Source organism: Anopheles marshallii, chromosome 2, assembly GCF_943734725.1.
Source record: "Anopheles marshallii chromosome 2, idAnoMarsDA_429_01, whole genome shotgun sequence".
Lineage (NCBI taxonomy): Eukaryota > Metazoa > Arthropoda > Insecta > Diptera > Culicidae > Anopheles > Anopheles marshallii.
In genome coordinates this window covers 23,448,815-23,580,857 of record NC_071326.1, presented here as the reverse complement: position 1 = coordinate 23,580,857, position 132,043 = coordinate 23,448,815, and the positions used below count along the sequence as shown (strand labels likewise).

Here is a 132,043-nt window from a genome sequence, read left to right as displayed (position 1 = left end):
GTGGAGGCAACCTTTTTTTTTCTTTTCGCTTAGCTTCTACCTTCCTTCCTTTTCATTCACCACTGGTGCACGGTTTTGCTTTTGCTGTTTTGTTCGGCCTGCTTTACTATTTTTTATTATTACACTTTAGCTGGCTTTAACGTTAACGCGATGTTATTTGGGATGGAGGACACGCACCACATTTAAACGATGTTTAACTGCTTTTTTTTTTTGGAAGAAAGGATATTTTTTGCTACATATTATTACGCTGCCATGAAAACTACATACACATACACCAAGCACACAACCGTCACGAAAATCGATCAGGGTTTTTTTTAATTATTTAAGATTAAGTTAGAATTTGTTACTTTTCCCTTTTTACAACCACAGTACAATGCATACAGACGCTTAAAAGTCGCACGCATTTGATGCGTAAGCGGTGCGCGTCGTTGTCAAAGCTATAAAACATTACAATATTTTCTCTCTCTCTCTCGCACCGGTTTCTTATGCCGGGTGCGCTCGTTTCTTGCTCTCTCACTCTGACACAGTATCGGAGGCTTCAACACGCGTTTTGTTTTCTCACGTCAATGAGATTTCACTTGCGTAGCGTGTTTCCTCCAGCAGTGGAGATTTAATCTGTAGCTCCACTCTCTGATCTCTCTTTCTCTCTCTCTTTCTTTCTCTTGCAAACGCATACTGGTACAGCTTTCTTTTTTTTCCCCACCTAGTGCTGGGGCTAGCACTCGTCTTCACTCGCAACCTACTTGGTTGTACTCGTTTGTATTTTTTGTTGGTCCTCTCCGCCTCCAATGGTTTGCTTCTCACTTTCACATAACTTTTTTTTTCATTGGTGCACGTAACATTTTCCATATGTTTTCTCTGGCTTCATTATTGAAGTTCGATGCGATGTTTTTTTTTTGTATATTTATTCTCATCAACTCGACGATCGCTTTCTCCGCTGTTTGGGTAGGCGAGTGTTTTCCTCGTTTTCTCCCCCAAAATAACAAAAATCAACAACGCCGCCGTAAAACAAAATGTGCATTCTTGATCGCGAAAAGAATAGACCATTTATATGTCTTAAATATTGTCGAAAAACTGTCTAACAAAGGAAAACTTAATGTTCTACCTCGAAAAAAAACACGATCGTAAAAACAACGCACATCAAATAGATACTACAGGTGACAACAGCGTAATGCTGCAACTGCAACACTTTGTCGCTGTGACTCGCTGTCCCTGCAGTAATTTTATCTATCCTTGTTGCTCATACGAGACGCTCACGAACGATTACTTTCCCTTTGCGGTGCGTGTTGCCGCTGTTTGGCAGCAACGAAATTTGGCATCCGCTGTGCCAATTTCCACACATACCAGCGCAATCTCACTATTGCTTTTCACCTTCACCAGATTGCACGCACTCACACCTGCTGCGGATGGCTTTCCAATGGCGCTTAGCTGAGCGTGTCGCACGATCAAGAGCAGTGCAGGAAGGCTGATGATGTTTTATTTACTTTGAAGAGTAGGGAAGGCTCTTACAGGCATGCACTTTCGAATCACAAGGGCACACTAATACACGACACAGTGACTTGCTGATACTTCTTTTTTGTTGTTGAATTTGTTTCATTAAAAGAGAACCATAAGGCAGCATTTTTTTCAGCAAAGCTGATTAAAAAAATAGTTCCCAAACGCCACGGAGTAAATAATTTGGATAATACAGCATTTAAAAGCATCTTTCAAAATTGCACTTTTTGAGCCTTTTAAAAGGCACTGTGACATTGGCGCTAGGGTATGGCGTGACATTTCAACACACGTACGTGAGAAAACAAGCTGATCTCATCTCACTAGATTGTCGCAATCTCGCTCACGCATCTGCCGTTTCACTTGTCAAACTTGCACAGAGATGGCGGTTGATTGGGATCGCATCGATCGCAGCTGTTCTTATCGGCGAGTTCACATTCCTCACCACTGTCACATCGTTTGCAGATTCGTTTGCACTGTCTTCCCTCACAGCAACGATGCATTTGTGTGTGTGTGTATGTTTGTATTGTACTGATTACTTAATTAGTTTCTTATCGTGTGTAACGCCTGCCAGACGGCAAAGCCTTGCCTTGCCATTGCACAACCCTGCCGACAACTTGCATAACTAACTGACCGCCGACCGAAACCGAATAGTCAACAAAAAAACAAAAAGGGATAGGAATTTGGAGACACATGGGTGTATTGGATCGATCGTACACGCTCGCGCACTTGACACAATTGCACGCGCATGAGATTGTGAGCGGTGACGAACATACAACTCGCAACACGAAGAAGAAGAAGAAGAAGAAGAAACATAAACTGAAGCAACGGGTCAATCTACAACACGCGTCAGCAAACACTCCACCACACTGCACACTAACCCAGAATAGTAAAGGGCACACATTTAGTAAAACCACACACACACACGCACGCACTGTGCACAGTAATCGGCGGATCGAGCCAAGGTTAGTATATAAAAGCTTACAGCACACGTTTCGTGTGGTTCTCGATACCGGTATGTCGACAATAGTACACTGAAAACGCACGTGTTCAAGAGAGCAAGATAGAGAGCGAGACTTTAGAGCACGACCTCGTTTATTTGCCACTCGGCTAAAGCTGGCTCTGGGTGCCCCCGGGGTACGCCACCTGCACGTGTACATGTATAAACCTTGGGGCGTCGGAACGGCGTCCCCAAAAGCGGAGAGCCAAGAAACCTTGAGCGGCGCGCAACGAGAGGTAGTGTGTATCACGGTGTATTGTCGCACGTTATCTTCGTTGCATCCCCCATTCCCCATTTCCCCATTGCTAGTTGATAACGCAATAATATGTAAGGAATGTAACGCTACCAAACAATGCTACACTGTTGCACTGATCGATTATGCACTGCTGGCAAATCGCTCTATAATGCACGGTACGGGTACGGAGGCATATGCACATTGCACTGTATCCCGGCGCGCACACAAACACGACGCAAGGAAGGACACAGCGTTACAAATCGGTGCTCACGTAACACGCCTTGACCATGAAGGATATACGAGTGCATCCGGCCGCGCGCCACAGGACGACACAATCGCACAACAGTGGACGGTGCACACACGCGAGGCAACAACAACAACGCGTACGAAACGATTACTAGCAAACGTAAAATATTTGTAGCGCACGGGGCACAAAAGCGGCAACAGCACACACCTCTTTACCGTACATGCAGCGAACGTCGACTAAAGGGGAAGGCATACGTCGACTAAAGAGCGCCATCGCGCTGCCAAGCGGCCGGAGAACGGGCATCTACGACAGCCACCCTAGAAACGCACGCGGTTTGTATGCTCGCTCTCTGTCTGTCTCTCTCTCTCTCCCTCTCTCTGTCTGAGCAATCCCCCCCATTCGGATGAAACCAAAGCTTGCCGGCTCGCTCTCACCTTCACTTTCCCATCCACTTAAAGCTTGACCGACATTGCTCATAGCGAAAGAGATAGCGAGCGAGCGAGAGGGAGAAGATGAAAACGAGAGAATTAAGTGACAGCATGCGTCATTTAAAAAAAAAAAAGAAAAGCCGTTGCGAGTCGGTGGAGAAATGTGCTCCAAATAATCCTTTCCTTTTTGCATTTCACGGCTCCTTGCTCTCCCTCTACCACGCGTCTTATCGTTTCGCTCCCTCTTACGGTGCAGCTGCTCCAACGATCGATCGATACGATCGTCTAATTATTGGTGTTTCTTCACCGCAACGCTAGTGGGCGAAATGAGCGACACACAGCATCATCAACAATCCCACACGTTGTAATAACCCAAGCCAAACCCCCAAAGGAAAGCGCTGGTGGAAAGTTGAACTATTTCCTTCCCTTTTCCCCCCCCATTGTTCCCATCCGCTGCACAGCCGGGTGCAATGCAACATCGTGCTGCAGCGTCGCATCCATGCAGGGCAGCATCCTTTCGCGGATTGGCGCTCAAGGTTAAAATGATGAACTGGATCAGGCACATTTTTTGCTTTCAGTTCCAATCGAACTACTGCTTTTTGCCTCAATCTTCTTTTCACTTGATCTATTTATCGTATTTTATTTTGGAGGAGTGAAGGTAGGGGGTGGCTTCTTTATTGATAGTGAGATTTGCGTAAAATGCTACACTGTCATTGAAGCTGGTAATTAAAAAAAAAATGCGTTATTGATTACATTTCCATTTGTGGAAAATGAGAGGGGGTTTAAGAGGAAAACTAGAAAAGTGAGATAATCAAGGAATTCTACAGTTTCTCAGTTATAAAAGATACATTGTTGGTCTCTATTAGACAACTGCTTCGGCTCTTACACTTGGTGCTGCGTGGCAACTCTTCGACGGCAATTCTGGTGGCTGACAGTAAACAGTTGATCGATGGACATCATAAAGAGTTAGAACTGATCTAGATCATAATCAATATTTTTAAGTTGATTGCCTCTAAATTTCCTATCATCGTACGTAAGATTTTTGATAGAGTTGAAACATAAAAAAAAAATCATTGTTTTTACTACAAATATTCCACAACTTCGTCGAAATACATGAACTACCAGTAGCCCCAACTACTTCAAGGATATTCGACACTATACCGCCATTCTTCCAGCAGTACAAAATCAGTCCCAGATCTTGCTGGATGTGCCAATGGTTCCTACGTTTTCCGAAAAGAAACCACACTGGGGAAACGCACACAACCGGGCTCGCATGGAGAATAATAGGTCGCGCTGATACACGGGTGACTTCACTTTCGAAAGAGCACCACAGCCACCCGAAGCAATCGCCACAGTTCACAGACCCAGTTCAGGTCCGTGCGGGTTTCACTAGTCCGGTCAGAGAAAAAAAAGGGGTGTTGTAGAAAACGGCCACAAATGGTGGTGAACAGCGAACAGAAATGCACGAAACATGCACGGCAGGCAGGCAAAACATAGGTACGCCGATTTTCATACCTTCCCCCGCCCCAAGCATGTGCACTGCAGCCAAGAGACAACGAGATCAGAGACGCAGAAATGGGCCGAGAAATGGAAGACGAAAGTGGGAGTCTGTGTGCGGCCGTGGCACGGGGGAATCTCGTTGGAGGTGCGGTAAACAAATCTCATACGCGAAAACGGGGCGCGCGCGCGCTCGATAAATGAGGCCTTTGCCTTGTCTCTCGCAATGAGGGTGGCAACGCCAAAGGGTCACCAAAACCTCCCTCCTGCGGGAACGTGTCAGCAAATGGATGGATGGGAACAGCAGCTGGGGAGGAGGGGATGGGGCAGAAAAACTCAACCCATTTTCCTTTTCCTTCCATTGCATGCTGACCTCTGGGTGGTTTCGAACCGCCAGCATACAGCCGCTGGACGCGTTTGGTTGCCCTTCGTGCACTTCCGGCGGCACGATGCGGAAATGGGAACACAGCGTTTTTCGAGCACTTGAGTAACGCGATGAAGGTTTGGTGTTGACGGATTTCTTGCTGGTACTTCCTCCTTTATCTCAGTAGCAGCTTCATAACATCGTCGGATATGGTTTGCCGTGCATATTTTCCGCACACTTACACTAGCAGCATCTAGTTTATCGTGTGTAGAGAGGATGCAATGGACATTTTGTATGCGCTATACAAATGAATATTAATTACTGCAATTAATTATTTTACTACAAAAAGTTTTACTATCCACGAAGTTCATGAGGCACACCGGGTAAAAGTTAATCGCCAGGTTTGTACAGTGAATTTGTTTCTACTCGACCTATCCTTTCGTACGATTTAAGGAAAATTTTTAAAAATAAAGGGATAAACATTGAATTAATTACTGCTTCAACATTACGGCCTCTGTGATGTCCGCCAATCAGTAGATTGTCGGCATCTGAGGAAGTGGTTTAAGGAGTTACCCAATGATGGTTAAAATTAACTACTTTAACATAGCTGGAAAACAGCATAAAAAATATTCGATCTCTGTTTTTGTCCCACATTTATTTAATTGTTTAAATATATCCCGGATATGATCGTTTTCAGACTGACAGGGTGTGCCAACACCTGAATTGTTTTATAAATAAATTCGCTGTTCTACAGACTGAAAAGGGTAGAACCCTTCTCATAGTGCATAAATGCCACTTTCAATGATACAGTCAATACTGAATTACATCGGAAAGCGGAACGAAGACGAACATCAATTTATGGTTGTGGACTATGCCTTTAACCCATGATGTTTTATGTCCACATTGGATTCAGATTACACCTTCTCCACTCAATTGTGCCAGTAGGATTACACTCGAGGAGGATGGGAATTTATGGTGAGACGATAGGAATGTGACGCTACAGCCGCTAACCGTATTCCATTTCCTACTTGTACAATTACAGACACGTACAGTGTCGGTTTGGTATGTATCGAAACATGAATGCCCTTGGGGGTTGTTTTATGTACAAGATTATGTGTTGCTTTTTCCTGTGTCTCGGCAAACATGTTGCAAATAATGCTATAGAATAAATGTTAATAACTCTTAACATCTTGGCTGCTGACAATTGACTGCGATATGTTACTGTCTTTACTAAATTGATTGAAAGGACTTCTTTGGATTAAACTATATCCACCTCAAATATCCCATTTCACCAACTTGACATGTTCTAATTTTTTTTTGAACGATATAGTAATTCCAGTTCTTCGTTATCGGACACTCTAAGTGCTCTCCGCAAAGCGTGAGATAGAAAAAAAACGAGACGACTTCAACGGAAACGAGGCAAATGGTAGCACATAAACGAAAAGTTTGTGCAGCTTAAAATAGTGTGACCTGCCACAAAACCGGAAGAACAGGACAGGCAGCACAGCACAGTACGTTGTCTCATCCCTTTAGACCATTTTTCCCTCGCAGTCCGTCCTTGGTAAGGCACGTAGTTTTTAGCTTGTCCACATTCCCAGGAGTTTATTTTAATAGTTCGTATCGGATTTCGAATGATGGTACTGTGGCAATGGTACACTTTTATTCCACCGTTCATGGCCAAAGTTGGTCTTCAACTTGATTGGAGTTCGTGACATCCTGCACGTGATCCGGTCTCGCAAAAATAATCCAAGTCTAGACGCTTTGTGGGCAACAGAGTGTGAGACATTTTCCACTCGAGGTAGTCTCGTAATGGTGGTGTAAATAAGATGAAATCAAATATTACTTTAGAGTAATGCTTCTTCCGAGCGATCCAGTTCGAATTGTGCATCCATTTTCCATGCCCTTTGTACGGAAGGATGGAATCGAAAATTTACTAAAAGCTTAATTTTTAGAAGATGAACAATCGCTTCCCTTGTATACAGCGGACAATGTCCACGAGCAATGGCACTGCAGACACCGCAGAATGTGCACACATGATGAATTGAATGTCTTAATGGTGAGAATTCATTGGACAAAGGAACCGCAATGAACAGACATGTGCACAATCATTTTCAGACAAGCGTGGCATCAGACATTCGTCTTTGCATTATTTGAACTTCAGACCTACTTTTGTGCTACAAATAACTATGGTGTCGATTATTTACATATATTTTATCTTCAAAACAGAAAACTTGTGTAATGTTCCAGCTTAACTTTCTTGTTCTGATGAGACAAATGATACAATCGCCAGGACCTTACATCAAACGATGTTTATAATGGTTTTAGCCTTTCCACTACGGTTCTACTTCCCGGTTCCCGGCTGAAACCGAAGCAAATACAAATCAATCTTCCACTCATATTTCTTCCGCCCACAACACGATTAAGCAGCACCAACCATTATGAACACACATACACCAATCCGTGCAGTGAGCCTCGCGCTCGTTAGTGACGAAACAATTAATAACGCACGCCACCACCGCTTAATTGGGCCATCTGTGGCGGCACTGGGGGGCAGCACGGTGGCAACACACCGAGCATGACCTACTAGTACGCCCGAAAGGCCACCGCACCGAACGACGGGGGCGGCGCGCTTCTTGCACTCATTGCCACAAGTAGTTCAACATTGGCGCAACATCGGCACAGCGGCCAGCGCACAACAAGCCGCGGAGACGTTAACAACAGCACTGCACACACTACGACGCGCACATTGTTGTCATGATGAAGCGGACGAAACAAAAATAACGAGAACTAGGTTCACTACCTAGTTTCCGTCTGGATCAAAGGCCTACGTTAGGGAGCTCCCGGAACACCAAATATGGTACGGGAAGAGTTCGCTCTGCAGGAGCACCAACCAATGGACGACAATGCGCGCCAAAAGCTCGGCATCTCCGGTGGAAAGCGCCTAGAATCGTAATGGGCTCCACATCATTGAGGTTATTTCCCATAGGTCGAGCAAATGGATTACTTTAATGACGCTTTCCTGCGTGGGGGAAAGCGCGCGTTACGCATAACGCTTTGTCACACGTGCGCTACGCACGTCACGTCCGAGAACGGGGTGCATGCGGTTCTGGGCGATAAAAACGGGTCACGGTACAAGCGAAAGTAGCATGTGTCAGCATAATTATTTCCCATCGAGGTCGCAGCCGCACGACAAACCGTTTTTTTTTATTTTACAAAGGAAAGTGAAAGTATGTTTTCACGCTGCACAGGGTTACTTAAAAGGCGGAAAACGTTTGAAAAGGAAGGGAAACACATTGAAGTTTGGATGAACGAAACAAAAACGGTTGTCAGTGACAGACACACATTGTGTGAATTTAAATCGTGTAAGCAATAGAACGAATAGACATTTTTATTACTAAATTACTTAGTTTCGTCCTTCTTGACCCTATGCAGGGGTGGAGGTTGGACCACCATAATCAATTACAGTTGAGTGTTGATCATCCGTGCTCATCGGGACAAGACGATTGCCGGATAATCGAATAACACGGATAACAGGCACATCTTCTTTTTTGATAACAAATATTGTATAATGTATCATGGGTAGGCCTGTTTTGGTGTATAATTTATTTTCCCTGTGCTCCTGATAATCGGCGCTCCACTGTACATACATACAACACTAACATCGTTGTAATCTCAACTCGTTGATGTACATAATATTCACTAAACTTTGCCTACTAAACAGCATTTACTTTTTCACAATACGCAAAGTTTTTTTGTGTTTCAGTATTAACTGCCACGTTTATGATGATGATGAGGTCTCGGACCACTAACCCCAACATTTAATTGAGATGGTCGAGTTGTCTTTTGATATTGAAATATTTTAACTAAAAATGAAGAGATGTTTGACCAAATATTTGACATAAAGAAAGGTTTCCACCTGCAGACAGGTTTTTTCCTCACTCACTATACCTGATACCTAGTACAACAAAAACTCATCTTCCTCATACAGTTGACAGTTACCAAAAGCTAAAAACTACAGCTTTATAACAAACGCTGAGCACAATTTACTAAACTCAGATGCAGAACTCACATCGACAACTTCTTGCGGCAAACTGTTATACCACTGGATTCCTTTATGAAACAAAGAGTTCCTGGTTCCTGCCGTCATATAGTTAGGCGTTCATTTTAGCCATTTTAGTGTGACGGTTATCAAATTCGTTGGCACGATTCGATACAGTGTGTTTTCGTTCCTAACTGGTCATCTTCTTGTGTTCCTATCCTATCCCTGAAGATCCTGTAGAACCCTGGAACTAATCTATTGTAATGAACAAGATTTTTTTGAGTTTTATATACCAATAGTGAATACTAAATGATGCTTGAGAAATGAATTCTACCATTTTACATTGCATTCGGAACAACGATCATTTCCTTTACGCCGACATGAATAAAACTGTCGCCCGGGTTGTGCTCATTGCTAACCGGCATCATTGTTCCGAAGTGCAATGTAAGCCTTCTATTTACCGTTGAGTGCATTATTTCCTCATTGTTGCAACCGGTTCTGACACATGCACTTTCCTTGGAAAAGACTTCTCTGCCTTGCGGATAACGTAAAGCACCTCCCAAAGCACCCCCGGCATGAGTCAGGTATACACGTCACAGTACACATCAGATCGTTTGATACAATTTTTCAACAATCGTTCCAATTTTTGCCCACAGTTTGTACGTCGGTTGCGCGTTCGGTTGCAAACTGTAGCATGGTGGGCACTGTCTTTCTTTTTTCCAATTCGTCGTCGCCCTACATTTCACGCTCGGCAGCCACAAAGACAATGGGCCACGGCGCGCAAAGTTTTTGGCCCTCGACGCGAAACCACGGCGAAACACGGTCAAGCGTCGAGGTTTGTGTGTGTGTGTGTGAGTGTTTTTTTTTTTTCATGTGGATATGCCCATTACACAATGGTCCAACCGGTGATGGTTGCTGGGAAACTCTGATCGGAAAAGGGAGAGAGGGGAAAGTGATCGTCGATGACCTCCCCTCCCTCCCGATGTACCGTTTGGCGAAGTTAGTCTCAGTCAGTCGATGGAGCAGTTGACCCCGAGTGACGCATGCTGCTGCTCCGGGTATTTGGATCTGACATCTCCAAACGCAAAGCGCACGTTTTTCACATTCAAACAAACAAAAAGAAACGAATTCAACGCAAGGTGTCCTTACAGTAAAACCGGACACCAACCCAGCGCTACATTTATCAGTCACAATCAAATACAAAAGAATGACACATCTTGCACTGCTTTTCCGTAACACGTAAGAGAAAAGAACTTCCAGTGTGTCCAGTCTACTGCCATCCGGCGAGTCCTGGGAAATGGCCTTATAAGGACATGGCTCACCAGCACTGTTCCACGTTCGGTGCCGTCTGCTAACGACGTACCTTGAACGATTCGTTACGATTATGTGCCTCGTAAATTCGATCGTACTCACAGGCTCTATTGGACGTCCTTTTGCTACCGTGACAAAGGGTTGGCTGCCACACATTGCCACCGTACGTATTAGCCGAGGTAGAAGTCTCGGTTCCACCGGACCGGTAGCTCCAATACCCCACCCCAGTTGCTCCGGTTGCATCCACCGGTACGCTCTGACCGGGAAAGACGATAGAGCAACGGTTAGGCAGCGCAAAAAAGGAGGCAAAACTTTAGCCAACGTCATTCTGCACGGGAGAACCGTGCAAGGGTGGAGAAACGCAGCAGCAACAACAAAAAAAAGAGGAAAAAGCAGACTATTTCATTTCCGCTCTATTTACCTTGGCATATTAGTACTTCTTCGTTTGGTGTGTGCTGGCCAACCGGGGTGATTGTGTAGTGTGATTGCCGAGAGCTTTGTGCATCACGGCAGCATCGCCGTTAGAAGAGCGCTCGTTTCAGCATCGTTCGGACAGTTCTTAACAGCTCCGGCAAATGGTAGTGGTTTTTGGGAAAGTGGGACCGAGTTTCAAGTATAATTTTTCCCCACACTGGATTGCCATTTTTCCCATGTACAGTCCCGTATACTATGTGCTAGGTTTTTGATGCAACCGTTTGGCAGCGTATAAGAGCGTGTTTGAAAGGAAGGATAAATAGCAAGATTCCAAACCGAACGGAAGGAGTACCATGCAAGTATGCACTCCTGTGGTAGGAGTTTTATGCACCTATCGGCTATGATGTGGAGGGTTGCAGTTAGATAGTGTTCATGGTATGGATATAAATTTTTAATCATAAATGTACTTGTATAAAACTTTGGTAATGATAATTCTTTCCAGAGAATTGCGGACTACTTCGTTGTGCAATACCGGTTGACATAAAAGCCTTGTATTTCAGGCTATAATACTGTTTTGTGAAAACATAACATTTTATTAACTTAATCCACACCAGAAGAGTGGAAGAAACTAAAAACCAAAAGGTTCAACATTACATTTTAAGCACACCGTAAGCGGATCACAACCACAAATGAACGCTGGATCGGGGTCCTCCTACGTCCAGGCAAACATTATCCACGCTACAACGATAGAGTTTGCCGAAGCGTGGTGAAATCGTCTGCCGTGAGCCAAACCTTAGTCACACATAGCGTTTCCACTCCTGCCACAACGGACCGAGATGAGCGGCCGGCACGGTTCACATCACCATCGGAAGTAGTATCACCGTTTATCTCACCGTACCAGGGCAAGGATTTCTCTACGCGCATCCGGCCCGAGTGTGCAACGTGATGATACCGGTACCGTGTGCCGGCCTGCGGTGGAACACGTGCCCTACCCGCACGCAAGTTGTCCTGCATGATGGGAGCAGGAAAAAAAAAGGTTTACCATGTGCAAAATGCTAATGTTTCGTACGTTTAGGAGCTGGGTGACGTGGTGACGAACTGATGCAAATTTTGTTGCAGAACTTCCTCATCTGCTGTCTGGGGCAGAGGTTCATGCGGTTGTCATCCGTTGACAGAGTGTTACGTAAAACAAGAATGTGCCTTTCGTGAAGCGACAGCAATGTCAATGCTTTTTTCTTCATGACAGGCCAGGAAATGATTATATTGTGGCTGGTCATGGTGAGAATATGCAAGGGTATGCAAACAAAACAGATTAAAAAGATGTACAAAGAACTGAGTACCATCAACTGAGCCAGTGTCGGCAAAATCTTGCTCATTATCTTAATGATATTGAGAACATAGAGAGACTACAAAGGGAAGAATAGGTGAATAATGCGAAATACAGTTAATAAAATTGTGATTTTTAAAAAGAATATGTTTGATTAATTATGTTATCGCGAGCAGGTTCTCGTTGGATGTAAGAATCTCAGTGATATTTGCTCTAAGACAGTCGGCACATTAGACCGAACTCCGAGTCACAAACGTATGGGACTTCCTTCATGGATACGAGCCCAATAAAGAAAAACTTTCTCGCTGTGGGGATGAATTCTCGGTGCTAGATGAGCTGTTTTTATACCCGTCTATACCTCCTATAGGCCTGACCGTCCTGACAGATAAGGAGTGGTTCTATCTCAGGTAAGTCTTGATGTGAGATGCCGGTTTGGAACAGGCTTTCTGTTAGATTATTTCGATAATATGTTGTATCATTCCTTACGTATAAGAGGATACTTCGTATATATCATACATAACTTTGAGCCCATAGCTTAGAGTATGATTCTGACCATTACTGGATATCATCAACTTTGTGTTTACCCGTAACTGGATAGTCAAATCCCGCGTAGACGGGGAGGATTGATCCGGATGGGATTTTGGATCGGTTCTGTCGTGTAAAGAACGTCGTCGCTATCACTACACCACCGAGCCGACCCTATGATCGAGCTTCCATATGATTATCGCTATCAAAATGAGCCAAGCAGTTGAAATGAACATATTCCAATAGTGTCCTGCAACAAACTGTAGCTTACCAACAGAGGAAGGAGACATTCGTGATCGCTGAAACCATACCTAACTTATACTCCGTGGTGGTGTGTTACGTACCTGCAAGTAGAAAATGCAATAGAAAATACACATTAGTCACACGGCTGCAGCCACGGCAGTGCGATCGCGATCAGTGCCGCTTACGTAGCCCCAAAACGGACGACTGCCTCCTTTACAGTGCGCGCGACCGACCGTTTGTGGATCGACCGGTAAGCCTCGATCAGCCCACGTTTGATCGTGCATCAAAAAGCAAATTGAGCCACTCTCTACACAGCCTAATAATCTAATAACGTCGAAATAATCGTTGCCTAGGCAATGACCGCAAAATGCAATGCAATCGACGTAGCGAATCGACCACCGCACCACCTAAAACCCGATTACACGCAACGTCCTAGTCGCGATGCAGGGCGCGCGCACAACAAATCGGTGGATGTTCGATGCCGTGTATGTTCGATGTTGTTTCTTCGGGGTTTTTTTTGTCCGTATTAGCACATAAGACATCCCCACAGATTTTCAGACTTGAAGCAAAAAAAATCCAACCTGTGCGCAGGTTGCAATACAGGGTTTTTTAGCTGACAGAACATATTATGTGCTTACATTGAAGTAGCGGTTGTGGTGTCCAGTAAGGCCGTTGAAATGTCATTTGCTGTGCTTGTGGTGATGGGCGCTTGCGTTGTCCTGTCATCTCAAAAACCCTGTAACCGACTGTACTATTTTTGGCCATCAAACATTAGGAGTTTGACGATGTGTGGAGGACAGTAGAAAGGAGCTCTTGGGCCGATGTCACAGGCACTATTAAGCAAAGGTGAATATGGTACGCACTATTTGCTTTCTTCCATTCGTAAATAAAAAAAAAACACACACACAAAAACAAGAACAGTGCTCAAGCGTCTTCGTGCGCATTGCTAGAGTAGCGCATTTTGTAATCGAACCACGCACCGAACTTACAATTATTATTCCAACCTTAACACTCCTTCACAAGAATTGCAGCCACCAGGGAAGGGGGAGTTGATGCAGATGTGCAACTGCAGCTGCTGCTTCCAAACGCCCAAACGCACGGCAATTTCATTCATCAATTACGCCAAACCGTGTGCCAAAAGAAATCAACCGTCGCGAGAGCTCGTTTGCTCGGATGGAGAGAGAGGAAAGAAAAATATAAAACAAACGTTCAACTACTAGCTTCGAGTAGTGCGACTACGCCATTTCACTTTTCCCTCTGCATCGCGCTGCTACTGGGACGTTGGAGGCGCGGCGGGAAAAACGCGATCAGAGCGTGATCGTAAAAGTGATGCACAGCAACAAAATAACGCACCGCACCGGTTAATTGGTGAAGCGTGTTGAAAGCGTTTTGTTACCCCCCTACTCCCCTCCCCACAATCCGGTTTTATGACTTCACGCGCTTCAGACGCGAACGAGACAAACAGGCTGCAGCACGCAGCACCCACAGCAGCCGGCGTCGATGTTTTCGAGAGAGGTGCTAGAATCAATTAATAAAGCCCGGTAATAAATACGCCTATTTATTGCACCGCAAAAAAACTGATTGGCACACGGTGGCTCTTAAGCCTGGTAGCGCTTTTCCATTCGAGCACGTTCACTAGTGTTCAAAATTTATGATCCCATTTGGATTTTTGGAGCCACAAAAGATGTGGCAAATTGTTGGGGGAAAATGCTTCGCTCTGCCTGTTGCGCGATCTAGGCTAAGCATGCATATACGCAAGCATTGTCCTACTCAAAGGCGAGGCGACTTACGAGCCATCCGACCGAGCCTATCGGTAGCATTGCCGCAGACAGGTTCTTGACGTGATCCATACGTACACACACGGCCGCAGAAACAAAGACTGGTGGTGATCCCTTATTCGGATCAGGGCCATCGAACCGACAGCCCACTGGATTCCGGTCACCACCAACCGCAGGCACCTACAATGGCTGATGGCTCGCTACCCCTGACCTACTGCCGAAATACCTTCGGGGAGTTTATGCTATCCCGCCTGCCTGCCGCTTACTGTGCGGTGTTACGACCGTGAGGATGTGGTATCCAAAAACCGCAATCCCCAGCATGAGAACATAACAACCACCGGGAATCGATCGGACTGACGGCTGGGAGGGGATTTCGTAAGGACGGACGGACCACTCTTTCCACTTTGGCTCTTCCTGCTCGAAGGTCTTTACTTTAATACACGACCTTTTTTTGTGCTCTCAAGCAATCAGTACCTGTTCTAGACTGGATGCGCCTGGGAAATCGTAAATGATGGCGGTTGTCCTTAAAGCACCGATTCGTCATCGACACCACACACCACACCGACGATGGAACCAATCACGCCCGTACAGTCGGTGGGAAACGAACGTATTGGCAATGAGCAAAAGCAAAGGACTCAATGCATCTGGATGAGCTTTGACCACCGTTGAGCGCGAAAGATTCGAAATCGTTCCGTTTGGAAAGTAATATTTTTCCCGCACCCATTCCATATACAACGGGTAAGTACGCTTTTGGGTTTGCTCCATTGCCGCATCACGATTAAACATCCATTCAACAACACCCTCAACGGGACCGGGCACCCATTTCCGAAAGCAAAGGACGACAAGAACCGCCCGTAGGTGAGTCCGTCGATCAAACGGTGGGACTTGCTTGCAACGAGACGCGAAAGCTTGCGAAAGATTATCGGACGCGACCTCAATTTTCATTTCCCGCAGGTTAGGGTTGCCGATGGTATGGTTGGTGGAGGTATCAAGGATTTCGCTACGAGCACGATTCGAACGAGACCTTTTTACGTTGATGGTTTCTGATTTCCTTGACTAGCCCGGTAGTGCTATAATATTCAACACCTTCGTAATGCCATATTGAAATGGCGAAACGGCGTGAATTGTACTGTACGCTCTACCGTAACTGTAACCATTTCGTCTATGCTTATCATGGGTCAAAATTAAGAGTTTGCCACAGTTTAGTGATTAAAACCCGGCGTTGGTTACTGCCATTGTGGAAAAGAGTCCTCTAGCATTATTTAGCTCCAGTCGGGACCAAAAGTTAAGGTACGATATAATTAGGCCAGAAGGTGGTGGAAGTGGATTGATGTTAATTAAGTATTTAACCTAGAAATGACTGACTGAAAGGTGACAAAATGGTTATGATTTTAGGAGAACCCACCCGTGGGTGACTGTAACCGTGGTTTTGACTGTAATGAATTGACGTTCTTGTTTCAATTACGGAGCAGTTATTAAACTCTACAACTTTATTTCAGTAATTTTTTGTTGCCTTATTTGAAATATTTTATCTGTAAAAAATCTCAAACTTTACATCTTCCATATTTGTTCACTCTTTTGCGACATTATTTGCACTTCATGCACGAAGAATTAAAAGCGACAAAAAACGTTCAATCATGATTGTCCATTGCGATACACCAGATTGCAGATAAATCGTATCAAACAGCGTCAAACAGACTAAACAGCTCTCACCAAGCACCGATAGAGCAACCGGATACCACATGAGCGATTGCCTTCTGTCGCTACGATCGGCCCCGGGCGCCATTATTTATCGCTTTCCTGCCTTTTAACTCTTGGGAAATTTACAAACGGTTTGATAGATTACTTCGTTAAGGTGGACCGTGACGTGACCCGCTTACGGGAGAAGCTTTCTACGTCTTTTCACCCGCGCCATCCTCGTGCACTATCGGCAAGGGCTTGCGCTATTAGTGATCATTTTCATAAATTAGCATACATGCAGCGAAGCGCACGCCACTTCAAAGAAAGTGAACACCAGTGAGCATTGATTGTTTCACCCACGCACTGTACACAGTCGGCATCTTGCCTAGGAAGAATGACAGATGGTTTGTTGCGGTTGTTGTGTATGGCATAAAGAAGTAGCAAAAACCAGAGGTTCCGCTTGCTTTTAAAGATAATAAAATTAATTGCATCCAAATTATTGTACGTCTCTAACAACTTTTATCACCAGGAACACGGATTAGCCAAATGGTAAAGGTGATAAGTCACTGCGCAACAATAACTTTCGCCGGTTTGAGTTCAAATCCCGATTGGGTCGTGTGATCCCAATATCGTAGGTGGACTATATTTGGATAAATATATACTCAAGACACCACGGTCAGTTGATGTGTTAAGTTAGAATAAAGTAGTATCACTAGGAAAAACAAAGAAAATCAACTATCTTTTGTTACCTTCAAGATGTTGTAAAGCTCCAGAAGAAGCTTTAGTACTTTTGAGTTTATTGACTATTGTTAAGAAAAGTTTGAATAGTGCAAGTAGTTTTCTAAACCAAATATTATGAAGAAGTTAATCATGTCCCTACTGATGGGGACACTACAAGGGTTTTCCCACGAACACTTCATTGATTACCCCAATGAGAACATCTTCAACATCTACTGGATACATACAGCCCTACACATATCATACCACGCGCCCGCGATACCATCTCGGATTGCGTGTTTAATGCGTTCGAAATATCGGTCAACTCTCATGCGCGCACCAATATGCTCTCGACAAACAAGAGCCATTCGCGAGAGCTAATGCGGGGAGCAATGAACGAATTCTAATTTTACATCTGACCTCTTTCGTTCGATCGGGAAGACGCTAGACCGAGAGACTTAACATTCCACCGTCGGGAATATCGGGCGAACGAAAGGCGGTGACTCCACGCCACGGCACTACAAGACCGACACGGTTCTAGGATCCAACGAACGGACGCTATCTCAATCGGATCCCTTCGTTCCGCTGGTTCGCTGCTGGTGGCCCCAGCTTGTGTCGGTCTGTGTTCCAGATTTGTAACAAGTCTCCAACGGACGGCACGAAAGTCAGTGGAGCGAACGCTGAAAGAAAACCGCCATCTTTAAAAGGCCATCCCGACCGGTCGGCGCCCTTGTAAGTGCAAGGAGCATTACTGCTTTGCTACCCAGGAGACACAATTCCACCTCACTACGTGCACGCTACAACATCGGTAGGAAGCGATCGTGGTTAAATCTTCGAATCTTCGAACTTCCCTTCTCTTTCGCGTGCAGAATCGCGGCGGATCGTTTGGCGGACAGCGGATTCACGGGAGGGAATGTTGGGTGCGGACACAAATCATGATTCAAGAGCCCAAGCGGTTGATCTAGGCCACCGCAGACTATCCGGAGACGGTCGGGTACAGCAAAAGAGCGTGCAACGCGAGAGTGCATGTTTGTTCGTGTGGTAGATCGAGTGCATCTCCAATACCGAAAGCGATTCCTACGTGATCAGTGCACTGCAGTTGATGAGAGAGCAGACGGGCGTACAAAACTGTGTGGCTAGTAGAGACGTATCGATAGTTTTGACATTTTTCAACTTTCACTACAAAATACAAGCAGACAACTGACTACGGACCAACGGTGAAACCATTCCTGATCAGAATGGGTAGGAGCTTAAGGATTATGGTTGGGTAAAAGTTCTCTTTTACCTCAACAAATTTCTGCTTACAATAAGTAGGATGATGTACAACTTTTAGCTTATAGTTAACGTAATGTTAAAAAGATATCTCGAGGGTTAAGGGGGACGTTCATCAGAACATAAGGGTTAACCCAACTAGCAACTCACCGCAAACTGCAACCACTTTACACAAGCAAATGTTTAAACCATTGCCCAATCAAACAGTGAAACTCAACTTTGAACGAATTTGGGGTCACATCCCAATTTCGATTGTGCTTCATTACGCGATTGTCGTGCAAAAGGTGAAACCTGCGTAACGTCCCAAACAAATGGGAACCGATCTATCAAAACGGTGAGTTAGATGATCCAATGGTATTGAAAATCCGTGTCGAAATGCAACACGGCCCGGGCCGCGCTGTAACGAAACGGTTGCTGTAACAAACGTCATATAACCGGCGCGGACGCCATCTGACAAATCTAGATCCTAGACAACCGGCACACACAGCGGGTCTCTCTCTCTCCGGGGTGAAACCGATTTACACCTGACGGCTAATTTCTTCCATACATTTTGGGTGCATTTTTTTTTATTGTCCATTTCGGTAAGGACGGCACGAAATTCGAACACAGTTTCCCCAGTATCGGATTCTCCGTGATGTTCGGGACGGGAACACTAAGGTTTGCGGATGAGGGGCAACTGTCAGGGCAGCACCAAAGACAAACAATGTCGCGCATGGGATCTAAGGTTTATCTACACAGCCTCCCGTGTTCAAGCTGTCCTACATTTTATGCAGCGTTCCAACCAACCACACCGTCGGAACCGTGTCGAAAGCAAATCAAGAGACGGAGCGCGAGAGAAGGAGAGAGTGCTAAGGATGGCCTTAAAACCTAAGATTGTTTGAGAAGCAGTTGCCAAAAAAAAAAAAAACAACAAAGACTGGAGACCAACTTTCCACATCTGCCGAATCTGCTCGAAAGACACCATCTATCATAGCCACCCCATGACATAACTGTTGGCGTTCGAAAGCCGTGTGACCTGTGTCCGCGTTTCGTTGACCATCATGTGGTGGGATGTGGTGCCAGCGGTAGGCTTGGTTAAGGTTTAGTTACTGACGCATAAAACGACTGCCATCGAGAGTGCGTGCGATAAAGGGCAGATATGGATTCGCCGGACACGACACGGTGAACTCTGGAAGCAGGACACATCGATACATAAAACAGAACGACTCTCGTTAGAATATGGGCATCGATAAGGGAGTCATGGTTTTTCTTTATTGCTGTTTATGCTTGGTGCGAGAGATAAAGTAAAAGAAAGGCAGAGAAAAAGTTTGTTCCTGTTTAAACTAAGTGACCTCTTACTGTATGCATAAGCAAATATTTGAAGCGGGTTGGGTTAGGTAACCTCCCGCGCGCTGTCTCACCTCCCCTACCGATGCTGCATGAGAATGACAACACCAAAACAAAAAAACGACGTTGAACGATTCTAATGCATCTCGGGTTAGTAGGCTCAAGAGTCTCGCGTCGAAGATTTGACCCAGATATTGTGTGTCTGGGACCCCATTCCATTCGCCGTGCTTCACCGAACACTACACCATCGGACGGCATCGAGTGGGGCGCTAAATAATCCGAAAAGCTAACAGCTGGCTAACGCAGTAGCTAACGCCGCCCCGAAACGATGACGATGAACCTGCGCCATTTGCCACCCGAGTAGCATACCGGCGGCAAGGCGAGTTAGTGGCGGATGCCGGGATCGAATTAAACAACATTAAATCGGTACCGTGGCAGAAAACCCACACTGCGTTAGGACCCCGGGACGGGGTCTGAGTCCGGGTCGATTTCGGGGAAGTATTAAACGGTACATGTTTTAAGCCGGGGACATGGTCGCATGATTTCCTGTCCGGCACGATCCGCTTTGCTGTCGATGGATTACAAATCGGAAGAGTGATCGGGCAGGAAACGTCTGACATTTCACGTTTGATGGCAGTGGATTATATTTCAACCTTTACAGTAAATGGAGTCTATTCTCAAATTCAATTTTCTTATTAAATATAGTAAATATTCAGTTTTATGCGTGTTTTATGAATTGCCAATGTATTTGATTAGAATCTTCAGTAGCTTTTAAAAAAAGTTTTTTTTTTAAGTAATGCATCAACCAAGGTAGAGTTGTTTAACTCCACGAATCGAAGTGATTAAAAGTAAGCGTTGTGTTCCTGTCAAAATGACCCTTTTCATTGTTAAATTACTGATGCTATAATAATGTATCGATTTGTAATTGATTGTTGTTAATTTACTGCACCATTTCTAACCGACGAATTGATGCGTTAACCATGCGTCATAAGCGTACGCATGGTGGAATGTGTGCGCGCCTAAGAAACAGATTGTGTTTTATCGCCGTCCTCTTTAAGCGTTTCCGTAGTGTAGCGGTTATCACGTCTGCTTCACACGCAGAAGGTCCCCGGTTCGAACCCGGGCGGAAACAGATTCTTTTTTTTATTCGTTTTTTATGGCGGCGTATCTTCTTTTTTCTTTGCAAAAATTCTATGCTGTGCAACTAGTTGTCATACATTAGTTAAACTGCATCAGTAGTGATAATCAGAGTCTGAAAATCATATTTTCAATATTATCTCCTGCATTTAACACATAAATTAAATTATATTTTCAGACGAATTTGCAAATGAATATGTGTTTCAAAAACAACGAATTTTCTTAAGTCATCTTAAAGTTTTGTTAGTTAATTGGAACTCTTGCGAGAAAGTTTGTTATAATGAGCGTAAAAAATATAAAAAATACGACTATTTTTGTTCTATTTTACTTTGTACAACATCATTATTATATTTTTTTTTGTCATAATTTCTTATACTTCAATAAATGAAACTATAAATTAATTAGACGGATTGCATTATAAATTATTTGTAGCTTCTCTATTTCAATGCTTAAGTCTTCGTGTTGTATTGCACGGTTCTTCATACAGCGCGTCACAACGTTCACTCACTTCAGTAAACAACTAGCCATGACTTTTTCGGTCATCTAAATATCTAAATATCGGTGTACATTAAAGGTGCCCTGTACACGTTCTCCAAACGGCAACACACTTTTTACAAGGTACGGCTATGGCATGCTATGCTATGGCAAAAGGGCACCGTGTGAAAGAAATACAAAAAAAAAAAACTCAAGGAGGTAACTCATTTCCTTGATCTCAATATGCGTACCTTAAAGCGTGTGTTCAGCAGCTGCATTATGTTGATGCATTTTGCTTGGTGCACTACGGCACGACAATCACCGGCGCCCGTCCATGAATTCGCACACCCACACAACTCATCTCCTTCATCCGTTCGCTCATTTACTCCAAAGATTCATCGGTCGGAATTGTTTCATCCGGTTGCAGTGCGCGTCGTTTCTGGCGTGGAGGCAGGCTTGATTGCCACTGCTACTGCTACATCGTAACGTTTTATGTAAACCCTCTGCTGACTGTCACCGCGTGTAGGTAACATTACTATGCACCCGTCCATTTATTGCCGTCGGGTTCGATTAACCTCAATGGCAGGCGGAGTAGTAGTAAATGCACTTGCAGTGCCGCAAACGAGCACCCTTTTAAACTGCTGCTAGATTTTACGGATCCATGTCGTTGAGATGTTTTAGTTTGAAATGTTTCACATTCAACAACACAGCACAAACGTTTGACGGGACGCACCTTGCACTGGGTGGTGTATTTACCATATTTTTCATTTACATAGGGGAAACACCTTTGACCACACTTGGCACTCTAATATTGACACATGCAACACAACAATAAAAATACGTTCTCAAGATCAGCGTACGCACGATTGAACCACACAACGCTCTCAGTGTAAAGCCATCATGTTACAAGTTGGCATAGGTAACTGCCCCACCACTGCTACTCCTTGCGCCACCATACCTGGGGGTTCTCGTCGGTTTGGGGGTACCCTTCAATTCGCCGGGCCCTTGACACGACGGGCGAGCTTGAACGAGCATAATCAGAGGTATTTAGAACAAATACACATTTTATGACAAAACCGCTGACATGACACCTGAGGACCAGGTCCCGTAAAATTAGCACCCAATCGTACTCCGTACACATCTGGTTCGTTCGTCAACTGTCATGGACGCATTATGGTTCTTGGCATGTGCTTCACACGGTTACGCTGATGGGAGATGGAGCCGTTTTTTTAACGTTATAATATTTTTGACAGTGGCTAGCAATGTTAATATAGTTAGATATTTAATGTTAAAAACTATTAACCAACTAGCTACAACTGTAACAACTACTCTAATAATTTAAAAAGTTGAAAAGAAAACCTACAGTCACCCGCGAGGGCTATGTAATCGGTAATACTCGACAAAATATAACTTCATTATGCGATTAATTAAGTAGACTGCTCTTCACACATCGCTGCCACCGTTCTGAGCCGTTTGCTCTCTCACGCACAGAGTCACTCCGAGCGGTTATGCTCGATGAGCAGCTCTAGCTAATGAGGTAATTATTGCCGTATTATAGTAGTTAATTGCTTTACCAGAAGCGACACTATTGGCGTGTTTTTTGCTACGGGAAATAAGCGAGCAAAAGGCTTAGCGACATGTAAAACCGCTTGAGAGAGATGACAAAATGAAGTCTAACACCTTGTTATCTTTTCCAGTTTACATCCAATAGGGGGAGAGAAGATTAAGTCACTGTCCTGCGGCCATCAACATCAAGTAACGTTGATTTAACTACTCATCTTCTACATGGACGTCGTTAAAATAGGTCGGAATACATTATTATATATTGGTCTTTACTGGGGCGCGCGCTGCTTTTACATTACTATACGAAGAAGGGAATGGTTTGTGCAGATTGAAGTCTAAAGGAAAAGGAGGGTCTAGATAGGATATTGGTACCAATCCTCTCGTGTGACAAACCAGCGCCAAACTCACTTCACCACCAGACCCATCGACCAGTTTTGTCGTTTGTTGTAGATGAAAAAGCAGGAAACGGAAACAGTGGCATTAGTATCTCAGTTTGAATGAACAGGATAAAGTCTTATTAGAATGTAGATAAAGGAGTTTACATTTAGTTCATTGCTCAAACTTTCAAGCATAAAGATAACTAATCATTAAATATTTTAAATATGATATTGTACTTTGAAGTCGATATTATTGAAGAATTGGAAATAAATTTGTTGCTTGTAGCCCATGACAGCTGGGCTATAATTAGTAACCCCTGTTGAAGCCATTCCGACACATCGATCCACCAGCCAGCGCAAAGTAAGCTTCGCACAAACCTCGCAGCCATTCGGTTGGAGATCCTTTTTTGGTCGGACCGTGCAGCAAAAGTGTGCCAAGCCCGAAGGAGTGAGCACCCTCACCAGCCAAACAGCAACGCTATTATTTGCATGATATATCGTATCGTAAAATGGATCACGATGTGCTTGACGCGCAAAACCCACCGGGGAAACAATAGGTGCTAAAATACGGACCTGAATTGGGCGCAATCATTGTGGTTTCAAGCCGTTGCCTTTGTGTGCCGTTACTAAAAAACATCGCGCAGTAAAAGGAAGTAAAATCACATGTCAGAACGCTGCACCGGTGGACCGTTGGCGCCAACAACAGCCGCAGGTGGGGATGATCCGTAAACTACAACTACAAGAAAACCCCCACACCCATGTCTACATGACTTCGGGCCGGTTAATTGGTACGAAAGCGTACCCACCCCGGGGACAAGCGTGTGATTGTCACACATTGGGCCTTTTTTTTGGTTGTTGTTTCCTCTTGGTTGGTGTAGTGTTTTTTATTTTTGTTTGGTTTTGTTTTGGTACATAATTTATTCACCAAACATGACACACTTTTGCATCCAGCGCAGACCACAAACAGCCCAATCAAACCTTGCGCACGACCCTGAGACGGGTGCCGGGCGAAGGGATGCGGTGATGTACACCGCACCGACTGCCCGATTTAACCGTCTTGCGATGGATTGGTCGTCGGAGACCCATGTGCTGAGGTTCCATTTCCTCCTTTTGCACTGTGTTTCGATATGGTTGAAGGCATGCAAAAACAAACTGCCGGTGACAATGCGTGTGGCGGGTGATGTTCGAACCCCGTTCCAAAACCGAACCAGGTTGAAAAGAAGGAAGCGATGGTCGATAAAGAGTTGAAACAATTACTAATGTGCTAATGGGAAGAATAGTGAAACAATATTTTTTACACTAATTGCTAATTAAACAGTTAATAACGCCTGTTGAAGGCATATTTTTTAGGACCTTAAAGAAACCGAGTGAGTATAAACGAATACGGCAGCTGCATCAACTGGATCAACTGAAAGGCCGCCATTTGTCAACAGCCGTGATCGCGTTGGGCGGCATGACATCATCGACAGCATCAATTTTCGGTGCTTCGCCGGCAGCTGCGACAGCTTACGAAGCTGTTTCAATCATTATCGTTCCAGCTTATTGGGAGCGCTGAGTGCCAGAGTGTTCGACAACCACGGCGATCCATTTGAGGTCAACTTGGCTATCGTTGGTGTACATCGCGTATGCTAATAATAGTTTTAGTTTTAAGACCTATCAAATTGAGATGCACAATAGTCTGCGTAATCTAAAATGACTGAACTGAGTCGCTCATCGTTCGGTCTACACATATCTTATCCTTTGATGTCAGATTAGAAAACATTAGTTATGCATTGCCTTAAAGTGAGGGGCACCAGCAAGGAAACAAAAAAGCCAACTCCAGTAGCGCAAACTTTCTGCCTCCCGAATTGCGCTCCTTCTCTCGTTCGTCGATTCGCTCATTAGCAAACCCAGACCGAGACAGCTTTGTTACGGGCGCACGCACAATTCCCTGCTCTTCCATGACCTGCAAACCCCCCACCACCCCCTCCCTCCCTCTTTAGCGTCGGGGAGTTCCAGATCGACCCACAGTGGGGCATCAGCTTAAAACAAAAAAAAAAAGGAAAACCTCCCCGAACGCAGCTGCTGTGCGTCTTGTGCGTAACCCATCGTCGTCTGCTGGGTAGTGACACGAAACGCAACCAAAAAAGAAAAAGTCGATCTTCGCACGAAACCGTTGCGCGTAAGACAGAGACGAGGGACGAAGCCACGAATGCCAAATGTCTGCCATTTTCGTACCACGCGCCACGACCCCAAAAGACAGCACCACAGGGTGTGTGCAATGGGGGGAAACAAACTGTAACAACCGAAGGAAACAAATAAAACGGCGAAAGAGAAACGCAGCACGCATCTTTTGCGTACGGATGACCCCGTGAATCGACCCAAAAGAATCGGGCGGGTTCGGGTGTGCGGGAAGGATAGAAGCAGAAACTTTGCGGGACGACCTCAAGACACACAGAAGAAGGAAAAAAAAACCGTGCGGGTCCGTTTGCTGTTTGGCGACAGTTTTACGGTGGCCCTGGGACGGGATGACCTGGTCACGCTTTTTCGGAAGTGAAATTTAATGTCGAGCAGTTCCAACAGTTGCCAAAAATCGGTGAATATTCGCATTTATTATTAGTTGCACTTGTATACTACAACTTGAAACAAATTTCACGTTGAGCCAATTAAATTTATAGAATGTTAGAGTGAATATGTCTTTTTCAACTAATTATAAATAGAACACATCATAAACATATCCATAGGCTAATTCGTTACCTTGTCTAATATCACTTATCGCGATCCCAACCCATGCAAAGGGTCTACTAGACCTCAGCAGTAGCTGTCATTCGAAATCTTGAAACGCGAAGAGGTCACATGCATACGACGATCAAAAAGACCTCCCCATCATGGGCGGTTTGTTTCACAATTCTTTTTCTTACGCATATCCATATCTTAAGCAGGGCGATCTTTCGACCAGCGTCACCCCTCATTAAGGGTCAGGCCAGACGCAACCGATCGGACAGCGGTTAACAAAGGCAGCTGGAATAAATTAAATAATACAATTGGACGCCCTTTTCGGCTGTTTAGGTTGGGTAAAAAAAATAACAAACCGGCAGCAGTGGACATGTAAAAACCACCTTAAAGAAACCACCACCATACCATGCGGCGGAGTGTTGCGCTCGTGATGGACAACGATCGTTTGTCTGCAAGAGCATCAAGCGGCTCATCTCGAACGCGTCTTGATGCCACCATTTGGTACGTCGAAAGTACCTTGAATAGATAATTGGAGGAAAACCTTGGGTTTGCAATGTTCGATTGTTGGTCCCCACCAGCCACCCCCACCCTCCCGAACAGATCCGCTTTTAAGCTGGAGAGCACGAATTGCAATTGAAAGTTTTCCATTACGCAGAGCACCTCTGTGCCGAACGGTAAGGTGGAGGGGCGAGTACCTGATCGGATTGGAGCTATCGAACCCTTGCCGCTCAATGATCCTCGGGCACTCGAGTTGAAGGAGGGTTTGTGAAATTAGCATTCGATGATTGAGAAATGAAGCCGTTTTTAATCGAACTGCTGTACACGAAAAGGAGATACAGCGTAAGCTCAAAGCAGGTAAAAATAGTTGAAGAATATTGAATTTTAGAATAAGGTTATAGAATAAGATTATTTAAAAAACGTTTATTCAGTGTAGGAATAATAATGTCAAAAGGAGGAAAAGAAATTCCATTCCGATACTCGCATTTCACGTGGGAGTTTCTACCGATCGTTAGTGCCTCCTTTTGGTGACAGATGTACACTGTACGCCTTAAGCTACGTCTCCAAAGCTGTGCACAACATACACCACTGCAGCCGTTCTTCTTCTCCAGACCTGCGTTTACGATTTTGCCATCCTCCAGAAAACCCTTCACGAAGCTCGGCTTCACCCATTTCCAAACCTCTTTCCCTCCTCTTGCTTGACTCATTACGGAATCAAGAATCGTCGCGTAGTTAAAAGTAGGTCGCCTTATGTAGCATACACCTTGAAACCAGCAAGATGAGGTCTGCTTTTTTTTTATTCACTCCTGCTGTAGCTTTCTCTTTCGCTCTTGCTTCGCTTGGCTTCGCGGTGCCCTTGTTGATGAGTGACTCCACCGGACGGATGGTTTTGGGGTTTGGCTGAGGATTTTACTTTCCCTGCCCTTCCCCGCCTGCGCTTTTCCACCCACCCAAGCACTGTACCCTCCCCGATTATCTTGTCCCTTTTGCTCACTTCCTTTTGAGCGTTCGGCCTGTGTTTGGACGTTGTGAGCGCCTGATATGCGCTCCGCCGTATGTTTCCATCCAACATTTCCAGGGCCATTCTCAGCCCTTCTAGGGAAGTACTACTCACATTGTGCCATGTAATTGTGACACCCACGGCACGCAACTATACGCCTTCGACCTCCACTTGTTTTTAAACATCCCCTAACCCTAACTCACTATCAGTCGGAATATTTGCAACGGCTTACGCTTTCTATTTTGTGTTTGTAAAAAAAAAACATATTCCCGAAGAAATTTTATGATTCTACCGAAAGGGAAGGAACGCACGAAGTCAAACTGGTCGATGATCGGAAAACCACCAAAATCCTCACCTTACAATCAATCATTTCGAAAGTGTACTGAAATATGTATGAGGGCTAAGGCGGGAAAGCAATCCATCAATTTACTCTTCCCATGGCGGTAGTCATTGATTCAGCCCATTGATCCAGAACATTATTGGAAGAAAATAGGTCAACTTGCTATGAGGATAAAGGATATTGCTTTCCCGAACGGTAAAGATACGTTAATGTTCTTAACACCCTTGCCTTGAATAACTAGGTAAGATACATGTTGAAAAGCACGGCATTAAAATCATGCCGAAGTGCTCGAAATACCATTTTGTTCTTTCTCTAGGTCACATAGCAAAGGTCCGGTGCTGTGCAGGATGAACCTATTTGTTTACAATGTACCAATATTCTTAGCGTCCTTTTACAGCTGTCTGTGTTGGAAGCCATCGAAGCACATAACCAGGTACGGGAAGGTTTTATCTTGCGCTCGATGATTGACCCACTTTAAACCTTCTCTTAGCCTATTTATGAGATCCACCATCAAAATATCGATTTTATCTTACAATTTCGGTGTGATGGCTTGGGAATGTTGCATACTATTGAATGATTTCCATACGGGCAACTGAAAAATTACTACCGTATTAGTAAAATTTCGAAAATCAACACAAAATATATCAAATAATCTAAAAAGATATAAAACAACCGCAACACGGCAGAACACTGAGAGACACGATCTTGTTATGGTTGCGCCCAACCATTGTTCATTGATGGTGTCAATTTAACCTTTGTTAAAAAAATTACCAAGTCGGCTGAAGAACCCAATCACTCAAGGACCGGTAATTTGTACACCCACCGTAACCGTGACGCTAATTGCTTGGCCATCGTACGGAGAACAATGCCACTAAAATGCCAATGATCTCAGCAGCAGTTCATTTCCACCCACCCACCCGGTTGATTTCACTGGTTGTATGAGTAATCATGGCTTGTCATTTCCTTTGCATTGAACCATTTCGGTGGATATGTCACGGAAACAAGCTCAAGGACTGTTGCATCTTCTAGATTTTTATAACTGAAATGCTTCCTTGAGATAAATGGTGTGTTTCCCATCATCATTGTTCCTGAATACTTTGTTCTTACTTTGTCGAGATGGACTTTCATTTGTTAATATTTGGTATCATTAGGATAATATTTGCTGATTCATTTTATACAATGTGGCTTTCTGAAACTATATCAAACTATTAGTTAGTGGTTGATGTAGCATTAACAATTAAATAACGAATTAATGATATGAGAAAACAATCGAATATAACGCTACAAAAAGTGGAATAGTTGTGATTAATGAGTTACAGAAATGTAATTATTACATAAATATTTATTCATCGATGGAGTCGCCTGGTGCATTACTGTAAAGTATTTAAAAGTGGGCATATTGTATTATTTTTTAACACCATGTATATTATTGGCCCAACTGATGTCCTTCCAGCTATGATAAAATACGCAAATAAACTAACAGTAATTCGGGAACAATAATCACATATCCCATGCTCAGTTTGGTGTGGTCGGAGAGCACAGGGAAACGCACCGCTATCGGCAGAAAACTGTCACACCATTGCGATGCGACCGCGAGCAGAGACTTCTTGCTCTCTGTTGCTCTCCCCGGTACACCGCATCACATTCACCAAGGCAGAGCCGAAACATGAGCGGTCAAAACACCACAAGCATCATATCGTGTCGGGGGGAGAACGAACCACGCTTTACTGCACGAGCGAGAGAATGAATGCTACCCACCAATCCGACTCGGGGAGCGGTCGTCGTCGTACGGCAGAAACTGTAAATATTGTATTGTATTTTCAAAACCCCGCTCTGACCTACTGAGAAACGTCCACAATGTGGATCATGGCCGGATATGCAATACATAATGTTGCGTTCACAGCACTGCCAGCACCAAACGGAAGGGTGGACAGAGAAAAGCCAAACTGAAAGCATGAACTTACGGTTCCATCCACACCGACTGAGTGTGTTTACATCGTGGACGGATAGCCATCGTGGACTCTATACCCTTGACGGAAGACACTCTCTCCCGTACATATTATGGCGGTCTTGTGTGTGTGATTTTTTTTTTACTTTAGGGAAGGCCATGTCATACACAGCTACAACATACCTTCAACAGACATATTCAGTAGTTCAATAATGGAGCATCAGTGTAAGGAAGCAGGCCAAGCGGATGGCGAGGTCATTGCGATGTGTTGTAACTTTCGTAATCGATCGAAACTATCGTACCCATCGCAGAGGGGCAAACGGGCAACGCAAGCTGTCGATAATAATTTAATTAAATCAAAAATATCATACGTTCGGTTGTGGTTTATTGCTGGTTGGGTTTTGCTTTCGGATGACAATCACGGCACCCCGTAAGGTGGTCTGTGGAATTATGAAATTCCCTTCGCAAGTTCAGTTCCTTAATTCGGTAGCGTGATTTATTTCCGTGCACCTTGTGCAGCATATATGATGACAACACAGAGACATTACCGTCCGCGGAAGACAGATACAAGAGAGTGAAAGTATTAATCGCGCTCCCCTACTCCACTGTCCAACGTACCAATTGTTCGCATTCAATCTTTTGGCGCTTATTTTGAGTCTTAGAGATTTTCTACCAATGTCTTAGCGTACTGCCCAGATTCTGGGGAATGAATTGCTCTTTTCTGGATTATGTTCACACAAGCAAAAAGCACTTGTGCAGATGGGTTGTTAACTTTTGTTTTTGCCCACAGTAAATACAGTTCGTTCCGATCCGTTTCGTTTATTGCAATGTTGCGGCATTAACACGCTTAAGTAAATACAAAACGACATACCGCTCATTGTCCCTGGCAATTAATCTCTTAAGTAACTTTAGATAAGTAACCATTCCTATCGCATCTAGCTGCGGCCTTACACTCGAAAATGCAAATTTTCTCTTTAACGATAACACAGCAAAACAATGAGAGGAAATTTATAATTCATGCATACGCATGATTAACACACTAACACACAATCAGGATCTGAGCAAATCGTTAGGGATAGAAAAAAAACACTATTTTCTTATTTTTTTTTACTGGCAACATATTACAGCAATACATTTGTTTGATGATTAAGTCATTGTATTTTGAAGATCATTTCAAGTGAGATAAAACATAAAATAATAGACAATCATTTGATATTGTCAAATTACTCTATTTATTCTATTCCGTATGCACTCTCAAGGGTGGTGTTCTTAAAAAAATAGGTGTTGTAAAAGATTTAAAAATTTCCTATGAGAGTAGTAAATAAAAACCGGAAGCATGAAGCTGTTAGATATGAAATTATCATTATTTTTCTAGACAAAATCTAATTGTAACATGTTGCGTATAACGTTGATTGTACGGCAAGGATAAAAACGCATTAAGAAAAACTGTTGCAATTGGTCATGGATGAGATTCAGTGGTTTAAATTATGGTTCTGAGATTATGGGATTACATTTTAGAAGGTCTGCAAGAATGCATTTAAATGCTCTCGTAAAGAGGACGGTGCTCATTATTTGCTACGCGTAGTTACGAACCAATTAAAAGTGACATAATGTAAACTCAAATTATATAAAATACTTATCATATTACTGCCGATTTTTGGCTAGCTGCCTAAATTAAAAGAAAGTCATGTTCAAACCCTAAAAGAGCACATTGCTATCGATGTCTTTTCTCTCGTGAATCCTATTTTGCTTTAGCACACCCTGCCGCAAATACCCAGCCGTATGCAAACCAAACAATGCGCGTGTGTGTGTGTGTTATCGCCTAATCATTCGCACCATCATTAGCGATATCCTGTTGCAGTATTGTCATCAAAAGCGCTCGCCCACGGTACGTCTCTACTCATCTACGTCGGCCTCCTCCTTGGCGGTCATGAACATTTTCTGGCAAAATTGCGTTACCTGCGCTAGTGCGTCGGTGAACGCTTTGGGCTTATGCTTCCAGGCCACACCGATGTAGTAGACCGGAATACCGGCCAGCGTTAGTGTGACACCCATGCCAACTTCGTAGGGTGCCACGTAGCATGGTACGACCAGTAAAAATGCACAGATGATGACAAACAACGTTGGCACCCATAGCGGCACCCGAATAGGCCGATGAATATCGGGCCGGGTGTATCGGAAGTATAGAACCGCACTGACCGACAGCATGATGAAGAACGTTTCCACGATACTGCTGTAGGTGATAAGGACATACACGTCGCTGATAAACAGATACAACAGCGATAGTGCACACTGTAAAGACAGCGGAAGAGAGAGAAATAGGGACGCAATCAACAAATAGAACAAAGTACTACTGACACTAGGGAATGAAGATTCCCGCAGAATTGTAGCCCGCCATTACGGGGATTACTGTATGCTCACCAGAAACACGAGTGACGGCATTGGCGTGAAGCGGTTGACATTGATATGGGACAGAATTTCTGGCATGTGACCATTGCGGGCACCCACGAAGCACATGCGGGACGATGTCATAATGTGCACGGAAAGCCCTCCGAACGCGGCTATAGCCACCAGTATAGGCATCACGAACGCCCCATAGCTCATGGCTCGCTGGGCGAACGTCTACGGGAACACGGCACCGGGGAAGGCCAAACATTAAACCAATCAAGAGAAGAGAAAAAGAGAAAAAAAGCGATCAAAAACAGGCAGACTTGAGAAGCGCGCGCCAGGTTACAATCCAACAAGGATCAACTGTAGCGGCTATATCTGCCACGGTTGTTAGGGTGACAATACAAACGATTGAAGATTTAAACGCGAACTTACCACGGCAATGGCGTCGGAGGCCAAAATGGCTTGCGGCGTCAGGACGGCCACGTACGCCATATTTGCCAGCGCATAGATGGCCGTCACCAGGGGCAGGGAAATATAAATCGCCCGGGGCAGGTTCTTGTACGGATCGCGCAACTCCTCGGTCATGAAGTTGAGATAGTTCCTACAGGTTGAAGGAGATTTGGGTTTGGTCGATTAGTGCCATTGAACACACGGGGATGAAACAGGGGTAGCAGGCAGGCGTATGAGACAGTTGAATAGCCTCCGCCTTTAACACACTCACCAGCCAGCGTAGGAGAAGATGCCGGAGTAGAAGGCGACCGAGATTTTGCCCGGATCAGTTTCCGTGCCCTGGAACGCGTTATCAAAATTGTCCATACCACCATCGGCCACCGCCATCCAGATGACGCCAACCACTATCACCAGCACTAGTGCACCGATCTTGGTGAACATGAACACGTTCTGCATCTTAGTCGTCACCCGCACGTCGTAGGCGTTGATATAGGTAAGGGCGCAGATGGTAACGGCAGCGAACAGCTGCAAGCCTATCGTCGGTACAGAACAACCGGCTGCGAACAGCGGTTGGAACACGTAGCTCGCAAACGTTAGGCCCATGATCGCATTTGTGCTCGGACTGGGATCATCAGAACAGGACACAAGACACAAAGCGTGTCGGAAGGTAAAGTCCACCATCCGAGTACATGCAGAACGTACAGAAGTAAACGACAACAAGAATAAGAAATTCTATGATTAAAATCGACATTAACTATCACAAGCTCTTCATTCCAGGTCGAGGATCGCATCTCGTTAAGAAATCTACAATGTCTGAGACTTGTCTGAGAATGCACGATCCCATCGCCAGAACTCAACTCGCCGTTACTGCACACTTACACAAATATCACAGTAGCGTCCCAAAGGTACAGAAACGCTGGCAGTGGCCCGTAAGCTTCGTAGATGTAGGCGTAATCACCACCAGACTTGGGAATGGCAGTCCCTAGCTCTGCATAACAGAGCGCACCGATCATGGACAACACGCCGCACAGCACCCACACCACCAGTGACGTCCCGACCGATCCAACCTCTTGTAGGACACCCTTGGGCGAAATGAAGATACCCGAGCCAAGGATGATGCCCAAAATGATGGCGACACCCTCCAGCAGCCCGAGCGATTGCTTCATTTTCACCTTATCCTTTTCCTGGCCGGACGGTGCTGCCTTATCGGCGGGCGCCACCGTACCCGTACCATCTTCCGCGATCGAACCGAAATCGGTTGCGACCGAGCCAACGCTCGGCGATACCAGATTGTCTTCCGTCGGAGAGTGCAGCTCCAACACTGCGTTTCGTTGCTTCAGCGGCATCGTGTCGACGACTCGCGGACACTATTCTACCGGGCAGGCACCACAGGTTACTTCAGAGGAAGGAGAGAAAATGAAAACAAATAAATTAACAAAACAAAAACCATAAACATACATGGCATGATCGCATGAAAGAATAGCAACCAAACATTCACAGGCGACAGGTTGTGGTTCTGTGTACTGGGACGAATTGAAGGGAAATGGGGGCTGTTTCGGGTTGCAGCAATTCGGTGAAGTGTCGTTGTCATGCAAAGCACCGAATTAATGTTGATCAACAAACTGTTCATTGCCCACGTACCACACCTACCCGTACGTAACACAAGTCAGAAGAACTGCAAAGATCCACTCGAAAGCTCAACTTCTGACAAATGTGCCCGTACAACACGAGGGCATCTCGTCTACTAGGAATCGTCGTCACACGCTTTCTGCGTCGTTTCATCCTGCCTTCCATGAACACGCACTGAACAAAACTTCAAATTCCGGCACTTAATTTGATAATTGTTCACTAATCTTCAATCGCGCCAGATCAATGGGAAGAGATCGCACGGCACACGCAAAGGCAAACGATGCTAGCGGACCTCGACCTTCTGCTTGAACCGTAAAGAGTTGTTCTTGTGTCACCGTCACATGGTGATGTCCTTGTACGTTCCGGCTTATCTGCACAGCATGGATTAGACGAGTTTTGAACGCTTACGAACAACATACCAGTAGTTGAAACCGGAGCAGAAGCTGGTAGCAATGACGCGAGCACAGTATGCTTTCAACGCGGATGTACCAGCAGACAGTTTGAGAAAAAAAGGGTAATATTCCACCTTTACACGTGAGAAGTATCGCTTACACTGCAAATGGGAATGGAGCGATAAAAGCGATGTACCAGCAACTGACACCCGTATGGGCGTTATTGAACTTCACCATTAAGGGGTGCTAACCAGTAAGATGACAAGGTTTGTTTCTACAACTGATGCCTATCTAATTGATATGATCAGAGATTCCTTCAGTGTACGTGGACGGTCGATCACTCGATGAGAATTCGTTCATGTCTTCTCGCCACGCATTCGACAGTAGAAGGTGACGTGTGGTCCAACCAGAGCGGGTGTATCTTGTTGCTGTTGGTTAGAATGTAGTACACCCCAAACCTCCACTTTCTCGCTAGACAAAAGCATCCCAACAATCCCGTGCGCAATGAAGCAGCTAGCGAGAACATCCAAGGTCTGCCCCCGGTGGTATTCGATTCGGTAGGACGGAGCGGTACACACGGGAAAGGGTGTGTGTTAATTGCATTTCCACTGAATCATACGCCATTTCTATTTGCCGCATAATTTGGCGAGTCAACTGATAATTTGGTTATCGCTCGGTAGCTAACGACGCAGTGATGGGGATGAATGAAGTCGGCTGCGTGTACGGCCCTAGCAGCGATTTGCGAATAGACACGTTACTCGATTGTTTTGTGGGTCAAATAGAATTTCAAGATTATTTTGCGCTTTTCGGTTCGGACATCAAGACATTTCACAGATCGGCTTCATTGGATAGAATAACAAAGTTCACACATGACATGTTTGCGCTTGAACTATTGCATGTTTACTCAACGACAACAAGCACGACACCAAACAAATTGCTAAGGAGATACAAATGATATCTATCACACGTACATCTGAAAATGATCTACCCAGAATTGGAAACTTCACACAGCGATTGTCTTGTCAAATGCCTTCACTGAGGGTTGATCGTACACTGACGGAATCAATTAAGGATGTAGACGATTGGCCGATCTGAGTATCAGTTTGACTATAAACCCATATCACAATCAACGCGGCTTTTAAGCTGAACAAACAAAACATAGTTCAAGATATGTTCACCGTCCAATGAAGAGTGAGTGGATGAATTCTGTGGCAATTAAAAATTTACAGCCACCTCCTCCTGCTCGTGGGCGTTAGAATGAACTGAGTGTATTTTTATTAATCTCCAATTAAAGCCACTTTTAGGCTGGACCTCAAAGTGTGACTTCATCAGAGTTCCAACACTTTGATGAGAATCACTATGCCGCTATTTAGCTAATACCGCAACACTGTTGTTGGTTGATGGTACAGCTTACGACACCATTCATATTGCAAGTGAGCATTGAATGTTGGCAAATCTTTTCTTAAATGCTACATTTTGCAGTTATCATCTGAACGGGGAGATGCAAACAGTGAGTCACATTGGGCAATAGTTTACGATTTATTCCACTGAGTAGCTTGGTGCTTGATGGCCCCCTACAGCGCACAGATCTAATTCAAATGGTGCTGCTGGCTGATCCGTCTCGATTGCCGTGCCGTTAAGTTCTTTGCTCTAACGCTTTATCCAGCACGGGACGAGAGTATATGGTAAATAGGACAAGGCTTTCTCCATGACCCGTTTTCATTGCGTTCGGTTCGGTTTTGCTTCTCGGACAAACGATTCTCCCGTCCTCCACATGCCGGGGGACCAACCTCGCCACCGGATCGTTTTCTCTGGGTGATTACGAGCAAGGTTGATAGAAAAAAGAAACCTTTTTCCAAAGAACGTTGCAGTGTGTTTAGGATTTATGCGTAACATTCAACAGTGACGCGTTTGGCAACCGCCCAGCATGTGCGATTATCCATAAACCACCATCTACTACGCACACACACCGGCCATGTTTCTGCTGCCGTAATTAATTGATTTATTCCCAGGTTCTAGGTGGAGTGAAACAGAGGCGATGAAATGGAACGTACCGCGTCGTTCGCGCTCCGTACAATGAGCACCGGATGCATATGTCGAATCAAATCGGTTCCGTGCGCCGGTATCGTTCTCGTAAATGTATTTATGCACATTTGCGCGAGTGCCGTCCCACTTTTTCCCCATTCTCTCGTACCGGACCGATGAAAGTGCAACGAGACGGGTAATATGAGAATTGCAAATCCACCTTCTGCTAAATCCGCCAACCCTGCACTGCAGGCAGCATCAATTATGCCGGAATGCACCGGCGAGTCGACAAACAAATGCATTTGTTGCAACAAGCTACGCCTCCACCAAACGGAGCAATCGATCCTACCCACCATTGATCAACAAATCTCGACATCAGAGTCCTTGTGTCCACAACAGCACTTTGCGCTCCACTACCGGTGGATCGTTCTTCCCGCCGATAACTATCCGTGCCGAGCTCAACGGTTCAGTTATTTATTGCCGACTTAATTGCTGAAGTCATTATCATTGATTTTATTTGCATGCATTTATAATGTGCCCCTTGTGTAAGTGAGATTTATCGAACGGCAAGCGGGATGGCATGATCGTGTCAACACACCGCGGGCGGTCAAACATCGAAGCATTGCGGCGAATGGCACCTCCTTACGCTTCTTTGGTGGCATTATTTATCATTCGACAATCGTTCCGTAAGGATCTGAGGGAGCGGGCGAAATCAGTGCCGTGACCTATTGACTTTGATCAATAGGTGGGATAACTGGTGGCGTTCCTGTCTCAACGTTTCTCGAATGCATTCCGATTCGGGATCGCCTTTCGATATAATTCGTTTGCTATAGGTACTTGTGTTTTTTGGTAATATTTCGGGATTACTGAGCATAATAAGGACTTTGGTGTAAGTTTGGAGATTTTACATGATAATTCAAGATAATATTTCAGTACTTTCTTCAAAAAACAATAAATTTAACTTAAAATTCAATCATTTAATTTAATCATACGGAAATGCAAAGTGTTCTAGATGAACAAAAGTTAAATTTTAAGTTAACAAATGTTAGTTATGACTTCAAATTTGCATCAAAAGTCAGTATTCAAAACCTTCTATGTATGGTATTTTTTTGTGGTTTACGAACGATTTTTGCACGATAGTTCGTTTTATAAAAAGCTTTTTAAGGATTTTAATAGAAAAGAAATCTAATCTGTTAATGAAAATGTATGATACGTGTAATTGTGTATGGAATATACCTGATTCTGCTGCAAATTGGTTGCACGAAGTGACTGATGGAGGTATCTACGAATGAGAAAAAAAAAATTGCAAATCAGAATCACATGAAATCGAGAGCATTTTTGGGAAATTGAGATCCAATCATACACGAACAGGAGAAATTTACTAATTCGTATTGGGTTACAAATTAATACAAATATGTTGCAAATTAAATGTTGCACAAGTTTGCACAAGAAATTAAGCAGATTTAACTAATGAACTACAATGTGTTTAAATTTAAACTAGAATGTGTCTAAGTGGTTCTAATGTTCTACAAACTTTTGGAAGCCTAGCTGAAATCGTTTTTTGTTCAATGCATTTACAAATCGATCAATAGAGTTTTGTACAGAATTACATTCCTGTAGAACAAGCTACAGAAAATGTGAAAAATTACCGGCCTTTTCAATTGAACTCAACAAGCGTGTATTTTTACATTTTCCTGCATTTACAGTTTACCAACAAATTCAAATATTTGAGACTTCGATCGTATGACTCTTTAAGCCATCCCCATCATCCCAATATGCACCGTACAATAGCCTATTCCTGGAATTCGATAGTAATCTACCGTAGCCTTGATATGTCATAATCATCTGCTTGGTTTGCTGCAAGATAACAACAGCATTCAACGTCATCACCAGCATCATCAGCGTCATCAGCATCATGCGTCCAGGATAGAACGCGATAGGATAATTAAAATGTAAAACAGCGGGGATCCAGCTCCTGCCGCTTCTGTCCCAGGGGGAAAAAGCTATGCGAAATGAAAATCCTATCCAGACAAATCTTTCTGTTTCCAGCCGACGCTGTGCTCGACTAGGCGATCCGGCAACCGACCGGTAGCCAATCCTGCCAGCATAGTAAAACGAAACGGATTTACGTCAATCTGGAACGGGGCGTGGAGTGACAATCCTTACCTGGACAGTGGAAAAACACCGGTTCACGCATACCACCACAGGGCAGTTTGTTTCATCACACCGTTGCACAGCACCTATCGACAAGATGATGCTCCAAATCGACCCGTCAAACGCAGATGCAAACGGACGCTTCTTTCCACGGCTGGCTACCATCAGGTGGTTCCCTTTCAACACGAAACTCACAAAAGTAGTAGCCTCGAAGTGTGACGGTCGTCAACCATCGTACGGAATCTCTGCAAACCACAAACACGGCTTTTACTGGAGCCCAGTCCAAACACTTTTGTGGGTGGTTTACACCGCGAAGTAATGCCCCAACCGTCAACCCGTCATGATCTCGCATATTTCGAGCTAGGGGGCTAGTAAAGCCATGTACGATTGCTTCCTTTGTGCTAGAGTGTGATGAGTGGATGTATGAACGTTGAACTTTCCTACCCATCGGAACTCTGGCCATCTTGCTAAAGGTTTGGATAACATTTCACCGAGTGTTTTGTGGAAAGCATGATAGTGGCGCGCATTTGGACACGGGAACGAATCACACGTCTATCACATGAACGCATTCGGTTTGATATGATGAATAACGAAAAGTAGCACTGATGTGGGACTAGCCATAAAAGAAAAAATACTGAAAATCTAATAGTTTCACCTTTGTTGTTGCAAACATTCGGAATTCTCTTCGTAATATTTTTAACAATGGTGAGGGAAGTTAAAGAGAGTAAAGACTAACCATCACTATGGTGGAAGCAGTTCAAAATTTATTACTACTTTTTACGCTGATTTATTACTGCTTTTTACGCGTTCAAAATTCAACCATTTCTATCCCCACTGACGGTGGCGCCCTCTTCCGTCAATCGTTCCATACTCCGTTCCTCTATAATGGACAGGTTGTGCTAAAAACTTTGACATTAGTAGTTAACCGAATAACGGAGAACCGTTCAATATTTGGTTGTTCTTACTCAAACATTAGTTAAACATATTTAGTTAGCATATTTTGAGATTAAAGTAATAATTGAATTAAAAACGATATCTTTCATTAACCTTCTAGATTTTTTTGTATGCGTTTTGACGTTTCCAGGTTTATCCGCTTAGAGTTTGACAAATTTCACAGCAAAGAATTTTGCTAGCAGGTCTGAATCAGGTTAGGTCATGTTCCTCGTATGCTAAAAATGTAAACAAACATGTTTAACGAAAACAACTAAAAGAGGTTTATTTTAATATCCAGATTTATATATTGTATAAATTAATCCTAATTAAAGTCAAATTTCTAAACTTAAATCGATTTTTTCTCAAACTTTAGTTCCTCCAAAATGGTCCCTTATGTCATTTACATGTCAAAATGATATGTACTTTACGAATCTGTACAGCATGATACAACCCTGTACCTGTATTATTTGGCAGATACAGTCTGCAAGCTTAAGCTTTCTAACTTATGGTATGATCTGCCCCATTCTAATAAATTATCATATTCTACATTGATAGAATTCAAAGCATGCGCTTGAATACGCTTGGGACCGTATTATGACATAAATTATAACAAGTTGTCTAGATCTTTTATTCTGATGATTAAATTGACGAGCACGGTATTCTAATACCTCCGTAAATATATGGAAAAACGTGGAAATAAAACTGGGGCTACGCCGCGGAACACATCGCAAACATCAGCCCGTGCGCACACGTGCCAGCTATTAACTGGAATTCTCGCACAGTGGGGTTCACTTTCCCGGAATATGGCTTTCCCGGAATATGGCGCATGTTTCCCAGTGTTTTTATTTCCACCTCTCCGAATACCGGATACCATCAACTGCGTTCGACAAAATAGAATTAGATGATCGTAACGTTTTGTTGGGGAATTTTGACATCTGGCAACCAGTTCGCTGGTTCGTTTGTGATAGAATTTTCAAGGCCTTGAAAAGGTCACACCAGATACAAAATGATGTGGCAACACGTGTTCAAGATAAAAACAAAGATAATAACGCCAAGGGCCTCCCACCAAGAAACGATTCTCATCTTATTTCATACAAAATTTTACTAATTGATTTTGTTGAAATTGTAAAAAAAAAACAAATATAAACACTTTATCCAAACACCCTGCAATATGTTGCCTCGACTCGATAGTTTGCGCAATGAGAAGTATTGCTGGTAATATCTCTCCTCTTTAAGCTGTACTGTACACTGAACTGTTCAGAATAAACATAGTGCGCACCAGAAGAGTACAAATAATCTGTACAGTTTACCTTAACCTCACTCGGAAGGTAAACTGTTGTGTACACATAGTACACACCAAGCATTACTGAAGGGCACAAGGGCGGACACACATCAATAGACCGCGATACCTTTGCGACCTCCATCCACATCTCCCACCACCTTCACCGACCGTGCGGCTAGCTGGCTGTTCCGATTTGCCGGGGCCGATTGGATTCTCCAATCGTCATAGAAGCGCTAAAGGGCCAGTTGGTCCGGTGTAGGAAGCGCGGGCGAATACGCGTTTGCATACCCTCCACCCCCAACCCGGGGGCGCGGAGCACAGCGAAGAGAGATGACCTCGACCTGGTGGTCTTTTTTTGTTGTTGTTGCTCTTTTCCCTTCCCTCCCCGGCAATCATCCGCTCCTCCGATGGCGTATGTTACTGTTAGCCCTGTGTCGCACTCACCGGTCCGGGAGTTGGAAACCTTAGCACTGCAACCCTGAACTATATAGTCGATGGAAATGCCATCGGTAACGCTTAGTTCGTCAATTCGTAGCGTTCATTTGCACTGCACTGGTAGTACACGTGCCGCAAACCATTCCTTCCTTGATCGTTTGGGCAGCATGGAGGTAAGGTATCATCTCGCGTTACATTGACGTAGGAAGCAGGCATGCGTTCCAACAACTTCACCCAATGTGAGGAAAATAGATTCTATCAGCAAGAGTGAAACAGAGTGCACAAGAGCGAAGTACATAGCAGTGTGAGAGTTAGAAGTATCGTGAGTTACTTCATACTCTCCACTCAGGTCTTACGAGGTCCTTTCCTTCGAAAGTTCTCAAGGAACTGTAGCATGCTAGTCGTCGTCGTGCTCAGTAATAATTGAACACATGTTTTGTCCCTTGAACTAAATGCTTGGCAACGGTAACGAGAACTGGGTCCTCTTCCGTTTCTTCCGTGTCACGATTGGGAATGAAAAGGTTTTGCCTATCGGTGAAGTTGTTGTTGAAGTTGAACTCATTAACAGGGCAGATCCTTTACGCTGCAGTACTATTTTTGGTACACGGACAAGCTCATGCAGATCTGATTTCAGAGCATGTTATTGCATTGATATTGAGAACATGGTTATATTAGAATTATTATTATTTTAAGATAAATTCAAAACGGCATATTTTTAAGAAGGTTCCACAAAATTTACCAACTCTGCTAGAGATGTAAGACTGAAAGCTTCTTAGGAATTGTTTCTTTTTCATAGGTTAGCCAAGCCACACTCAACTACAATGACTCAACTCAAACTCGGTTACCACCTTATGAAGTCACTATAAAACCCCCCTCATGCATCTCGATGGCCGAGATAGTAACGCAGTGGCTGGCCCCCACACCGCATGCAACGGGGAATGCTGGATACCACAGATGGGCGATAGGAAATATGTTTGATTGTTTGCATATGCACGCCCCGTGCACCGAAGCATGCTCCACTTTAGTTGATGTAGGTTTTCCGGATCAAGGATTTAGCTTCACACTGGTTGGCATATGGAAAGAGCGAAACCAATGTCATACACACACACACACCCAGCAAACACAGAAGAGTGGACGGAAACGGGGGAAATTTATAATTCATGCCATTGTTAATTGCGCTTCATTACACCAACGGGACCGAGACAGAACGAGACGTGGCACCAACATTTTCCTTGCAGTCGTTGGAGACTGCATATGCAAAGTGGTTCGGAATGTAAATTGGAGTGATGAATTATGGTTCGATTTGTCGTACCAGGCTCACATGGATGCATCTTAATGTTTCACTTACTGAACATCGGTATTTCAGGTGTTTAAGTTGCATTTTGCAGAGTATAGTAAAAGTATCCAAGTATGAACAAGCATTGTTATACACTTTGTTACTGTATGCTAGCAAAACGTATACAACTATACATATATACAGGAAAAGAACGTTTGGGTAGTAATCTTACACATAACATTAACACTTTGCCCAAGCATCCGAACGCATGGTTGCGCACGGTAGCTTCATCGCGTCGTGTCACCGAGCATGTCATCCGAAATTATTGTCCATTTAGATAAACCTTGACCCGCTATCGGGGAACGGGGCTAGCCTCGGTGGAGTCATCCCCCCGAACCGCTCGGTTCATGCCCATCGAACAAAAGGCTTGCAAGGACAAATTTACCATAAACGTAATGATCGTATCGCACGCAACGTCACCGAGTCGCATACAACACAAGTTCCGTTGAACTTCCAACCGAAACCATAATGACAACATGTATTTGCCAGCATAAAACAAGAATGACTAAGCTCAGGGAAATATGACCGTACGTGTTAGTGAACTATTAAAAGCCTCGACTGTTCGATTAAACAAGTGCCAGATGAAATGGGACCGTGATAAATTACGCATCATTAATCATTCACCGGAAATAGAGTTCAGAGCACATGGTACGACTTGAATTCTAAATAATACGGATCATACGACCGGAATGGTTTAACCTTGCTTTAAAATAAAGTTTTGATCATTTAAATCGGGATTTGTACGTAAATGGGATGGAGCAAATTTGTCAGTATTTTACCTATAATGGCAGGGTAAAAATCAATTTAAAGAATAAAAATCCGAACAATAATTAAGTAGTCAATTGTGTCAATTGTGTTGCCTCAAAACAACAAGTCAATCGATCCATAAGTCTTCTTCGAGAAATTCTTGGCACCGATATGCATATTGTTGTTTTGAGAAAAACCGTGTGTTCCCTTTGCTGTTCTGTTTGCTACTGTATTTTCGAATGAAACAGTGAGTTCTTCTACATAGTTTATTCAAACTAACTCTACATCGATTGTCTGATAAGTAAAATCTATTGGGATGAAATATTTTTGATGATACCTTTCCTATTCCTATTCGATGTGATTAAATTCCATGAAACAATTCTATACAATCCTATTCCAATTTTCCACATTCTCTGATCTCTAACTTCACAATCAAATCTTTTCGAAACCCTAAGCGACGGTGAAAATATATTCAATAAATACTCAGTCACACAGCGCTCTATTAATTTACCCATTCGAGCAGTTTTCTTCGTCAGACTATCTCATTCACTCGTGGGTTGTGGAGGCAGTGTCCCAGAATAAAAAAAAAAATGAAAATAAATAATAATAATAAATGGCTTTAAAACGTTTAACAACATTCACGCCACCAATGGTGCATGCTCAGTGAAATATTTTCCCTTAATTTACCGTTTAATTAAGCGGTAAACAAAGGGAAACTCGGCATGCCACAAAGACTCAATGCAAACATTTCAAAACTGCTAGAAACTGGATCTTTGAATCTTCCGAATCCCAATCTTCCGAGCACTATTATTACGGACCTCCAAATAAATGGGTGACAATTATAGAAGCGTGTACTAAAATTTTAGCACAACTATCAAGGGTGAAATCAAGTCATTAAAATACAACTTGCTCGTTGTCCAATAAAATGTACAGCATCCGCAAAGAAACACGATATCTTCCCGGTAATCTGGACAACGCACGATCGTAAACAGCGCCCACCCACAGAAGCGTGTCAGCCATTAAGGTGATCATTACCCAACAATAATTAACATGAACATGACAATAATTAACCTCCTCACGTCGTTGAGCATTGATCGTACAGTGGTTTTTAAGGACAAAATGAATAAACCACTGACCAAAAGGGGAAAGTCGCACGAGCGACCACTCAAGGCATTCGTTACTGGTTTCTTTGGCCAAAATTTATATTTACCAATAAATGTAACAAGCAGTGAATCACTGTAGCATCTTTTTCTTTTTTATAGAGAAGCTACGTTACCTTGTACGCCTTGTCGTAAAGGAACTGCGAAAAGAAACGAAATAAGTGTGACAAACGGCACGCCAAGGTCTAAATTAGGTTCTGATGAGTCAGGCTAGTTAGGAAACTGTAATCGGGGTTAAGTGGGCCGACGAAGAGAAACGATCTACCAGTGTCTGTTCGAAATAAAAACAAAACAGATTTAACAGCATAGTGCACAATTGTGTTTCAAACACAGCCACAACAATGCTGCTAAACACTTCAATTCACGATATTAATGATCCGTTGACATATGGTAACACTATATCCACCACTATTATGCGTATCGGGCAGTAAATTGTTTCACAGCTTTTCCCATACACCTTCGGAGCATCGGTGACACCAACAATGGCAAGGCGTCACGAAGGCGTTCAGGGGCGTTTTATGTAGCATAAGCATCCAGTGCAGACAGTCACCCAAAAAAAAAAAACCTGAAAAATGCCAGCACCGAGACGAGCGGTTGAATTAAAAAATCATTGACCTAGTCTCAGCGTCAATGGCGGCCAGGCAGCAGTCCCCCTGACATTTTTCGTCGCGATCGCTTCGACCCGATCTCTTCGGGTTCGGTCTTTTTCGACAGGTTGCAGCGGACCTCGCAGCAAACTGGCGCGGCCGGCCTGAGGCCACGGCACGAGTCCAAGGCACTGTTCGTTTCATATTTCCTTTCGCACGCGAGCTCGGTTTAACGAACGCGGGACAGTGGTCGATGGTCGTGGCGGCAGGTCATTGCTATATCCATGTCGCCTGCTAAGTGAGTGTCCAAATTATTCTTCTTTTTCGTTTCGAGCAGCACCTAAGCAAACCGGAGACGAAATCAAAATGCAGCGTGCCGCGTAATGGAGTGAGAGAGATTAATCAAAGCCGACCAGTCACCGGATCGGGTGAGCAGGTGAGCAAACATTTTCATAACGAGTAATGTCCTTAACGTCAAACAATTAGGAACAACAACAACAACAAAAAAGCGAAAAGGAAACAGAGAGACTGTAGCATTTCAACACTGCATGGGAACGAACTATCCAATTTGGCAGATATATTATCAAATTAATGGACATCATTTAACGAGTGAATGTGATCTTGGAAAACTCGTTTCTAATTCATGGTACTTTCTCTTTTTTATGAACGTTTTCGTCACAGTTTTCGATCTATTCGCTAATGCTGACTAAAGAAATCTATTACCAGGTCATTCTAGAAAAAATAATTAATGTACAAACAATGCAGTCTCGTTCGAAAACATGACAAAAACATTAAGCTTGAAGTAATCCTGAGTTGACAGCTGAAGATACGAGAACAATCTTTAAAATTAAAATAAGCCAAAGACCGTAGATTTTCAAAACTCTCTCAACTCTTCCAAAAATGTACTGGGTTCCACAATAGATGGGATACAATCAACACAGCGTACTGAATTGTTATTGAAACCCTCACAACTTTAGTGAACTTGTTAAATTACTTACATACTTATCAAGCGCTACAACCGCTTTGCCGGCTTGGCCTACTGCACTCCTCTAAATCGCTCGCTTCGTCTGCCAATCCATTATCCCGGCCTTACTGGCGGACGCATTTACGCCATAACTCCATTTCAATTTGAGCCTACCACGCCTCCTCTGTCCATGTGGCCAAGCTAAAAGGACTTTATGGGCTGGGACACCTGGTGTTATTCTCATGACGTGACCAACCCACGAGTCTAATCGGTTGTACGACAGTGAGTGCGTCGTACAGCTCACAGAGCTCGTCATTGTAGCGGATCCTCCATTGGCTTTCCAAACAAACGGGGTCAAACATCCTTCTGAGCATCTTCCTCGTCAGAAGGTTTCGTCAATTTTGGACAAAGTCCATGTCTTAGAGGCGTATATGAGTATTGCAGCTATAAAGTGCTATTATGCTATAGTGTTATAGTTCCAGCTTCGTTCGTTGCGACCGGTGTTTTGAGTTGTGAAGTTCTGTTCTTCATCAACATACTAATTTGTCTCTAATTTATGTTAACTATCAGCTTAACGTACTAAAACATCTGGATCTCAAAATCTGCTTTTGAAAATTCAGTAATGGTATTATCAATTTAAATAATGTAAATCGAAAAGATCCTTAAAGTAATTTAAACCACTGTATAATTTACTTTAACATAAAAAGCTTACAAAATCACAAATGTGCAAAGATATTGTATAAAACCTATACCATATCGTCAATTAGATCATTCCAGATTTTGTCTCATAAAACTAGCAAATAGAATCAAATAATGTTTTTTTTTCTTATGTTAGAAGTATACAGGATCATGGAAATAAATGGAAAATCATTTCCAATTGCAAACAAATTCCCAACGAACACGCTCGTTTCGATGAAAACATTACAATCAGAACCCCGTGATTGACTATCTTGATTAGATCGCTATCGCATCCCTATTGATCGTTGTAGTTGGGGTGATTTGTTTCACATAAGATTTTCCCTTGATTGACTCGTACCAAGAAGCTATTAAACGACGAACCGAACGATACGATCTATGGTACAGTGAAGAGCTGCTACTATTCTTGCATTGCAATTGTAGTCAGCAGTCCGGCCGGTCAACCGTGCCAGGGTACCAGTCAACCGCAATGTTAACCCGCGTTTGACCCACGCAGTAGATAGTTCACTAAACGACTACTTGCGTTTGATGTGAATGCACTTCACCTAATTGACTCGCGAAATCGTATAGTCGGCAAACGGCAAACACAAGCTTGCAAATGTCTCTCAGGGGTTTACCGCGATTGGACCCGCAATCCAATCGTAACTGCCGGAAGCATTCCATCCGAAATTGGGGCCAATGCAGGCATCGGGTTTGTGGGCGATTACTGTGACTGCAATCATCGCGCGCACCAAGTACCCGGGAAATGGCATTATGAAGTCAACAAGGTAGATCTGAACTATCTGAGCGTTACTGAAGCAGAAACCTATAATAATCGCTACCAGACGGAATAATTCGATCTGTACTTTTACTGGTGGTGGGTGCAACATTGGCTACTGTCTTGTTCGAAGTATTTGAACGAAGTTTTCGGTTTGTGTAATGGTACAGGGTTCACCGCAACAAATTCGTGATCATTTATACATTGAAAAACAAGCAATGAGTAAAGTAATGCCTCTTTCAATGTATCGTGCTTTGTGATAACTGGTTTATAATTCGATAAACGAATTATCAAAAAAGCTATTAGTAACCTATTAAATTAAATTAAATCCTTAGACTGTGAAACACTAGAAGTTGTTAAAAATAAAACATAACTCCCTGCGGGAAGATCCATTAGGTCTTAACTTATCGCGATACATCTTAAATCATTATTTTATTGAAGTGTTTAATGGCAATAAAATCACTCCAGCTACCCTGCAAAACCGTGTCTGTTGGCACGCGCATTCGAAGGAGATCTTTCGCGTGGGCGGCGCGTGCCAGACTGCTGCAACACAGCAGCAGCGCATGTAATGCCAATCGGTACACAACCTCCCGTTTCTCCACCGTTACCTTTCTTTCTGTTGTACATTTCTACTCCTTGACTTTAAGCCCTCGAACCGACAGCATCGTTGGTTGATCTGAATTTTAGGTCGATTTCAAAATAACTGATCTGTACGTAGAATACGACAAGCACTGCATGGCCATGCTGTGGAGTGTGGACTGCAAGTGGTCCAATAACTATCGTAACGGTTACAATGAGCCTTAAAAAAAACGGTGGACTCGCTATAGTATAGGGCTTTTCCACCACACCAGCAGCTTTCCATCGCAATGGGCGCAATGTAGAAAGATTAAAGCACCAGCAGCATTTGGTCCCAGATCTGAGAGCTCCAAACCCTTCTGGAGCGTAAAATGCCGTGCAATGGTGCTACCGTATTTGAATCGGCCAATGTTGCAACGTTGATTGATTGAAATGCACATGCAGTTTGAAATGCTGTTTCGTGGCCATTTCGCAGCGGTTTGTGCTACTGGTGCACCGTAGAAAGGAACACGGTGCCGTACGCTGCACGTTTCCTGATCGCTGCATAATTTATCGAACATCGACCCACACCTGGGCGCAACCATTCTGCCAGTGTGCAGAGATTTTTGATCCCATTGTGTGTCTTTTGGGTTTAAATTGGTGGGTCTAGGAATGTTGATCTTAATGCCTGATGTCGAATAAACGCCTACCGTCGGATTAATTGCGACTAGTTGCTGCATTAAAGTAATTGTAGCGCACATAACGCTAGCTGATTTTAGAAAAAGCCAAAACTGTGCTTCAAACACTACTGCATCAAACGATTGTGTCATGATCATTATTTGCACTTCACTTTGTTTGTACTTAAATATTGCAAAGCGTAGCACAACATAGCTATTATGAGTTGGCTATTAACTAAAATATTGACCGACTTTTACATATTTAGCTCTTTGTTCTAAAACTAAGCAATGCTACATTTTAGATTGTATTTTTGATCAAGTTGTCTTAAATAGGACTTGCAACAATTAAGGTAAAGATCGCCAAAACAGTACAACGAATTAGCTTACGACTCAAGGAACACAACAGACACGAGTTCAAATCTCGAACGAATCGATATTCTTTAACCGAAGCATCGATTTTACATAATTTTATGGACTTTAGACATTATTAGAGACTTTATAAACGATTTTGACCGTATTATCATAAATCATACGAGATTATTTTACGCCCTATTATTGAAATACATCAAATATATTCCAATTTTAGTGTCCCCAAATAATTCATTAAACGAAAATACACATTCCCTTCTGGGTATCTATCGGAAAGACAGTAAACCCCAATTAGTCAGATGAAATCAGCTAATAAGAGTCGTATTTCTGACGTACCGGAGGTGGACGTTGTAACTCTGGTAACGCGCGATTTCTCATACTTGGCTTCCGATTGACATATGACGGCTTCGGAGTATATCTACTCCGAGTTTATGATCCCATGCCGAGTTTGTTTTTCAAGATGCCCCTGTGGATACATACAGAATAAGTCCCTTCCGTACAAGTGTGATCATTAATGGTAAACAGCCATGTAGCGGAGATAAATAAAAACATGCGAAACTCTTGTTCTCTATCTCTGTTGCGAGCTCTGCCTGTGTGGGAACGTTTGTCCTTGTTTCCTTCCACTGATGGTTTTTCTAGCATTACAGGGATACACTTGAACAGCTCGTTAGTGGTTGTGGAGTGGACGTAACGTGTTGACCTATATTTTCCCAGCTGTTCATTCCTGGGGAGGAAATGATGATGTTACGGCATTTATGGAGATTTACATACACATTAGTTGTTCGTGACAGATTCTACTGGATGGTTGAAGAATTACTACCCAGTCATGTCCACGACACATAAACAAATGTATTTACATTCGTGCACAGATATTTGTGTGCTAATTACGCAAAAGGACCATCATTTGTAGCGAACCTCTCCAGTTGCTTCGTGTTAGGCATGCCAATTCTGATGTAATATTTTCATGTTTCGCATATCGGTTGGCTCACACTTAATCAATATCCTTGACTTATATTTTCACAGAAATGAGGTTTCTACATTTTTAAGGACATGAGAAATAGTAACCTAGCAGTGCAATAAATTGTTTCAATTCATTTGCATGCCTTTTACGGTCGATATATTGATTGTTTATACATTATAGAACCGAACAAACTCTAACAATGCTAATGAATTAAAAATCATCTCGACAGGAATCAAAATAGCCCAGCTACTGACGGGACAATATTGACACATACTTCTCTCACGGTGTGCGTTTTGTAAAATTCTAAAATTATAAACCACACGTGCTACCAAATCTGGTTCATGTTTCCCTTCTTTCAACGTGTTCATATTTTTCTGTTCTAAAATCGTCAATGAAAGTGTCGAACCGATTCAAGCGAAAATAAAAACAAGCAAAACGGCGATAACACGGACATGTCTATGTAGATTTTACAAGCAGAAATATTACATTCCAAACGCTTCTCGACGAATGACAAAACCATCCTGTGACCAGTGTTTACCGATGAATTGACGCTGACACATTCTATGGTGAGATAGAACCTCCTTTGCGTTGGCGATTGGGATCCGTTTGACCTATTTTGAGTAGCGACAAAATAACCAAATCGGGAGCATCCCTACTTAGTGGCAGTGTCCTCGACAACATTGCAGACAAAGTATGTCAACTGGTGGGGCTGGTAGGGAGGAATCATGATTATTCAATCCGTCATACCGATGGCGGTCGCATCAATCGTTCTTTTACATCATATCGATCCACAACACGCTGCAATTTGCAAATAAATGAACTAAACATTCTGAACGAGCATCCATTTTTGCAATCGATACCATGTTGTAGAGAGTACGATGGAGAGTGCATGACACATACCGGTCGACTCATTGGAATTCCTGGTGAGTTAATGTTGGGAATAGAATTTCAAACCCTTGGCTGGTTCTCCAACAATGTTTAGCAGCACTTACGTGAATGTCTACAACACAGCGATGCTTTAATTTCGCATCAATATGTAGCAGATTATTTTAAACAAATTTCGTCTTAGAGTGTCTGCCAATATGGATATGCTATTGTCGCTGTTTTTTTTTGCATCAAAATCAAGTTGAGCACCGAAGCTACCTGTAAAATGGTAAAATATTTTAATTCACACTGTTTTGCGATCCCAAAGAAGCCAGGTACCGTGTGTTCCATGGTGTTGATGACGCTTTCATACATAGGTGTGATAGCAACGTACGCTATGCAAAGGCAAATAAAAAGATTCTTTTTAATCCTACATGCCACCATTAAACGTGAGCAGGGCAAGCTTCAAGAAAGCCATTTTAAGACCCACTCACATGCTACTCATCTTCCATGAAATTATTTCTACCATGTGTCATTGCCCTCGCTCATGTGCCATTCGTTTGTGCATCGTACTTACAACTCGGCACGCAGAACCAGACACACAAGTAGATGCCAAAAACTTAAATAAACCGGTCTTAAAACGCAATGCCTCCCGCAGGGCATATGCATTCCTACGCAAAATGTAGCAAAAGCCCGTACAGCATAGGTGTATGTATTCACTTAATTTTAAGATTATTTGTTGCGAAGAACACGATTCAACATCAGAATCCAATAAACGGAAAGGTTATTTTGATAGATTCTATTGAAATGTATGAAACACAAGGAATGAAAATGTGTCGTACGCGGTGTACCTACTACACTAGTAGTGTCCCACAGATATATTACTTCTCCGTATTGCGTAGGCGAAACGTATCGCCAGCAAACGATTGAATTGCAGTTGCAATGGAACGAAGAATTACGTACTGCACTCGACAGATCGATAACATGGAAATCAATAAAATGGCAACAAGGTACGTAATAAAAGAGGAGCAACAAAATAAACCACCCAGCCGTGTGTGGTGCATCATCGTTATGTTATTCAGAACGGCAATCTACCATTCCCGACAAGGTTCAAGGCTTCCAGCCTGCAGCTAGAGAAGTACAAAAGTCTGCAGCAAAACAGCGGCTGATACAGACGGATACGTATTTAATAGGAGATTTCAAATAAAACAGCTGCACAAATACAACAGTTTTCTTTTTGCTCAACCTGGTACAGGTATGTAAATAGCATAGTCTGGAACCAGACATTGCAGGTAGATTTTAAAAAAAAATCCAAATTCAGCGATGACAAATTTTAGCAAAGAATAGCAAAATTAAAATTAAAATTTATACCATCAAAACTCTGCTTTGAAATTAACTTAACCTATTCAAAAACGTTAAAAACTTGTTCTTATTAATGCCAATAGACTTTGTCCATGAAGATTCGATATGAACTTTATCCTTACAACCTGTGCCAAAGCAATAGTCAGAAAAATTTCATCAGACACATGATATTCTAGTGTTCGATAGGCAAAAAAAAAACATGTCAAACCGGCACCGGACCATCATCTCATCGCTGCCATGATAGTTGGCGCATGACCAATAGCGAGCAGGAAATATAACCTCTGCTCGCGCTAGACAGGCCCTGAAAACCCGGCAGCATGTTAACCATCATCATCTTCGCCAGCGAAGCACATGTAGTGCGAGGTTAGGGGTTTGCTGATAGTAGCTAGACAATGGATTACCAGCTTCCGCCTTGAGAGGTTAAAGATCAATCATTTTTGCTTTCAATTCATTGACCATTTCCACATTGCTTTTACCAGACAGTTTGCTCCGTGCTAGGCAGCAATCCAAAGGCGGGCTTGTTTCATGCTGCCACATTTGTCCTCGACCCGCTTCCAGGTGTGACCTTCCCACCGACAGTTTTCCTTCTTTACGGACCTTTCAACTAGTTTGCCTGTTTTTCTTTTTCTTTGACACACATACACACACACAGTTTCTTGAGGACACACCATGCATGGCGTCGTAATCATCGACAGACTATTTTCCATCCACGCACCATGTGCTTTTGAATATCCTTAAAAACATAATTATAGTTTAACGCATGATGCATAACTACGGCCAGTACTTACCTCGTTCTTTTTCCTGGTTCCAGTAGCCTTTGTTCGGTAGAAATGTGGATGTTGGTTAGAGTTTTCACAAACACACAACTTTTGCCGTTGCTATTATAACTCCGTCTGCCTGGCGGAGTTACTATTTGCGTGAGACGTTTTTTTTCCTTTGTAATTATACCCTTCGCCGTGGGCAGGCAAACACACAAGTAAAGAATGAAAATAAACCCCACTGTGGGGAAAACTACTGAACCACTCGATGCACCAGACGGGGACGATTCGTGCAATGGGGACCGGTTGAATCAACCATCAGTACACTTTTCTACACTTGCAGCAGGTTTGCCGGCCGGGTTGCTATACTTTTTATTGTGCGCATCTGTCCGAGAAGAACGGAATGGTACGTCGATTTCCCACTTCGTCGCACTCGGTTACGCACCTACGCACCCGCCACCTACCTACCCGTATTCGAGAGCAAAGGATTTTGCTAACGCTTTGACGCCGTTCTGGATGCACTTCGCAGTCCCATGGCTAACTCCGAAACCAAGCTAAAACGCGATCAATCCATTCGATTTTAAATAATACCGATAGCGAGACACTGCTTCCTTTGATCCTTTATTTGGTGTCGTTTGTCGTGCTGCGTCTCAATGGGATTTTTCTCTGTACGATTCCACTTGCCCGCGCTTTAAGGAACACTGCCTTTGGGATAGGAAAATGTGATGGTCCTCAGTTAATTAATCGTTTTCCGCAAAACAAACCATTCCTACCACAGCTTTTATCGCTCGCTGTAATACAATTTTTACGGTTTTTCTGGAGGATGACGAGAGGATTTTTTGTAACGTAAATGTGCGCTCGGTTTTTTCGACTTTTCCGACTATTTTTTCTGAAAAACGGGCTTTGACAGGCAAATGCGTGTGACAGCGGAATGTTGTGAAAGAGGCAAATGTCAAACGGCACATTTGGACGCCAAATAACGCTGCCGTAGTTTATTTTGACCGTGTGTATAACAACGTGCGTCCATAGTCTCACGGTGGAAAGAGAGAGAAAGGAATGGAGTTGGCGAGAGATAGCAGTTGGTGGTATTTTCTTTCTATCTCGTTCACTGCTACACATTTGTCAACCCTCGCGATTTCATTCGCACAGTACGGACTGTGCTTCAACAAATTTCAGAAACCTTTGCTACGCGTCACACCCTGTAGGTTGTGGGTAAATTATAATTTTCTAGAGCGTAAACGTACGAAAAATTCGGTTCCAAAGTGTTTAATGTATAGCTGGAAGGTTGAAGATTCGATCGCGCCTAATCTTCAGCAGTAAAAAGTGTAATTCGTCGCTAAAACTATAAAACAAATTGGAAGAAAATTTACGGAGCGCGCGTGCGTGTATGTGTGTGAAAAAAACATATAGCAAGCATATACAGTACCTCTGGAGGGTGACTAATCTGATGTGAATTTTGCTGCATTTTGTAGAACACGGTGAACGGGCAAACAAAAGCATTGCTACGTTGATCCAGGAAAAGCTGACTCGGAACAAAGGTCTACCCCGTCGCTTGCTTTTTGAGTGCGTGTACGATCGCCTGCGAAATTGTAACCGCGAGCACAACTTTCTCGCTTGATTGGTGGCAGTTCCAGGCGCAATGGAAACGCTATCAAATTTCGGCCAAGTGGCCCTGAAATGGGATCCAAAAAATCTCGAGATACGCACAATGTCTGTGGAAAAAACGCTTGAACCGCTAGTGCTGCAGGTGACCACGCTAGTGAGTACGAAGGGGCCGAGCAAAAAGAAGAAAGGTAAGTCATTACGGGTCACCCAAAGTTTGTACCAGCGTGTTTGTTGGAAGGCTTTGTTCGGTTCTGTATCGAATCATTCATGCGGAATTCCTACCCCCGAGGAGGGGAGACCTATTGGTTAACTTGATTTCCCCTTGGAGAAGGGATTGTTCCCATTGGTTTTGCCATGTTCATTAATATTATTCTGGTCTCGTTATTGTTCTCCCTCCGAATTACCTTCTGGGACGATGCTTCAGGCAAATCGAAACGCGCAAGTGCGTTAGTTGCCGCCGTCGAAAAAGCCACCGACATTTTCATCGAGCGCGGTGAACAGATTGCCTATGAAAATCCGGACATCACGCAGGAGATGCTGTCGGCGGTAGAGGAAGTTCGCAAAACGGGTTCCGCGATGAGCATCGCGGCGCGTGAATTTTCCGAGGATCCGTGCAGTTCCCTAAAGCGCGGAAATATGGTACGTGCGGCCAGAAATCTGCTTTCCGCCGTAACGCGACTGCTCATCCTAGCCGACATGGTCGATGTGCATTTGCTGCTGAAGTCGCTGCATGTCGTTGAGGACGACCTTGACAAGCTGCGAAACGCCTCGTCTCAGGATGAGCTTATGAACAACATGCGCCAGTTTGGCCGTAACGCAAACGAGCTGATCAAACAGGCGGCCAAGCGTCAACAGGAGTTGAAAGATCCGCAGTTACGGGACGATCTGGCAGCGGCACGGGCTGTGCTGAAGAAACACTCCACTATGCTGCTGACGGCGTCGAAAGTGTACGTGCGCCATCCGGAGCTTGATCTGGCCAAGGTAAACCGGGATCATATTCTGAAGCAGGTGTGCGAAGCAGTCAACACGATTAGCGATGTGGCGCAGGGCAAGTCGTCTCAGCCGCAGGATGTATACGTTGGTGCTGGCGAATTGGCAGCAGCTTTGGACGATTTTGACGAGGGCATTATAATGGATCCGCGAGCATACAACGAAGTCCGCTCGAGGCCGTCACTCGAAGAGCGACTAGAGAGCATCATCAGTGCGGCAGCACTTATGGCCGATGCGGACTGTACGCGTGACGAACGGCGTGAACGGATTGTTGGAGAATGTAACGCCGTACGACAAGCGCTGCAAGATCTGCTGTCAGAGTACATGTCTAACGTAAGTAACAATCTCACAGATCTGCAAACCAATTCTTGAAATGTATTGAACTAATGTTTTGTATCCTTCCTTCACTACTCACTACAGATGGGAACGAAAGATCGTACTCCGGAACTAGAACGCGCAATCGGTCACATGTATCGGAAAACGAAGGATCTACGCCGACAGCTACGCAAGGCGGTCGTCGACCATGTTTCGGATTCATTCCTTGAAACGAACATGCCCCTGCTAGATCTGATCGAGGCGGCACGCGGTGGTAACGAGAAGGTGGTCCGTGAACGAGCCGACATCTTTACCAAGCACGCGGAAAAGCTGGTCGAAGTGGCAAACCTCGTGTGCAGCATGTCGAACAACGAAGATGGCGTTAAGATGGTTCGTTACGCGGCAGACCAAATCGAAACGCTCTGCCCGCAGGTGATCAATGCGGCACTCATTCTAGCCGCTCGACCCAACTCGAAGGTAGCGCAAGAGAACATGGAAGCGTACCGTCAGGCCTGGGAGAATCAAGTGCGTATTCTAACCGAAGCGGTCGACGATATTACCACGATCGATGATTTCCTTGCCGTGTCGGAAAATCACATCCTGGAGGATGTGAACAAGTGTGTGCTTGCGCTGCAGGAAGGCGACGCGCTAGATTTGCGCAATACTGCCGGTGCAATACAGGGACGTTCGGCACGCGTTTGTAACGTGGTGGAGGCCGAGATGGACAATTACGAACCGTGCATCTACACCAAGCGCGTGCTTGAAGCGGTAAAGGTGCTGCGGGAACAGGTGATGTCCAAGTTTGCGCAGCGTGTCGATGTGGCTGTCGATGCATTGTCCTCCAACTCGCCGAAGGATGTGGACGAGAACGATTTCATCGACGCATCACGGCTTGTGTACGATGGTGTTCGTGAAATTCGTCGAGCCGTGCTAATGAACAGGGTAAGCCAGGTTTTATTAAGTAACGATTTCACGCATTATCTGTTCCCAATTCTAGCGAAGTTCCCATCACGAAGCCAATTTTTTATCTGACATTAAAATTAATGGTTGGAAAAGATCTACACTATCATATTCCTATAGCATTTAAGCGTTATAGCAAGTTTAAATTCCCAAGAAAGCTTCATGATTTACCTTTAAATTTTATCACTTCATTTAATGTACGCTTCTTTATCTATCTATACCCTGCAAAAAAGGACGAAGAAGATTTGGATCCAGAAGATATTGAAGATGAACAATACACGCTCGAAACTAGGAGCAAATGTAAGCGAAGACAGATGGCTAAATTTAACTTTCTTATCGAATTTCCTTCGTAGTTCATGTGTCCGAGTGCATTTGTTATTTCTGTACTACTTCACTGTGGTTGTAGCTATGGTATTATCCTCACCCTGCGTGTACCTCGTTATACTTTACGTCATTCCAGTTTTAATGTATAACCATTTCATTTTTATTATTGTTTCGTTTCTTTCTATGTCGTTCATTGCACGGCCTGTGTATTCTTCAACAAAACGTGTGGAAATGGTTCCATTATTGCTTGTACTTCCATTAACGCAATGTGTCACCCGTGTGTGTTCCTGCATTTATTCTTCTGTGTGTTTGTGTGTGTTCCTTGTTTTGTCAATGGTTGGAATTGCATGTATAACCAGAGTTCCGATGAGTTGGACACTGATACGGAGTTCGAACCAGTCGAGGATATGACTGTCGAAACGCGTAGTAGATGTAAGAATATGTTTCCCTTGTTTTATTTGTTTGTACTTAGCCTAACCTTCCATGAAGAAAGTTGTAGTATAGACATGGAATTAAGTATGTTGCATGTGCTTGGTTAGACTACTCCTATCTTAAGGTGTATCAAATTCAAGCAGCACCAACACTAATATATTGAATCCTTTTCGGCAGCGAGCGCACATACTGGCGATCAAACTATTGACGAGTATCCTGAAATTAGTGGCATCACAACAGCTAGAGTAAGTGTCATTTCTCTGTTCATTTGCATACGCAATTTACTTTGTTTATATTATTACTAAAAATACAATGTCAATGTTGCCATACAGGAAGCAATGCGTAAGATGAATGAGGAGGATAAGCAGAAAATTATGCAGCAGGTTGAACTGTTCCGTCGCGAGAAGCTGACGTTCGATTCGGAAGTAGCGAAATGGGACGACACCGGCAACGACATTATCTATCTTGCCAAGCACATGTGCATGATCATGATGGAGATGACGGATTTCACGCGGTAAGGTCCAATAACCATGCCCGCCATGTTCGTGCTCAATAATTCCGAAGCATTTCGTTTTGACTATTCTTTCACAGAGGACGTGGTCCGTTAAAAACGACGATGGACGTTATTAATGCGGCAAAGAAAATTTCCGAAGCAGGCACGAAGCTGGACAAGCTAACGCGTGAAATTGCCGACCAGTGCCCGGAAAGTTCTACCAAGAAGGATTTGCTCGCTTACCTGCAGCGTATTGCCCTGTACTGTCACCAGATTCAGATCACCTCGAAGGTGAAAGCTGATGTGCAGAACATTAGCGGTGAACTGATCGTGTCAGGGGTAATGGTGAAATTATGTTCCGATTTTTCTTTAGTTGAACGATCTAATCTACCCTTGACCTCTCTCTTTCTTCTTTATTTGTCCGGTTTCGTGTACGTTCCGGGTTTCTCTTTACAGCTGGACAGTGCGACATCACTAATTCAGGCGGCAAAGAATCTGATGAATGCCGTCGTTTACACGGTTAAATATTCGTATGTTGCTTCCACCAAGTACACGCGGCAGGGAACCGTTTCGGTAAGTACAGATATGTATTTGTTTTGCGAAGGCTTGAGAGAACGTAAGGCCGAACAACATAGACCGGCTATAATCAACTCCATAGCATTCGATTGAATTTGTTCTCGTTGGTTACGGAATCTGGAATTTGCGCCATAAAATTAACTCATATTTCTCTGTTCGCAATTTATCTTCTTCCCAATTGTGACTTCTGACTTCTTCCATCGTGCTATTATCACTCTACTTGGCATTCAAATCTTCAATTAACAATCAAATTTACCTCCCCACGCATTGTGTGTTCCATCCTTGGATTAATTACTGTTTGTGAACTTTGCCAAAACTAGAATTACGTAAGTTCCTTGAAACATCTCATTCTCTCTTTATGCATTCGTAAACCGTTTTGTTTTTTTTCTGTAATACTGTGTTGTTTTTGGACAAAATAGATTTGGAATTGAGATCAACCTAGTGTTTTTAATGTTATAGTTCAACGTTTGTCATTGTTTACATCATTCTAATTTATTCATAATTGTATCTTTCTCCATCGCCAAATCTTACACCTGTATATAAAGTGCCTTATCAGTGTTGACTAATATATCATTAATTTAAGACCTGAACAATCAACAAAAATATATATATATATATATATATATTAATAAAGCATTTTCAAATCGGTTTAATTTGCTGTAAAAAATAATGCTTTTTGTCTTTCACATATATTAAGTTTCATATACAATGACCGGCAACAGGACCGCTTAGGACGAAAATTTCACCACTATCTCACCATTCATCATATTATACCGTTCGCTATCGCTCATTCATCATATAATTTGTTTCACTCTGCTACTACTTCTGAATGCAAATAACGTTTTCAAGCATTTTCTTTTTCTCACACCTGTTGACTATCGTTTAAGTTGCCAACAGCGATGAGCGATGTAGTGTCCCGATTAGTGAGGCCTTTTCAACGCTTTTGTAACTAACAGAGTTCTATTCCGTTTCGTTCCTCCAGTCACCGATTGTCGTGTGGAAGATGAAGGCGCCAGAAAAGAAGCCACTGGTGCGACCCGAAAAACCAGAAGAGGTACGTGCCAAGGTACGGCGAGCGTCACAAAAGAAAACACAAAACCCTGTACATGCGCTTTCGGAATTCCAAAGTCCTACGGATGCTGTTTAAGATGTGTTGAAGCATAACGTTGCGTTTTAACCATTTCCTGCGAGTAATGAAAACATAAGAAAAGACAGTTGGACAGAGTCAGGGAGGTATTTTTTTTCTTCTTTTTTATTATTCGGAAAACCACACATTACGGCCTCTACACGAATTAAGCATATGTGTGGAAAAAGTATGCAGGCGAAAGAAAATGTGTAAGAGTTAGAAAAAGAAACCATGGTACTGTACGGTGCCAGAGACGAAACAACGCACGTTGTTTTATTTTAATGAATTGATCAACAACGGACTGAAGCATACGAAGCAGAAGAATGTAGGCGCGTTTCTATATTGGTAATCAAAAATTCTTCAACGAAAGTATCGAGTGGCGAGAATTTTATCGTTTTTTTTTATAACAGAAGCTCATCATATTCGTCTATTATTTCGAATGTGTTAATGAGATGTAATTTTTGCATACTTTCGCATGTTATTTATTATTCCTCATGTTTTTATTTACTTGCTTCTTCTACGGCACGACAATAGGAACGCTAAATTTAATAAAGAATCGCAATCAACGTGCATTAAAACCATTCAACATCATTCAAAGAAATCCACAAAAGACAAATACACACGCAGTCAAGTTCGAGAAGATGCGAGAAGCCACTCGCTTTTTATTTTATTAGTGTAAGAGCATAATTATATCAGTATTTTCCGTTTCGTTTTCCATCTGGTTTTATCCCGAAACGCTGCAAAACGAAAATGATAGAATCCGCACACAGGGAAAAAGTAATCGAAAAGTTGAAAGTTGCGTTGCGCAAATGTATGGCCAAAAATGACTAGGAGTTAGTGTGAATTAACGCGCGGGCAAACAAATAATCTAATCATCGAAAGTGACAAGTCTCTCTCCTTCTATCCCAGCCACTTTCTTAAGGGGTTGATAAGGGAAACGATGCAGAGTGTTGTTGAAGAAGCAGTAGCAGCAGCAAAGCTAAAATGGTAGCAGTATACACTGACCCGCCTAGAGGAATTTAACATTGTATATTGAAGGGCTCATCGAACTATCGCGTTACATGCGTGACCCATAGCATTTGACCGTGACATTTATGGGTTAAAATTTGAAAAAGAAAAAAAGAAAAACAAAACAGTTACAACCATGGGCGCGTTACCGTTCGTAAGGCGGACAGCATGCCCAATCGAGGCTTCGCGAAATGTGAAGCGCACACAGCATTATACTCTCTTTCAACAACCACCATCAATTACACCTTGAGATAAAAACTCCAACGTTCCACACACTGCATGTAGCGGCCGCATTTAGCCAGCAGCGTTCTAGAGTTTCCATATATACACGTAAACATTAATGCTATAATATATACAGAATATACACTCCATAATGAGGGAAGCATAAACGAATAGGGCGACCGGGTGATTAAAAAAAACCCACGATCAATTGAACATGGACACGTACACACACACATGAACACGCTTTGATGTAGCAATGGTCGGATATAGTAGAAAGAATCCTAAAAACTATAGCCGACAGGCTGTATGTTTGAAATAGCTTTTATGTTGAAATGAGTGTGGCAGTATGAACTCTAACAAACATGATATAGAATAAATCTATTAGCTGGAGACAGAAGTGTTAACTAACCCTGATGGGTGAAGGAAGCATACAGAGAAAGATGTGCGTGTGTGTGTGTTTAAGAAATAAAATGTTAGACGAAACAATTCGGTGTTAATTATACTAAAGTTTCAACAGAATATCACGTTTGTTGTGTTGGAACTATTGGCGTAGTGTAAGCAGGGTGGCGTAGCACAGTGTACAAAGAAGGTGACAAACTGGACTGTACCAACATTAGAACCATTACAGTCCTAAATGCTACCTACCTACCTACCTTCATCCAGACCGGAAATCTCTTCGGCAGACTAATGCCCCTTATCACAAGCCAGCTTTGTTAGAGGAAAATCCAAAATCTACCAAATATTCACTTTGTGACCGATCCTCCAGAAATGCCACGAGCCTCAGATTGACACACAGTAGCTATTCATCGATTTCTAGACGACCTACGATACCATAGATCGGACCGAGTTATGGAACACCATGCAACAGTACAAATTCCTTGAGAAGTTAATGCGACTATTGAGAATCACAGAAGTTCGCTACGTCCATAACTCTTGAGTGATACTGTCTTTGGCGATATGAACCACGAGCTTGCTGGGGTGTTTGTCGGAGCAGACATTACGTCCTGATGGTGACATGGGCCTGAAGGATACGATGATTGGGGCACGCGAAGTAGCTCGTGGTGTACTCATGGTGTTCAACTAGTTCTCAACCTGGCGGAGAACGGATAAATCAGGAGGTGGAAGAGAGCAACCGCTTTCTAGAATTTGTTTGGTTTACATTGTGAGAGGGCCAAGCAGAAGAAGACGATTTAAACGCATTAATCCCGTTTTCCTGTATTTCAGTTCGTTTGAGATATCTTGGTAAAACCTTAAGCAACAGAATTTAAAAACTGTAAACATTCACCACAGTTACTGATGGTACTACGTGTGCCCAGCTAGGAAACGACGCTACAAAGCGGCGGAATTCATCTGTGAAATGTTGCTGGTACTCCCAAAAATTAGACGTCACACTGATATCCACAACAGGTTCAGCCATTTCCGGATTTCTATCTGCTTCAAGCTCCAGTGTCAGCTCCACCGGATCTCCGGCGAGTCCATGCGTGATGAGTATGAAGTACGCTTTATGGCCTCCGGTTGCTAGCTGCGCTGGCACGTCCGCTGTGAGATTCCAGTCGATTAGAGTTACGTTGCGTTTTGGACGCACGAGCAGGGACGATTGAAAGCTTCCGTTAAGGTTCAACTTTAGCTTTATCCTGGAACTGGTTGCAGTGCGACGTACAGTTTCCCAACCATTCAACGACAGCTGCACCATCTCCGGTGTGTGTGGACGGTTTTGTTGAGGTGACCATAGCGAAGTAAACCGTATTGCGGAACACGGTAACCCACAGAAAACTTCCGACTTACAATCGGCTGGGTTGAGTGCGTGAGCACTAAATGCTTTTACGTGATGTGTTTCAAGTATACCTCGCACCGTGCGCTCGTTGTGACGATCCCAGAGACGAAACAGATAGCCAGCGTCTGACGAAAGGGCCGTTTGTGTTTCGTTGGGTGGGAAAAATTGACGCACCGTATGCTGCACAAGAATGCGCTGCACTTTAGGAGCATCCGTAGGTGAAGGGCCAGGTGCGGTGTAAGGGAACCCAAGCGGGGAAACCGTGGCCAATGTTAGAGCGATCACAAATAGGGCGAGTAGCGTGCTGATCGTACGGTAAGGTTTGCGCAACAAGTTGACGAGCGGAATAAGGAAGCTAGTCGAAAAAATAGTACAAGCCGCCGCCACGGTACCGATAATGAAATCCGGATTATCATTCGCTCCCGAACGGCCCGTAATGGGTATGAAGATGTTGGTGAAAATGTGATAAAACTGCGTTGTCCAGAGAAGACCGACACTGTGCACGATCAGATAAATGATGAGCCAATAACCGGACGGGAACGATTGTAGTTTTAGTGCTGTTATTAACACAGTGCTGAACAGAGCCAGGGTAAGCAGTATAGCGATAACGTACGCTGACCGGACCCCGAATGCAGTGGCACCAATTGTAATCAGTGACCAGAAGAGTGTCACACCCGTAATACGAGCCTGTACCGTTAGCGTTAGGGAAAGGACCGTCTGTGGAAGTAACGATCGAATGTTATTCAACATGGTAAAAGCTATTTACGTAGGCTTTGTGATCTTACCTTTGTTTTGCTGAGTAGTCTATGGAATTCACGATGAACGACCAACAGTAGCATCATGGACGGTACACAATACAGGCCGATCACAAGCCAACAGGATGAGTACCACGACATCGAGCGATCTACAGAAGTGTGATCCAGCGCGAACGCAGTAACCAGATTAATCCCGATTGCTGCACCGGCAGCTACTAAAGTGGCCACAAATCCATGCAATATTTCCAACACCATCGAAAGCCAGTGACGCCAACCGACGATTGAAAGAATGCTCCAGATGCCAACCAGTAAACCAGTAATCGATACGGTTATATTCAGAACCGTACCTTCGATCGCTGAATATGAGACGAAAAATAGGCCCAAGAAATCAAAAAACACCTTACTTCCCTCGGACTTTTCGGTACTGCGAGCCAACTGGTCACCGTTGGCGAGAAGACGCACCAGCGAGAGCATATTATCGCCGGTACGCTGCAAAACCGCTGGCGAAAGGTACTGCACGGAATCGAACCGCGTGTGGTACCGGTATCCGTTAAAGATGTGAGCAAAGTCTAGCCCTGGTATGTGGCCAAAGTCACGGAAGATGCGAAAATCCGTATCGGATGGTATGAGGCCGGACTGGAAAATCTCTTCACCGATAGCCTGACCGAATGGATGCCGGACGGCACGTGAATACGCCTCGATTAGCCACGGATGCTGGGGTCCGCTCTGGAACAGCAGCTCTTTGCCACCGGATCCAGCCGATTCGAGGTTAAGAAAGGCACGCACTTTCCGCGCCCATCGATGCTCGGTGATGAAACCGTGCGACGCCTGCAGTGGCGTTTCTTCGGCACCATTAAACAGAAACACGATCGGGTGGCGATTCCGTTCTGGGGCACGAGACAACACGCGCAAGATCTCCAACATGACCGCACAGCTACCACAATCATCGCTCGCTCCTGGACTGCTGGCGACGGAATCGAAGTGACAGTTCAACATCAACGCGTGCTGATCTTCGACACCCGCGAGCTTCACGATCAGGTTCTGCACCCGGCGATACACGCTCGTCATTGGACTACCGAAAAAGTTGATACCGTACTGGCCTGATACTATCTGCTTCTCGTACAGCACTTCCTGGGCGGGATGACGAGAAGCGTTGATGAGCGTAAATTCATGCTCCAGCACCTGCACCGCCTGTTCTTCGTTGGCTCGTGAGCCGGTTGTCTTTGGACCGAGTGCATCTAGCCGCGTCAGGCTATCCCATGCACGAGCACCGTTGAATGCGAATGGATGAAGCTCAAGATCAGCTTCGGTGAGGGCCGTTGGCAGGTAGAAGAAGGACAGGTAACTTCCGGTTCCACAGAACGCCACCAATGCAATCAGCAGCAATCCGCCATACCATGGTAAACGATGAATGTTGGGATCGTAGTTGGCTGCTTTCGATTTCATCTTCCGTACTGACGCCGATGAGGACTGTAGCAACTGCTCCATCGGAAAGGTTTGTTTAAAAGTCTACTTTAGCGCAGTTTCGCTTGAACTAACATTACCCGAAATGCAGACAATCAGTAGCGCGTAGCAAATTGCACGACGAAACGTTGTTCATCGGTGTATTTAGAAACGATATACGAGCACAGCCGGCTTGTTTATTCCGGGCGCGATTATGACAGATAACAGCGCTTGCTCTGTTTGAATGTGTGCGTGAAACTGCAAACAGTATGATGTCCCGAGTAGTAGAGTGTAACCAAACAAGAGCCAGAATTATTTTAATATCTCTTTTTTTAAATTGCGTTCAGATATTCTGGTAAAAGATTTTTTTCTGTCTAATTAGTTAGGTTAGAGAATCGACACTTTCACGCGGAGTTCCAACTTATATACAGCTTTATTAAAGATTGTTAACCTACTTAAAAGCTAACCTAAGCACTCGCCCATTGCATCCGCAGTTCGATTGCTTTAATCGTTAACAAAACGCAAGTGGCAACGGGGACCTTGGATTAATTCACAATTCTTGACATGAGCATCGTTTCTCAAGCCACTGTCGGTCCTTATGCGCTTTATTGTGCGTTGATATTCCTAGTAGCGATAACCGGTATCATTACACTACAATTCAATAGGCAGTAATGTTCACAACGGCCACCGATGGTATAACGTGTGCCCAGTTCGGAAACTGTTCGATAAACTTTCGGAAATCATCGGTGTGCTTGTTCGCATACTCCCAGTACGTGTTCACCCAGCTCACATCAAACAGTTTCTGCCCGCCGTCCTGTGACAGAGCCATCTCTGGATCATACTCGAAATCGAACGTGACCGTCCATGGTGCATCGTCTGCCAAGCCGTACGTTATAAGCACAAAATGGGCACGCTCTCCATTGAATTCCATCGTACCCGGTACAGTTTCCATGAGGCTCCATGCCACCAGCTGGACACCTGATCTAGGAGCAATGATCAGCGCTGACTGGACGCAGGTTTGGTACCGGTGAGTAATACTAAAACTGTACTGTCGAGTTGTAGTAGATTGCTGTTTCACAGAAACCAGATCAAACGTTGGCAGAGTATGCTTTTCTAGTGCCGGCGGTGGACCTTCTATCCAATAATTACTAATTATGGAGATAAGAACGATATGTAGAACTACATATAAATATAGGCAGTAATAGTAATAATAGTAAATTGTGACACTCACTTGAACCGAATCTGGTGCCAGATGGAATAGAACGGCACACCGCAAAAGAGCATCGTACGGCAGGTTTCCATTTGCCGCATCGGAACAGCCTCGGATGGTTTAGCCACTCCACGAATCACGCGCACCGCATTTCGGTCCATTTCGCGAAGCAAAAATCCAGAATTTTTCACCACAGGTCCATCATTTCTGTGCGCCACTTGCAGTGTATGCTAGCCGAAAGGAAAATCAAACGTGTGAAGCTAAGCTAATGAAAGACATCCTGTCAGCAGTGATTGGAAAAGAACGTACGGTAACATAATGCCTCTGCACGGATGGTTCTCCATTGCTTTCGTCCCGGTACGGAAAGCCGACCTGCGTGCAGCATCCGAGCAGAAACGCAATCATCGCAAAAACGGTCAAACGAGCGGTCAGTTCGGAAGTTTGCTTAAGTAACCCAACCAAGGGCACAAGATAGCTGATGCACAGGAGACCACCGCCAGCCACCAACAAACCGATCAGATACTCGGGGTTTGTCCCAGCACCCATGCGTCCGGTGAGGGGTATGAACAGTTTTAACAGCAGATGATAAAATTTGGTCGCCCAAAGTAGGCTGGGTACTTGAAATGCCAGATGCAGGGCAAGCCAGCGTCTTGGTTGACGGTGGTAACCAAGCACTGAGGTAAGGATGGTGGACAATAGTGAGAGCAGCAGAATTACGACGAAGATGTACGCGCTACGGATGTTGGCTAAGGTGAGAGGGATTATCAGCAACGTCCAGAAAAGGTTGACTCCGATCAACCGAGAACGAACCGTTTGCGTGAGGTTAAGCACCGTCTGTAAGTCGATAGAAACGGTTGGAAAAGAAGGAAATGGATGTATCTTTGTTTGAGCTCTATCCACATACTACATACAGGGTTTTACACTTTAGTTTTGACTGGCAGCACACAATTTTTGACGCGCCGCACTCAATTTCTTGTCGCCGGCACATATTTTTGATTACAAGCACCGAATTTTTGAACGGGAGCATTTAATTTTATCAGCCCGATTCTTGAAAGCTTTTAGGCCGCATGTTTATAACCCCCTTGTGAAAGATTGGTTTGAGTTTGAAGCACTTGTTTATATGCAAAATTGTTTGTTTTTTTGGTTACTTGATAATTTTTTGGGCAAAATATATTTAATAAATTATGAGAAAATTTATAAAACATATATTGGGTTACGTATTTGAAGTATTATGCCCAAATCCCTCAAATTGTATGTATGCAACAGATTTGTTTAAATGTGCAGTGGTGGATCCTTGGAGATAAACCTATGTCAATGGGATTGGTTCAACCTAGCTGCCAAATTGTGCTAACCGACAGAATCGCGGCAGATTTGAAATCTTCTCGAGAGTTATTCACGGACAACGGTGTAAAAATTTCGCAAAACTGAATATATTCGCACATAATACTGCTGCTGCTAACAATAGTGTTGTGTGTAATTAGACAGGTACGTAATTGTTCGTTCGAAACTTAGAGAATCTGTTCACCCACGATCTTGTTTACAGGTATCAAAACGTGTTACACTTTTGCAACACATGAAGCTACGCATTCAAAAGAGGTAATGTATATTTTATCCTTGCAATACAACAAGGAAATAATTCTGTTTACATGATAATCCTACAGCAAACATGGATACATCGGAGGCTGTACCTCGACGTCGTAACAAAACTACGTCTGACGTAGATAGAAACCGTGTTGTTACAGCGTACGAGAATGGTGCATCTGGCAAAGAAATAGCAGAAATGCTCAATATTAATCGAGGAACAGTGTACCATATTATAAAGAAGTACCAAAAGACTTGGGAGGTTGCGGCTGCAAAACGTGGAGGTAAACGTCCTAAGCTCTTGTCAGATGATGCAGTAAATAGCATTCGCTTGTGGATAGACAACGACTGCACATTAACATTGAAAGTGTTGGCGGACATGGTGTTTAACCAATACGGCGTGCGTGTCAGTACGACAACAATTGCACGACAAATACAAAACAAATAGAACAAAGCATAAAATAAATGTTGTAACGATTGAAAATAAACCAAACATATTAATTGGAAGCACACAATGAACTTAAAGAGAATGAATACGATTTCAAACTGCAGATCATGTGTTGCAAAAGTGTAACACGTTTTGATACCTGTGTGATACCTGTAAACAAGATCGTGGGTGAACAGATTCTCTAAGTTTCGAACGAACAATTACGTACCTGTCTAATTACACACAACACTATTGTTAGCAGCAGCAGTATTATGTGCGAATATATTCAGTTTTGCGAAATTTTTACACCGTTGTCCGTGAATAACTCTCGAGAAGATTTCAAATCTGCCGCGATTCTGTCGGTTAGCACAATTTGGCAGCTAGGTTGAACCAATCCCATTGACATAGGTTTATCTCCAAGGATCCACCACTGCACATTTAAACAAATCTGTTGCATACATACAATTTGAGGGATTTGGGCATAATACTTCAAATACGTAACCCAATATATGTTTTATAAATTTTCTCATAATTTATTAAATATATTTTGCCCAAAAAATTATCAAGTAACCAAAAAAACAAACAATTTTGCATATAAACAAGTGCTTCAAACTCAAACCAATCTTTCACAAGGGGGTTATAAACATGCGGCCTAAAAGCTTTCAAGAATCGGGCTGATAAAATTAAATGCTCCCGTTCAAAAATTCGGTGCTTGTAATCAAAAATATGTGCCGGCGACAAGAAATTGAGTGTGGCGCGTCAAAAAATGTGTGCTGCCAGTCAAAACTAAAGTGTAAAACCCTGTAATATTATTATTACTATCGTTTCTTCTAACTTCATTACCCTATGTGTTATACCGTTCTATCTTTAAAATTAACGCAATATGAGTTATACAAGGAGACGGAAGAAGCAAACAAGCATGGTTCTGAAATATCAGGGTGTTAGAAAAAATTACGGACAAGACTGCAAGACTTTTTCAGTTCCTAAAGCTGGGGGAGATGTCGAAAAGTCGCAGTCGAATGCGAGGAAGAATTTGAACAATTGCATATGTCCGATGAGAACTTTTGGAATGACAAGTCGAGCATGGAATTCATGAAGTTAAGTAGGCGAATTAAGGAGCGCACAGCTAGAAGAATGTTAAGAGTTGACACGTCATCTTTCCAAGGACTCCCGAAGTGGAGATCCTGAATGTTGAAGTAGCTTTACAATGAAGAATCGCGAGAACGATTTATGGAATGTTCTTTTTGTGTGAGATTGGAAGTTTGGTGGGCAACCATATTCTGAAATTAGACTAGCCCGAGCTCCACATAAAGACATCAGACTCTGGGCCGATCCACGAATTCGCCTTCCGTGCATTTTTGGAAACGCTTATTCGGTCACAAGGAACTAAATTCTGGAGCAAATTTGACTAAGAGAAATTGATAAGACAGATGGTCTAATACGACTTGAAATAGATTAGAGTCTTATATTAGGCAACCTCCGAATTACCCCGAAATGTTCCACAATATCTTACCTTCTTATCATCGAACCAATAGTTACAGAGCCGATGGGCGAAACAGTGCACCAGGATAACGGGACATCCGTACAGTCCGAGGATAAGATACGGTGTTGAGAACCACGCCATGGCCCGTCCGACTGCATCCAACCGGTTAGCAATGATCAACACCACTGCGAGACTTGCGGCAGTCCCGCATACCGTACCCAGCAAACCAACCAAAGTTTGTTTCAAGATGTTTCGTTCACCAACACGTCGAACCGGTCGGCAGAGTTCCATCAGCGGTAGAAGCAACGACAGGACGGCAAGTGTTACATTGATTATTCGACCTGTGCTGGCACTGTAGTGCACGAAGAACAAACCGAGCACATCGAAGAACACACTGTATCCCTCGGACAGGGATGTGTCACTGGCGGCACGGCTCAACTCGTCACCATTGGCCAGTTCGCGCGTGAGTGCTAAGATGTTGTCGCCTGTACGTTGCAGTACCGGTAGTGTCAGATAGTCAATGGTATCGTAACGCGTATGATATCGATATCCATTGATCGTATGCGCAAAGTCCATCCCAGGCACGTTACCAAAGTCTCGAAAGATTCGAAAATCCGTATCGGACGGTATTATCCCCGACTGGAAGATCTCTTCCGAAACGGTCTGAGCGGCCGGATGCCGAACAGCACGACCGTAAGCTTCAATCATCCACGGATGCTGAGGACCGGCTTGGAAGAGTTGCTCCTTGCCACCCGAACCGGCCGATTCGAGGTTCAGGAATGCACGCACTTCCCGTGCCCATTGGTGCTGGCTAATAAACCCATGCGCTGCCTGCAGTGGCGTCTCTTCGGCACCGTTAAACAGAAACACGATCGCGTGGCGGTTCCGTTCCGGCACCCGTGACAGTACGCGCAAGATCTCCAACATCACCGCACAGCTACCACCATCATCGCTCGCACCCGGGCTGCTGGCCACAGTATCGTAATGGCAGTTTAGCATCAATGAACCACCATCGTTTTCTTGCCCGGCCAACCTCACGACGAGATTCTGCGCGTTCCGGTAAACGCTCGTAAGCGGATTGCCCAGAAAAGCAATGGGATACGCGCCGGAAATGATCTGATGCGATGTTTCCACTAGCTGTGCTGCGTGTGCGGTAGCTTTCACCTTTTCCACCTCGCGCCGGATATAATCGGCAGCGCCAAGTTCGTTCGCCTCCGACCCGGTCGGTTTGGGACCGAAATCGTTCAGAACCTGCAGATTGTCCCAGGCTCGCTCGGCAATGAATGCGGTCGGATGGCGGCTTAGGTCAGCTGTCGTCAGTGCTTCCGGCAGGTAGGTGCACAGATAGCTCGATGCGGTACCGCAAAACAACAGCAACACTATACCCAGGATACCGTGCTGGGCTTCAAGCTGATGAAGATTAGCTGCATCTTCATCGGGAGGAATTGAACGGCGGGAATTATCTTCACCTTTGCCTTTCGCTTTCGACCGAACGCTACTGCCGCCGGCCATGTTCACTGTGCTACCACTACCAACCGAACGGAGGATCAACGTTTAACTGGTCTGGAATACGGGTTGCAAAGAAAAAATCGGAACAGGTTTCATCTGAGGAATATTACGAGATAAAATTGAGGGTCCGATTGCACATATACGGTGTAGCCGTGCTATTGTAGCTTATCAGAGTGTACCACCAGTCTGGTCATCGTTATCATACCTACGCTTACTTGCCGCCACATCCCCCCCCCCTCCCCCCCCCCCACCTGTAACTATCACTTGATCTTCTGGTCTCGTCCACTACACTACGCGTGTTGCCTAATCGCTCGTTCCCGTGCAGGCAGACGACCACAATTAAGCCTGTTGTTATTGACGCTGCAATCTGCTATATCTACCGCTAGCAGGTCTCGTTTACTGCTCGGTACTCGGTAATGGTTACGGGCGGTTCAAAGATTTGTTGCTGTTTTGTGTGTGTATTGGTCTAAGAATAGCGTCTACCGGGAGCGTTTAGAACCGGTCCCGGGCAGCTTGTTTGCTTCCTGAGTTTGAAAATGTATTCCCCGATCGTGTCGGGGTGAACTAAATAATTCCTGTTCTTCAGGATGACACCATTTCATGCATAATGCAATCGGCTGGCAGATGGGTATTGATCGGAGCGAGAGTAGATAATTCGTTTATTGGTTTACATTAATATGTTCCAAATATCTCATTCATTCAATTCAGGGACGCTAATGGTTCGGATGTTGGTCAGCAGAAGATCGTACATAAACAACTTCATACGAACAGCCCAATCAATCTGTTCGAATAAACACAGCTATGATTTATGGATAGTACAGATTTTAATAAATAGCGTGCGATTAGAATTTGAAATGAATCTAATGTGCGTAAAACGTTTTTAGGGTGGCATGCTTATTGCACAATCATCTATCCTACGTTTTAGCTCGTTGTACACTGTGTTAACTGTACATGATGTAAATGTTAATAAAATAATTCGAATGTTCTTCATTTACATCGTAAAAAGTTGTTTAATGCGAATTGGAATGCGCCCACTTCTCCACACATCTAGCGCATCGACAGCACTGCTTCATCGATTAAGCTCACGCGTGCTTTAACAACAGTAGCGCCCTCTGTTGATGGGTGATGTAACTGCTTTTAAACGATCTCAGTAGGGAACGTTTCACATTGTTGATCGCGAACAAAATATTGAAAACATGTTTACCGCCGTATGTTTCCTGATGAACAAATAAAAAAGTTGGACAAAATTGGCGGAGGGTTTAAAAGGCTCTAAATGAGGCGAATGTATGTGCCCAGCTCAAGGTCTTCATGAGCCAACCGACAACAAGCGCAACAAAAGGACCATCCAAGTCCCGTTTAGAGGTGATCCAAATGGTGCTGTATTATACGGCAATGTGGCTGCTGGAACAGTTCTAAACTGCAATGAGTTGAGCTAATATTTAACTGTCAAAAATATCTACTTAAAAAGACACACAAACACACGGACATTCGGTTCTATATGAAGCACTTTACTGCCCTTTATTGATAGTGGTGTGTTGTATATTTAATCGAACTACTCTTGTAGCACGCCATACATTACACGTTGCCGTTATATTCCACAGCGCATCCTGCACACTTGTTTAAAAGAAACTATTGCACATGTACGATAACCAATCACAAGTCCCATTCACGGCTGCCACTAGTGACTCACGAAACTTAGACTTCGTTATCGCTCCATTTAAAAAACAAGCCATCTGTGTGATGGCCAGAAGCTATGTGTGTATGAGCAAATAACCCTATTGATATTATTTTTCTAACGTTGTCTTAATCACTTGAAGAGCACAACGATGGATCTGGAATACGATTGGTAAAATTAGCACACTGGTTGCTTTATCGCAGGGCTCCACATATTATACAATGGCCAATACATTACGGTAAGGATTATTTTCATTACAGACTAGGGGGGAACGACTGTCGCTTCGGTGACAGGTGTCGTAGTTGTTTCCGGTGTTGCTATCGTAGTGGTTTCCGGAGTTGCTGTCGGTGCCGCAGTCGACGTTAATAGCAGGAGTCTTGCCACATCTGCCCGGCATTGCTCTAAATCGTCAGCATTGTTATTGTTTGACACCGCTAGTGCTATAACAGTGATCACGAACGCAAACAGGGCCACACTCAGGAAGGTGACCAGCTTATTGTTCATTATAAGCTCTGGTACGATACGGCACGGTGGAGTACGGTTGAGGCAATGGCGAGAAAAGAAAAAGAATATGTTATCACACTGTCCGATTGGCAAGCAAAACGAAAAAGCTCCGCACCCGGTGAGCTTATCCACGTAACCGACCCGAAATCGGTTCAACTTACCCCCGAGATTACGCATGATTTCACTGCATCCCATGATGAACAATTGAAGTGATTTAGCGGTTTTTGGGTATAATATTGGGTAACACGGTGCTGGCTACAGTCCGTCCTATTCCGCACTATCTCCGTACAGCTTGTGATATCAGTTCTCGAGCAAAGTGAAGATTTCGAATGTTTCCCGGCGTAGGTTACACTTACGACTACAGTTGCTCTAGCGCTATCCACGAGCCTACAGGTGTACTGCGTGCTATCACGCGCGTTATACAAACTGATAACACATCCCTATCTGCGTGAGGTGAGATAGGTGCGATTTCACTGATCGATCCGGTACGATGAAGTGCAGGTTAACTGGAATGCGATGTTTCCCACATTACTAACACGCTCGGTGCTATAGTGTAAGGTAGTGCGATTAGAATTTGAGCAGATAGGCGTTGCTTAACCTGTTGCCCGAATCACTACCATGCGGTGCTGCATGTTGTTAGATATATAGGGTATACGGAATGCCTTGGCCTGCTTCTCCAGAGTGCACTTATGTCTCATATGAGTCATATGGTTCGTACCACAAGCCACATACTACGATGGATGGCGTTGAGATTGGTAGAAGAAATTGGTTCCGGCGTAAAGATAAGCGCCCTCAAGTGACTTGCCGCCGCTTAGACCAACAACCCAATGTTCAACCTTCCCAGGTTTGCTACCATCGTCGTTCAAAGCTACATGCATTGCTAAATATGTACGTAGAAGATAATTAAAAATAGTACTGTGCCTGGTAGGTGGATCAACATATTTTTCCGACATTGATATTTCTTTCCCGTGATTTTGATCTGATTGTATTGTGACGTTATTCTTCCTTTGATTTGTTGCGCCAAACACCATTTTCTTGTTGATGAATTGCCGCACCATTGTGTAGAACTCACTAGCAGGTAAATACGATGAATCAGATATTATTGCTAACGTTTTGTAGTTAGTAACTACCAAAGGGCATTTTATGGTGTTAAACGAGATAACTAGGTATTACTCATATCAACACTTTTCACACCGATTCATTCTACAAATAATGACAAAATTGCAACATTTTCTGAAGTATTCCATAAGTGGTGCTGTTTATGCCGAAAAAATAGTTCCTTTTATCCGGCGAGGGTCCGTTCATCTGTCGTTGATATCTGAACGCCCAGACAGATCACGTATCTGGGTATGTGTCTAACAAAAAGGGTTTTGCAGCTTCGTACACCACACAGGATTGAGATGATGTTCCAAATCAAGTGCCTTGTAGAATTTAAGAAAACCTCTCATACGAATAGAGCAGATTAGATCCAAGAGATCATTAGAATGAACGCACGATGTCCGGAAATTGCCAAATAACATTGGCTTAGGAAAACTTAACGATTGATTGGGTACCAAAAACTCTAACGTGCTCATTTATCAAAAAGTACACCTTTTGAAGTATGTCTTCAAGAATCTTCTTTGGCTTTTCCCATTGATAGTTGAGCACCTTGTTCTGGAATGGTAAGGTCACTACTCTGTTTCCGAAAAGGTCCAGGGGTGCTCTCTTTAATCCTTGGCTACATCCAATTTCCATCATGTCAAACTCCACTTGATCAAGTCAACGAGGTCGCTGCGTTGTTCTACGCCTCGTGCCGAATGGGATGCTGACGGGCACCTACTTGGTAGGACAAGAGGTATCCGTCTGGCCTTGGCCACCTACAGGATGTCATAGCTGCATTTCATATTTTGATGGATTCTTCTGGATCGTTGGAAGTTGTGATCTACGAATTTCGATGCTTAAGTTGTTATCCGACGTTATCAAGGTAGCACAACGCGTCTACTACCTCCAGATCGTCGCCGGTAACAGGTACTCTGATCCCAAGGCTCTCCCTTATCACCGTGAGAACATTTGGCAAGCAGTTATTTTGTGTTCGTCGCTTAATATTGCAATGAAATATCGTATCGCATCCAAACATATCGTATTGCTACACGTAATTTCGATGTGCTTTGGGTATATAAGACTTTGAGTATTTCTTTTGCTTTAGGGCTTTGGGGTAGTGAACAACTTTTACAGATTTCAATGCTTCTATACCGCTTCAATAGCCAGAAAATTGTCAAACATTCCAACAGGAGAACAAATATTTACGATCAACAGGGTGTAGGCAATTGTGGCGAGTTCAGCTACGTATTCCATGCTGAGCTACATAAACATAGTATAAACATTGACGACTTCTTTCCAACATCGGTGTGTCAGGTCCCTCAATGAAACTCCGTGTTAAAGCTCACCAACGAACGTGCTTACGTACTGGAAGTGGTTTACGGAATCGCCCAAAATTCCAAGCGCAGTTGCCCACCTTAAAAGAGGTAAACAAAATTACCCACACCAAATCCACCGGGGGTGCGCACGCTAGAAGATTTTGTAATCATAAAACACCCAGCCCAGCCACAACGCCGGAATGAGGCACGATAATTGAGGAAGGGGGTTCAATTACGCTATATCTGCTTCGATTCGGTATCTTACCGCGGTGGGATATGTTCCATACCGTGTTCTCTCCCCGTTTTGCGGCCACGGCCACTTAACCCGGAAACGAAACCTAAAAACAACCTTCCGCTACGGGGGCCGACATCCTCCTTTCCACCATGGTTCGGATTGAATTGAGATATCTGTTTGTTTATTGTTTTGTAGTGGCTTACAGCCATGCTTTGCATTAAATCTACCATCTTTGTTACATTGATCGTCTAACTGTTGTTCTTTCTTTCTAGTTTGCATAAATAAGCGCGATCGTCGCGTGGAATGGATGCAGACGGACTACCCTAGTTGACCCAACCGCTGGGCCGTCCCTCGGCCAGATAGGCGAACCCTTCGCTCGACGGTTCGTACCGCCGGTCGGGCAGATCCTTGACGTACACGTCGCGATCCTTTTTGGTAAAGTTTTTGAACGCACCTAACAGCAGCAAAAAGATGGCCAGCTTGCCCGCCATCAGCGATTTGAGCAGGAACAATTTCACCGCGGTCAGCATGAACGGTATGACGGCGGACTGGATCAGGAACGGTAGAATGAACAGGGGCAACACATAGCGTAGCATCTTCTTGCCACCGATACCACCGCCCGCCTCACGCCCTGTGGGTGAGTAGAAAACAATCGATTAACAGCAAACTACTCTACTTCTCTAAAATATTTCCACCTTTCTGCACTTACCAGTGTTTAGCATATCACGCACGATGTCCTGATTTAGCTTAACCTTCACGATGTTGTTCGGTTCATCAATGGTCATGTTCAGTACCGGCGGGAACGTGTACTCCTTCGCCCGCTCGGTGGGCTTTTTCGCCTTCGATCGCGCCAACTCATCCGCCTCATCGCGCTTTTCCCCCGCAATGCGTCCCTCAACCTCCTCCAGGATGTTCTTGATCAGATCGTACTGCTGATCCTTATCGCCTTTTGTCCCATTCCAACCGAGCACGTCATCCTCATCGTCGTCCTCATCATCATCGTCATCGTCGTCCTGCACCGTGGCGTCGTCTATTTGTATATCCTCGGGACTATCCGCATATCCCAGCGGAACGGCGCGCACGCCATCCTGCTGTGGTGTCACCCCATCCTCCACTGGTTTGTCCGTTGCAACTGCTCCAACGGTGGTTCCGTATTTATTGCGCACTCGACTGCTGAAGACACCCGCAGGCTTAGCCTTAAGCTCGTCCGTAGCTTTGACACCGGCTGAAGTGGAGTGTGTGTCCGGCCGTTCGGTAACGGCCCCATTATTTGACTCCTCCGCTGCGAAGCTCGGTTCCGGGGGCTTCGCATGCGGTGGATCATCAAGGCGGGCGGCTTTAAGCATCTGTGCCTGCACGTCGACACTTTTGGTCTGCCACGATTTACGCATCTCGCCACGGCTGAGCAACGGGCAGGCCACTAACAAGACGAGTGTGATAGACAGTTCGCGCCAGCCTAATGTCCGCCTCGTGCCCAAAACCATAATGTTGATTAATTAATGACACACGTACACAGAAAAAAGCACACGAACCGAAACGAAACCAAAATCTAAAGGAAAGTTCTTGCTTGCTCAAAAAACAAAACGAAAACTAAGAGCCAACTGCACAGAACACAACGAACGGTGGCGTCGGAACTCGGCACGCCGGTGCAGCGAAATTCTCCGTCCCGATCTCGACTGCTGAACCTCACTCGACGGAATGGCGAAAACCGTTGCTCGGTGGATGATTATATTTTATTGAAAATCTTTGCTACCCATTTTCTCATCTCTTTTCCGGCCGGTTCAGCTATCTCCTTTGCGCGGCCTGGGCCGCCGTGCGCTTCAACGCGTACGATCGTGTACGAGTTCCAATCTTTTCCTTCCCAACCGTTCCTGTCGGATGGCGTAGCCCCCATCCAGCCACCGAGGCTAGCGCATCTTGCTGTTCCCTCTGCTCGGCAGCCAGTTTTTCCGACTGGCGCGGGGGCAACTGCACCAGCTCGCCACCACTACCAGCCGCATCTCACGCCGCCTCTTCTTTGTGGAACTCGAACTGTCACACGCAACGGGCACGCTCAGCAAAACTTGCTCAGAAAACCATAACTATTGCTTCCCCCACAAATACCACAACCCACTGCCGCTTCCATACGGCATCTCTCTCTCGAGAGAGAGAGAGAGGGGGGCAGCGGGTGGTGGGGTAGTTTTGCGACAGCTTGCAATTTGCTTCTCAAGCCCTTTTGATTAGAGCGTTTGTTATCATTTTATGATAATTTACCAGTTTGCAGCTGCCGTGTGCGTTAATTTGCGAGATGAAAGTGAAATCCAACGCACGTACCTTAGTTCCACCCTTAGTTCGGGGTGAAACCGGTGCACCCGAAAAGTACGTTGCCCCATTCTTGGAAAAAGCTGGGAAAAGATGGACGAAAACCGAAGATACGTTGCGAATGAAATGTGGCAAACTCTTCACCACTCCAGCGACACTGGGTACGCGACGAGTGACACATTCGTGTGCCCTTAGACGACCAGCTTGAATTAGGTCTCGTGCGTTCCAGATCTAGATCAGGTTCCCTTTTCTGGCGATCCTAGTTCCCTCGGCAGTGGTAGTAACGCATTTTATTTCCACACACACACACACACCACTATGCGGTATCGTGACATTGGGCATGCGGAACAATTAAATCGAGGCGCGACCAAACAAACATTGGCACGGGCTGGAACTCCCGGGTGGGCAAGATTAATAAGAGGCGAGACTAGAATTTTTAATTTTCGGGAGAAATTTATTGTCACAAACGGTTGTCGGTACGCATCGCTATTGCGGGGAAGGGGAAGGACCGTTTAAAAGGTGGAAAAGGATGGCGCTTAGTCGTGATCGGGTCGGGTGGTACGCGCGATCGTGCATTTGCTGGCCCACATTTGGTGGCCCGTGATCGTGAAAGTTCGCTTGCCGCACGTATGCGGAAATAAATAAAAATAAATAGTTACGCTTAAGTTACCACCTAGATATCGATACATTCCGGATGGGCTTCACTTTTCACCAGTCCTTATAGACGAGGGGTATGGGCGCGGGTGCGGGCGCACTGTAGGCCACCGGGACTGGGGGTGGTAGCGGGGCCGGGAAGCTTCTGGCAATAACTTGCGAGATGGTAAGTACCAGAAGAATTACCTACAGAAAATGAGTAAAGCACCGCATGATGTCTAATGTAGCGTCTTCTTCAACTTCCAGCAGCATAAGCCTTTTGACACCAAGGTAGTATACTTACACCGACACCCAAACCCTTCATCGAGACAACGGTCAGGGCGGACAGCAGGGTGGTGATGACACCGACGACGAACGCTGCCGGAATCATCGCGAAGCTGATGCGCTTGAGGAAGTGATGACCAAACGTACGTCCCTCTGGTGAAAGATAGATGTCAAGCAGAGCAATGAATCTTTTGAGAACAGTTATTCATATGATTCTTTAGCGAGGAGTTCTACGAGTCAAATCAGGAATCGAATCTCCAAAAAGAGTCATCAACCTGCAGAGTAATGGCGGGTGGGTGGCCGGATGGGTAGGAGTGTGCATAGTGGAGAAAATCCTTGGAGAATTCATGAATCTTCGAGGGTTCGTGGATTCAATGAGAATGGAGTTTCAGATTAACTGATTCTGTTCAAAGATTCATTCTAATTAGTAAATCTGAATCAGATTTACCCAAGCACTGAAGTTAGTGTCAAACAGACATCGGGTGGGTGGGACACAGTTTGCTAACCGTTAGAATATCCCGCCAAATTTAAACGTCACCATCGAGCATCGGAAGTTCGAGCTGCGGGGGAAAACTGAGTCGTGTAACAAAACGAGATCAGCTGTAATAACTGTGAGTAATGCTAACTCCTGACGCGTCACATCCGTAACCGCACTTGTTGTACACAATGAAGTGATAAATTCGTTCCATGCCAGTGCGCACCGACTTGATCCGACCGGAGAACCGCCACCGCCAGCCGATACATTGACCCATTTCTGGGTAGGCACCACCGCACAAAGATTGCGCTCGCTTTATTTGCTTCAATTAGCCACTAGGCAACAGCTAGCTGCTCGATTCGAGCAGTACACTAACCCATCACATCGCCATCCAAACTGCTGCCCGCAACGGTGGTTGTGTCGGCCGCACAAGCTACACAGAACACTGCACACAGTACCAGCGCACCGAACACGAGCGTACGGTTGAATCCGGCCATTTTTGTTAGAATTGGTTCTTGCTGTCGAACTATTTGACGGCTAGCACGGGACGACCGGGAGCGTTGTCAGTTTGGGTAAGCGAATGGGCGAACGACACTGGACGGACTGTACCGCCGTAATTCGGTTAGATCGTATTTAAATAATTGCCGATGCGTTCGCACGGTGTGGGTGCTAAGCGTTTTGTCTCGCTTTATTTTGCATAACGGTTGGGGCGAAATTCCAGCCCAAAACCGAAAAAATGTGATGACAACTGCACGACCCAGGCCATTGTATGCATGACGGTTCGATTTCCCTTGCCGATCAAGTCACCATCATCACGGTTTATGGGGTTTGCTTCCTGCTGCCTGGCCGTGTCCGGTTCGCCCCGTTCGTTTGGGGCCAATTTTTGTTTTGTTTTTGTTTTTTGGTGACCCACCGGTAAGTTCTCCCCATTTCGGGAGGACGATGTGTGTCGTTAGCGCACTCGCACGCATACCACGGCGCACCGAGCCATTTCACACAGCAGCGCGCACGTGTATCGATTTCACCCACTACCCATAATCGAACGCTCGCACTGCCCGGGAAAACTCTCGCTTTCGATCACTTTCCTCGCGGGGCCGTAAAAGGGAATCCCTTCCGGCCTACCGGATGCAAATCAGCTAATCAGCAACAACGGCCGATTGCGGTCCCGCGCATGATAAGAACGCACGTACGGGCGCTACAATGTGATGGGGCAGTGTGTTAGTAACAGAAAATGGCACAGCGTGGCGCAAGAAGAAGAAGAAAAAAACAAAACCGGGAAAACTCTGCTAGCACAGATCTCGCCACAGCTTCGACCAGACAGGTGGTAAATGGTGCGAAAACCAGTCATGCGACGGGACCCGGCCAGAGTGAGCGGGTTTTGGACAGTATATGGATCACGGCACGCCACAGCAATCCGGATCGTGGACCGCATCCGCATTGCCACTCGGCACTCGGCTAAGCGGTTAATTGCAGCGCAACTGCACCGGGCCGGAGGGGCAATTATTGGATGAATTTTCTCTGCCCTTGCGTCGATTTCACGGACGACGACGTCAAGGGCACCGAAGACATCTTCCTGGGAAGGGCTCCACCGGACACCGGCTTCCCCGCCGGACTCGCTGCACTGTGCGTTCTACGCTATAGTTTCACTTTTCAATCATCGTCCAACGTTTTGCCATTTTGATAGCGGGATAAGCGTAGCGATGAAGGCAACATAACATTTGTTCATTACCCCAGTACCGGGGACATTAATTTTTGCGCGTATTGTACACGGTTGATCTGATGCAGGTTAATAAGTGCCTGCACGGGTCAATTGTTTAGTGAAATAGATGGGTTTGGTTGTGCTCGATTGTACGTTAGCCGTGATCGATCTTGGCGTTGGAAGGAAAGCAATGGCAATCGACGTATTAGTGGTAATTAGAAATTATTTACTTGCTAGCTGTAGCTTGCACAACATAAAATACAAGCAAAAACCCACATTGACAATTTGATGTGCCGCACTTCTATGTGTCGATCATGGTTAGTATGATTATAAATCTTTGCACAGATCAGAAAGCACAAGTTCTTAATAGTAAAACATTCTCCGGTGGCTTTCATTTCTTTTGATATATATTTAATTCCAATATACGTGAATAAATTTATGCTAAATCCACGGAGGCTTACATTTAAGTACAGATTAGGTTAGTCTGCTGCACATCTGCTGAAGGAGTTTTGATCTGTTGCTGGAGCCCTCTAATCAACTATCCCGACCTTTCTGGGTTTGTGGATGACCTAAAATAACTTTACGATCTGCGTTTTCCAGTGTCATTCTCATGACATGCCCCGCCCACCTGGAAAACCTAAACTGCTGTACAATAGTGAGTTAGTTGTACAGTTTGTATAGGTCATCAATTCGTCAGTTCTGGACATAGTCCATATCTTAGAGGCGTATGTGAGTACTGTACCTATGTAAGTTCTACAGAGTCCTATAGACTATTGAAGCAGTCGGTGGCACTGCTACGAAGCTGCAGATACGACACCCTTTTGATTCCACCCAAACCGACTAAAGAAAAAGCTTCATGTCATCTCCACTGCAGATATAGCAGCCTTCTGATATATGTTTCGTGACACTGCAGATATGACACCATAAACCATAAACCCATACACATAGACAGAAGCGAATCGTTGACTACGCAAAGCAAAAAGCGATCGCGGTGCACCAAGAACCAGGAATATCCGAAGAACCTGCCCGCTATAACGACAGGTGGAGTAGTGTCGGTTGGGACCTCGTCGCCCCAAGAGATTTATAGCATCAGTAGACGCTAATGAGATCTAAACAGAATATCACCTTGCAAAAGTTTCACGATGTGAAAAGGGTTCCAAAATTGCAGAAGAATTGGCTCCAACTTTGCCAGTTAAATTTGGAAGTTCTGTAATGATCTGTGCAGCAGATCTTCATATTTCACATTCGGAATCAAACTCCTTCCAAGAATTGGTTATCCAGCTGTGAATAGCTTGAGTCAAAGAAATGCTTAAATAACAGGTCTATCGAGGATGTAGTGTCACAATTGAAGCAGAACATAGGAATGTTTCTTCTTCTTTATCTACCGATCTACTACATCATGCTTTTCTATAGATACTACTATATTCTACATAAATATAGGGCATTTATCTAATCACAAGGAACCTGATTCCGAACTTTCCTTCACTAAACCTATCTCAGAGATACGATACTTAAAGTAGCCATAGATCCGCCGTTTACTGACAGTAAAATGATCTAAGACAAATGGTTTGTTACACTCTTCGCATCCCTTCGAATTCGAATAGACTAACACATTCCAACAGTTTATTGACGGTTAGTTTAAAATGTTTCAATCAATCTCGATGTTTTTTTTTCTACAATTGATTGCTTAATATGTAAAATTAATAATAATGTTAAAATAGCGGATCAAGCAGAGCTCATTCATATTTGCAAGTAGACAGCAAAAAAAATCACAAAATCTTGAAGAAGATTTGCAACTAAAATCATCAAAATTTCAAACATATTCCGCTTGGTGTTATGATGCATCTTGCTGAACAGTCCCATTGTCGGGGCTTCTTATCTATCTAATACAACGAAACGAGGAATCCACAGTAAAGCAAGACAGCCTAACAAATGGTTCCATCTAAGGCGCAACATTTAGTCAATTTAAGTGTCCGTATCGAAAACCTGCTCCACAAGTCTCCTTAAAGAGCAACAGCCCAGCTGCTCACACGATGTGATGCCGATCGCGATAAGTGCTAGAGTCGAACATGCATTTCCACTCATCTGTTTCGTCTAACAGTGGTGACGATGTGCGAAGAAAGTAAATAGCATCGCACCAGTTTACTTACCGTTAATAAATGGGTCCGCGGTGTCGTGCCTACCCTTCGAGGCACCGCAGCATCCTCCCATCCGGCTGGGTGATCCGTGCTTTAATCTTTCTTCCGATTAACCGCTGTCACTTTTTCCCTCCCCCCCGCTGCTGCTGCCGATCGCTGTACATCGGCAAAACCGTAAAGGCGTCACCTGGCAGACGCATAGTTTACCCGGTCCCACCGTAGCCCTCGTCGCAATTACCGGCGATCGTTTGATTCCACCATTCTAGCTTGATCGGTGCCCGTCCACTTATAACGCGCATCTCAGCTGTCGATAAATCCGGGAATGCAAGGTTTTGCTCATGCCCGTCGTGTACCACCACCAACTGAAGAAAGCCCACCTGAACCACTCGGGAAGAATTAACTGTAACTGGTCATTTTCAGCAGCGCGCCGTACCAACGTTACGATGAAACCCGTTCCGGTGGGCTCGACCCCATCTGGGTACTCTTTCGGGCAGGAATGGTCGTCGGAAATGGAACGCACTTCGCACAGCGGGTGAAACGGTGACCGACTGCCGGGACCCAGATTCGCGCACCGGAAGCAGGACGCACAAAACTCGCTTCAGTTGAAGGTGTGATGGTGGGCCAGCGAGCCGGGCAATGGAAAGTGATCCATATTCTACGACGCAGGCTAACGCGCGAGGACCTCCAAGACCTATCGATTTCACCACCTGATCAGCCCCAAACGGGAGCACTCTGTGATGCGGGGAGGGCGAGGGGGAGGACTTCCCAAAGCGGTTGGGGAGGTGGAATGGTGGTGCGGGAAAAATTGCGGTACTACGCGGTGGAGTTGTTTTTCCACTTTCTTTTCCCCGTTGTGTCTTGTGCGCTGCCGCGCGAGAACAAGGCCTTCCCCAGGCAGATGCTGCCAGCGCTCAGTTATTGCTCAGCACCGAACGAGTCAAGACCAGTGCAGATCTGCGCCCCTGCGGTGAGTGTTTGGCGGCAATTGAACGGGTAGCGTCGGTGCTCAAACATTTCGAACACGATACTTGGCGAATTATAGCAAGTTTTATAGCAAGTGACTGTGGGTGGTGAATTTGGCGGCCTTAAGCACACTCCAACACACTACATCAGTCCCGAGCATCTGTCCCCGCATCATGGCAAGATTGTGCACCGTTCTGCTGCTGGTAGTTACCGCGTTGGCGCCAACGCGGGGCGACACGCGCAAACACTTCCACAGCCGCTATTCGAGCAGCGTAACGGGCGCGACCCGTGCGGACGTTTCGAGCCGATCGAGCAGCGGTGCGTACATGAGAACGGTACCGTTGCGATTGCTCAACTGTCTCGAGCACGTTTCGCTCGTCGACTGTGGCAAGCTGTACCTGGTGCAGAATATGGAGGCACGGTCGTACCGATTCGCCAACACCGGCAACATTACGCACGACGTGCAGGCGGTACTGCTGCCCAGCTATCGGAGCGCGGACAATAAACTCTTCAGCGATCAGCTGCTCGCGCTGAACGGGAGCGATGTGAATGAGCGGCTGGCCCGGGGCCTGCGGTTGCTGTTCAACGAGCGCATCATCGATCTGCAGCTGGTGCCCGGTGTCGCCGTCCGCCTAACGCCCAGCGCCACGAACCAGCTCGAATTTTCCGTCCGCAAGGGCATTACGGCCGTCGAGCCGGAGATCGCTGGCCGGGGCAAGGAGAAGAAAGGTATCCGGACGGTGCTGCAGCTGAGTGTGCCGCTCGTGCTGCTGCCCTCGATGTTGCTGGCCGGCGTCCTACCGATGATACTGCCCGTCCTGAAGTTTGCGACCATCTTCTCGAGCATTGTGAACCATGCGGCCCTGGCCGCCGCCATCATGTACCTGGCGAAGCAGCATGCCGCTGAACAGGAAAGCAAGCAAACGGTGTACTTCAACGCCGGCTACAACTGAGCACCGAAGCGGATGGGAACGCTGGGCGTGGAAGAAAAAAAAACATGAAACCAAAAATAATTACTTCCCACACTACAATGTAGTGTGCCGGGCAGATAGCGGGAGTAGCTGCCCCCTTCCCACCGCATCAGGACGACACACACGTGCACGCGTCGTAGTTTGTGGTCTTTTATTTAATTCCAACCTTAAGCTCTAAATACTATGATAGCGATAGACAAATAAATAAACGCGACACTATTGCTTCCTTTCTGGCTTTTCTTCATTTCCCGGTGCGATCTCGCTACGACCACTCGCCTAAGGCTCTCTCCTCCGATTGCTGGTTGGCTCAAGGCGTCTCGTGCTCTACCACTCCTACAGCACGCCCAAAGCATTCTTCTGCTCCCTATCAGCACCTGTTTTTGTAGCAAATTGTCATTGGTTGTTGTTTCGCGCACCGTTTTCGTTTGCCTTGCTTCCAGCTCTGTCGCAACTGTCGGCCACAATTGTAACTGTTGCCCCTTTCTGCGAGATAAAAGCACCACCATCAGGACCAGCCCTTCTAGGACCGGGTTCGACGATGGGGGAGGAGGGGAGAGGAGAGGGGGGGGAGGGGAGGAGGGTGTAAGATTCTAAAATACAAACCAAACTCGTAAGCTCAAATCGAAGCGGTTTAGCGTTTCTGGCCACGTTACGAACGCACACTAGTTTTTTACATACATAAATATATATATCGCTCAGCAAAGCTAAAAGTGTGTGTGTGTGTGTGAGGGAGGAATACGGAAGGACAGAAACTTTTACAAACAAATATAGTTTAAACATAACGTAACACTTCCCCAAGTGCTTTTTTTTTTGTTGTTGTCCCCAATTGGTAGCCAACGCACGTTGGCCACTCATAACCGCTCATCGAGCGTGTCCCGTAAGTGTGGTTCGCGCTCTGTGGTGCAAAAACCATTCCTATTAGTCTCCTTATTAGTACCCCGGTTGACTGGTTGACCCCCTAGTCGACCCTATTCCTAACGGTGGCATCCTGGCGGTCCTGCTCGTTCATATCCTTATCGTCCCATCCCCACACCGCCTGCTCCGACTCGTGGTCGAGCTGGTTTACGTAGTCCACCATGCGGGCGTGCAGTTCCTGCTCGCTGTACTGGTGCGTCCCGTCGCCGGTCCGCAGGACGCGCTTCCGTATCAGCTCGTCCGACACCGACTTCAGATCGTACGCCCACCCGATCCGGGCGAAAAAGTCGATCGCGGCGGTCGTGAAGTTGGTGCTGTACGTACCGAGCTCGGACGTTTTGTAGTCCCACGGGAACACGTGGTGGTAGTTGTGCCAGCCCTCACCGTACGCCGCGATCGCCACGAACGTATTGTTGGTCGGGGAGATGTTACTGCAACGAAAAAAAAAACGAAGGATCGAGAGTTGTCACGAATGTCACGATCGAAGGGGCCGCCATACACTTACCGGTCGTACGGTTTCGTGCCCCAGATGTGGGCCGCACTGTTCACCAGCCAGGTAGCGTTGAGCGACAGGACGTACCGGAAGATGGCCACCACGTACCAGGCGTTCGAGAACGTTTCGTCCAGATAGTAGTACGCGAGAAAGGTCGGCAGGACGAAGCAGAACAGCGGCATCAGCAGCGCGTAGTAGCGCTTCTGAAACATCACGATCCCGTCCTGCTCCAGGTCGGCCATATCCACTGCCCGGCCGCGCACCTTCACGTCCGGATGCTTCTTTACCATCAGCCAGCCGATGTGCGAGAAGAAGAAGCCGCGGGTCGCGTTGTGCGGGTCCGCATCGGTATCGGTGAACTTGTGATGGACGCGGTGATCCCGCACCCACTCGTACACGCTGTTCTGGAAGGCTAGCGTTTGCGCTAGCATCAGGAACAGACGGAGCGGCCACTTCGCCTTGTACGCCCGGTGCGACCAGAGCCGGTGGGCTCCGGCCGTGATGCCCAGGGCGCCACACGACCCCAAGCTGAGGGCTGCCCGCGTGTGTTACGGCACGTCCCGGTTCCCGGTAGAATGTTGCGTCGCCCCAGCAGGAAGAAAGAGAACAAAACGGAAACATAATTAAATAATGTAAGGCAGCAATCGATCACCGGATAATGGTTACACTCGGTTTTGTTTTTCTTTCTTCTTCGCCCCCCTAGGAACCCGGGAACAGAAGCTTTTTTTTTACTTCTCGACTGATTGCCACCTCACCCCTGCCATTGTGCGGCGATGCCCTGCCAAAAAGTGCGAACGAATCATCAGCCGCGATCGGCAAGATCGATAGCGTATTATCGACGATGATCGGTCTAATCTGGCGCGGCTCATTTCGTGCCATGATGCGCCGCAATTTGCCGCATTTTGCCACCATGATCGGACACATTTTCTGCAATTGTTGCGCACTGCCGCACCGTTGCCTGCGTGCCAAATTTAACCACTTTTACGCACGGTTCGTGGCGGGGAAACGATGGCGGGCCCACCGTACCTATTAATCACGATCATAGTTGGGATGAAATTTCGACAGAGGAAATAAAAAAGGGAACTTCACGTGGCCATTTACATCCGCCCATCCCGTGCGGGGCCGCTAATGATCTCTGAATGGGTCTTGCAGCTAGAGCTCATTTCTTCTGCGTCAATGATTGTGTTGGGATTTCTCAGTGTTTTTGCCCCAATGTAGCGGGTATAGTTACCTTGCCGTTTTGTGATTTTTCCTACTTAACGTACGTTAAATGGTGACGAAAAAAAAAAACATATAAGTGAACACGCTCGCGTGTCCAAACTTTGCCGACCGATCACATTTTCCCATGACATTGAGCACCACCCGCGTGACACCTTGGGCGGGATTTGGCATTGACGTGCAGGTGACTCACGTGTGCGATCGCTTTGAATGTGCAACCATTGGATAGGCCAGACTTCCTGTTTCGCGGGTACGCGTATCGTGCCGATAAGTGCTTCAGACAATGGGCGCTCAGTTTCGGGCCAATTGGTTGGCATCGGCCCCCCGGGGGGCAAATGAACTCTACCCGGCCACTGGTGACGCACATGGATTCCAACGACGACACATTTCGACGTCCGGCAGACGCGACCATGCAACACTTTCGCTCGCTACTGCTGCCAAACGCAAGCGTCATTAGCATGCGTTCTGTAGACCGAACCAGCAACGAACCAGCTTGGGCCGGAGTTCTGGAACAGGCCAATACGTTGCTGGTCGTACAAAACCATCGGAATGACGTTCATCGCGAGAACGGGTTGCGTGCCTTGCATACACAAGCCCGGATCCCGGTGGGAACGATCGTTGAAAATCGATACTGACCTAAAGATACGCCATGCTTGGTTGCGCATGTCCAGCTGTCATTTGTGATGCTCATTTTCTATCAACGGCACACGGCACAGTAATGCATAATGGCATTTATGATGATGCTGATTTGCCCAACTTTGTGTGGCTCCAATGGTCCGTGGCTGTGTTTTGTTTCGCGCGGGTCGCTTCATCAATCCGCAAAACCCCCCCCCGGAACCCCGGGACTGCATCAATAGCCGTGTCAAAGCAAATGCACTTGGAGTGCAACGCCTGGACACGACACCGGCAGACGGCGAAACATTGTTTGCACTTTCATTCGCGCGTCAACTACGCTCGCAAAAATCAATTCGTCATCCGGGCCCTTTCATCCTGTCCTGGCCTGACCCGGACGGACAGCGTGTTTGTGAACCCCGACCGGTGGCGACCCGCACACCTGCTGATCTCGTCAATCTCGCCCGCGCCCGGTTTCCATTTGGCGAAACTTTCTCTTTCGATACCTATTTTCCCTTTTATCGCACAGGCGGAATGTGTTTCCGTTCCCGGTGCATTTCCGGTTTTTTTTCGCCGATGGACAAAGGCAGCATGATCGTAATATGCGAACGTCACCGAACGTCGGTATGTAACGCTGCCATCGTAACGGCCATCATTGCGAGTTCAAGTCACTTTGCGAGAGGTTTTTTTTTTTTGATTGAATTATACGAACAATGACCAATGTTTTGGGCTTGGGATGATGGTGGGGACGCAAACGGCCGGGAGCAAACGGCCAACCACCATTATTCGGATGCGGAGCAACTTGATCGACACCCTCCCACTCCAGGCACTAAGGTCGACCGATCGATCGCATATTTCCGTCACGTCGCTGGACATTGTCTTCGAGATTCGCCTCGTACTCTCGTCGAACGCTGGACGTTAGTAGAATAAATCATCCAACCATCCTCCATCCAGTGGCCTAAGGGAACCGATGAAACGCACAATTCTCAATGTGGTTCAACACGGGCATAAAGTTATGCATAAATATATACATACGAATGCTTTTGGAATCCCCGTCCCCTTCCGTCTTTGCATGCGTGTCACCGGAACGGGCGGTCCGGTCAGGAAATGGTCGTAAATTCTGCCCGATACAATTTGGCCGGCTCATTATTGGGTTATCACCGCTACCGCTTACCATAACAAAACAAAAAGCTGTTTGCGTCGGTAGATAATAAATCACGACGCGTTTCACACAAAATTGGCAGCGGCAAGAATTGAACACGCTTGTTATCAAGCTGCAATTTGATGGTAAAAGCAATATGCACGGTCTATTGGACGGAAATGCAAGGTATTTTACTCGGTCAAAGCGTGTAACGCATTTGCGAAATGATCGGCAAGGTCGTTCGAAATTTATAGGTTAACAGCATAAGCCGTCTGAGGCAGCTCCATTGGGCTAGAGCCTTGAAGTCTGGAGGTCGTGAATCGAAATTCATCCGGACCGGCCAGAATGTCTGCCAAAATCATAAGACCATCCCGCGGCAAACAGGATAGTGCTGCCACGTTTCGGTTTATTCCATTAGCGTCAGAAAGACTCAAAGAATTGGATTTGACATTTGAATTCACAAGTAGGACTTAAAAGTTGGATTTGAGATAGTGATTTGGACTTATAAGTAAAACCAGCAAAGAATTAAATGTACCACTTTACAAGCAAGTAGCACGTTAAAGATTTGTAAAAGTGGAAAGATTTGACGCCTATCTCTACATATTCCACTTCAGTCTGACAACAATTCAGAAGCACCTCCAGCTCTGTAACATAAAGTCGAAACTTCCTCATTGGCACTATTCAGCTTCAATGGACTTCAGAATATGCTTAGCGTTATCCTTATCCTTATCTATCTCCGTCAAGATAGGCTGGTAATCTCACTAGAGCGCATTGTTGAAGGAATATCGCCACCCTCGCCCTCCCAAAATACTCACCCAAGAAAAATGTGCTCCACTTTGCCGATGTTACCAGCAGATAGCTGCCGTACAGAAAGCCAAGATGCAGATAGATGAAAGCGATAATGTTTCGCCACACGTACACGTGATGGTAGTAGCGTCCCGTACTCGTACCCGGCACCTTCGCGACATCCTTTGGCTGTGGAATCGTGAAAGCCGGAAAGCGGTAAGTACAGCGGTAAGCCGATCAACAGCCACTAGTGCGGTGCACCTACCTTTGTATCTTCTGTAACTGGTGTCGGTTTTGGTGGTACGTTCAGGAAGGATTTGTTCTTGTACTGCTGTGTGCCAACCGGTGCATTGTTGTTGTTCCGATCCTCCTGCTCGATACAGGCCTCCGCCAGGAGTATCGTGTTGCCGAGCACGTTCGGTGCCATTTTTTGCCGTTGCTGTGTATGTTCGTTATGTATATGTGCGGAGCTTCACGTGCCTAAAGCGAATAAAGGAAGATAAACGAGATTCGCATCCAGCGGTCAGTTAATTACGGTTTAAAGTTTCATTTCGCTTATGCAGGAGAAATTCGCATCCCATTATTTATGGACCCATGCAACAGTTCGTGGATGATGTCACATCCTCCCATCGGTGCATCGGTGCCCAAAATCCCCGGGCAAATTGGCAAGGGCAGAAATATGCAGACAAATTGTACACGCGCATCTCGGGGGCACGGGGCGTATTGCCGAAAATTGGAGAAAGTTTCCTAGCACACGGCGTTAACCTCTGAACCGGTTATGCTCTCGTTTTTCTGCTGCCCTGTCAACGATCGGTGCGTATGGTGGACGATGCACTGTTCAACCCTGCCGATGGTATTTAACGATTTCGGCTTTCGTTTGGCCTGCACAGACGCGATCCATCAGATTGGACGACGAGCGTGAAATTTCCCTTTCAGCACGAGCGGTAAGTGAGAGTGCATCCGCAATCGTTCGAATATGATTTTCGGATTCTTTTCGTTTCCCTTGCCAAAAAATCAATTTCTCACGCACTTTGTTTGGACCGCGCTTTTGGGCGTCCAACGTAACCTACGTACAGTCGCGGATGCCAGAAGCCTGGATTTTGTTGGGGACTTTCTGGGACGATCGCACCAAAGCCAAGCCAGTGTCGCTTATTAAGCACCGGTGCCAGTTATCCATTATAATCACGTCCCTTTTTCGGTTCGTCATCGGCGATCGGTTCGTAGAAGCGTGAGCGACAATTTTTGACATTCGGCACTACCTACTTTGGGCAGCAGGAATGAGGAAACGGTCAATCCTTCAATATTCTACGCATTGCCTGCGAAGGGGTGGATGAGTTCGCACGCCGTTGGTTTGTTTTTTCTCTCTCTCTCTCTCTCTTTCTCTTTCTAGCATCGCCTTTGTTCCGTGCTTACGTCCAACGTAGGACAAAAGGGACTTCCATTTACTAGTCCACGGTACACGCGGAGCGTATCAATCATTGGCATTCTTGGGCGAGCTAATTAGGAACGCAATATGCGAAACTTCTGCCGAGCCATGCTTGGCCGTTTCGTTACGCGTTAGGTGTTTCCTGTTGGCATTTTTTCCTTGCCAGCAGCAACGCTTCGTTACGCTCGTTACCATACGCAGAAAGTGGGAAAGAGTTATTTTAAGCATTTTTACGATCGAATTGAAACGAATTTGACGAAAACCATTTTTACGAGTGCGTACGCGGGTAATTCGATACTTCGTAAAGGGAATTTCTAATGAAGGGAAGGTAAACAAGCGGGTCATTGTTTGTGACTGGTAATATTGCGAAATAGGGTGGAAATCTGTTCCCTAATGTGTGTTTTTTTTTTCGTATGATCTTCGCACTGAGTAGCGTGGTGCTTAATGAATGTTTTGGGAAGAATTATTCTTGTGAATCTTAAGCGAGAAGCTATTCACCTAAAGAATAGATTTTCTGAACATTAATTCATCCCCTGAGTGGTGGCTCATGAAGGGAGGGGGACTTAGTCCTTGGAAGGTCATGAATCTTGAATCCTCAGAGATTGATGAATCATTAGAATAGAGATTCCGATGCATTCGTTGAGTTCAACCATTTTTTTAGATTAATTAATCCGAATCAGATTTACCCAACGCTAAGCAAGACATCTATAAATATAAGCTTCTATAAACATTCTAGTCAATCTCGCATTGAAACGACTCCGCTGTGACACAATTGCATTTGTCAGATGGAACCATTCCCGATAGCAAACATCACGGTGCTTCGGTGAAGGAAACGAAAAACTTCAACACAAACGACGAACCCTCGCATTTTCCAACCCCCCCGTTGCGTTGCTACTGCTGCAATGTCACGGTGAGCACGTTTTTTTTCCCTCTAAATTCTTCATCTACTGTCTCTAACATTGAAGCCCGCTTAGATTAAACGCGACTCGATTCGAAAGGGGACAACACACGCATGAGCGTTTGCACACGTGTTCCAAACCGTCCCCCCCCCCCCCCCCCCCTCGCGGTCAGTAATGGAGCTTGTTGCGAAATAAGCCCGACCCAGTACGGCGAATCATAACCGTGGTGGCAAGGCGAAGAAAAACAAGGTATAAAACCATGCCCAACAACAGCACAGCAATGCCACCCGGGTGAATCGGATGCAATTGATCTTTTATAGTTATTATTTCGACTGTAATAGATAGAAAAAAATGTGTTTTATATGACCAACCGCGTAGCGCTACTAAGGTTTTCGGGTTGTTTTGTTGCTGCAGAACTGTTAGATCATCCAGCAAAGCGACCTTGAACGTGTGCTCGTAAATCACCGTGCGCTGAAGGTTGTTCCGAACCATCAACGCAACAGCCAAGCGGTAGGTGATAAAAGCCCAATTGGGCACACGGATGCACACGGGGCCCACCGTTACCGTTACGTTATTACACCCCCATCGCATTATAAATCGTCACCCAAACCCTTTTACGGGCCGGGCCGTGTGGTGCGAGACCTTAAGCACCCGTGGGTCACTCTCTCACATGCCATTACGGCACACTTGATCTTGACCATCGGCAGTTCTTGGACGCGTCGGCCGATGATTGCGTCGGTTGGTGATTGCAATTTAGAAGCCCGCCGGGAAAGAGAGGCCCACACTGGGTTACCTGCCTACCTACATCGGCCCGTAGTGTCATGTTTGTATGCATCTATTGACCGGTTTTTTTTTTTTTCGCTGCCTGTGCTTCGTGCGTTGTCGCTTGATAGCCTTGCACAAGCTAGAACCTTTTGCGCTCGTTAAACCTAATCCGCAAAAATCCGGGCACGTGAACATCAAAAGTGAATCTATTGGCCGATTAGCAGCGTGTCGGTATGTTGTCGTTACGTGCGCTTCACTTTCACCCCTTCCAACGTTCCAATGCCTTCGACTTCCTGGATATCAGCTTTGCGGAATTTCGCCCTTGCCAGTTGCGGTAGTGGTAGCGTTCCCGGTTTCCGGCCATTCGGGAACTCCCGATTGGTGGAAAACCAGAAGGTGACCACGTTTTTCGACGGTGCTCGTTGCTGGGCACTGGGAGGAGGTAGTGGACGAGCTGCGGGAGAAAAACCTGCACCGGCAAGATTTGGACGGGCACCACGAACCGTGCGAAGGGGCATGGGTATGGCCGACGGGCAAATACAACATCGTGGACAACAATGTGCGTGGACGACGAGGAATCGAAGAAGGAAGCAGCAGCGTCACCTAAATCTGGACAGAACTAGTACATTATTATATACGTGACTACAGACACGGTTCTGCCCGAACGCCGACCGACCGAGGAGGGCAAAGAATTCTGTTTTATTTTTGGAAACGCTCGTATTCTTGTTTGGAGCCGTGTGTCGGAACATTTTGTCGGACGTACCATCTTATGGGAGGTGTCTCACCAACGTACGCCGTACGTCAATGTTCGTCGTACAACGAAAAGCAAACGAAAATTCAAACTGCGTTGACCAAAGCGACGCCAACGACGGTGGTTAATTAAAGTGGCACCGTGGCTACCCAGGAGGAATTGTCGCACTTTGGCGCACTTAATGTTTCATTGCGACTGCCCCACATCAAGGTTACCTTTCTCGGGTGGTGTAATCAAGTGAAACCGAAAAAAAAAGGTGGGGGAAATTTTCGTTTTGCGATTAGCCACGATTTGCAAAGGTGGGGTCAGCAATGCCAAAGGTTCGTACGTTGGCGTTGGGTTTTGGAGGGTTTTTTTTGTTTTTTTACTTTTGGGTACCCATAACACCGCACCGGATTCGGAGCATGTGGCGGATGATAAAACTTTAACCCGAACCCCAAAACACTTCGTATGGATGGCATTGTGTGGTTGATGTGGACACACGTGTAATCGGCACTGCACCTTTCGACTGCGACTCCTATGAATGGGTCCTTCTTGTTATTTTGGCGTATAACCACCTTCGTGAAACCTTCCTCTCCTTAAGGCCATAACAGCACCAGCGTTAGCGTGACACACTAAGCGACAAATAGGTTCGGTGTTAGGGGGTTTTTTTTGTATGTTTGCGCCCACCCAGTCATACGGCATAAAGTGTTTTGCCCCGAGAGGAGCATTCATTGCCTAGCCTCGGTTGTAGAAGATTTATTTTCACGCTCACACACAGCCGCACCAAGGTTGTGATGCTAATTTTGGACGACATAAAGCCACCGTTTTGTGGTGATTTAAGCTCAGGTACGATCTAAAAGCGCTTGCTAGAACAGCCGAGCTTTGAGCTACCAGCGGAGAGAACGATCGGTGTAATGTAAAAGAGTGCGAGTACAGAAAGGTCACCCAAACAGGACAGGCCGTTTTGTCCTTAGCCCCCCACCCCTCCCGCTGGGTTGAGACGCAACCGGCACCAGCAACAGGTTAACGCTGTCCACGCAATCGAATTTTGCCTTCTACCGTTGTCAAGGCCATGGTTAGGGAAAAAGGGTTTAGAGTTCCGCATCCATGGATAAATTCCCGTGTTCCCCGCGAACCGAGACCCGTATGCCACAAGGACACACGGTTGCATTGGGATTGCAAAACAGGTTTCCTTTAGCGGGTCTCCTTCATCGGCAACTCCCTACGCCGGCAACGAAGAAGGATGTGCCGTGCCGTTGGTAACCCATAACAGACGGTGGCAGATGCACTGGTAGACCTTGTCTTATCGATGTTTTTTTTCCACAGAACACGTCTAGAGTTGTTTTAAAATCTTCGCTCATCCTTTGCGACACACGTGCCGAGCCAAGTGCAAGTGTCGCTTGTTTGGTCCAGTGGGATTGAGATGGAACTGCATCGTTATGAGGCTGTTTTCGGTAAGCAATACTTGTTGAAGCCTCACACCACGCGAATTTGCGTGCGTTCAAATAATTTCTGGAGCTTTTCCCCCCTTTGGCCACCCTCTGGTCCGCCTCACCACCCCGCCATTGCGGTTAAAAATGTGCCCATTGGCGAAACAAAACAAAACTTTACACCAACTGGAGCGCTCGGACATTCCGGGGTTTGTTGCACGGGGCGAAAAACATTTTACATCCAACGGACGTGATCGGCAGTAAAGGACGTGATGTACGGTCGACGCAAGTTGTGCGTTACCGAACTATAAACCAACCGCTTTCCAAGCAAGCAGCCGAAAGGGCGCACTATGATCTATGATCAACCGCCCCTATTTGCACACCAGATGGTGTAAGCAGCCATCTTGGGTTGGGTGCTGAGCACGAAGGATACGGCCGGCCAAGAAACATTGACATTGACGCAAGGTTAGAATCTTCCTTTCCCAATTTAATGGCAGCAACCCCCCCCCCAGTCTGAGCCCGTGCTACGCCAGCCGCGAGCCGACAGTGGGCTCCGACTTTGGGTGCTTTAACTCTCCAAGCAAAGGTGTGCGCATTACTGCTGCCCGCGTGGTACTTTGCGCCGAGGTGTGCAATGAACCATGCGCTTAATACCACGCCAAAAACGGCACAGGAAAAGCGATATATAAACATAAAACCGAATACAAACACACGCGAAGTTAATAAACACCTGGGACGGCTTCGCTAAACAACAGCGTCCGACAAAACTGCTGACCGTAGGACAAAAGTGTTCCGTCAGTGTGCGGGTCTCCACCCGGGGACGCTCGGTATCGAACATGCACCACCCAAACCAAAGGGTTCGATTGTGAACTTGTTTGAGCATTTGCCCGGTGGAAGGAGCAAAGCGGGGAAGGGGGACTTACGAAGAGGTGCCCCCCCCCCCCCCCCGGGTTTCGAAGCGCCCCGATATAAAGCTTTGGCACCAACTCGCTGTACACACGGTAAACATTCGAATCGGAGAACTACACTCCCCCTACCCCCCCCCCCCCCCCCTCCCGCTCCCCCTTGCCCGTTGCACACCAGAATTGTTTATCCACACTGTCCCTCCCTCGAGAATGCTTGCCGGCTTCAGTTATGTTGCATATCAAACTTTCACCATCACACGCATGTCACTGCACTGCCACGTATCACGCACGCACGCACGATCGCGCAGGATGCACCGGGCCTTTCGGGGGCTGCCGACAAACCAACACACAGAACAGAACACGGATGAGATAACGTTACCTTCAGCACACGTTGTGGGTCGAATATGGGCGAATGGGATGGATCGTATGGTACGATCGGTCCGCTCGGTTTGCGATCAGTCAGCGAAGTAAACGACGCACGGTGGTTGCGCCGGTCTTTTATAAAACTGTTCCCTTTAACCTGCAGGCTTGCAGTTCACCGTCGCTCGCCTACCCCGCTCGGCCCGGCCGTCGGTCCGCTACGGGTGGAGGGGTGGTCAGATTTTTTTTTTTTTTGTGATGTCCACGGCTCGCATAATCGCCAACCATTGTTGCCACCGTTTAACGCACTTCGGTCGCCTACATCCAGTTGCTCATCGGTAGCTCTCTTTTTTGGGCTTTCTTTGCTCTTTCTCTCTCTCTCTCTCACACACATTCACTATCTCTCCAGCCTAATTAAGTGGTTTGCTCACGGCTGTTCGGTGGGTTTCGCACTCCCTGCCCTGGGACATGGTGCGGTACCGCATGTTAGCGCTTCTTCCTATACATGCACACGGAGGAACGGGGACGCAAAAATTTGCCGGGAACATTGTCAACAATTTGGCTACAGCACATATGGATAGACATCCCCCCTCCGTCCTCCGTCCTCCTTCACTACTTCCCCGGCACCCCTGACGCACCTTGGGGACCCTTTTTCACGCAACGGCATCGACGCCACAAAGCAACCAGCAGCACCGACGGCCGATGGGTGGGGAGAAGGGCCCACCGGGGACGTCCATTCTGGGTTGGACGGCCGGCACGTAGAAGCGTTTGCTGCTGCTCTAGCACCCCAGCACCGTATCGGTGGGACCGTATCGATTCGCGTCGATCAAACATGCGCGCCCGTGCTGCAGGGACCCACAATAATGGCGCGGTGCTTCGATTGCTTTGCCCTGCATCTACGAGGTGCATTTACCGTACAAGCTGATTGAAGCGGCGTGATGCGACACATCTCGCCTATTGTCTTCGCTTCCCAGTTCCCGTGCAGTCGGCATTTGGTCGCGCGGTGATTCATGCGGTGCGATGCACCACAAACAACATGAAGGATAGATCAATGTCGTCGGTGGATTAGAATAGGGAGCGCTAAGGTTAAGTTTTGGGGCGGTATTGGTAAGGGAGCATAAATAGAATCATGCTCTCTGGGTACAGTTAAGACGCAATCTTGGACTATGAATAGAATTTTAATAACGCCGGTTTGGCGTACGACGTAATTCCTTGATGAATTCTCATTTCTTCAGGTATTCGACACAAACTGGAATGATTTAAGAGTTTGTTTATCATCAAGCTTATACGAGCAGTTTTTCAATCTCTTCTCATCTCAAGCTTAACTAAAAGGATGTCTCCTTGTATTTTATTCTCATGTATTTACTGCACTCTCATATATTTGGACTTCTAGACATTTTCGATGCCCTCGAGAACAATTATTTAATATCAATTAAAAACAGGCATTTTTACAATAAATTGGAATCCCAAAATGATCTATGTTTATTTAGTCTTTCTTTATGATCTCATGACAGCTCTGTTAGTTTAATGGATACGGTTGCACACAGAAGGACCCGGTAGTAAACCCTATCCGAGACCGTAAGACCGAACTTTCACCTGTCCAGCTTCTCCAGTGGGGGACTAAAGATAGCGAATGCGGACTAAAAAGACCTTCGGAGGTATGTATTAGTGCCAGAACAGAACACTCGAACCTGACACACGGTCCACACGGTCTTGTGCCTCGCCGTCTGATCTTCTGATATGCCGAATGCTGTAGATCCAATCCACTGCTGCACAGTGGACGCAGCCCGGGATATAAAATAATTGTTTTAGTTTTTTGATATCGGTACTGCAGTATTTTTGAATTAAAATCGATACTTTTGTATGGCTTTGGCTTAAGAAAACCAAATTGAGGCCCCGGTGCTTTCCAATACTTCCGGAGCAATTGGCTATCCATGTAGAAAAATGTTTCCAAATAACGATAATGATAATATTTCCTAACTCCTCAATAATTAGCACTGTTTCAAAAAGGTTATTTTATTGGTCTTTACAAAACAGTGTTAGAATTGGTTAAACTATGAGGCAGATATGACAAAAAATATTAATATTGTATGAAAATATTCTACAGTTTCAAGCGGTCTAGGCCTGCCATTTCTGGCTTTTTTTGACTTGATTTGCCCGAATAGTCAGTCTAGCGTACGGGAGATTGGTACAGATGGGATTTTGGACCGGTCCTGTCGTGTGAAGACCGGCGCCGCTACCAATACACCACCGAGTCGCCCCAGACTTAATTCAGACAAAGAAGTAGCTGAATAAGAAAGTGAGAAAATAATTTATGAAATAAGTAAAAACATCACAAAACAACGTAATACATAAAAATAAACAATATTGTTCAGAAAAAAGACAATACCATTCAAATAGAAAATACAAAAAATGCGTGGGAATACAGGCTTGGAGCATTGTTTTAGCTGTTTTATAATGTACAAAAGAATGTTAGAATATTAAAATCGTCCTTGATTATGTTTAGTATTAGCTTATGTATGAAAGAAAATAATTTTGCGATAAAAACTATGAAGATTTCATGACATCCTATTTTCAAAACCCGGCGGAGGAAATCCATACTTTATTCCACTACCCATTGGTTTGTACAATTCTTCCAAAGTTCGTAGTGCGAAAAGAACGACTTTCATCAGATCTTCAAGAGCTCTTGCCTCGAAGTTTGGTCTTGAAGGTTATGGATCATATCTCATCAGAACTGTAGCTTCTCCTTACAAGAACTATGACTCTCCGGCTACTTTCCTTGAAAGCTAGGTGCAGTAGATCGTTAAGTCAAGTAAGATGATTAACGTCTAGTCTGCAGAATTAGCATCCAAGCATATCGGATGTTGTTGACTTTAATTTGTTATACATGGTTAGTGGCATAAAGACTATTGACAAAACACAATTTGTTGTAAACTTTGCACTAGTCAGACTGAGGGTTTTTCCAAATAGTACTAATAATTAACACCTACATTAAGTCTCCACATCATGTAGCACTTTGGACATCGCTAAAATAATACCCAGAAAACTCTTCTTGGAAACCAACGCCAATTAAAGGCTCACAGTCACCGGATTGTTTCTATTCTCTCCCTCGAGTAAACGATGCTCTATCGAAGGACCACTAACCTTCGGCTCATTCGACAACTCTTTACCAAACAACGCTGTAACTCTTGGGCAATAGTATATTATTCCTTCCGGTGGATTTTCCTATCACTTTCATTCATCGTCGGTGCAAAATTTCACACCTTCATCTCATCGAGAGTTCGCGCAGTGCAAGAAAATGCATCACCATGCATGGTGACGATCAGGTGGCGCGGTGTGTGTGTGTCCGGTTGTTCCAACCACACAAACAAACGGCAACAAAAAGAGGAAATGCAATTGCACGATTGTCGTACGCTGTTTGCACATTGTTTCCAGCCGGCCACCCTCCTGCTTCCTGCTGCAGACAAACAAAAGTGTGCGCGCGTCGCAAGAAATTGCAAGATTTATTGATGATCTACGTTGGGTAGGCGAACAACAAAACGAAAGACTAAAAAACAAAGCCAAAGGTACTTAACCAAACTTTCCCACTTCACTGCTCGTTTCCTTCCCGTTTCCACAAAAGCGGTTGCGCACCAGGTGTCCGTAGGGCAGTGGTAAAAGTTGCTTGACGTCAGTCAACCAGTGCCTTTTGACGTGGACATTGCAGCGCGCTACGAACAGCGGCGCGAGTCCTTCTTGCGCGGCATCACAAGGGTCGTCCACTCTCTTTCCCTAATTGCCATTTGGCGTCCACGAGCGTTGAGTCGAGTGGTCGAAGTGGGGAAGTATTAGGCGAACTTGGGGCTGCACACGCCGCCTTGTTCGATGTTGTTTTGATTTGGTTTGGATTTGGTGCTTTTTGTTGCCGAGCTGATGAACCGTGCAACAATAGCGCATTGTAGTATACTTTTCTCTCCTTGCAATTAATCATCGCGATCGCGTGTGTTAGTAACAGCGGCCACAACTGGTGAGGGACACTAGGTACTAAAGTGAAGCTACTATCAACGACCGTATGACTAATTGGAAAATGTTACCTGTGTCTTCTCCATTTTGTGGGATGACATTTTTGCCGGCTGCTTTCTCACGGATGCCCACGGCAGATACAATCTGGTCCGCGTCGCTAGATATTACTCTAGTTATTAGCAATTTTTAACGAGTTCCTCTATCTCTCTCTCTCTCTCTCTCGCCCTCTCTCATTCATGAGATTCGGTATTGACGATTGTTGTTTTTGTTTTAGGTTTGTCTTTTTACCGCACACTTTACGATGCTTGTTACCCGCTACCGTCCGCTGTGGTTCACCATGTATGTGCGCGTCATCGAGTAATCGTAAGTAAGTGAAGGCCTTAGTCTCAGTGCTGCCGGTTGGACATGGATATTATTTCCACCCTCGGCCAACCGGCGTCAGAGCTGAGAACGGTGCGAGTGTTTCGGTGTTTTTTTTTTCCATCCTATATTCTTCCTCACACTGTCCACAAATCCAATGTTCGTCACAGGTGATTCAAGGCGATCTCTAGATTGTCACACGGTAAAACCTCCGCTCCGGGGCAGTCGTGCATCGCGTTCTAAGTCTGCGTTAGTATCCCACAGCTCTGCGTTAGGCGCAGATTGGCAAGCAAAAAAGGCCACAGTAATAAAGATCATGCTTGACCGTTTAGTGGACGGCATGCGGCGTTACAGTTGCAGTGCAACAAAACTATCGAGATTATTTTGGACAGTTTAATGAGATGGGAATGAGTGGACGAAACTGATCGCACTGTGTATTGATTGCGAAAGGGCGCAATGAACGATCGAAGCTGTACTGATCGCAGTGGGCAAATTCTTATTTTACTGTTCTTCTTGAGCCGTATGTGCGTTACAATATTTCGCTACAAATTGAATGTACAGCACTGGAAGCAAACTTTAACAGTTTGTTTTCGACACAGAAACGCATTTGTTAAGAAGACCTACAACTAGAACATTAATTATGAAAAAGGATTTTTGTTTTATAAATTCCACGTAAATTTAATCTTCATTTCGCTTCCCTTCGATGCGTCGCAGTATGCAAATCTACAATGTTTCACCTTTAAACAACGTATGAAACTAACCTTTTTCCATTGCTTCGTGATGATTGATCTACCTGGGTAAAGAAACAAAAAATACATCAAACATTTTCTTAACTCCTTGTCCAATTGTCTTCCACGTGCTGTAGTAAAAGGTACGCACTCATCCATCTGATATTCTTGCACCTTGAAGGTTCTGAAGTATGGGGCGGTTTTTGTGCTCAAAATAGGCACCATAGACAAAAAAAAATCCGACGTTACAAAACAAATAATTATACACTAAACGACTGAACGGTTGCTGATGAATGATAGTAAACAGCATGTTTTTTTTTCTATCGGCCCTCAAATGTCCTGCCTTCTCCCGTGACGGGTAGATAATAAACACACGGAACGTTACGAGTGGACATTACAGAGTTCCTTGGGAAATTTACACTTTGCGTAAGCGAGCACTTAGTCTGCAGTTTATAGAAAGACAAAAAAAAGGATTACAATTCTGAAGGAACGACGGAAAGATTTAGTAAATTACAAGCGCAAGGCATTCCTAGTGAGTCATAATTTATTTTCATCCTTCTTTTATTCTTTGGTTAGTTGAAAGTTGTTTATATTTTCAAAAGGTAAAGTGTTTCATAAAGTTAAGTTAAGAATGTGTCTCGATCTTCTAATAATAAAAAAATGTTCGTATACTCAAGTTGATGGCCGTGTATCCATTAGAAATCATCTTTATTGCATTGCGCAATATTAAATAATAATACCGAACATTCAAATCCGGCTTGATAGAGTTAGTGGTGGCATTTTGAGTTCTTGATTGTTAAGAAATATTTTTCTAATGTTCACGATACTTAATAATTGTCTGGTTATCTTTATACAACGAGTAGGATTGAAGTAATGTCTTTAAATTTACAAAGACTTAACTTATACAAGGGTGAAATCATTTATATAATATGTAGAAGTTTCTACGATCACACCTTCAATGATTTGGCAGATGATTTTGGTCAATCGAACGCTGAATTGATGATAATGATAAAATTCACCCAGTTTTGTGTTAAATCTCGATTGGTCATCACTCTTCAGCAGTCGGTGATTCAAACTACAGATGGCTACAGAAGACAAATAAATGCGATAGAAGAAAGTTGCGTAATAAGCCCCATTGAATTTCATGGATCTAATTCCGTTGCAAATGATTAGGATTTGATTAGTTTGTTATCTAAACCTCAATTTTACGCAAACAAGCTGGGTTCAGCAAATCATTCTTTCCCAAAAAACCGCTGACGGTTGAGTTTATCCTGCTCATTTTTCAAACAGCTGTTTTCAAATTTCAAATTTCCGAAACATTTCATTCGTTCCTTGCTGTCACAGTATTTTCATTGGGCTGAAATATTTCAATCCCGACCAGCACATTTTGACAGCACTGAATGAAAGGCAAAGTAAATTATTGTTGTGAAAGCAGTTGTGCGCAAAATGTGCGTGGATCTCGCCGCACTAGTTCCAACCGTCCCATCCGCGGGTGTTATTGCAGTGGTCCGCCTTTTGTATTGCACCTAACTTTCAAAATCATTTGTCACTTCGGCAACAACCAGAAACCCCCTTTCAGGAGCTACAAAGCCTGATCTAAGCATTTGATTGTTTTTCTTCCCCATTGATAGACGCATTAACAAGTGTTTTGCTAGTTGCAGCCCCTTAAAACATGCATTTGTAGCACAGATAGCATTACAATTTCTAAAGGCCCTTTTGGCGTTTAGATACGGTGCGGTACCGTTCCTCAAGTGATAGCCAACGGTGTAGGTGTAAAAGTTCCACAAGTGCAATTAACCCCGAATCGCAAACATACCCCAATTCCCGATCATCCGAAGGGGGTGGGCCGTCGTGAATCTCAATTCCATAAACGTTTGCGTACCAGCACAAGGTGGTTGTTGCGATGGTTGTTGACCTCGATCTTCAGGAAGCGGAACCATCTTCGCTGACAGCTGGACATGGACGGTCCGGCGTCGCTAAGTACGAGTAAAGTATTGTGCCAATATTGTCCCACGATCATGCATCCTGATAAGAAGATGGGATGCACCTATGCACCACTGACAAACTTACGGACTATCGTCCATTGTGTTTCCCCTTGTGTTGTAGATTAGAATGGCAGAACATAATGAAGATCGCGAACGAGACAAACCTGTCACATCTACGACATCTGGCCGTACGGGGCGATCTACGTGCATCTCCATTCCGTAGTGTGTGCTGGGCCGTGTTTCTTGGAGTACTGGAAACGCCTGGTTCCCAGAGTTGGCCCCAGCAACGGTCCGATGCAAGGGCACACTATCGCCGCCTTAAGGACCAGTTTGTGCTGAATCCGCACCAGCAGACGACGGATGTGCGGGACGATCCACTGTCCCAATCGAAGCAAAGCCTCTGGAATCAACACTTTTGTGATCAGGAACTATGCGCTGTGATAAAGCAAGACGTCGTACGCACCTTTCCCGGGGTCGACTTCTTTCGCAAACCGACGATACAGGAACTGATGACCAACATTCTGTTCTGCTATGCTCGACAATATCCTGCCATGTGCTACCGGCAGGGCATGCATGAAATACTGGCACCGCTCATATTTGTCATCCATAGCGACCAGCAAGCACTGGCACATATACAGGAACTGCATCCGGACATTGAGTAGGGTTGCGTCCTCGACCGTTGTTATTCTATGTTTAAAATTATATCTTTACCCACTTTCAGTCGTAACCTGTTGGCAACTTTGGACCCACAGTATCTCGAGGAGGATTCCTAGTAAGAGTAAACTGCAAACTTCACCAAAAGGCACCAACTATCAATTGCTTTTTGCTTCCCATTTTCAGTGCACTCTTCTCCAAAATAATGTCCCAGATTGAATCCTTCTATCGCATCACGGACGTTGTGCCAACCGCTACTGGATACTTCCCCGCGCAAACCCCGGCCAGTCCGATGAGCTCCAGTCCTGCCGGTGCGAAACGGAAGCCAGAAGTGGAGGTGGTGGAACAGCTGAACTACATCAAGGATAAAATTCTCATCAAGGAAGATCTCCATCTGCACAATCATCTCCTCAAGCTCGACATTCCTTTGGCCATTTTTGGCATGTAAGTCGATCATGTGTTTGTGTGGTGGACGGCGGTTTTTGGGTACTGAAGTAATACCATTTCCTCTTAGCCGATGGTTACGTTTGCTTTTTGGGCGTGAATTTGCATTACAAGACTTGCTGCTACTGTGGGATGCAATATTCGGCGAGGGAGACGAACTTGGTCTGATCAATTACGTCGTCGTGGCGATGCTGATACGAATAAGAGATAAGTGTTAGTATCGGCATATGAATGATGGAGCTGAAACAAAATTACCAATGTGGCTTTTTCTCTGCTTTCCAGTAATTTATAGTGACTATACAACCTGCCTTTCGTACCTGATGCGTTATCCCAGCAACGTAGACATAGCGCTCGTCATACGCCACGCGCTACACATGAAATCTCCCAAAGTATACGAGCGTCCGGCCGGTGCAATGATCTTCCTTTCGTCACCCAAACGTCAAACGCACCAGCAGCCGCAGCCAGCCGTCGGGATGCGTTCGAAAACGGCCGAAATGACGCAGACGAAGTATTCCACACTGCCATCGGTGCATCAGCGTCGTGGACAGATCGCTGTCGATGATCATCCGCTGCAAAGCCGGTCTGGTTCCAGTGGTGCAGGTGGGCCAGACGAATATCACCGCACCAACTCACTGCCAAGAAATGGTGGATCGATGCGAAAGGCAACGGCAGTCGAACTACGCCAGGCCGCCTGTCTTGCTACTAAAAAAGCGATCACGGATTCAACCCAACCGGACGTTCGTGATCCAACCGTAACGGATGGCTATCGAGAAGATGTACGTTTCTAGTTGTTTAGGTTCGAAATCATTAATGATTGGCTTTTAAAACTGTTCTCTCTCTCTCTCTCTCTCTCTCTCCCTCTCTCTCTCTCTCTGCCTCTCTCTGTCTCTGTCTGTCTCTCTCTCTCTCTCTCTCTCTCTCTCTCTCTTTCAGGATCCGGAATTACTTCGCATTGAGCTGCAAAATGCGTACAACATCATGTCTGTCGGTCGAGCGAAGCTGCTCCAGTATCTAACCGTGCTGCGGCGCAACATTCGACCTACCAATCCACAAGGCGAGCTGCAGCAATCACTCGAAGGGATAGAGGAAATCTGCTCACTGTTAAAACCACGTTACGATACCGTGTTCCGCGTGCCGGCACCCATTGATGCCGCAACGGAAGCGAACGAAGAGCCGCAGCAGGCCCGGAAACCATTGCTGCCTGGTGGTGCAAAATTAGTGTCCACCGAACAACAAGCGAGCAGTGTTCAGCGTATGCAAACGCCGCCAAACAGTTTGAACCTAACGCGATCGTACAACTACGATCTGGACTGCAGACGAAACAGTGCATCACAACCGAACATCACGCAGTACGAAATACCGGAAGATCGGTACAGCAAAATAGCGACCAAAAAGTTGGCTAACCGCAAGGAGGTAGAAATGAACGTGTTTACGAAAGATTTCTCCGACCGTCAGCGAAGGATCGATGACAAAGATTTGCCTAGTACTAATCCGCAGGGTAACTCGGAAAGATCGGAATGACAGTTCTGAAAGGTTCTGCATCTGTATCGCATATTGTTACACGCGTGTTTCATTCAATGTCGTTTTATGTAGGCAAACCGTAACATCGCGAAACTATTCCGATGTAAAGAATATTGAAATAGTGCAATATGCACATGCTTAAAGTTTATGTTTCGATTGCAGTATACATACCTAACAGGACGCAATTTTTATTGTACGACAGGGGAGTTCGATCTCGGCCGATTGTTTCCATTTAGGGCCTTCTCTGCTCGTTATCTCGAAAGCGGGACAACAGATGTGATATACATGTATTTGAAGGACGAAAAAAAATTCAAAACAAGTAGCTACTCCCGTAACATTGGGTGAGATATTTGTGTAATAAAGGGCATAAAGCGCTTACATACTATAAACGTTGTATATCAATCACATATCGATGGAAGAGAGGAGATGTCCGTTTGAGGTTTGATTACTGAATACCAAGCCTCGCTACTGTTTCAGCATGTTTTATCATTCTTGATTAAATTCTTTTATTCGCCTCCGTCGTGAAATGATGACAAAACGGCGTGTGTTACGTTATGATAACATGATAATAATTATTTGAACAAAATCCCTTACCATTCTCGCAATATCCTTCGAAAATACAGATGGTAAAGTAAAGAAAGCGACGACTTAATGTACAAATCTTAAACGATAATTATATACATAACCCTCTTCTTTGAACATATGCTTCTACAGCAGCAGTATATACATCACCAAATCGTCGAGGATCCGTAAGTATAGGCACAACATTACATATCTTTCCAAATGCCATCGGTTTTATGCAACATTCGCATCAATTCGCTGCCTTCTTGGATAGGTTGGAAAGTTTTGAGTTTCGATTCTTCTCCATTGTAGTCACACTATTTCGGTATTTCGCGATTGATGAAACTGCATCCGGATGATTCGAGTATGACATATTGTGCAGAAACAGGTTTTTGATTAATCGTTCCTTACAGACCGGACATACTGCAGGCTTCACATTCTGCATACACTTCTGAATGCAGGATGTGCAGAACGAATGGCCACAATTTGCGATCACCGGTGCGCTGAAATCTTCCAGACAAATGGGGCATTCGTCGTCCGAAAACTGAACATATCTCGGAGGTCCTAGAGAACGAAAACAGAGCGTAACGAAAACAATAAATTCAATGCAACAGCCAACAATCATCCGGCAACAAATTACCTATGCTTCGCAGATTGTACTTGTGGGCGGATAAAAGCGTAACCGGTGGTGCCGAATGTTCCATACTTTTTGGTCTCGTATGTTGACTACCGTTCCGCAGTTCCGACTTCGGTTTCATCGCGTAAAACTACAACAGTTTGTACAGTGAACTCTAAGAACTCGTTCGTAACGATCTCCAGCCTTCCTGGTAATTTCTAGCTATACTGTCAGCGCCAAGCAAAAGGCGGTATTTTTGGTAGGTGTTTTGACGTACCATTGATGACAGCATTCTTGACAGCGGCGGGTTTTGCTAGCGCAGTGCTGGAAGCATTTGTCGAAGCGAACAATCAATAAATGCATTCGAAAAAGCTATTTAAAATGCACTAAATCTTTAACAAAAACTGTGATTTTGTTTTCTTTTGCTGAATAAAGTTGTTTACACTACATAACGCAATATAATGCACCAACGGATTTCTTTTACATGTTTTGCATTTCTGGCGTTTTTGGCAGCACTGGCTCGAACGCATGCAGACCAACTTGACATAGAAGGCCATCCGAAGTTTCACAGCAAATCGCCGTGAACGGGCAGTCAGATACGCGAAGAAGAACAACAATCTTCCCTTAACGGGAAGTTACCGCCTACGGACAAATTGTAGCCACTTTTCCTCATCATCATTTACGTTCGTCTGATCCCATATCGCACACCAGCAGCGCAGAACGACCACGATGGCCCATATATCCACCACCGAAAAGCCGCAGATGCAGCAAATCGACCTCAACACGCTAAATCTGCAGCAATTGACTCAGCTGAAAAATCAACTAGATCAGGTTTGGATGATTGTTTGCCGGGCCGTCGTAACCCAGTTCGGTTGTATTGTGATGGGTATGCTTTCGGTACATTTGTAGGAATTATCATTCTTTCAAGATTCCTTGAACAGCATCAAGATGGCTAGATCGAAATATTCCGCCTCGAAGGAAGCACTGGAACAGCTGAAAGAGGACTGGAACGATAAGCAAATTCTAGTACCGTTGACGGGGTAAGTTTTGGGGTGGAAACCGACATACGGGCCGAGTGTGCTATGTAATGAATCCCTTCCAATAGGAGCATGTACGTACCCGGCACGATAAAGGATGCGAACAATGTCATCATTGAAATTGGCACCGGGTACTACGCAGAGAACGTGAGTAAAATAGTGTACTCGTCGTACCCATCGGAATGATCTAATCATTGACGTGGTTTTCACAGGATCTCGATAGCGCGAAGGCCTTCTTCAAGCGGCGGGTCGAATACGTGCAGGAGCAGCTAGAAAAGATCGAAACGAATGGCATCGAAAAGTTCAAAATTCGTGATACGATTCGCGAGCTAATGGAGAAGAAACTGGCACTGTATAGCAAAGAGCTGCAAAAGAAGCGCGATGGCGAATAGTCAGCATCAACGTCGAATCGACGCGAACCGTTCGTTAGATTATCATCCGTCTGGAGTTCTCAGCTGCCCCTGTGTGAGCCTCGCGAGGAGGCTTTATAGAAATCAAAACAAAGCATAACCGATCAACCGCTAATCATGTAAGCAAACCAAAGCCCGATGGTTTATTTTGTCTTGGTATTTTCTGGTTCATTTCCATTTCGTCGGGTATGTTCATCCTGTAATCTTTACACCGCGCCTTAAGTTAAGCGTTGGAACCCGACGCTGCATTTACGCAATAATAAATTATCCAAACGGAACGAAACGGAATCGTACGTTTTGCACGCGTCCTCCTTGATACATGCAGCGTTGTTGGGCCTTTTACGGACTTAACGTTTCCTTTAGCTCTCCACCCTCCAATAGCTCCTTGATGATATCCAGTCCCCCGATAAGTTCGCCGTTTACGTAAACTTGCGGATAGGTAGGCCAATTCGAAAACGTTTTCAACCCTTGCCGTACAGCTTCATCAGTCAATATATCGAACGTGTCGTACTCAACGCTGAAATCAGTACAACAATGGCATTTGAATAACAAGGAGATAAAACACGGCACATATAGGAATAACAATGGATAGCACTTACCCGGTGTCGTTCACGATCGCTATCAGTTGTTTGGAGAAACCGCACCGTGGTGTATTGCGATCGCCCTTCATAAATATCATCACCTTGGAACGATTTATGAGCGCTTTAAGCCGTTCCTCCAGATTGATTGCACCGTCGCCTGACGTTCCCAATGCTAACGTCGTGCCGGCATATTGTTTTGCCTTCTGCGTCAATGTCCCCACATCGACGCCATCGATCCGATCGACAGCTTTACCGGCGCGCAAAAACAAAACCGTCGGTACTGAATCGATTTGGTGGCGCATGGACAGCTCCGATAGATCCTCCGCCGGTACGTCCAGAAACTGTAGCGCTTTAAATTCCGGCTGTTTGGCTAGCTCGCCCATAACATCGCTGATTTGTTTACACTGTTCGGCCCAGTCGGCTGAAAATAGCACCACCGACACCGTTGCGGCGCTGCCGAAAGGAAATGATGAATGAGTTCGATGTAATTTATGGAACACAACATCACCAAACACACTACCTAATCAGCTGCTTGTACTGCTCTTCGGAAGTCACTTTGGTGATGGCCATCTTTCACGGCGAAAAGCGCTTTTTATTTCGACGATAACCTTCCAGCCGACCGCAATGATGAATGTTGAAATGTTGCTCCTGCTGATACCTGTTTTTTTTTGTTATGTCAGTTGCTCTTGATGTCAGTTGCCTGCCCGGTGAAAATAGTACTCCGCATCCATGAACACTGTTCGAAACGCTACAATGTTTTTTCATCTTTTTACCTTTTCATTAGCTTGAAAATAAATTAAAATCCGTGTTTTCTGTTGAAGGCAATTAAACACTGCCAATTTATACTATTTTTGTGATTTTCTTGAATATTTCCCCATTATTATTTCCGGAAACAAACCACCTGTCACAACAAATTCTGCCGTTCGCTTGTTGTGTTTATTATGCTTTTTTAAAAAAATATTTTCAACCTTTTGTAATTTTTACTGTTTGTGACTTCCTTTAATTAGTGGTTACTATTTTGCCTACATGCTGCTTGCTACGGTCACGATCGTTTGTCAGTAATAACGAGTTCATTCAACCTGTCGCTTTGATAACACGATTGCATAACAAGAGCGTAGATCATTCTCGGCCCAGCGCAGCAGTTCCAGATCGCCGGAATAAAGTGCATTGCCGTTTGTGAGTTAATTTCGGTCGCTTGAAACCTTACATTCCTCCCGCACGAAATGCTTAAGAACGCAGTCGCACTAGTCACTGGAGGTGCCTCAGGACTGGGCCGTGCCACGGTGGAACGGTTCGCGCGTGCCGGATATAATGTGCTGCTGTGCGATCTGCCCACCTCCAAGGGTAACGACGTCGCCAAAGAGCTGGGCGAGAAGGTGGTGTACGTGCCGGTCGATGTACTGTCCGAAAAGGACGTGACTGGTGCGCTAGAACTGGCGAAAAGTAAATTCGGCCGGTTGGATGTGTCGGTCAACTGTGCCGGCGTTGCGGTGGCCGTGAAGACGTACAACTTCAACAAGAAGGTAGCACACAAGCTGGAGGATTTCCAGCGCGTACTGTTGGTCAACACGGCCGGTACGTTCAACGTGATTCGCCTATCGGCGGGCCTGATGGGTGAGAACGAACCGAATGCGGATGGTCAGCGCGGCGTCATCGTGAATACGGCCTCGGTGGCTGCTTACGATGGCCAGATTGGCCAGGCGGCTTATTCCGCTTCGAAGGCAGCCGTGGTCGGTATGACGCTACCAATCGCACGCGATCTCAGCACGCAAGGCATTCGGATCGTTACGGTCGCTCCGGGGCTGTTCAATACCCCGATGTTGCAGGCGCTGCCAGAGAAGGTTCGTGCGTTCCTGGCCAAGACTGTGCCATTCCCACAACGGCTAGGTGAGCCGGCGGAATACGCTCAGCTGGTTCAGAGCATCGTGGATAATCCTATGTTGAATGGGGAAGTCATTCGCTTGGATGGGGCATTGCGCATGATGCCTTGAAGCGGAACCTTTCAATGGAACTTGCTGTTCAGCAATAACGGATGCATTTATTCAGTACCTCAAAGAATGAGACGCAACAAAGTCTTCGCAGTAAACGATCGTCAAACGATTTTCGCAAAAGCACACACCGTTTGTATTCTGCTATTTTTGTTTTTAAATAAAAAGCAACGTTCTAAAGCATCACGCGTGTAACGTGTATCGTTCGAATACTGCTTTATTTACACGCATCTTTCACTTCTCCACCGTTCCGTCGACCGGCGGAAAATGCTCTCGGACTAGTTTTTCACATTGTGGTAAATTTTTCAGCTTGTTAACCTTCGCATTAAAGCGTGTACCTTTCCCATTGCCCTTTCCTTCTAGCAGGGTGCATATTTCCGGGCCCAATTTGGCCACATCGTCCGGTTTGCCCTGCAGAACAAGCTGCCCTTTGCCACTACCGTCCGTATCGGCGTTCGTAAGAAAGAAGAAACAATCGGGCAGTTTTACCACACGTAGGAAAGTATTGATGAAATCCGACTCCTGTCCATCACTGCGATGAAGCAGCACGTATGTTGGTGGACCATTGTCCCGCAATGCGTTTAACTTTTCTGCCTCGGCTGTGGCCAGTTCGGTAGTTAGTTTTTTGGCCACGCGCTGGGTAGTTCGTACGGAGGTTTGTAACTTCTTTGCCAGCTCAATGTGCGAAGCGGGTCCACCATTTAAAAGTGAATTCAACTGAACCTCACGCTCGTAGCATTCGGACAGTTTGCGCAGCACACGGCCACCGACCAGGAAATACACTAGACACTTTCCTTTCGCTTTCTCGACACTGAGCAGTTTAATTGTTTGCAGCTGGCTAAGATTACGTACGTGAGTTCCGCAGCACATGTTACTTTCAACACCGGCTATTGTTACTACCCGCAATGGGCCGGACACATCCTCCGGCAGGCCACGGGTTGCCCGGGTAACATCGGACTTTAGTGCCGGATCGTCCGGTTCGTACACGTTCACCTGGACGGGTGTACAATCGACGATCAGCTGGTTGCATATGCTTTCCACCCTTTCCAGCTGATCCCGGTCAACATCCTTTGCGTCGAGATCGATATACGAACTTTCCGTACCCAACCACCAGGATCTGGTGTTGTACTTGAACTCGCGATCAAATATAGCTGTTATGAGGTGCTGTCCAGAGTGTTGCTGCATGTGATCAAACCGGCGAGACCATTCTACGCGTTGGTGGACCTCTTCTCCAACAGCAAACGGTGGACCGTTCGTGCCATCGTCTTCTACGAAGTGGATGGCTGTCGGTCCCTTGCGCACAACCGATGTTACTTTACGACCAGCCACCAAGCCATGATCGGTAGGTTGTCCGCCACCTTCGGGGAAAAGGATGGTATCTTCAAACACGACGCTGTAACCGCCAGCTACATTCTCGCAGGAAACAACCTTCGTTTGGAATTCTTGCAAAAAACTATCTTCTTGGCATTTAAAGACCATTTCTACACAGTCTCCAAAACGTTTTTCTACCACCAAATGCGAGCGGCTGCAAAGATCTATAAAAAGATTGACTTTCCGCAATGTCAACAAAAACAAATACCGGTCTGCACGAAAGTTTGTCACATGATGCTTTTATCACCTTGTTACAATCTCGTGTGTAAGTTTTGATTTTCTTTACATAATTGTACTAGCAAGTGTGTGCAAACATGAAACATATTTTACATATTCATTTATAAAATTATTGCACCGTTTGAACATTTTTTGGTCGTAAATAGCGGTGCTTTGGCGATACCCTTTTCACCGGGCCACTTCCTGTCAACCGTCACAACAGATTGAACATTTTGACAGATGACGTTTGCCGACTGCCAAATTTCTTTCTTTCTCGTGTTTTGCCTCAAGCAGATCGCTTGTACGGAAATCGGTGAAAATTACCGAAATTTGTTCATCCTAGCTCAACATGGACAAGACATTTGTGCTCGCGCGCGTTACCAAGGTTTTGGGCCGTACCGGATCGCAGGGCCAGTGTACCCAGGTGAAGGTTGAGTTCCTGAACGAGCAAAACCGACAGATCATCCGCAATGTGAAGGGGCCCGTCCGCGAGGGCGACATTCTGACCCTGCTGGAATCTGAACGTGAGGCAAGAAGACTCCGGTAAACATGCTCCAACTTCGCTATGCTTTCCATGGGTAGAACATTCTGCCGACCAAAGGTAAGCCGAAACAGATGGCGTTTGGTGTTGCAGGCAACGGCCTGGCAGAAAAGCGTCATTCTCAATCCTATTGCCTTTTTCTAGGTTATGTTTCCACTCTGTGTACGTCGGTATAATACAGTCGGGCTGACGACGAATACTTGATAGAGAAACCCAGCTTAAGGTGGTGGAAAAGAATGTATATCCGTAAAACTCCGTGTTTGTGGAAGTAAAGAATGAGAAGTGAAAGCTAATATAACGTGAGTTTGAAAACAATACACAAAATCCGAACATTGTTTATATCGATTGTCGAACTAAAAGGATGCAATTGTGCCCTCTGCATGCAGATCTTCATCGTTGAAGGTACAAAATGTGTTCAAAATGAAGTGCTTTGCACCTGGGGCCTATGTTGCATGGATTTGGGTGTTCGGAAGTGTACGTATTGTAGACGAGAATGTCAAAATCAAGAGTGCTTCCAGCTTACTTTTTCATGGGCAACAAATATGACCACATTTGTGAAAGAAATACTAATTACAGTTAAATGGTCGTGCCTGTGCATTGAGCATCTCATTTATTTGTACTAAATATTTACTGACTAAATGTATTACAGCGAAATCCTTACAGAGTAACGTCATTTGCATGCTTTTAAGAAACATTTGCTTGGTAAGTTCTCGACTAAGAAATCTGGAATCGAGGAATTGTTATCGTTAAATAGAGCATTGAGCAGGTCCAAGCCAAGGATCCTGTAATAACATTTCATCTAGTCACAGTTGTTCTCATTGCACTTTTAGGTACTCGCGGTTGAGTGCTCATTCTGCCGTCGCTTTGTTTCGTGCGAATATTAGAGAATCCCACGTGAAGATTTATAAGTCCTTACTGAAACAGATAATATAGTATAAGAGTAGGATGAAATGCATTATTCTTATTGAACGTTTCTATCCGAAAAATCCCAAAAATAAGCTATCTCAACGCCTCGTTGCATATAATTTAAATCCGTTGACATTTTCTTTCAAATAGCAAACCATTCTGACATTTGTCTTTGACAAGACGAATCGCAAGACGTGGTTTTTGTTGTTTGCTGTAATTTGAACGCCAAGCGCCGGACAAGACGCGCGAATTTAACCAGATAAACATCAAAGGCTTGCGATCTGCATTTTTTTAATCAAGAACAACGGCCGATAAGCAATACGGCCTTGCTTATTTTGCGATCCTCCTTCTAAATATTAAAAATCGTGTTGTATCATAATTTTGATAGCCTCGAAACATTTGCTAAGAAAGTGCCGTGTTATTCTGTAAAAATTGGCTTCTTCGAAGCAAACAGGTGAATCGGTGAACATAAAAAAAGCGTCCAACTTGGCCGAGTCTTGCAATGCAATCCGTACTAACGGTGTAAGCATGTATTCGAAAGCTAACCTTTCAAGGATATTCAACAAACTAGTGTCTTCCATTGCAGACCCACTTGCGAAGAAAAAGATTTCTGTCATTTCTGTTATGGTGCCACAAATTTGCATCTCGTGTTTCCGCTTGCCCGACCGGATTTGCTGACCACTATCGATAACATAATCGGGATTAGTATTGCCCCGGAAGCGCAAGAAACGTTCAGCTTGTGCGGAGAATGTATCGCAACCACGGACATGATTATCACATTCCGAAGCAAATGTCGCTCACACTACGAAAAGTTGCGTGAAATGAAAATCATGAACCAAGCTGTGAAAAGAATGTTCCCTACGCTACGGGATAACATGAATCAATCTTCACCGTCTGATACATCGGTGGCGAAAGATTTGAATGGGAGTTTCAATATTGGGGAAGCGAATCGACACGTTGCCTTAGTAGAAACCACTTCTACCAATGCTCAAGCTGAAAACGACGACTGCAAAAGAATGTAAAAAGTTCCCAAACTGCTTTTATACTATGCTGTGGTTAATGCATTTTTGAACTACTTATTACAGTACCAGTAAAAGGAGTCGTGCTCAGACGTTGGACCTTGATCCCGAAACATCGACTAAAAAGGCATACATTAAAATCGGAACAAATCACAAAGCTAGATCCCATCATATCCGGGAGATCATGAATCGCTTTCGGAATAAACGGTTACAGGACAATGCTGTACGGAACGGATCACTGAGTACACCTATTAGTAGCATACACAATACAGTTGACTTAACACACGATCGCGCTTTGGATCAACAGGATCAGCCGAATTCGAATGATTCGTTGAATGTGCCAAGTAAAACATCAATCAAGCCGGTTGCCATAGAGCATCAATTGAATTTTAATAGTCATGAGTCATGTACTATACCCAACAAAGAGATAACCATAGTACATCAGCTGAATTTAGATGATGTGTTGAACGCACCGAGTGAAATTACGAGCCAAGCGGTAAGTATAGTGCGTCAGCCGAATTTGGGTGATGTGCCATCGAACGAGCCGAGTAAAACATCGAGCAAGCCGGTAACTTTGGAGCGTCAGTCGAATCTGGTCGATGTGGCATCGAATGCGCCGAGTGAAACATCGAGCAAGGCGGTAACTTTGGGGCATCAGTCGAATCCGGTCGATGTTGCATTGCACACTCCTTGTAAAACGTCGAGCATAGGGTCTTCGGGTGATTCAAAGATGAACGCGCTGTACGAAACACCAAGCAAGGCGGCAACCCGTATTATCAGACCTCAAAACAGCAGTAATCAAACATCACCAAGGAGGCAACCCATATCAAAGCATTGTCCGAATACACCGTTTAACCTAATGAATGAGAACACTTTTAAAAACCAAAACATTTTTTGCACACCCTGTATAGTTGTAGTACAGAAGTTTCCCGTGCATCAAAATGATTTGTGCAAATCGTAGTTTATTGATTAAATTGTAAGTTGCGACCAGTACAAAAAGCGGTTTCTCTCTCTGTAGAACATTAATTACATCGTACGAATAAAGATGGAACTAGCAAGACCGATACGTTTCACTTCTTCAGTGCTTCTAACAATTTAAAGCTTGTACCGAACCGTGCTTGTTCGTACTGCTTGCGGTGCGTTATGTTGGATTCGCGCAATTTCTTCCAGTTGACCAAATGCTCCGATAGTATCTCATCCTTGCTTTGGGACGATTTATCAATATCGAAGTCATCAGCTGGCTGCGGCTTTATTACAAGGAACGGTTCCATGCTCGTGGTTGCTGGGCGAGGCATTTCCTTGATCTCATGCAGCTCTCCATTAGCCAGCTGGCTTACGATATCTGGATTGTGCTCACGCTTTATGGCAACACGCGGTTTTGTAGCTGATGCGCTGATCGTTTCCTCTATCTTCTGCCGCGGATTGTTTTTAACCCAGGCGCGACACATCGGATACAGTGGTGAGTTTTCGCGGAAACGGGCCACATCAATACCACGATTAAACAGGTTAATGATGTAAGGTTGATAAACGGTGGGTGGCTCCAAGCGTTTCCGTTTCATCTGCGATTCTTCATCGCTATCGTCGTCGCCAGTGCTATCATCCGAAGATTTGCTGACTGTTTTTAATGCACCTTTTAGTCGACCCCGTGCAAGAACGACATTTTGCAGCGCTTTGCCTATAGTGTATGGACGACATCATTAGCAAGGAATTAAAGATGTGGCGGGTCGCAAATTTACTTACGTTTCTCGTCAGAATTGATGAGACTTCTTCTTTTAGCTAGCATTTTGGGCCAATCTGCAAGCGATAGTAATTGTTTATGTTTCAGTTGAAGCATCAACACAACACAAGCCAAATTTGACATGCGCACAGTGTTTTGCACTGTGGTTAAACATTAGACAGCCAGCGTGCTTTTCAACACACTTGCATAAATGAATTTAATTAGTAATTGTTCATAAATTACTTCGAACCTTTCTCTTGTTAAATTATGACATAAACAACTGATAAAGTTGTGATAAATAAAAAATGAAATTGAGTAAAATTAAAAAAAAAATCAACCCCGAACAAACCTTGCTGGTCACCCAAAACCAATCTGACAGCGGTTTGTTATGATTTCATCGCTAAAAATACCGTTTTCCAGCGGTGCAAAATTGTGTTGACTTGGTGGGTGACGAATATGTGCCGAGTGTTTTTTTCTTCGTGCAATTCATCATCACACACACCCTTTAGTGGCAACTGGCCGGCCATGAAGTAATCGAACCAGGGCGCAATACAACAAACGTTTAAAGCAACTAAACAAATGCATAGGTTACGGCATTAGTTTCTTTCTGGCGCAGCATAACGTCGATCGAGCAGAAAATGAGTACCCGGCCAAGCCCCGCTCCGTTTAAGCGATCGATCGACGGATTGTTCAACGTGTGGCTCAACCTGCGGAACCAAGGGCACGAGAAACCGCTCCGGAACGCACTGTACAATGTGCTAGTGGTCGGTGTGATTGCGGTCATCGTCGGTGTAACGCTTGTGCTGGCGCCCTTCTTTAAGCCGCTGCTGTGGGCATTTCTGTTCGGGGCGGTACTGTTTCCGGCCAAAAAACACCTTTCCGCTTCGCTCAAGCGTTGGATCGAACGGATCGAGAAGGATGACAAGTACCTGTTGCTTGGTGTGGTAAGCGCACCGCTGTGCTGGGTTGATTCGCTGGGCGAGTTTCTTACCAGCTGGCTGAAGGACCATCTGAAGATAATAACGGGACTGGTCGGTGGGCTGGTTACGTTGCGTTTCATATTGTGGTTAACGCCCAGCGAGGTGTTTTTCTCCATATGGAATTTTATCGTGTGGATACACTCACTGTTTCGAACGCTTCTGGGGTCGCTCTCGCTGCAAATGGTGGTCGTCATATTGCTGGTATACGTCGTAAGCGTATACTTCCTCTGGACACCGGATTATTCCCTGCCGTTTCTGGTGATTGGACAGTTTCTGTGGATGGTTATCGTTGGGTATGGTAGCAGCTTTCTCGGAGCACTGCAGGTGCCCGTATTTCTTGGCCTACTGCTGTACGGACTGGTTGGGTTAATATACAACCTGCAGAAGGATGAACGTAACGTGCGCTTCATCGACAAGTGGCATAGCCTGCTAGATGTGACGAGCTACCGGCTGGAGGATTCTGTCGTCGCTACAAGTTCCACTCACTTAGAAGCGTCCCGAATCGAGGAGATTAAATCAAAGCTACGGTTAGACGTTACGGCAACGCCACAGCTTTCCAGCACGATGAACGATCAAACCGGCCACGGAAGCAGTACTTATCCACCTAGTATGCTCACCAACGTGGAATCGCTTGAAAGTGACACATACTTCCGGCTCCTGTTTTACGCTTGCGGGGCCACACTTGTTTGGATGCATACTTGGTTGCTGTTTCTCGGTTGCATTCCCATCTGTTTGCACATCGTGCGAAAATCGGCCGAATTTCTGGGCATTGTAGCGTACGTATCGCAACAGTCGCACCTCCACTGGCAAGCACTCAAGCAGTGGCTTTTCCCGCGACATGCCGCACTGCTTCCGCTGTGTTTACCCGGCATATTGCGGCTGAACAGCAACATTCATCGGTACGCGTGTGCTAAGCTGCGATCGTACATCGATGACATCACGTCGATCGTAATGATAGGCTTCCTGATCGTGCTCGTGATGCTCATCAGTGTGTTTGCTTTCGCGCAAATCTACTCGGAAGCGATTGCCGTCGCACAGCTTGGATCGAATCTCGTCAACCGCACACTGATACACCGACCGGAACTGATTGAAATGTTACCAATTGGTGGGTAAACTCATAAATGTTATGCTTCTTTTCAATACCGATTGTTTCTTCGCGCATTTTTAGATATGCAATCGATGGATAATATTATCGACAACGCGTACAAGTACGGCCGCTCTCACATCGAGCAGTATGTGGACGGTATCTTCAATGATACCGATCCGACCCAGGCGATCAAGCTGAAGATGCAGATCTTGAGCGTGTGGGATCGGTTAATACAAAGCTGGATGGATCGTAGCAATGGCGATGGAATGGTTGGACCACGTGTGCCTGCTCAGGCAATACGCATGACGATTGATGAAATTTTTATAAACCCAAGTAAGTACTAGTGAATTGTTGGCGTAGTGATAGGAAATCCGGAATGATTTCATGAAAACCGAATGAACCTAAAAAAAGTCTGATGTTGGGAGTCTGGATTACTCTGGAGTCAACTCCGAACTCGGCTCCGGATTACTTCGGAGTTAACATCGGATGTGTCGGAGTTGACTTCAGAATGTAATGGAGATAAATCAATCCGACCACAGAAAAAATGATTTTTACTATGATCTAGTTTATTTAATAATCTTTCTTGGTTTTAGTTACGAAAGCAGGTCTGATTGGCTTCATAAAGAGCAACTTCGGCATGCTTTGGGAGGTGGCCGATTCGCTGTGGATGCTTTTAAGAACTAACCTAACACTGCTGCTGTCCGCCGTTGGTACGCTTGTGTCAGCCATCCTTGGTGGTGGTCATGCGGTTTTGAAATTTTTATTCCACACTGTAAGTGTCGGGTTATTGCAAAAAAAACTTTTTTACAACTTTTCACATTCTATGCACCTTGTTTTGCAGATCATTTTCTTTACGACACTGTTTTATCTGCTACAAAGCAGTCAAGATCGATACGCACCGACGGCTATTAGCATCAACAATTCATGGGGACCCCGCATCATACAGGCGCTGGAAGATTCCATATCAAGCGTGGTTGTGGCCACGCTCAAGCTAGCCCTCTTTCATGGGCTCTTCACCTGGCTGACGCACACCGTGTTCGGGGCGCACATCGTTTATCTGCCGGCTGTGCTGGCATCGGTGTTGGCGGCTGCCCCCTTTCTGGAGACGTACTGGTGCAGTGCACCGGCCTTTCTCGATCTGTGGCTGTCGCAGGATCGGTTTTGGCTCGGTATCACCTTGGTGTTGATACACTTCATCGTCCCGTCCAACTTTAATCCGATCATTCACTCGGAGATAAAAGGGTAATAAGGGCACGAATTCAATTCGGTGCTACAAATCCTACGCTGTGACGCGTCAAAAACTAAATTACTTCACGTTATAATTGCAGCGGAGGCCATCCGTACCTGACGGGCCTGTCAATTGCGGGCGGAATGTATTTATTCGGCCTGGAAGGTGCATTGCTAGGGCCGCTGTTACTTTGTTTGCTGGTCGTTTTGTTTGAAGTTACCATTAGCGCTATCCGAGATAGTCCGGCCACGCCACAAACTAGGTAAGAAAGCGGGTTTTCATTCAACACTTTGAATGCAATTAACCACGTTCACCGCATTGTAATGCTGTCCCGTCTGCTTTTTTCTCTCTTCGGTCCCATTAATTCACTAACTCTATTGGCTGGTGGGAATTTTGGATTGTTTAATCGTCGATCGGCATCTCAGAAAATCAAGCCTAGATACAAACAACGACATTTATTCGCCCGCGACGACGTAAGTAGGCAAAGGGGATGCAGTACTGATAGCGGTGTTGTTGTGAGGTGGTTTTTAGTTAGTTGAAGTTTTTTTTTTGTATATTCGATATTTGCTTTGTGTTTACATATTACACGGCAAAGCTTTATTTGGCAGCTCGAAATCAAGTCGAAGCTGCTCTCCTAAACCTTTGTCACTTTAATTTTTGTCGGTTTTTTTGGTATTAAGCTTAACCGTTACGATATAAATGTTTGATGGGAATTCGCTTTTACTTATGTGATAGATGTGGGCTTTAGTATTATAGATATGTAATGTGATAGATGTCAAGTAACAGTAACACTGCAATCAATTCACACTAACGTATGCCAAACATTTAAATGTAACGAAAAGAATTGTGTGTATATTAACAGAAGTTAGTAGCTAGCTAATATTGGCATTAAACATTTGGGTGTTGTGGACGCAAATCGTTCCTAGCTTGGCTGTTGAGTTCGTAACCGTACAAATTGTTTTATCTCGATCGTACAAATAGCTGTGTACCATTAACAACGTGTGTGTGTAAAACATTCTAAAACAAACAATATGCAACATTATTGTAAATCTATGAATGTTTCGCGTTTGGTTTGTTTGATTTTCTTTACCAAAAGGGAGCTCGAAACTTACTGAATGTGTGTTGCTCGAGGCTGTAAACAGACGGACAAATTTTTATAATAATTTTTTTTCTGGAATATTTCTCTTCTTTTCCTCTTTTATCGTTCATGTATTACTCTGCCCACCTTTATGTACGGTACAATTGTTAACAAAATTGTTAATTGCAAACCAAACACTATTTGAACGTTCAGTTTGTGCCACGAATGGCAACAATTCGTTCGCCACGGGGATGTAAGTAACGATCGCTAGAGTAGTAGTGCGCGCCGGGTTAGCGTGCGTAGTTTCGGTTCACCCGAGAACCCCAGCGTCCAAATCGACCAAGCTGCTCTAGGCGGTACTTCGTTTCCTTCCCTTTCGGTTACACAAAACACGTGGATTTGCTACGTGAAACTTTGTGTGTAGTTTGATGCATGAGTATCCGGTGTTCGAGTATTAGGTGCAATAGCTGCTTTAGTTTCATTTCGATTGGCTCCATTCTCATCATCGTTCCGTTTCATCCATCGTGTCCAACACACATTAGCAAACCAACGACCGGTCCTGCATCGGCAGCCTATCTGATACGGACCAAAGAGGGCAAGTTTTTAAATTCACCGTTGGCCATGAACTGCACCGCATCGTCTCCCACGTGCATGACCATTCGTGGAACACCGTTACACTGACTGCATGGACAGCAATCATTTACCTGTTCGCTTGATTCATTATAACACTTCCGCTTCATTTAATCAATCGTTTCACCAACACGACTTGGCACTCTGCGGCGCCGAGCAATGTTTGTTTCGATGTTATTATCTACGGTGTGTTTTTTTTTGCTTGTATCCTTCGTTTCCCCACCCTTCCCACGAACCGGTGTGCATGTACTTTGCATCCCATCCCATCGTCCTTCCTTCGCTTATGGCAACGCTCGTACCAACCATCAACCATTGGCACACGACGGCGAATCGCGGATCGCACCACAGCAACAACTTCCGGTACGCCACATTCCAGGAGCAGATGGCCGTGGACGGACCGGCGAACGGCCGTGCTGCAGTGCCGGTGGGATCGAGCGCGACCACGATCACCGGAAGTGATGCCAATGTACCGACCGCGGGTCAACTTCCCTCCAATGGTGCATCTTAATTTGACCATTTACTGTTTTCACCACCCATCGGGCATTTCATGTTCTAATTTATTGCAATCACTCTACTGTAGGGCAGGAAAACTGAATCGAATATGATAGACAGGCGTACGGAAAACTCGTTGTGATACAAAAAAAAAAGCAAGAATGCATGCATGGACAAAAGAGAAACTCACAGAATTATATTAAATGTGTATATTTATCTTAAACGCTGGTTTTGTTTTAGAGCGACAATGAATGGATTGAATGCTTCAGGGCTTATGCAGCACACCAGCGAAAATCAAACGCAAATGGAGGCAAGCTAACAAAGGAAAAAGATTATTTTTAATTCCCAAAGCGAATTTATGAATGTAACGAAACTTAGCATTAGGTGTAAGTTGAAGAATAAAATGGCAATGTGTGTCCAAAACCGCAGTACCAGCACGTGTTTTAAAATGGGAACTCCGGATGTTTGGTAATGCTGATAAGAAACAGAACAAATAAGTAACATATAGTAACACCGATAGAACCAAATGAGCGCATTATCGTTTATCGACCGGTACTTACCCGGGAAAGAACCCAAAGTCACATATGCGCACATTTTGATCCAATCCATTCAGCTGCGCCATATCGTCGTCGGACAGTTCGTAATCGAACAGTGCAATGTTTTGGCGCAAACGGTTCGCATTCGTGCTTTTCGGGATGGTGGCAATACCGCGCTGCAACAGATGGCGCAGTAGAATCTGCGCGCTAGTTTTACCGTGCCGTTGGGCGACCTCCGTCACCACCGGGTTGTCCAGCAAGTCGGGAACTTCACGGCTAGGCGGATAGTGAATGGGGAAATGTTTACCTACGCATACCACAAACGCCATACGGGTGGGAGGTTTACTTACTTCAGTAGCTTCTCAATCCCTTTCGAACCGAGGGGCGAATACGCGGTCACGGTGATACCGTTCGCTTTGCAAAACTTTACCAGCCCATTCTGCTGCAGATAGATGTGGTTCTCGATCTGTTGCCGGGACAGGGTGAACGTAAAACCCAATTTTGGCGGTCAGTTGATAGGCGATCTTTCGGAGCGATCATCTCACAAAGTGGCATGTATGTGTGTGGGTTCTTACCTGCAAGTTGGCCGGCTTAATTCGGCAATTATCAAGCACTCTCTGTATTTGCCGCTGGTTGAAATTCGATAGGCCTATGCTGCGTGCAAGACCGGCATCCGCGACCGCTTCCATGGCCTGTGCCACGCCAGATAAAAGAGATACACAGGGAAAAGAGAAACAAATTAACAATCGCACACACACACAAAATAAAGATCCTAGCACCTTGAGCACCGGGTGAGGGATTGTGCAGCAAAGTGGCTATTACAATGTGGGATGCCTACCGAACGCATGGCGATGGCCAGGTACAATGGGATGGGTTTCGGTTTGCTTTTAAGATTGTTTGCGGGAGTGCAAAAAAAAGGTTTTCTTTCCGGATCAACATCACAACATCGGCCGCAGGACGTTCTGTTTGTTTGTGTGTACTGTTTTGGTGGAGGATTGACTTTTTTGGGGTGCTTCCGAATGACTGTGTTTGGTCTTTACAAATTACCGAATGAATGGTGTATCGTTTACAGAATAGCGGTGAGTGGCGAACGTTCCGGAAGTGTCGAATCTTCCGAACTGAGCTTTACGTAAACTGAAACCGATGGGATTGGTTCGGATGGGTTCCTAGGCAGCAGCCCTGTGCACACAATGCCACCGTCTCAAAAAGGATTTGCAACGTATCTTCATGGGAATGTGTACCCCGGAAGGGGATTCATTAACGAGGTTTTGTATCACGTTCTTCTTGAGTGTTTTGATTGAAGAAATTAATAACGACGAAAGGAAGCGTTTGTTTCACTTCGTTCCAGTGAGTAACACAACCGCCGATTGAAGATTAACGTTAATACGTTAACAAACAGTCAACTTAACGTATGCATTTTATAAACATTGACTGAATATGAATGGAGTTACTGCCTTAGTCCAGTTGGACCTTTTAGAGAAGGTCCTTTTTCGTGGTTTCGGCGATCAATTATTACTACAATTTTTTCTCAATGTTATGGGATTCGATCATTTGTTTGAGGTTGGCCCTAAAAAGCTCTGTTCATCGCATCTGAGTGCCATTGAGTTAGCGATCTTCGGTTAACTATTACCCAAAATTTAAACAGTAGAACTGTAACTTTTTATCAGAACCAGTTGCTTCTTCTGGGATTTTGATAGCCTTAACATATACTTCTAGCTCTCTCGTCTAGGCATATTTCTTCACTGTTTCAGTGAAATCAGTGGTCACCAAACTTTTCAGCCCACGGGCCGAATTTACGAACAGTCATAGTTTTTGTCTTGAAGTTATTGGATTTGATTCTCTGTTTGAGTTTCGTCCTAAAAAGTTTTGTCCATCGCTTCTGAATGTTATTAGGAATGTTGGTCGTCCGCGGAAAACGTTATCCTTATTGCGAAATAATTTCAGCACCAGAATGTTCAGTTCAGATCCTTCTAGGACATGCCTGGTAATATACTGCTGGTCTCAATTGAAGAGATTATAAATTACATTTTGTTAAGTTATTTCTTAATTGTTTGGCCGATCATTTCAACCTATAGTGTCTTAGTTCTTCGGATCTATTAGATTTTGATCTTCATCTCGATCAATCATCAATTGATCATCAATTTACGATCACGTTTGTAGTTGGGTAACCAGAGCAGGACCACTGTTTGACAATGATATTTCGCTAGATTATAGATCAGGTATATCTGAAATGCCATTTAAAACCATTCAAAACTTCTTCACTTTGGTAAGACGTCTGTTTTCGTAATGTATCCGTTAAATCCGCCACAGAGGCTGGAGACTCGGGAGGCTCGAGGGTCGTAGTTTGGAGACCCCTGGGGTTTAGACGATTGTTTCAATCTTCGACGGAGGAATTCAAACGATCGCTTTGCTTCCAATCTTTCATCATTAAATTCTGCTTCACTTGTTCCTTGTTCGCTTGATGTTTGCTGTTGGAACAAAACTACTGTTTAACGCTTTGACCTTTCTTCAGATAGCAGAACATATAGAATATGCCAAACCGACCGTATACGGCGGGCAAAACATGCCCCACCGAAACATCTGCAGTGCGATGTAACGGCTTCAAATCGAACAGCGAACTTGACAGTGACCTGACTGCTTTCGCAGGGACTGTTACAAATTAACTGATAACGTTGTAAAATTTTGGATGGCTATAAAAAAAAAACGAAAGAATGGTGAATGAATCACTAGCCAGCAGGGAGCCATGAATGAAAAATGGCCAGTCTTTCTTTCTTAATGCACACGTTATCAGGATATGTAAGTTGAAATTGAAATTGAAATAGTTTTAGCTATACTTGGCACATTTCATCCAAATGGTGGCTTTCAACCGACTCGATATGCTTCTACATTGATTGTACCAATTTCATCAGAAGAAGGTTATGTTTTTCAGCGCCTAGAATTCTCAAAATAAGTTCACTTTCCGTCGTCAGTGATAATCTTAAGCAAAAAAAAAACGAATGCCTTTGGAACCGTTTAGCAGGCATGCCACAAATTGATTTTGCGATTTAAACGAGCTTGAACTAATCAAATAAAATGCTCTCTATCGTTTTGGATAACAAAGTTACTGTTTGTGCTATGGCAGAATGAAATTGATTAATGTTTCATCCCGTTTTATAACCGAAAAGTGATATCTACATCAAACCGATTCAATGACTGAATAGCCCCGGCAGAAAAACAGGACCAAACCTAACCGAACAGCTTCACATTAATGACCTGGCATATCCCACCTTCAAGGCACCTTCAAGAAATATTTTAATTTTCATTATGTGATGGGCAATTCAAGCTTAACATACGCGGCAGAAGAGCTGCTTTCACCCAATTAGTAGCACGGGACGGAAGTGGAAATTTACATAAAATGTTCCCAGCCGCGCATTGTGGGGAATTGGGAATTAATCGGCAGCATTCGAGCAACGTTCGAAAAATATAATAAACCCATCCTTCCCGTTCTGCTTACCTTCCACAAACCGACATGGTCCGTCGTTGTTTCCAGCACGATTTCACCGTTGCCGTCGGTCAGGAAGGGTCCATCCACCTCGGGCACGGTGAACGGAACATGCACCAGGTACAGATCGACGTAATCAAGCTGCAGATCGTGGAGTGATCGTTTGAGAAATTTTTCCACCGTCGCAGCACGCGTACCTGTGGACGTAGTGAGATACAGGGAAGCGATCATTATTATAAGATGAACACTTTACACAAGCGGCATAACATTCGGGGAACACACAATGCTGACAAGATGTACGCAAGAAAAGTTAAATCACCTTCCGCACCGAACACAAATGACCGATGCGCGAGAGCGGAGTTCAAGTGGGCCGAAAACTGCTGACACAACACTCGAAAGTACTGCTACAGGACCGTGCAAGTCAGGCCCGTCCGTAGGAAGAAACGCCGTACGTACCGTGCGGGGGCAATTTGGTGACGATGAACAGCTCTTCGCGCGTCACCCGTCCACTATCGATCCACTGGCGCAGCACTCGACCGATCGTTGGCTCGTTCAGATAGACCGGTGCACAGTCGATGTGCCGATAGCCCGCCTCTAGTGCCTCGTTCAGCGCTTTCTCCACCTCATCGTCCGGAGCCTGGTTTTACCAGAAAGGGGAGTAGAAGGAAAAGCAGACACAATGCGATAAGCGTCGTAACACACAGCACATTCGCACAACATTACCCGCCAGGTTCCGAAGCCAAGTGCCGGCATTTTGTGGCCGTTCTCGAGCGTTAGGTCGATCTTGCAAGCCATTGTACGGTTGTCCCACGGTTTATAACTTCTGAACTTAACACACAAACACACCAAAAACGAAACCTCTTGCTGCGGACACGGCACTCGGTCGACTGTGGCTACGATGCGGAGTTGTATCCCGTTTTTGTCCCACGATTTGCTCCCGGCAAATGTAAACTTGGGCTCCCCACCATTACTACCATATGAGTTGGATCGTGCCAGCGGGACCTTTTAAACAAAACAAAAAACCGGTCGAATTTATTCTCGTCCCTTGGTTGTGTCTCTCCGTGGAGAGGGCATTTGGAGGGAACGTTCACATTTTCTCTCTCGCATGCAGATTTATATCGCGATCGATGATCGCAACGGTGCAGCACACTGGGAGCATTCTAGTGAGTTAAAAAAAAGTTTTTTGCCTTTCTTTAGTTTCTTCAAATAAATCACGGACCCAACCGAATAAACGTTGATAACACATTTATATTTATGCTCTTATCACATGTGTAACTAGCGTATATTCACGACCCGGTTGGTGTAAAATTGTCCAATAAATGCACCACCTAAAAGGTTGCACCAGTGTATGTTTGCTGAAACGGCAATGAGAACAACGGCAAGGAAAAGGAAAACGGCAACGTTAAATAAATGTTTGCCGTAAATCCATTACATTCCATTTGGGTGTCGCCGTACATGAAATGCGATCGTACGATTCGGCTTGAGACGCAGTAGCAGCGAGCCACTTGCGGCTCGCGGAGAGTAATAATGCAACTCTCTTTTTTCAAGTGTGGGTGACGGTTGAACAAAGCTCGAATCTGTGCGTAGCGAAGTAATTATTATTCTCATTCTAGCCTTTTAACTACAGCGTGGAACATGCCAGTTGCATTGTGTGCTGTAGTGCATTGAATTTGCAATCATTAATCATTGCAGTATCGATTGAATTCCAGCATTAGATTGAATGTAAAACTAATTTGTGACCAGTTTAAATAAAAAATTCTTGATAAATTAAATGAAAATAACGCTAAATACGTGTTTAAATCGACAGTTTTTGCATAACTTTGTTCCCGTTTATGGTAACTGAACAATTGAAATCAAGAATTGATCAAGACATAATAAAATTGAATTCAATATGTTGAAATGCTCACTTCTTACAGTTTTTTAATAACTCTCTCAACTTATATGAAGTTCAAGAAATGTCCTGGTTTGAACGGTTTCGTACGACTAGACGCCCGTACTAAAGTCTATCTGAGGATCGTTCCACCGTACACAGTACCGACTAGATAAAATGACGGATCTCGTGGATCTTCGAAATTGTTGGGCCACAAACAAACTGGAATTGATCAATTAATATTTAAAAACTTACTTAGTTCGGGGACTTGGCTTGCGCCGTTGTGTACCAATCTAATATCCCCTTTCCACTGGCGGATGCATTAACGCCATCACACGATCTATCACGATCTTAATTTGGACCTATCACGGCTCCTCTGCCCTAAATGTGGACTTGGCCAGGCTTTGTCCAAGAAGAGCCTGGCAAAACTAATTATTTGTACGATAGAGAGATCACAGCTCGTCTAACTCGTCATCAAACCGGCTCCTTCATCGACCTTCCACACATAAGGGGCCAAAAATCGTCCTCTCGAACGGGGTCTATGTCTTAGAGGCGTATGTGAGTACTGGAACTATTATATTTAAGTTCGATCCATGATTTACGGTGTAATAGACCGAGGATCATGACGAGGATCGCCACAAAATCTATCGTTGGGGGATGTTTTTAGAATATCATCTTCATTCTATTACACGCCAATAATGGGAGCGAGTAAGAATTATTCGCAATGAGATCAAACGAAATCTTACAGTCTCTTAAACAACCTTGATGTCCTGTGAACCACAAACATACGCCATCGGTACTTCTACATCAGAGGGTCGCCGCACAAATATCGACGTCTCAAAAACGTTCGCAAACAAATCAACAAACCATCACAAACAGCACACGGACGTCGGTTTAAAGAAAAAAAAACCCCCCATAAGTATGTCCCGTTTGAATTCACTCCACGCTCTGTGCCCTAAAAACGCGTTACCACCGAAAGCATGGCCGCCGTGAGGTTCGTTCCCCTCGGGAAAGAACAGCAAATATTCCAGTCCAGCATTCACCCAAGGGGCGGAGTGCCAATAGCAGCACCCCCTTGCGATATTTACGCGTACGGTTCGGAGGGTTGGTAGTACAATTTTGGCCGGCGCGGCGGATTGCAAATGGCCGCAACGGGTAGCATCAGTAACATGAGACGTTTTAATCAAACTTTAATGTAATACTATCCCTCGTCCCAATTGACGGACCGTAGCCGGGAAGCTGCGAAGAAGCGTTCAGGTTGTTCGACAAATCCGACCGGAGTACGTTAAAACGACCGCTGATGATTAGCTGCTTGTGGCACTATAAACCAAACGGACAGCACGCAATTCGCTGGGTTAATGGATAATGATTTAAATAATAAACTAACTACCCTATCTGGGTGGCTTTTGTTAGCATTTAATTAAATTTTCCTTCCCCTACCAGCGCCCTGTTCTAGAGATCTATTTCCGGAGCATCAGTTCCGCTGCTTGGTGGTTACCTTCCGTCCGCACAATCCGCACTTGAGCTTGAACTGTTCGGTGAGTGCCGTAATGGATTGGATTTTTCTTCCCCGGAATCGTCCCTGGTTGATGGCTACCTGAACGCAACACCGCTGTCTGGCTTTGGTTGACAACTCGGGCTGGTGGTAATCCTTTCCGCATCTGTCCGTTGACAGTGCCCCCGGGGGGAAGAAACGTCCATATATCACGGGAAAAGATTGTTCCGGTTGATTGTTTTTTCCGTCAGCTGATCGTGTGCAATTTCCGTAACATCCGATTTCTGGTGCGGTGATGCACTGCGACGGCAACGACAGCAGCATCTTCGCCGTGCAGCCGTGCACCTACCTACACACCAGGTTGAGGCATTAAATGTTATCTGCACTTTCCTTTACGGCTCATCTCAACAAGCCGATACCCAATGGTGCGGTGTAATCGTCACCCTCAAACTGCAACGATCTTCCAAAAGAGCACTTGAAAGCGGGCTCGGGCGATAAGGATCTGCGGCGATTATAGCCCACGAGTATGCGGTAGAGTTCAGAGACTTGGGCACACAGGAAATTTGCGGATTGAGCCATTGAGATAGATCATTCGTTTCTAGGAAGATTCGTCTAGCTTCATTTCAAAACATCTGTACAGCTACCTTGTAGTGAATAGATTGTGTTAGACGGCAAATTGTTGTAATTTTTAGTTGTTTGATTGTTTCATTATTTCCCAGCTTTCCTTATCGAAGTGAATACTTCCATTTCATCTAACGGAAGCTTCTTTAAATTTCTGATAAATTGTAAAACAATATTGTCATTTCAGCTGCAATTATTTAAAACGATTTATACAACTCTGGGCCAAAAGTCTCTTTGGACATGATGTTGATGGATCTCCTCCTGGGC

At 45.0% G+C, this 132,043-nt stretch overlaps 19 protein-coding genes and 1 non-coding gene across 20 annotated transcripts; 8 read left to right on the top strand and 12 right to left on the bottom strand.

The window, feature by feature from the left end:
- The first annotated feature begins 20,953 nt into the window (after window positions 1-20,953).
- Trnav-cac (transfer RNA valine (anticodon CAC)) lies at window positions 20,954-21,026 on the top strand. The gene has a single exon. It is a non-coding gene; the product is annotated as a tRNA-Val (tRNA).
- Window positions 21,027-31,842: 10,816 nt separating this feature from the next.
- Window positions 31,843-34,133, bottom strand: LOC128706975 (Y+L amino acid transporter 2). The gene is made up of 5 exons (XM_053801920.1): window positions 33,667-34,133; window positions 33,059-33,409; window positions 32,770-32,938; window positions 32,368-32,568; window positions 31,843-32,238 (listed from the first exon to the last, which is right to left on the bottom strand). The coding sequence occupies exons 1-5, from the start codon at window positions 34,131-34,133 to the stop codon at window positions 31,843-31,845; spliced, it is 1,584 nt and encodes a 527-aa protein (XP_053657895.1).
- A 20,936-nt stretch (window positions 34,134-55,069) lies between these two features.
- On the top strand, window positions 55,070-60,272 carry LOC128719312 (catenin alpha). Its single transcript, XM_053812937.1, has 10 exons — window positions 55,070-55,223; window positions 55,460-56,358; window positions 56,446-57,282; window positions 57,984-58,056; window positions 58,234-58,301; window positions 58,389-58,570; window positions 58,648-58,894; window positions 59,006-59,122; window positions 59,446-59,451; window positions 60,108-60,272. The coding sequence occupies exons 1-10, from the start codon at window positions 55,070-55,072 to the stop codon at window positions 60,270-60,272; spliced, it is 2,748 nt and encodes a 915-aa protein (XP_053668912.1).
- Window positions 60,273-62,745: 2,473 nt separating this feature from the next.
- Window positions 62,746-65,498, bottom strand: LOC128719305 (endoplasmic reticulum metallopeptidase 1-like). The gene is made up of 2 exons (XM_053812930.1): window positions 64,041-65,498; window positions 62,746-63,972 (listed from the first exon to the last, which is right to left on the bottom strand). Exons 1-2 carry the CDS (start codon window positions 65,496-65,498, stop codon window positions 62,746-62,748), a joined length of 2,685 nt encoding a protein of 894 aa, XP_053668905.1.
- Window positions 65,499-66,111: 613 nt separating this feature from the next.
- LOC128706939 (endoplasmic reticulum metallopeptidase 1-like) lies at window positions 66,112-71,666 on the bottom strand. The gene is made up of 4 exons (XM_053801883.1): window positions 70,185-71,666; window positions 66,973-67,497; window positions 66,685-66,893; window positions 66,112-66,601 (listed from the first exon to the last, which is right to left on the bottom strand). The coding sequence occupies exons 1-4, from the start codon at window positions 71,664-71,666 to the stop codon at window positions 66,112-66,114; spliced, it is 2,706 nt and encodes a 901-aa protein (XP_053657858.1).
- Window positions 71,667-73,599: 1,933 nt separating this feature from the next.
- LOC128717019 (uncharacterized) lies at window positions 73,600-74,037 on the bottom strand. The gene is made up of 2 exons (XM_053811403.1): window positions 74,004-74,037; window positions 73,600-73,850 (listed from the first exon to the last, which is right to left on the bottom strand). Exons 1-2 carry the CDS (start codon window positions 74,035-74,037, stop codon window positions 73,600-73,602), a joined length of 285 nt encoding a protein of 94 aa, XP_053667378.1.
- Window positions 74,038-76,796: 2,759 nt separating this feature from the next.
- Window positions 76,797-77,957, bottom strand: LOC128708407 (uncharacterized). Its single transcript, XM_053803383.1, has 2 exons — window positions 77,183-77,957; window positions 76,797-77,104 (listed from the first exon to the last, which is right to left on the bottom strand). The coding sequence occupies exons 1-2, from the start codon at window positions 77,955-77,957 to the stop codon at window positions 76,797-76,799; spliced, it is 1,083 nt and encodes a 360-aa protein (XP_053659358.1).
- Window positions 77,958-79,482: 1,525 nt separating this feature from the next.
- Window positions 79,483-80,664, bottom strand: LOC128715683 (protein apnoia). Its single transcript, XM_053810598.1, has 3 exons — window positions 80,544-80,664; window positions 79,712-79,845; window positions 79,483-79,614 (listed from the first exon to the last, which is right to left on the bottom strand). Exons 1-3 carry the CDS (start codon window positions 80,662-80,664, stop codon window positions 79,483-79,485), a joined length of 387 nt encoding a protein of 128 aa, XP_053666573.1.
- A 4,476-nt stretch (window positions 80,665-85,140) lies between these two features.
- Window positions 85,141-85,920, top strand: LOC128715672 (uncharacterized). The gene has a single exon (XM_053810586.1). It carries the CDS (start codon window positions 85,141-85,143, stop codon window positions 85,918-85,920), a length of 780 nt encoding a protein of 259 aa, XP_053666561.1.
- A 976-nt stretch (window positions 85,921-86,896) lies between these two features.
- On the bottom strand, window positions 86,897-91,530 carry LOC128715663 (acyl-CoA Delta-9 desaturase). The gene is made up of 4 exons (XM_053810575.1): window positions 91,369-91,530; window positions 91,133-91,292; window positions 87,359-87,881; window positions 86,897-87,284 (listed from the first exon to the last, which is right to left on the bottom strand). The coding sequence occupies exons 1-4, from the start codon at window positions 91,528-91,530 to the stop codon at window positions 86,897-86,899; spliced, it is 1,233 nt and encodes a 410-aa protein (XP_053666550.1).
- A 13,084-nt stretch (window positions 91,531-104,614) lies between these two features.
- LOC128707281 (TBC1 domain family member 5) lies at window positions 104,615-107,315 on the top strand. Its single transcript, XM_053802232.1, has 7 exons — window positions 104,615-104,697; window positions 104,818-105,354; window positions 105,418-105,468; window positions 105,537-105,794; window positions 105,865-106,007; window positions 106,077-106,570; window positions 106,728-107,315. Exons 1-7 carry the CDS (start codon window positions 104,615-104,617, stop codon window positions 107,313-107,315), a joined length of 2,154 nt encoding a protein of 717 aa, XP_053658207.1.
- An 811-nt stretch (window positions 107,316-108,126) lies between these two features.
- LOC128717003 (E3 ubiquitin-protein ligase RNF170-like) lies at window positions 108,127-108,634 on the bottom strand. The gene is made up of 2 exons (XM_053811402.1): window positions 108,517-108,634; window positions 108,127-108,440 (listed from the first exon to the last, which is right to left on the bottom strand). Exons 1-2 carry the CDS (start codon window positions 108,632-108,634, stop codon window positions 108,127-108,129), a joined length of 432 nt encoding a protein of 143 aa, XP_053667377.1.
- Window positions 108,635-109,221: 587 nt separating this feature from the next.
- LOC128707207 (probable prefoldin subunit 5) lies at window positions 109,222-109,921 on the top strand. Its single transcript, XM_053802157.1, has 4 exons — window positions 109,222-109,323; window positions 109,402-109,532; window positions 109,598-109,676; window positions 109,742-109,921. The coding sequence occupies exons 1-4, from the start codon at window positions 109,222-109,224 to the stop codon at window positions 109,919-109,921; spliced, it is 492 nt and encodes a 163-aa protein (XP_053658132.1).
- Window positions 109,922-110,278: 357 nt separating this feature from the next.
- On the bottom strand, window positions 110,279-111,090 carry LOC128707206 (glutaredoxin 3). Its single transcript, XM_053802155.1, has 3 exons — window positions 111,041-111,090; window positions 110,539-110,973; window positions 110,279-110,456 (listed from the first exon to the last, which is right to left on the bottom strand). The coding sequence occupies exons 1-3, from the start codon at window positions 111,088-111,090 to the stop codon at window positions 110,279-110,281; spliced, it is 663 nt and encodes a 220-aa protein (XP_053658130.1).
- Window positions 111,091-111,743: 653 nt separating this feature from the next.
- On the top strand, window positions 111,744-112,511 carry LOC128707205 (3-hydroxyacyl-CoA dehydrogenase type-2). Its single transcript, XM_053802154.1, has one exon. It carries the CDS (start codon window positions 111,744-111,746, stop codon window positions 112,509-112,511), a length of 768 nt encoding a protein of 255 aa, XP_053658129.1.
- A 231-nt stretch (window positions 112,512-112,742) lies between these two features.
- LOC128707202 (alanyl-tRNA editing protein Aarsd1-A) lies at window positions 112,743-113,987 on the bottom strand. The gene has a single exon (XM_053802152.1). It carries the CDS (start codon window positions 113,985-113,987, stop codon window positions 112,743-112,745), a length of 1,245 nt encoding a protein of 414 aa, XP_053658127.1.
- A 366-nt stretch (window positions 113,988-114,353) lies between these two features.
- Window positions 114,354-114,692, top strand: LOC128707208 (40S ribosomal protein S28). The gene has a single exon (XM_053802158.1). The coding sequence runs from the start codon at window positions 114,445-114,447 to the stop codon at window positions 114,640-114,642; it is 198 nt and encodes a 65-aa protein (XP_053658133.1). The 5' UTR covers window positions 114,354-114,444; the 3' UTR covers window positions 114,643-114,692.
- A 2,939-nt stretch (window positions 114,693-117,631) lies between these two features.
- On the bottom strand, window positions 117,632-118,344 carry LOC128707831 (protein lin-37 homolog). Its single transcript, XM_053802789.1, has 2 exons — window positions 118,302-118,344; window positions 117,632-118,236 (listed from the first exon to the last, which is right to left on the bottom strand). Exons 1-2 carry the CDS (start codon window positions 118,342-118,344, stop codon window positions 117,632-117,634), a joined length of 648 nt encoding a protein of 215 aa, XP_053658764.1.
- Window positions 118,345-118,916: 572 nt separating this feature from the next.
- On the top strand, window positions 118,917-123,789 carry LOC128716986 (transmembrane protein 245). The gene is made up of 7 exons (XM_053811401.1): window positions 118,917-120,363; window positions 120,427-120,678; window positions 120,939-121,117; window positions 121,187-121,587; window positions 121,674-121,835; window positions 121,999-122,046; window positions 123,630-123,789. The coding sequence occupies exons 1-7, from the start codon at window positions 118,917-118,919 to the stop codon at window positions 123,787-123,789; spliced, it is 2,649 nt and encodes an 882-aa protein (XP_053667376.1).
- A 427-nt stretch (window positions 123,790-124,216) lies between these two features.
- LOC128707968 (1,5-anhydro-D-fructose reductase) lies at window positions 124,217-128,585 on the bottom strand. The gene is made up of 7 exons (XM_053802925.1): window positions 128,514-128,585; window positions 128,247-128,427; window positions 127,803-127,987; window positions 124,885-125,001; window positions 124,660-124,775; window positions 124,334-124,585; window positions 124,217-124,247 (listed from the first exon to the last, which is right to left on the bottom strand). Exons 1-7 carry the CDS (start codon window positions 128,583-128,585, stop codon window positions 124,217-124,219), a joined length of 954 nt encoding a protein of 317 aa, XP_053658900.1.
- Window positions 128,586-132,043: the final 3,458 nt, after the last annotated feature.

Coding starts and splice junctions, on each gene's coding strand:
- LOC128717019 (XM_053811403.1), bottom strand. CDS start 74,037: ATGGGATGCAGTGAAATCATGCGTAATCTCGGGG. Junction 73,851..74,003: donor AATCATGCGTAATCTCGGGG/GTAAGTTGAACC, acceptor GTATCGTACCAG/AGCTTATAATGAACAATAAG.
- LOC128715663 (XM_053810575.1), bottom strand. CDS start 91,530: ATGGCACCGAACGTGCTCGGCAACACGATACTCCTGGCGGAGGCCTGT. Junction 91,293..91,368: donor CAGTTACAGAAGATACAAAG/GTAGGTGCACCG, acceptor ACGATTCCACAG/CCAAAGGATGTCGCGAAGGT. Junction 87,882..91,132: donor GTGGAGCACATTTTTCTTGG/GTGAGTATTTTG, acceptor ACACGCGGGCAG/CCCTCAGCTTGGGGTCGTGT.
- LOC128716986 (XM_053811401.1), top strand. CDS start 118,917: ATGAGTACCCGGCCAAGCCCCGCTCCGTTTAAGCGATCGATCGACGGA. Junction 120,679..120,938: donor TGAAATTTTTATAAACCCAA/GTAAGTACTAGT, acceptor TCTTGGTTTTAG/TTACGAAAGCAGGTCTGATT. Junction 122,047..123,629: donor ATTTATTCGCCCGCGACGAC/GTAAGTAGGCAA, acceptor ATCGCACCACAG/CAACAACTTCCGGTACGCCA.
- LOC128707831 (XM_053802789.1), bottom strand. CDS start 118,344: ATGCTAGCTAAAAGAAGAAGTCTCATCAATTCTGACGAGAAAC. Junction 118,237..118,301: donor CATCAATTCTGACGAGAAAC/GTAAGTAAATTT, acceptor CATACACTATAG/GCAAAGCGCTGCAAAATGTC.
- LOC128715672 (XM_053810586.1), top strand. CDS start 85,141: ATGGCAAGATTGTGCACCGTTCTGCTGCTGGTAGTTACCGCGTTGGCG.
- LOC128707968 (XM_053802925.1), bottom strand. CDS start 128,585: ATGGCTTGCAAGATCGACCTAACGCTCGAGAACGGCCACAAAATGCCG. Junction 124,776..124,884: donor TTAAGCCGGCCAACTTGCAG/GTAAGAACCCAC, acceptor TCCCGGCAACAG/ATCGAGAACCACATCTATCT. Junction 124,248..124,333: donor GACTTTGGGTTCTTTCCCGG/GTAAGTACCGGT, acceptor GTTTCTTATCAG/CATTACCAAACATCCGGAGT.
- LOC128715683 (XM_053810598.1), bottom strand. CDS start 80,664: ATGGCCGGATTCAACCGTACGCTCGTGTTCGGTGCGCTGGTACTGTGT. Junction 79,846..80,543: donor TTTGGATGGCGATGTGATGG/GTTAGTGTACTG, acceptor ATCTTTCACCAG/AGGGACGTACGTTTGGTCAT. Junction 79,615..79,711: donor TGAAGGGTTTGGGTGTCGGT/GTAAGTATACTA, acceptor CATTTTCTGTAG/GTAATTCTTCTGGTACTTAC.
- LOC128719312 (XM_053812937.1), top strand. CDS start 55,070: ATGGAAACGCTATCAAATTTCGGCCAAGTGGCCCTGAAATGGGATCCA. Junction 55,224..55,459: donor GCCGAGCAAAAAGAAGAAAG/GTAAGTCATTAC, acceptor ACGATGCTTCAG/GCAAATCGAAACGCGCAAGT. Junction 58,057..58,233: donor TGTCGAAACGCGTAGTAGAT/GTAAGAATATGT, acceptor CCTTTTCGGCAG/CGAGCGCACATACTGGCGAT.
- LOC128717003 (XM_053811402.1), bottom strand. CDS start 108,634: ATGAAACCGAAGTCGGAACTGCGGAACGGTAGTCAACATACGAGACCA. Junction 108,441..108,516: donor GTACAATCTGCGAAGCATAG/GTAATTTGTTGC, acceptor TTCGTTCTCTAG/GACCTCCGAGATATGTTCAG.
- LOC128707205 (XM_053802154.1), top strand. CDS start 111,744: ATGCTTAAGAACGCAGTCGCACTAGTCACTGGAGGTGCCTCAGGACTG.
- LOC128719305 (XM_053812930.1), bottom strand. CDS start 65,498: ATGGAGCAGTTGCTACAGTCCTCATCGGCGTCAGTACGGAAGATGAAA. Junction 63,973..64,040: donor GACTACTCAGCAAAACAAAG/GTAAGATCACAA, acceptor TTACTTCCACAG/ACGGTCCTTTCCCTAACGCT.
- LOC128706939 (XM_053801883.1), bottom strand. CDS start 71,666: ATGGCCGGCGGCAGTAGCGTTCGGTCGAAAGCGAAAGGCAAAGGTGAA. Junction 66,894..66,972: donor TGCAGAGGCATTATGTTACC/GTACGTTCTTTT, acceptor CCTTTCGGCTAG/CATACACTGCAAGTGGCGCA. Junction 66,602..66,684: donor TGGCACCAGATTCGGTTCAA/GTGAGTGTCACA, acceptor CTCCATAATTAG/TAATTATTGGATAGAAGGTC.
- LOC128706975 (XM_053801920.1), bottom strand. CDS start 34,133: ATGCCGCTGAAGCAACGAAACGCAGTGTTGGAGCTGCACTCTCCGACG. Junction 32,939..33,058: donor ATCTTCTCCTACGCTGGCTG/GTGAGTGTGTTA, acceptor TTCAACCTGTAG/GAACTATCTCAACTTCATGA. Junction 32,239..32,367: donor TGCCGTCACTCGTGTTTCTG/GTGAGCATACAG, acceptor CTGTCTTTACAG/TGTGCACTATCGCTGTTGTA.
- LOC128707202 (XM_053802152.1), bottom strand. CDS start 113,987: ATGGTCTTTAAATGCCAAGAAGATAGTTTTTTGCAAGAATTCCAAACG.
- LOC128707281 (XM_053802232.1), top strand. CDS start 104,615: ATGGTTGTTGACCTCGATCTTCAGGAAGCGGAACCATCTTCGCTGACA. Junction 105,469..105,536: donor TATCTCGAGGAGGATTCCTA/GTAAGAGTAAAC, acceptor TCCCATTTTCAG/TGCACTCTTCTCCAAAATAA. Junction 106,008..106,076: donor GATACGAATAAGAGATAAGT/GTTAGTATCGGC, acceptor TCTGCTTTCCAG/TAATTTATAGTGACTATACA.
- LOC128707208 (XM_053802158.1), top strand. CDS start 114,445: ATGGACAAGACATTTGTGCTCGCGCGCGTTACCAAGGTTTTGGGCCGT.
- LOC128707206 (XM_053802155.1), bottom strand. CDS start 111,090: ATGGCCATCACCAAAGTGACTTCCGAAGAGCAGTACAAGCAGCTGATT. Junction 110,974..111,040: donor CAGTACAAGCAGCTGATTAG/GTAGTGTGTTTG, acceptor TCCTTTCGGCAG/CGCCGCAACGGTGTCGGTGG. Junction 110,457..110,538: donor GCGATCGTGAACGACACCGG/GTAAGTGCTATC, acceptor TACTGATTTCAG/CGTTGAGTACGACACGTTCG.
- LOC128708407 (XM_053803383.1), bottom strand. CDS start 77,957: ATGGTTTTGGGCACGAGGCGGACATTAGGCTGGCGCGAACTGTCTATC. Junction 77,105..77,182: donor GCGTGATATGCTAAACACTG/GTAAGTGCAGAA, acceptor ACTCACCCACAG/GGCGTGAGGCGGGCGGTGGT.
- LOC128707207 (XM_053802157.1), top strand. CDS start 109,222: ATGGCCCATATATCCACCACCGAAAAGCCGCAGATGCAGCAAATCGAC. Junction 109,533..109,597: donor ATTCTAGTACCGTTGACGGG/GTAAGTTTTGGG, acceptor CCCTTCCAATAG/GAGCATGTACGTACCCGGCA. Junction 109,677..109,741: donor CCGGGTACTACGCAGAGAAC/GTGAGTAAAATA, acceptor TGGTTTTCACAG/GATCTCGATAGCGCGAAGGC.